Source organism: Amborella trichopoda, chromosome 3 (assembly GCF_054954075.1).
Source record: "Amborella trichopoda isolate Santa Cruz 75 chromosome 3, AtrichopodaSantaCruz75HAP2 v2.0, whole genome shotgun sequence".
Lineage (NCBI taxonomy): Eukaryota > Viridiplantae > Streptophyta > Magnoliopsida > Amborellales > Amborellaceae > Amborella > Amborella trichopoda.
Window position 1 is genome coordinate 4395107 of NC_142338.1, and position 144179 is coordinate 4539285.

General features: G+C 35.1%; 6 protein-coding genes, 1 long non-coding RNA gene and 5 other non-coding genes across 32 annotated transcripts in view; 9 read left to right on the forward strand and 3 right to left on the reverse strand.

Annotated features, from left to right (window-relative positions):
- The first annotated feature begins 7230 nt into the window (after positions 1-7230).
- LOC18439860 (uncharacterized) lies at positions 7231-21663 on the forward strand. Its single transcript, XM_020670592.2, has 8 exons — positions 7231-7300; positions 8751-8983; positions 9299-9501; positions 12920-13379; positions 14113-14472; positions 14795-14973; positions 15134-18085; positions 18888-21663. The coding sequence occupies exons 2-8, from the start codon at positions 8782-8784 to the stop codon at positions 21492-21494; spliced, it is 6963 nt and encodes a 2320-aa protein (XP_020526251.2). The 5' UTR covers positions 7231-7300; positions 8751-8781; the 3' UTR covers positions 21495-21663.
- A 5802-nt stretch (positions 21664-27465) lies between these two features.
- LOC18439861 (ETHYLENE INSENSITIVE 3-like 3 protein) lies at positions 27466-51830 on the forward strand. 10 transcript variants are annotated; one of them, XR_002281887.2, is made up of 10 exons: positions 27596-30663; positions 30994-31272; positions 34912-35062; positions 47642-48892; positions 48982-49034; positions 49264-49395; positions 50216-50706; positions 50802-50924; positions 51013-51138; positions 51416-51830. XR_002281887.2 is itself a non-coding variant. In XM_088862932.1 (3 exons), the coding sequence occupies exon 2, from the start codon at positions 28797-28799 to the stop codon at positions 30660-30662; it is 1866 nt and encodes a 621-aa protein (XP_088719058.1). In that variant the 5' UTR covers positions 27644-28010; positions 28535-28796; the 3' UTR covers position 30663; positions 30994-31463. The 10 variants fall into 10 exon arrangements, 2 of the variants coding, with proteins under 2 accessions (XP_006850080.1, XP_088719058.1); XR_016052776.1 differs by lacking the exons at positions 47642-48892; positions 48982-49034; positions 49264-49395; ... (2 more) ...; positions 51013-51138; positions 51416-51830 and adding exons at positions 33746-33784; positions 38007-38940; XR_016052774.1 differs by lacking the exons at positions 47642-48892; positions 48982-49034; positions 49264-49395; ... (2 more) ...; positions 51013-51138; positions 51416-51830 and adding exons at positions 33746-33784; positions 35458-35819.
- Positions 51831-67084: 15254 nt separating this feature from the next.
- LOC18439862 (bZIP transcription factor TGA10) lies at positions 67085-75298 on the forward strand. 12 transcript variants are annotated; one of them, XM_020670597.2, is made up of 11 exons: positions 67085-67491; positions 67691-67803; positions 68394-68467; positions 68904-69140; positions 69307-69375; positions 69975-70034; positions 70282-70359; positions 70509-70581; positions 71294-71565; positions 72789-73028; positions 74806-75298. In XM_020670597.2, the coding sequence occupies exons 1-11, from the start codon at positions 67400-67402 to the stop codon at positions 74953-74955; spliced, it is 1458 nt and encodes a 485-aa protein (XP_020526256.1). In that variant the 5' UTR covers positions 67085-67399; the 3' UTR covers positions 74956-75298. The 12 variants fall into 12 exon arrangements, with proteins under 12 accessions (XP_020526256.1, XP_088719059.1, XP_088719060.1 ...); XM_088862933.1 differs by having other exon boundaries at positions 67096-67491; positions 71291-71565; XM_088862937.1 differs by lacking the exons at positions 67085-67491; positions 67691-67803 and adding an exon at positions 68069-68146 and having other exon boundaries at positions 71291-71565.
- An 11300-nt stretch (positions 75299-86598) lies between these two features.
- TRNAG-CCC (transfer RNA glycine (anticodon CCC)) lies at positions 86599-86669 on the forward strand. The gene has a single exon. It is a non-coding gene; the product is annotated as a tRNA-Gly (tRNA).
- Positions 86670-86898: 229 nt separating this feature from the next.
- LOC148782691 (uncharacterized) lies at positions 86899-88250 on the reverse strand. Its single transcript, XR_016052212.1, has 3 exons — positions 87888-88250; positions 87601-87641; positions 86899-87421 (listed from the first exon to the last, which is right to left on the reverse strand). It is a non-coding gene; the product is annotated as an uncharacterized LOC148782691 (long non-coding RNA).
- A 13417-nt stretch (positions 88251-101667) lies between these two features.
- LOC18439865 (large ribosomal subunit protein eL6) lies at positions 101668-109390 on the forward strand. Its single transcript, XM_006850020.4, has 4 exons — positions 101668-101983; positions 103033-103139; positions 108223-108401; positions 109055-109390. The coding sequence occupies exons 1-4, from the start codon at positions 101724-101726 to the stop codon at positions 109208-109210; spliced, it is 702 nt and encodes a 233-aa protein (XP_006850083.1). The 5' UTR covers positions 101668-101723; the 3' UTR covers positions 109211-109390.
- Positions 104238-104327, forward strand: LOC148782692 (small nucleolar RNA Z101). The gene has a single exon (XR_016053133.1). It is a non-coding gene; the product is annotated as a small nucleolar RNA Z101 (small nucleolar RNA).
- LOC148782693 (small nucleolar RNA Z101) lies at positions 105031-105118 on the forward strand. The gene has a single exon (XR_016053132.1). It is a non-coding gene; the product is annotated as a small nucleolar RNA Z101 (small nucleolar RNA).
- Positions 105552-105637, forward strand: LOC148782694 (small nucleolar RNA Z102/R77). The gene has a single exon (XR_016053134.1). It is a non-coding gene; the product is annotated as a small nucleolar RNA Z102/R77 (small nucleolar RNA).
- Positions 106080-106165, forward strand: LOC148782695 (small nucleolar RNA Z102/R77). Its single transcript, XR_016053135.1, has one exon. It is a non-coding gene; the product is annotated as a small nucleolar RNA Z102/R77 (small nucleolar RNA).
- Positions 109391-110289: 899 nt separating the features above from the next.
- On the reverse strand, positions 110290-116148 carry LOC18439867 (FT-interacting protein 1). Its single transcript, XM_006850022.4, has one exon. It carries the CDS (start codon positions 113567-113569, stop codon positions 110459-110461), a length of 3111 nt encoding a protein of 1036 aa, XP_006850085.1. The 5' UTR covers positions 113570-116148; the 3' UTR covers positions 110290-110458.
- Positions 116149-140006: 23858 nt separating this feature from the next.
- LOC18439871 (uncharacterized) overlaps positions 140007-144179 on the reverse strand; it is an 18146-nt gene continuing 13973 nt past the window's right edge. Inside the window, exon 2 of the mRNA XM_006850026.4 lies at positions 140007-141253. Coding sequence (XP_006850089.2) covers positions 140221-141253 — 1033 coding nt within the window. The 3' untranslated portion in view covers positions 140007-140220. The remainder of the gene's footprint in view (positions 141254-144179) is intronic.

The window sequence follows — 144179 nt, forward strand, 5'->3', positions numbered from 1 at the left end:
ATGTCAAAAATCTTACGATTGCTGGAAAATATATTTTCATATCTAGTTATGAAATTTACATTTAAAAAATGGTAAGATCCAACATATCTATAAACATTTGAAAATATTGAAAATAGATGGTCCAGATAACTTGTTACACTATTTTTAGAACTTGAACTTTCATGATAGCCAAATCAATACACTCATATTTTTCTCCTAAAGATTGAGGGTATTATGATAGTAAGAGAAGGGGCTTTCTTGGGGAGCAAGACAGAAGCCTAGTGATCTCTATAAAAGAGAATTAAAGAATACATAATACTCATATTTTTTAGGGTCACTATTGGAGGTCATGGGAAGAGATCTCCATGAAGGAGATGGGTCTCATAGTGTTTTACGCCCTGATCTCTTGGATGATATCAACTCAAATCGTTGCAAAAGTGAGTTATTTTGTGAAAGAGCAGATAAAGTGCGGTCGCTTGAATTACGGGCTTAAGATTGACACAAATCTAGTCAAATCTGATTCTTTATTGAGTTCACTAGCAACACCAGCTTCTAGATATGTGTAAATTGCTTTAAGAATACTTCTAAATTTTACCAACTAATGAATAACAAATAATTACATGAAAATAAACTAAACTAATAAAGAAGATAAATACTATTATGCAGAAAAAGAAATACTTACCTTCAGGGAACTGAAACCCGGAGTCTTGGACTTGAATTAGGCCACTCTTTCTAATTTGTCCCACCATCTCATTTTTGGAAGTCTTTGCTTGCTAAAATTGGTAGATCTAAGGTTCTTTCACTTAGATCTAGGGTTCTTAAAGCAGGGGAAAAGCTCAAGATTTTTATGTATGGTCTACCTAGGCTTTTCTTAGGTTTTGAGGAGGTTTTCTTGAGTTTTTTTAAGGATTTTGGGATCTTCTAGAGTAAAATCAGAATTTTGGGATTTTTGGTGATTTTGAAGGATTTTTTTGGGATTTTCTTAATTTTCAAGAAATTTCCTCAGGTTTTTTCTTATTTTTTGGGTATTTTTACTCATTTTCAGGATTTTCTCTTATTTTTTTAATTATTTTCATTCTATTTTTGCTTGGTTTTTAGAGTTTTAAGAGGGGGGTATTTATAGATTTGAACTAGGGTTAGGCTTGAAATTGTTCAACCTAATCTCCTAGCTCAATTAGGATGAATCCAGGATTTTTTCTTAATTTTTTTGGATTTTTATGGATTTATCCTCAATAGAAAAACACAGAATTTTATACCTCGAACCGTGCTATGCAAGCCTCAACACCATGCATGACTCTCAAAGCCTCCTATGGCCTGGTGACACGCTAAGCCGTGTGTGGATTTTTCAAGCTTGCTTTTAAGGGTATTTTGATAATTTTTATCTCTGAAACACTCGAAAATTGTATCTTTTGATCCGTAGGTCCAGTTCAAACGATTCTTAGACAGTTGAAAAGCTCTCAGGGTCTACTACGATTTGGGACATGTTTTGGTAGGTTTGGGATAATTCTACTAGGTCAATGTTGTCTATGGTCTACTAAAGTTTTTATGGTCCTTTAGACTCAGAATCAATGTTTTAGTAACTCCCTTAGCCAGAATTTGGAGGGGGATGTCTATGCCAAAAGGGATAGCCATGACCTACTAAAGAGAGGAAGTATTCCTATGGGATTTTTTTTTAGTTTCTATTTTTAAAGAGAGAAAGCTTCTCTGTTGCTCTCAAGGTACTCTTTTAGGTAGCGATGTAGCAGTGAGAAAAATGAGGTTGATCGATGGTGTTGAACGGTTAGGAGAGCGGATTTAGAAGGAAAGATCAGTGAGGGTTGTACTATATCTAGAGAGAGGTGTATCTCATGTAATCTAAAATTATAATCTTCATTGATATAGTGGATTTCTAATTGTTGATGTTGTAGATGCAACCCTACAGGATGAACCATGTAAATCGTGTATCATTGTAATACATTTTTTGTTTGTGCTTTATTTCTTGTACTTTATATTTCACGTCTACTTAACTATGTAAATGATCTTCGGTGGGTTCTTGATATTTGTTGTTTCTAGTTTCGCAGGCGAGGGGATCTCAAGGACCCTATAAGATGATAAATCAGAGGGTTTTCCAACATCAAAATACTCACTTCTAGAGGATTTTTGAAGTGCACCTTACTTCAATAGTATAAGGTTGACACCCCATACAAACCTTGTTTTATATAAAATAATAATAATAATAATAATTAACATTATTGATCCGGTGTACTATATGAAAGCAAAATCTATATCTACTCTATCATGTAGATGGTCTACGTGTGAGGATTTTCTTGATTTGAATTTGTCGGATCAACTAAAGAATCACCGTATGAATTTTTTTCTTTAAAAAAAATGGATTACCTAGACCCCTAGATCGGATCATCGAAAACTTGTCTAATCTATGTTGTATCTTAGGGTGTGATTTGTTTCATGCACTTCTATGGTGTGTATTCATGGTTTTTTTTTTTTAATGTTTAGGAAAAACCATTTGAAACATGTTTCATATTTTTAAACTATTCTTTGTAACTTTTCTTTTCTTTTTTCTTAAAAATCTAGTCCAATCGATTTAACTGTCATTCTTACCATTTTTTATTGTACCAAACTTCCAACCTGTTTAGTGATCACTATGGTTCTAATATCACAAGTTTAGATAGCTTATCTCAAACTTTAGAGTCCGCAAAACTTGCTACAGTTTTGAGTGCATTTTACACTTACAAAAGCATAGGACCTTTTCATATTTATTTATCTCTTGGTGGTTTAGCTCTCTCTGTCTATCATTTACTTGGTATATTTGAGTTGCCTAATCTAATGGCATATTATTTTATAAGATGACATTATGCATGAAATCATTGGGAGCATGAACCTGTTCCAATCAGAAGAGGGGGGGCAATCAGGCTCTCTATCATCAAAATCAGCCACAACATGTTTCTACGCACTTCTTTATGCTGAGGAAGTTGTTAGATGATAATAGATTATAGAATCTGAATAGATGTGTACTGTTTTGCACATAACTATAGATCATAATTAATCTTCTCCACTAGAGATTATAAATAATCGTTAGAATGATTCAGATCCCCATGGTCAACTCTCTTTAATAGTCATTTCTCCAAATTTTATGCTCACCCAACAAGGATGTTTCATGGTTCCAGTTAGCAATTGGCATGCAAAAGAATTGTTCAAAATTTGTTGATGACTATTGATTTTTCTGACTGATAAATTAATTCTTGATTACTTACACACGTCTTCTAGCCAATTGTTTGCACTTGAAATCTTCTCCACCCTCTAATGTTCATTAAATTGGATCTAGATATATATTTTTATTGAAAACTCTCTCTCTCACACACAAACACAAGAAAAAAAAAACAGAAAATTTTATCTAGAACCCTAATTTATTTTATTATTTCGTGGTAGACATTTTTTTGGTTTTTCTTTCAAACGACAAAAAGAAAACCCCTAAAGATTTCACCATACCCTTTCATATCTTATCTCCTTTTTTTATTGACTTTTGATCATAAAAATTAGCCCAAACAATATTTTTATACCATGTCAACTCAAAAACTTTTTTTAATGGGTGAAAAGGGAAAAAAGATGATTAAAAAAGTTTTTGAGATGAAATAGTATAAAAAGATTTGTTGGGCCTAATTTTTATGGTAAAAAAATCAATAAAAAGAGAGATAAGATGAAGGGGTACGGTAAAATCATTAGAGATTTCTTTATGCTGCTTGAAAAAAAACGAACAAAGGTCAATTAGAGTTCTATAAGAAATTTTCCCAAAAAAAAAAAAAGCCACCGTCACTCTTTCTCTCTTAAACGAACACAGAAAAACAACCTTCACTCTCTCCTTACACAAACACAAGAAAGAAAAACCACCTTCTCTCTCTCTTACACAAATACAAAAAATAAAAACCACCTTCACTTTCTCCCTCACTCTCACTCTCACTCTCACTCTCATTCTCACTCTCACGTAGACACACACATAAATGAATGCGTAGTTGGCCCCAAGCTCATATACTAATAAACGATTTTTTTATTTTAAAGAACTAGAATAACTGTTAATCTCATAGAAATAATTAGAACCATAGTAGCCTCATATTTATATTAATGATTTTCTTATTCGACTGGACTTAACCATACCTTTTATTTTCTTTTTTGAGATTTTAATGGCGAAATGGAGGGTGGGACATTATGTTGATGCATCAGGCCCCCAACCACCGATGCCCCAGCCCCATTCCGTATTAACTATAATTATTAATAGTGTGTGGTTTGTATAAGGTCTCAACTTTAAACAATCCAATTAAGGCACACCACCAAAAGTTCATTCAAAGATGTAATTATAGTGTTGAAAATTTCAGTAATGACCTGAAAAACTAGTTCACATCTAATAATGAAATCTAAAACTAAAAAAATGGTACATATTGAGCAGATCTACAAACGCATAGAAATCTTGATAATAGACTGTCTAGATAATATATTACAAGATGCACGTCTTTTGTATTTAAATCTCTTTTTTTCCTCAAATCCATATTTATTGAGGTCGAGATTATTAATTAAAAGGTTTTTCACCATCAAAACAAAATTTTTAAATGGATTTTTTTAGGTGTGCATTTTTTCTACATTTTAAGGTTGAAACCTTATATAAACTTTTTGGGCTTGGTGATGGCCAAATCACCATACCCATAATTTTTATCAAGATTAAGTTTATTATAGTAAAATGAAAATGGACTTTCTTGAGAAGCAAAAAAGTGATATCTATATAAGAGACTCAATGAAGACATACTATCCTATCTTTTTTGGGGTTACTCCTTTTGGGAAATAGGATTGGATCTCCAAAGATAGAGATTGGTCTCTAAGAGAGAGAGAGACATGGGCTCTGTGAGAGAAGCGGTATTCTCATGAGTTTTGGGTTGATTAATTATCTCGGTTGCTCTCAAAGTTATTGCGGTGGAAAAGAAGATATTGATCGACGGTATTGCTCGGTCAGGAGAGCGGGTTTAGAAGGGAAGATCGGTGATGGTTTCTTACCAATGTTTAACGATAGATATTATCTCTTGTAACCCAAAATTGTAATCTTCATTGTGATAGTGGATTTCTACTTGCCGAAGTTGTGAATATAGCCCTAGGAGATGAACCACATAAATCGTGTGTTGTGGTGATATGTCTTTTTGTGTTTGCTATATTTCTTGCACTCGATTTATAGTTGTATTCATCTACTTCGTATTTAGCCAATCATGTACACGATCTTGGGTGGGATCTCGAGATTCCGCAAACAAGAGGTTCTCGAGAACCCTATAGTTTGGCCGATTTGGATTGATACGGTGGCTCGGCAATCCGGCACAGCGATTTGAGGTGTCAAAACGCTGACAATGATCATTCCATGAATCCCCAAGTTTACAGTGAGAGCCACGCCATCAAGAGGTTAAAACCAAAGCTTACCAGATATTCTTAATAAGATACTCCCTCTCGTTGTAAAAATCGACCATCTTCTCTAACAAACCACCCACCTCCACCATTGTCCTCTTAACCATAAACAGCTCACAAACATATAAAAAAGAAATGGATATCTTTGTATTTAGAGAATATCTCCTAAAAGAACAGAACTTAGGGTCCCTCCTCTTTCTCTGTCGATGTGGGAAAAAAAAAGATTTTAAAATACCAAAAATGATACATCTTGTAATTCATTATGTGTGTCTATTAATATATAATTTGTATTAACTAACAAAATTAATAATTTAATAGATAATTGTGTTCTAAGTAAATACAAAATTGTCTGCGAATATTTTATAAAAATTTAGAACCACGTTTTATAGCATTATTTTATAATTACGAGGTGGGTTTTAGAGTCCCCATGGCTTCGCCATCTGCCTGTGAATTTTCTCTTTATAAACAACTGAAAGAGACTGCAAACCTTTGTGCATTTCCTTTATATCACCGAAAGACTTCACAAATTGCTAGGGATGTCTTTGATTTCATCAAATGGGCAAAACCCTCCTCAGATTAGCTTAAGAGCAATATTTGAAATAAAAGAATGGAAATTCATTAAAATAAACGTAAACAATTTAATAAATTGCAATAACCAATTTGATGTGCACCTAAAGGGCTATGAGAAATTTGACCAAAAGAATTTGGAGCTATATAAAATTTAGGGGTGGCAATGGAACCAACCAGATCCGGGACCTAATGGGTAGACCCGACCTTGAGTCCAGGTATGGGTCCAATTTTTGAACTTGATGGGTCAGGTCCAGGTCCAAAATCTAGACCCGAACACTATTCGGGTCCGGCCGAACCTGACCCGTACCCATAAACTATTGGAGATAAAATACTTTACTCTAAGCCCTATTTGTTTGGGTGTATTAAAGATCTTATACAATAAGAACTTGTAGTCATGTTTAGCTATTAAACGATAAATCAGACGGCTTGAAATATATTGACGGGTGATTGTGACCTTATTGCTGATAATATATGTATATGATGGTAAAAAAAATAGTAAAAAGAAAGAAAAAAGAAAAGAAAAGAAGAACATAAGCTAATAGTTACAGGGTGACAATAGACTCGACTAGACTAGGGACTCGACATGTATGAGTATGGATCTAATTTTTGGATCCAACGAGTCGAGTCTGGGTCCAGTTAGACCCAACCCTTACCTGACCCACTGCCACACCAGATAAAATTTGATTAAAAATTGTAGGGAACATATAAACATTTTAAAATGTTAAATAGAATTTGATAAATTACCCCAAAACTAAAAAATAATATCACATGCTCAAAGTGCTTGTTTCGAACCTTTGTTTCTTATCCCACTCTCAATTACAATACATTATTTCTCACCATTAAAAAGATAAAACACAAGTACGTTATTTCTCAAGCTAACCCATTATAAAAAAACCCTACACTTTGGGTCCCCCCTTGGTCTCTCTCAACTAAGCATATGCTAATCTTTCATAAAAAAAAATAAACTTAGAATATGCTAATTAAAAAGCACAAATGAATAAGGATACAAATGCAAGAACAAGATTTGCAAGGGTCATTTTGGGCATTGGGGACCAAAGCATAGGAAGTAGTGGGAATTTGTCTTTTAACTCTTGTACTCAAGAGAGTATCTGCGTGTTTCAAATTCGCATTGTCGCAATTTATGCAGCAACGGTGGAGAAACGGCCATAACTCCTGCCGCCTGGCAACCTTGACGGTTGGGAATTGGTCACTTTTTCTCTTCTTATATAAAGGGCAGGCTCATTGGTGTTCCTTAGGCCTCAAAGGACAGGGATTTTGAGCTCAATCCAAGGGGCCAGTAGCCCTTTCAAGAGAAAAGGTAAAAGTTTTTGTGGCATGGCTGTCATTTTTGTTCTTAGCTGTTTTGAATTTGAGCTGATTTTAATGACTAATTTTGCCTTTTTTAAGAAAATTTAATTTAATTTATTTATTTATTATTATTTTTTATAGCTTGGCCTTGATTTTGGTTTGTTAGTTGTTTTTATTTGCATTAAGTTTGGTACTAAAGAGTAATGTTTTGTTTTGATGCCATGCAAACACATAAATGTCCATCATTTGATAGGTTAGCAGGGTGATATAAGGTTAGCAGGGTGATATAAACAGTCCTATGGTATATATATATATATACATTAATTGATTTGTAGAAAAAAATTATAGCTGACTCTAAATAGTTGAGATAAGGCTCGGATGATGATGATGATGATGATTTACGGATACCTCAGTTGAGATCAACTTACCCAGTGATCAACAGTGAGAAAGATACACATGCACCATCTTATGGTGGAGTGGCCCATCACCTAGAGACTGAATAGGCTTCAAGGTTGATGCCAATTTGAAAGCTGGGCACTGTAAAAATGGGTTGAGCCGATGAGTGGAATCAGAATTCAGCCATAGTATCGGCGAAAGTTCATTTTCTTTCTTTCATATTAGCCGAAAAAATGGGGATATTTTTAGGTGGCCACCCCGAAAAGAGGCTTGAGTGAATGACACAAGTCGAATCAGACCCAATACATAGTTTCAAATAATAAAAATCTATAATTGAAGTTTTCTTGTTTAAATTTTCTTTACAATAAAAACTTAGCCCTTTTTTTTATGAGAATTGAATGTTTTTAAGTTTACATAATGGCCAATTATAAATTTTATTTTACTGTATTTTTTTAGTTGTTTTGATTTGGAAAGTTTGTAGGTTTTTGCTCTGTAATTTGTATGCAGGGCCGTTTTGGCAGTCATTTCTCTTGAAGGTAGTGGAACTGGGGTCATCTGTAATTTTGCCACGTGTCACGTATTTGCTGAATCTTGTAATGTAGAAGAGGAATCTTGGTCTCGCCTACTTTACTCGGATCCGTTCAATGCATTTGTCGTATAATTTCTCAAAACACATTTAGTACTGTAAAAAACAAATTAACATATTTTGGATTAGCGTTCTGAAAACTCTGGGAGTCGGACTCAAATTTCCTGAACACCAGCAGCTGCCAAATCCGAAATTGAAACTATGGTAACTGGTCGAGTTTCTCCGGTTCTCAGAGTTTCATTGTAGCTCTTTTGGGAGTCCTCCGGACTCGGCCATGTCAAGTTTTCTGATTTGCATTTAGGACCGCAGTGAGTCCCGACCTGAATCCGAAACATTGCTTCAAGTTTCCAAAAAAAAAAAAAAATCTGGGATGAAATTATAATATGGGTTTCGATGAATTGCAGGAAATTGCATGTAGATATATGTCTGATTTTGGATAATTTATTAATAATGAGCAATGCTATGCTTGATTTTTCAGGATTTGGAAGGGGGGTAGGCTAAATTTGAAAATGGAGGTAAGAAGTCCAGTAGAAGATGAATTCTCAAAGCTGCATCCATGCTTACCTCTAAGCACAAGGATTTGCATAGTAGGGGCTGGACCCAGTGGCCTATCTGCTGCCTATGCCTTGGCCAATATCGGCTACGAGGATATAACTGTGTACGAGAAGTACCACACAGTCGGAGGCATGTGTGAATCAGTGGACATCGAAGGTAAGAGAGAGAGAGAAATAGATAGAGAGATCTTCCCTGTATTGTTCCAATTTTATCAAATGTTTCCGAGAGAGGGCTCTTAGACGCCTGTGAGAAGGAGAGAGAAATCCTTTAGATGTGTGCGAGAGAGAGGGAGACATACAGAGATCCCTTATTGAGTGAGAGAGAGGGAGAGAGAGATTCATTAATGGAGGATTGGCAACTTTGCTTAGAGATTAGGGTAAAAGGCAACTTAGCCAACTATAATGGTAGTTAACTAAGCAGAGTTATGTTGATTTTGTGTTATGGGATCAATAATTCCTGTATCTATTACAGGAAGGATATACGATTTAGGAGGCCAAGTGTTAGCCATGAACAGTGCACCGGTTCTCTCTAATTTAGCAAAGGAGTTCGGCTGTGAATTCGAAGAAATGGATTCCCATAAATTGGCACTAATCGATGACACTACGGGACACTACGAGGACCTAAAAGTTGCTGAGGATTATGTGTCCATCATCTCTCTAACCTTGAAACTTCAGGTATTCTTCATTTCTCTATTTTTATCCAAGGCTCTTTATCTGCCCCCACCCAACAAAAAACAAACAAACAAAAAAAATCTCTCTCTCTCTCTTTGAAAGGATCAAATGTTTCTTTTCACTTACCGTTGAAGTATTCAATCTACAGTATTAGTAGAAGTCTCTCTCTCACTCCAAGAAAAATCATTCTACAGTATTAGTAGAAGTCTGTCTCTATACACGAAAATGACTTCATTAGCCCTGAGCAATAGGTGTACTGCAAATCTGGTCTCTTATTAGATGTACTGCAAATCCGGTCTCTGATTACCTCATTCCGTCCTTAACTTAAACACAAGAGTAAGGATTTTTAGTCCTCATTAATCTCCTCCACCATATCGTGTTTGTTCTGCATTTTCGAGTGTTATACAAAACCCGAAAGTTCAAGCCCGATTAATACTGTACCTTAAACTCTCATTAATAATTATGGTAGGCGCATCCTTCCTCTCGTTATCCAAAAAGCGTTATTTACTGTGTATAAAAAAGAAGAAAAAGAATAATATTAAAAAGACTAGCCCTCCATTATTAAGTAGTACTCCAGAAAAGGCTATCTTTGCATGCTCCAGAAAAAACTTGGGCCTTGAGAGTTGTGATCTAAGGAGTCAGAAACACATCTCTCATTGCCGTCAGGACGGACATTGAGAATTTCACAACATTCAACATTAAATTCAATCGGACACATACAAGACCACACTCTCTTACCTTAAGGAACTGCCTTACAGTCCTATCTTATCTTCATAAAACCCTAACCATCCTAATCTACGTAGTACATAAAACAATGGATGATTGGTAGAGATACACCTGCGGAAGCATAGTATAAACATACTCTCCCGCAAAATACTTTTGAAAATATGGAATCCATTTTTGAATAGGAACGAGTATTTTCCAAAAAGAAAATAAAATTTTTGGGTTAAGGGACTCGATCAATCCTGGCAAGCACAAAATATAGAGAGCCTTTTTTTTTTTTTAAAAAAAAAAAAAACATCTACGAGTACTTTGGCAATGGGAGATTTGAAAAAGGGTGCGGTTTACATAGAGCCTAGGCTCTAAACAATCAAATTAGAGCCTACCTTCAAATAGTGTTGAGAACTACGGTTTCAATACTGAAAATCTTTGTGATAGCATTAAAATATATTTTTATATTTATTTATGAAGTTTAAAGCTTCAAAAATAGTGTAGATCGACAGATCTATGAAAACTTGAAAATTTACGGTTAAAAAATATGCTACAAAATACACTATTTTCAAATTTTGAAATCTATTTTTTTTCTCATGTCCATGTATATTGATGTCGAGATAATCAATTTGAAGATATTTACGCATCAAAACAACCTCTTCTAGTGAAATTTTTGAGGTAGACTCAAATTTGATTATTTAGAGCCTTGGCTCTATATAAACTTTTCCCTTTGAAAAAACAGTACTTGAATTTTGGGAATTTAAGAAGGAAAAGTTTTATATGCATCGGGATGCATTTCTATATTTGCTTACCCAGAGGCGTAAGTAATCCATCCCGAAGATAGACGTAAATGGGGTTCCTTAAAAAATTATCATTTTAGTTGTTTAAAATTTACTTTGTTTTTTATATATTTATGAGATTACATGTTCCTCAGTAATTAGGGCCAAAATTAATTTTAAAAATGGATTTTTAAGAGGGGGTGCATTTCTAAATATGAGTCTAGGGACTCATAGAAACAATGTCCATCTAAAAATAATCGGTATTTTGAGAGCACATATTTAAATTTTAAACTCAGATTTGGAGTGTGCTTACTTCTCATAATCAACTGTGTAAAATAAAGAATATTTACCTTTAAAAAATAAAATTACTAACAACACTTGAATCTTGTATTACCCTTTAAAAAAATAAAATTACTAACAACACTTGAATCTTGTAGGGATTTATTTTTGGGTGCGGTTTGTATAGAGCCTAGGCTCTAAACAATCAAATTAGAGCTTACCTTTAAATAGTATCGAGACATGTGGTTTAACACTGAAAATCTATGTGATAGCCTTAAAATATATTTTGATCTTTATTTATAAAATTTAAAAACTTCAAAAATAGTGTAGATCAACAGATCTATGAAAACTTAAAAATTTTGAAAATTGACGGTAAAAAATACATTACAAAATATATTATTTCCAAAACTTGAAATCAATTTTTTTCTCTTGTCCATGCATCTTGATGCCGAGATGATCAATTTGAGTATTTTTTAACATCAAAACAATCTCGTCTAGTGAAATTTTTGAGGTATGCTCTAATGTGATTGTTTAGAGCCTCGGCTCTATATAAACTTTTCTCTTTTAGATTCGGAAAATAAAGTGGAGTCTTTGTAAATTTCCTTATCATTTCAAATTCATCGTGCTCTCAAAGTGCAGTAGTCAATGGTCCCAAGCCTAACTCCACAACCATGCCAGCCCAAAAATGTCTTGAGCCTAGTCAGACTTAGGCCTCAATGATATTTTCCGACCACCCCAAAAATCAGGTTGGGCTCGGATGTGGTCTCTTTGTTAAAACAAAACTTCAACTCCAATGTGGTCTATTTTGACCCCTAGCCCACGCCTAGCGTTTTGTGTAGTATTATCAAGATTTGATTGGACCTTGAGCTAATTTAATCAAATATGATTAAATTCGTTGGATCAAATTTTTTAAAAATAAAAAAATAAAAAAAATATTTTAAAAGATAAATATAATAAAAAATTACTTACCTTTATTTAACCAATTGAATAGGTAATGAACCTTTCAAAACTAGTCAAACATTAATTATGTTTTCTACCAAATCCAATTTTTGCTGGGATATAAGAAATGTACCAGTAGGGTTGAGCATCCGACCATCAGGTCGAGTCTCTATAACCATATTTTTAAATTGTTTTGCTTTGGTTTTTCTTGGATCATTTCTCTAAGACTATTTATTTTTTAGAATTGTATACTAGAAAACTATTCAAGTTTAGTTTAAGGAGATCATAATATTTGATAGAACTCAATAGTTTAAAATATTATTACAAAGTTCGAAAAAATTTATTTCAGATTTTTATAAATTCAACGGGAGAACCCCCACCACTCAACTTCACATCTAATGGGGAAGTAGCCTCTTAGTGCGAAAATAGATAGTCTTATCATGTACTCAAATTTTATCTTGGATCTTACGACTCACTCTTTAACTAAGGGTGGCAATAGATCCGGACCTGAGCCAAGTCAAGGCATAGGTCCAAAAATTGAACCCGATAGGTCGGTTTGGGTCCAACCTTGGATCGCAACATTACTCCGGTCCGTCCTGACCCGTTGCCAACCCGTCTTTAGCTGTATGCTCCCTCTCTGGTTGATTTGCGCGTGCTCTCTCTCTCTCTCTCTCTATTCTTTGTTCTCTCTCTTTAACTGCTTCCACGTCCAGGACGAAGCCAAGGCCTCTGTCAAACTCGGCGTCCACGCAGTGAGCAACCTCGCACCAGACCCAATCCTCGACTTTCTCTCTCTACATGGCCTCCACTCCGTCCCTAAATCCGTCGCCTATGGCTACACAGCCTCTGGCTATGGCTTCACTCAAGACATGCCCTACGCTTACCTCCACGAATTCACCCGAACTTCCATGGCTGGAAAGATCAGGCGCTTTAATGGAGGTTACATGAGCCTCTGGCAAAAGCTCTCTACTTCGCTCCCTTACCGAGTTCTCTGCAACTCTGAGGTCGTGGGGATCGAGAGGCTGGACGACAAAGTCAGGGTCAGGGTTTTGTTCAGGGGAGATGAAGAGGAGTTGGAGAAGATGATGGAGTTTGATAAGATTATAGTGTCTGGTGCTTTCCCCTTCAGATATGGGAGGACTTACAGAGCTCCTGTTCCTGCAACTTCTACAGGTGAATTGAGTTGAATTCGTATTTCATAGAGCATGCAATTGTAGGGTTATGGTTCTTCCTGTTCTTCAACTTTCCATGTGAATGGAATTTATAGAACTTGAAGTTCCAACTTTCCATGAGAATGGAGTTTATAGAATTTGAAAATTCTAGGGTTTTGCTTCTATTGGCTGATTGTCTCTGCAAACTTCCTATGCTAATGGAATTTAAAGAATCTGAAATTCTAGATTTTTGTCTCTATTCTCTGCAAGTTACCCATTTGAATGGAGTTGGCACAGCTTGAAGTTCTGGAGTTTTGAACTTTTGATTATGGTTTGCCTTCTCTTTTTTTACTTTGCACTCAAAACTGCTTCCTTTTCTATTATTAGCGGTAGCAAGTTGCTTCTGACTTTCTCTTTTGTGAACCTGGTTGAGTGTTTCGGTATTGAAACCTTATTGCTCTTCATCTGTTTTACCCCAAAGTTATAGATTAAGTACAGCATTTTAGTTCTGAAAATATGGGGTTCTGACAGGCAATCAATGAATAGAAAGCAATAAACCCTAAATTGATTTTTCTTTTAATCCATTTGATTCGGGTTCTTGAGTAGAGGTGTCAAGGCTCTGCTTCTTAGTTCACTGCAAATCTTCATTAAAGCTAGGTTTTTCTTTCATCTTGTTGTTCTTGCTGATCATCTTCTGCTTTTCTCTGCAAAATTCTTTATCAGGCTTATGATTTAATTGCTTTTGCACTCAACAGTGATGGAACCAGAGGTAATGGATCTGAACGATCTTGAGAGGGAGCTCTTCTGCAAAGTGCACACCATAGATTACTACACGACTGTTCTCAAGATAAAAGGGTTTGAACACATACCGGCTGGTTTCTACTATTTTGGGAAATTCATGGAACACCCTGCAACTATTGGTAACCCAGTGGCTATGCAGAAGTTTTATGGGGACACTGATATCTTTCTTTTCTGGTCTTATGGGAATTCAACAAATGTGAAAGGGGAATCGGTTTTGAAGCTATCAATTGATGTGGTGAAATCTATGGGAGGAGAAGTTCAGAGGGTGGTTTTGCAGAGAAGATTCAAGTATTTTCCTCATGTTACCAGTGAAGGTTAGCACACAAAACAATGTGAAATGCCTGTGTGTGTATGTAGAGAGAGAGAGAGAGAGAGAGAGAGAGAGAGAGAGAGAAACAATGTGAAATGCCTCTGTGTGTGTGGAGAGAGAGAGAGAGAGAGAGAGAGAGAGAGAGAGTCTTTCCAGCAATCAAGTTCGTCAATTTTTTTGACTCTCAGTATTTGGGTATCATTCTTTTGAAGCCAGTGGCACAACAGCATTCTTTCCTTGTAAATGATGAATTCCACATTTTCTTGTGTATCCTCTTCTTTGGAGCTCTCTGGCTCTAAACTCTGGTTTTTATTGGATTCATTCAGAGATGAAGGATGGTTTCTATGATAAATGGGAGTCTGAGCTTCAAGGCTCCAGGAACACATACTATGTTTGCGGGCTCGGTGCCTTTGAGCTCACTGAGCGCAATGCTAGCTATGCAATGGCTCTGGTTCGTAGGCATTTTGCATCAGATGGCCCTTTTCCTCCTTTTCCATATGTTAAGGTAATTAGCCTCTTTTTTGCTCTTGTAACTATGGAGTTTTCAATGGAATTTAAACAGTACTTTTTAACGAGATTTCAGTTTAATTTTCTAAAAGTTTATGTATGTTAGTGAAATCTTTTCAGTCTCTTATTAACTAATGCTTGTGAATATGATTCTGCAGAGAATGCTCCCCGTGCATTCTGGTCATAGGTCCCAAAAGGTCAAAGAACTACCTGAATCTCCTGGTGTGGAATTCCCTGAGCTTCAATCCCTAGATGAGTACTTGGAGTTTTGGGGAACTCACATAATCTCAGAGACCAAAACCCTGTATACTTGGATTAACGAAGAAGGAGAGGTTACTAGCGAAAGAACATATGGGGATCTCCATAAGAATGCATCTATCATTGCCCATAAGCTTACGAGCACCAAACCAGTCATCAAACCAGGTGACCGAGTACTGCTCATACATGTCCCTGGCCTCGACTTTGTGGATGCTTTCTTTGGCTGCTTAAGAGCCAAAGTTTTACCGGTCCCTCTATTACCACCTGACCCACTACAAAGGGGTGGCCAAGCCCTTCCCAAGATTGAAAATGTTGCCAAATCTTGCGAAGCAGTTGCTATTTTATCAACAGCTTCTTATCATGCAGCAGTGAGGGCTGGGTCAGTGAGGAACCTACTTGTTTCTGGGAAGAATAAGTCTTCTGCTCGTTGGCCCCAACTTCCATGGCTTCACACTGACTCATGGCTCAAAAACTCGAGAAACAGTGGCTTGGAGGAGATTGAATGTTCATATTGTACCCCTAAACCTGATGACCTATGCTTTCTTCAGTTCACTTCGGGATCAACTGGAGATTCAAAGGGTGTTATGATCACCCATGGAGGCCTCATCCATAATGTGAAGCTTATGCGGAAGCGATATAAGAGTACCTCTAAAACTGTACTGGTTAGCTGGCTCCCTCAATACCATGATATGGGCTTGATCGGCGGCCTATTCACTGCTCTGGTTAGTGGTGGGTCTTCTATTCTCTTCTCCCCTTTGACATTTATAAGAAACCCACTTCTGTGGATTCATTGCATGAGCAAATATAGGGCAACACATAGTGCAGGGCCCAACTTTGCATTTGAGCTGGTGGTGAGGAGATTGGAAGCTGAGAAGGTTAGAGACAGAAGAAGTTTGGATCTTTCATCTTTGATCTTTTTAATGGTGGCTGCTGAACCAGTAAGGCAAAAGACTATCAAAAGGTTTATTGAATTAACAAGCCCATTGGGACTCTCAGAAGAGGTCATGGCTCCTGGTTATGGCCTAGCTGAGAACTGTGTGTTTGTGAGCTGTGCTTGGGGAGAAAAAGTACCTATCTATATTGACTGGCAAGGGAGAGTATGTTGTGGAAACATAAAACCAGAAGACCCAGATGTGGATATAAGGATTGTGGACCAAGAAACAGGTGGAGAGCTTCATGGAGATGGGAAAGAAGGTGAGATATGGGTCAGTAGCCCTAGTGCCGGAATTGGGTATTGGGGGAAACACGAATTGAGCCTGAAAACTTTTGGAAATGAGCTTGATGGTCACCCAGGAAAGAGTTTCACTAGAACTGGTGATCTTGGTAGGATTATTAGTGGAAAATTGTTTATCACTGGTAGGATAAAGGATTTGATTATAGTTTCAGGACGAAATGTATATTCTGCTGATGTGGAGAAAACTGTTGAGGCCTCATCGGAGCTCATACGCCCTGGTTGTTGTGCTGTGATTGGTGTACCAGAGGAGGTTTTATCAACCAAAGGAATTAAGGTTCCTGATGGGGCTGATCAAGTGGGTTTGGTGGTTATTGCAGAGGTGAGAGAAGGAAAACCAGTAAGCAAGGAACTTGTGAAACAAATTCAAACCAGAGTTGCAGAGGAGCATGGGGTTACTGTAGCTTCTGTAAAGTTGATCAAGCCTAGAACAATCTCTAAGACCACTTCTGGTAAAATCAAGAGATTTGAGTGCCTTAAGCAATTCACTGATGAGAGCCTGAGCTTAGTTGCTGACTCCAAGCCGCCTAAGAAGTTTCTGCTTCAATCTTTCACAACTGGTGCCAACTTCAATCTTCCACCTATGAGACAAGAACAAAGCTTTCTAGAACCTTTGAAACCTAGAAAGGAATCACAAAAGAGTAGGAGAGAAATCACGGAGTTCTTGATTGGACTTGTGGCTGAGCAGGCGAGTATCCCATTAGAGAAGATTTCAGAAACAGATAGCTTGGTTTCTTATGGAATCGATTCAATTGGTGTGGTGAGAGCTGCTCAAAAGCTTTCTGATTTTCTTGGAGTTCCAGTTGGGGCAATTGATATTTTCACTGCAAAATGCATTTCAGACCTTGCGAGCTTCTCTGAAAGCCTTATTTCTGAGGCAAACACAGCTAGTTGTCTAGTGAATTTGCCTGAATATGATGACAAACCAGTCTTTTTGGCAGTTGAGGTATCAAATGTCCACAGATTGGGTATTGGGTTTTTGCAATTTCTGGTCCTCATATATGTTGCTGCCATTTTAGTTCTACCTGCCTATCTCTCTTGCTCTATTTCCATGGAGATTTTGAACCGGTGGGTGTCAAGTTCTTCATGGGTTTATTATCCAGTTTCTGCCATGGCTTCACCTTTGATCTGGTTGCTATACATGTTCTTGACTTGCATATGCATATCGCTATTTGGTAATTCTTTTTTGAGGCCAAACGTTGCTTTGAACCAGGAGATCTCTATTTGGTCCAAGGAGTTTGTGGGGTGGTGGGCTATGTATAAGTTGCAAGAAATGGCAGGGAAAATAATGGCGACGCATTTGAGGGGGACTATATTTTTGAATTACTGGTTCAAGGTGTTGGGAGCAATTGTTGGCTCTGAAGTGGTGCTTGATAGTGTGGACATAACCGACCCTTTCATGGTTAGTATTGGAGATGGAGCAGTGGTGGCAGAGGGAGCCATGATTCAAGGACATGAGGTGAAGGGTGGTATGGTGAGATTTGGAGCGGTGAGGATTGGCCAAGGGGCAACTATCGGGCCTTATGCAATGATTAGGATGGGGTGCAATGTGAATTCTGGGTTTGATGTGCCAGCTTTGCAGAGGGCAGAGGGTGGAGCAATGGTGGTTCCTGGCAAGAAGGTATGCGCTTGTTCATATTGTGTGTGCCAATTTACTCTATGCTCTCTCTTTCTCTCATGCAATGGCCAGGATTCTCTCTTCCATTGGATTTGGTCTTCTCTCTCTCTCTCTCTCTCTCTCTCTCTCTCTCTCTCTCTCTCTCTCTCTCTCTCTCGTTTGTGCTGGGAATCTCGCCTTTTTTTTTAAATTGTTGACTGTTATATTGAAGTAGTCGATAAACTACAAAAGTATAGGCTGCCTAGAGCTTGGGTGCTTTGTAAAAAAACCCTCGAAGGGGCTCAAAAAATGCTCTACATCGAGAAGATGAAGAAGAAAAATTTGGGGACTAAGAAGCCTGTGCTGGGAATCTCTCTTCTTCCATAATCCATTTGAATGTGTCACATGCCATACCCGTGCGCTGTGTGTGTGTCTGTGTGTTCTTGTGTGTTCACCTGTGTTAAATATGAAAGATCCAATTATCCTGTTCTTTAAATTGGTCTCTTGCAAAAACACTCTTTCCCTCTGGGGAAGAATCTTGGGCTCCGCAGCACAGACTGGATGGAGAGAGAGAGAGAGAGAGAGAGAGAGATCTTGGTCGTTCCTTCTGGGTGTGTTTTATTATCACACTTTTCTATCCATGATTCGCAAAAATGTCATTCCAATACAACAAAAACACATCAACATATCTCCCATGGATGACATTAATGCCCAATTCACACTTTCTCACAAAATGACAAAAGCGCTCAACATTTCCTGAAATGACTATTAGTCTATTATTACCTAATGTACACTCTGACGTACTTCTGGACATATGCATTTGCAGGACCAGGATCTCACCGAAGGATTTATAGGCACCCCACCTACCAAGGTCTCAACCTTGTTCCACTTCATGGGCATCTACACAGTGGGCTTCTTGGGTGCTCTCTCTGCAGCAACTGCATACACTCTCCTTACTCTCTTCAATCCCAATCACATTGATATCTCCCCTCAAATCTTCCTCTTCGTCTGCATAGCTGGAGCTTTTCACTGGCCGCCGGCCATAATTGCTGCATTTTTCGCCTTCATCCCATCCCAAGCCCTACCTGCATTAAGCTCGACCTCCTTTGCCCTTTTACTCTCCTCTGCCTACATAGCTTATGCTCTCATCCTCTCTCTCGTCACTTGCTTAGCCACCCACCTTCTCACCAGAAATCCCGAATACAAGCTATGTTGCTGGAAATCATGGCTTCTTCATCGGATAACCACCTCCACCCATCTCCGATTTGCCAAGCTGCTCTCAGGCACTGAAGCCTTCTGTGTATACCTCCGCTCACTTGGAGCATCCATTGGCCAAGATTGCTCGATCAGGGCCATCAATCCCATTTCAGATCCACGATTGCTGAAGCTCTGTGACTTTGTCCATCTCGGTGATTTTTGCAAAATCCTTACTGGGTTTTACTCGAAGCTTGGCTATTGCTTTGGCAATGTAGAAGTGAACGAAAGATGCGTTATTGGAAGCATGAGCTTGGTCCTTCCTGGTTCGTGCTTACAAGAAGAAGTGGTTCTAGGGGCCCTGTCGACTGCACCTGTGAAGTCAGTATTACAGAGAGGTGGGGTCTACGTGGGTCAGAATCCTGTCATGGTGAAGAATACTCTCCAACAAGTCGATGATCGTATCCAAGAGATGGATCCTAAGTACCGAAAAGTCCTTGGAAACCTTGCTGCCAACCTAGCAACTACTACTTTGAAGGTCAAGTCAAGATATTTCCACCGAATTGGTGTCGCTGCCAAGGGCACTTTGGAAATGTTCAAGGATCTCAAGGGCTTTCCTGAGCATGCCGTTTTCTCTACCGGAAAAAGTTTTCCAGTCCTTATCCGGCATAGCAACAGCTTGAGTGCAGATGATGATGCAAGGATTGATGCTCGTGGGGCTGGAATAAGGATCATGGATAGCGAGGGGAACCCACTATTGGATCTTACTCTAAAAACTGGAAAGGCCTTTTATGCTCGAACCATTGGTGATTTTGCCACTTGGCTAGTGTGCGGGGTCAAGGCAAGAGAGGCCCAAGTAGAGAGAGAGCCTCATGTTCGTGATGCAGTCTGGGGCTCGCTTAGACGGGCCACATCCTATGCTGAGTTGCACTACTATTCAAACTTTTGCAGATCATTTAGAGGGCTAGATGGTGTCGATCGCTTTGTAAAGTTCAAGCTCCGTCCAGAAGATGTCAGAATTGGAGAGGATTCTGGAAAGGTGGACCCAGAGGGTCGGGTCCTTCCTCCTGAGACTGGAGCTATCCCCAGAGATGATGGGGATGACAGGCCCCCACTGTTTCTAGCTGACGATTTTAAGGCACGAGTTGCAGGGGATGGCGGGGTTCGCTACATCCTTCAAGCACAAGTGCAGGTAGTTCCTACCAACAGAATGGAGCGTGAGAGGGTGCTTGACTGCACCAGGCCATGGGACCCAGAGGAGCATCCATATGTGGACCTGGGCATCATTATACTGGATGAGGCACTGGGTGCTCAGGAGGCTGAGCAGATCGAGTTCAACCCATATCTCCGCCGCCCCGACCTAGATGTAGTCCCGGCGCGCTCTTGCACTGAGAGCGCGAGTATAGACCATGGGCGCTCACTCGTGTACGAGATTTGCCAGCGTCTGAGGAATGCTGAGCCATTGCCAGAGTCCTGGAGAGGCTTTTTGGAGCAATCGGGTGCGAAAGTTGATCTCTCTGGGTGCCCGATGGCCGGAACTGCCAGTTATCCGGTGGCTGGTAAACCGGCAGTGGCAAGGACCTGGGTCCAGTCTGTTTGGGCTTTGCTAGGGCAGCCATTGGTCCAAGTTGGTGTACCCTATGCTCTACTTGGGTTGGGAATGTGGACGCCCTTGAGGTTCTTGGGCTATGTTCACCAAGCTAGAGTTGTGCCCTTGCAATTGCTATTGCCTTTGTTTCTAGTGTTTTCAGGGCTTTTGGGTGGGCTGCTGTGTGTTTTGGCCAAATGGGTTCTGGTGGGGAGACAAAGGGAGGAAAAAACCATACATTTGTGGGGTATGGAGGTGTTTCTGGACACAATATGGCAGGCAATTAGGACTGTCATGGGTGAGTATTTCATGGAGATAACTAGTGGGTCTATGGTTTTTGGGGCATGGATGAGGCTACTAGGGGCAAAAGTGGAATGGAGAGATGGGGTTTATGTGGATAGTATGGAGGCATTGTTGAACCCTGACATGGTGGAGATAGAGAGGGGGGGATGCATAGGCAGAGGTGCAATGCTCTTTGGTCATATTTATGAAGGGGAGGAGGGGAGGGTCAAGTTTGGGAAAATCATTGTTGGGGAAGATGGGGTAGTGGGATCTAGGGCTGTGGTTATGCCACGTGTCACTTTGGAGGTTGGGAGCAGCCTCCCACCTCTTGCCCTTGCTATGAAGGATGAAAATATAAGGTCTAAATGAGGATCACTACCCCATTTTTCCCTTTTTATAACTTATTTTCTTATTATATTTATAAATCATTAGAAAGGACCACACTTGAGCTGCTCTCACTAATAGATAATCTGTATCTCCCTTCTTTTTGTTCTTGTATTTCATGATGATATAAAAGAGAGAATGAAATTACAATAAAGCTTGAGATCTAGTGAGAAATAAGTGGAGCTGCTTTTTTAATTTCATTACTTGGAAGTACTAACAGAGTTCCTTTAATGCTGATTTAAGTGGTTGTCATGCCTTGATGAGTGGTTAAGATGAATGTGAGCACAAGTTTGAACCTGGTTCGAGTGTTGTTATGCTCGTATGGATGGCTAAGATGGATGTGCACACAAAGGTTTTGTGTACATAAAATATATGTATATAAATCATGGGCCCTGTATAAATGATGATTTTCATATGGTGATGTATGCATGCCAATTTCTTTTGAATGGTATGTTATGTATGTGTACCATATTTTTCCCTGATGTCATTTAAGTATGGAGCCAATGAGGACCCCATATGTGTCCCATACACATATTCCTTCAGTAACACATCTCTTCCACCCTTTGCTTGCCTTTAGAGGGCGATCCAATCCCTTTTATGTGCTTCCTCTAAACTTCCTAAGATGAAATCACAGCCCTTCATCCCCGTACTATGAGATGAAGTTATCCAAGGTGAGATCACAACCCTTCATCCCTCTACTTTGAGATGAAGTAGCCTAGGAGGATAGCATAAGGACTAGGTTTTAAAATAAAGTTTAGCACAGAGACTAGGCCTTATTGGAGAAAAGGTAAGAAACACTTCAAATCTCACAAAAAAAATGACCATGTAAAGTCTATGGTCCTAAGAGTATCGAAACTTGATGTGTGAGAGAGAGAGAGAGAGAGAGAGAGAGAGAGAGAGACCTAACAGACGTGCTGTTTTAGGATTGTTAGCATTCACAAAATGGACTTGCGGAGTTTTGCAGGTTATACATAGTTATTTTTTCAAAATATACATAGTTACTTTAAATATACACTATTTTTATTCTTATAAACAATCACAAAAAAAAGTTGAAAGCACACATCAAAAAATATATTTTTTAGCTCAATTAATATAGGACGTTCATTTTGGTGAGATACTTAAATTTAAGCATTAAAAGGTTTTTTTTCTTTTCAATTTTTTTATTTTTTATGATTTTTATTATTATGAGATGAGCAATGTTAAAGAAGAAAAAGTTGCAATTGAGTTCATGAAGGCTTATATCTTGAAATTCATTAAATGAATGGTCTAGATTCATTGTTGAGGAGGGGGGAGGGGTAGGATCCATTTTGAACGCATTTAGGATATAAGTTGAATTTTGACTTTTTGAGGATTGATTATGGGGATGAAAAGAAGGTGTGTGCAGTTTTTTTAATCATACAAATTTCACAAACATAAATTTCTAGAAGTATAGTAACATTATATTCTAATGACACAATGACATGAAATCATTCTCATACCATATTATATTTTACATTTGGGAAAGTATATAATATGACTATTTACCTTAGTACAAGATGTTCACAATTAATTTTGACAATTAGTATTGAAATTGGGTAGTTGCAATTATTTCATTGACCAAGCTCAAAGGTTAAAAGAATTTTTTTCGAACTTTATAATACACCTAAGCTATCAGATTTCACATCAAATAGTTATAAGTAATTGTGACTTTTTTGTATCTAAGGTAAATGATCTCATTGTATACAATCTTTTTACATTTATATTTCTTTTTTTCTTTTTTTTTCCCAAAAAAAGCATAGTGGAACTAGCAATTCTAAGACAATGCCTTTAGTGCTTTTTCGGGACAGGTAGTTCCAAGCCAGTCTTTCTGCTGACAAAATACCTAGCTCAAAACTAGTTGTTCCCAACCGGTGGGTTACCTGTTTTCGTATTTGTAACACAAAGGCAATGGTTTGGAACCAGTGATAAGGTCACTGTTTCGGAATTACTAGTTCCGTATAGGTGTTTTGCACATGAATACATCCCCAAGTAGGTCCAGCAGGGTGATAAGTACGTAAAAGCTTTTTATGTACCCCTTATAACATAGAAGTTCTGTGTTCCACTATCATCCAGCCCTACATTTTTTATCAAGAACTACTCATCGTTTAATCTTAGATATGATGTCTCACAGTATTTTTTTTTTAGTTTTTTTAATACAATTTTTTTAAATATGAAATTTTGTACATGCTATTTTCTCATTGGGGTGCACCTATAAAAAAATATTAATAATAATTTTTAGATAAAAAATAATGACCAAAATACCCCTGAAACTTGTTAGGGTATTTTGGTCATTTTATATTATTGAAAATATTTTTTTTATATATTTTTCGTTAGTGCGAGTTTAATATAGGAATGGACGCCCAAAATTTGGTGTCAAAACAGTTTATAGAAAAAAAATTAAAAATAAAATAGTGTAGAGATGTGACATAGTGATTGGAGCAATATTGGCTCTCCATTAAAAAATGGACGGTTGAATAAGGGGAACATAGAACTTCTATGTTGTAGGGGGAACATAGAAAGCTTTTCCGATAAGTACACCAATTCAAAATTGTTAGTTCCAATTTGGGTGCATTTCGAGAGAGAGAAAAAAAAAAAAACATTATGGACATAAAATATAAAATATCAAAATATTTTTTAATTTCACTAATTATCTCCCATTAGATTGCTATTTTGGACCTAATATTCTTTTCAAACTAAGTACATATTTTTATTGTCCTTGAGAGTCACTAAGTTGGCTTGGATGGTTGAAACTAGAGTTTTAAAAATCGTCGAGTTGGCACGAAATCGGCCTATTTGAATCGAGAATTGGTCATCCCGTGTCGGTTCTTTTGTAAAATCGAGAATCGCCCGGTTCTAGAACGAACGGGCGATTTTGCGTAGTAAATCTAGTTCTTCACGTCAGGATCCGCCCACTCTTTTACATTCAAAGGGTATTTTTGTAAAATTTGAGGAATTTTTAAGCAAAAATTGGGTATTTTTGTAAAATTCCTTGACCAGGAGCCCAAGGGTCCGTACCCTTCGCGGGGCATACGTGTGCTCATGAACCACATGCTTCGCATAATCTCATTACTTAACACGCACATGGGACTATTTATTCATATAAATTTGCTTCTCTCTCTTCGACATGGGACAATGTGAAGAGATAATACCTTAAAATGTTCATATATTATATATTTTGTTTAACGGTTTTATAAATGCTAAGTTGTAAGTGTTATACCGGTTATTGTGTGTCCTCATTGTGAGGAGGATGCGGGTTTGATTCCTCCCATTGTGCGGAACCTTTTTTTTTTTTTTTACTCTTTTTGTTTTGTCAAATTATTTTCTTATAAAAAAAATTAAAGGTTTTGTTCGTAAAAAAATAAAAATAATAGGTTTTTATCAATTTGGTTTTTTTTCCAAATTTGTTTCTTATAAATAAAATTTTTCTTCTTTTTTTTTTTGTCAAATTATTTTCTTATCAAAAAAATTAAAAGCTTTTTGTAAAAAATAAAAATAAAAGGTTTTTTTTATCAATTTTTCTTTTTGTCAAAAAAAATTCTTATCAATAAATTTTTTTTCTCCTTTTTTTTTGTCAAATAATTTTCTTATAAAAAAAATTAAAATTTTTTTGTAAAAAATAAAAATAAAAGGTTTTTAATCAATTTCTCTTTTTGTCATATTTTTTTCTTATTATCAATATTTTTTTTTCTCCTTTTTTTTTTTTGTCAAATTATTTTTTTATCAAAAAAATTAAAAGCTTTTGTAAAAAATAAAAATAAAAGGTTTTTATCAATTTAGCTTTTTGTCAAATTTTTTTCTTATCAATAAAATAAAAAGTTTTGTATAAAAAAAATGAAAATTTTTGTCAAATTTTTTTCTTATCAAAAAAATTAAAGGATTTTTCTAAAAAATAAAAATAAAAGGTTTTTATCAATTTCGCTTTTTGTCATTTTTTTTTTCTTATCTATAAAATAAAAAGTTTCTTATAAAAAAAATGAAAGGTTCTTATCAATTCTTTTTGTTATAAAAAAAATAAAAGGTTTTTGTCAAAAAAATAAAAAATAAAAAGTTATTGTCAAAAAAATAAAAAGTTTTTATAAAAAAAAATACAAGTATTTTTGTCAAAAAAAACTCATTTCTTATTTTTGTTAAAATAAGTTCATATTTTTGTCAAAAAAAATTAATTTCTTATTTTTGTAAAAAATACAACAAGTATATTTGTTAAAATAAGTTCATACAGAAAAAAAAAACTCAATATTCACATATTGATGAAAAAAATAAAAATTAATAATGTAGTACTCTGTTTTCTTTTTGGACTTTTGAAAAAAAACATTTATAATGAATTTTAATAATTTTTTTAGATTTTTTTATAGCTTAATCCACCCGATTTCCAATCCGAATCACCGATTTATCGATCCGGATAGGTTTTGGGATTTTCGATCAGGGGCACCGATCCGTTTTTTAAACCACTGGTTGAAACCCATGTTTTTTACTTATAATGAGTTATAATGATTCAAATTTATATAATTAATATGTTTGGAGAATCAAACAATAGTTAGTGACAATAGTATTTGTAATAATAATGAACAACAACAATAATAATATTAATATTAATAAAATCCTCACAAAATAGTAGTACTTGACGTTGTTATTGACTCACATACTATTGCCCATTGGTCGTGGATATTTGCCTTGAATATTAAATCTCTATAGGGATCCTAGAAACGTTTCCTTTTAGATAAGTAATCTATGTTAGAGATGGATTTTGGATCAATGCTTTAGGAGTTGAACATCTATAACATATGGTGAACATCATTATTATAATTAGAATATTTTTTCAATTAATTGGGGTAGGCTATACGAATATTGATTTGTCATATTGTTAGTGAAGTTATAAATCTCTCCGTCTTTTCTCATCTATACCATGATGAATATGAATATAAAAAAATTAAAAATTAAAATAATATTTGTGAATGTACTTGTTTTACACCATTAATTCTAAGATTTGGTGGGATCACCATTTTTTTAAAATCCATATTTAATATTGATATTTGATGTGGGAGGGCATACTCACGTAGAATTGCATCCCCCGGTGCACAAAACACTTTTCCTTTATAAATTCCCTTCCACTATACAAGAACTACAATCACTAAGGGGTGATATCAAAGTAAAAATCACTTCCAAATCCAAATAAAAGATGTAATTTTGGTGTTGAAAATGGTTATGATGGCATGAAAATCTATTTTAACTCCTAATTATGAAATTTAAAGCTCCATATACGAAACAAATTGGGAAAGGGGCTAGGGTTATGGTGGTAGCATCCCCACATCTAGTTGTTTTCATTCTTACCACTACCACCACCTTACTAACACTTTAAAAAATGTAACTCCTAATCTATAAAAAGAACGGGTAGGGGTACGTCTTCCCCACTTAATTACCCAAAAAAAAACAGATAAATATTAAGCATATCCATAAAAAGTTGAAAATTTTAAAAATAGAAAATCTAGATAAACATTTTTATATGAATATGTTTGTATAAGGTGCCCACCTTATATACTATACAAATAAGATGTACCTCTAAATTATTCCAGAAGGTGTATTTTCTAAGTCAGAAACCTTACGATGGCGTGAAAATCCATATTCAACCTAAATTATAAAATTTAAAATTTTGAAAATAGTGCAGATCTATAAATACATGAAGTACCCGATTTCTATGGAGCGAAGCCCGCATGTAGAAATGCGGGTCTCTTAATAAATCTATTTTTGTGATGAATTTTAAGACTTAATTTTAAAAAATATATAATCTCTAACATGGAGATCATGAATATGAATAAATAAATAAATTTAAAAAATAAAAATAATAATTTTTATAAAAAAACATTAGGACATTTAATTTCTATTATTTTTAAATGAAACACCAATCTGCATTTATCTTTGTGATTGATGCTTTACACGTTCTGGACTGTGTATGTAGAAATGCGGTCAAACCCACGTCATGCAATTTTTCATACATATCAACACCTCTAGTCACGAATTTAATCGGAAGAATTTCCAACTTTGTATCACTCTTTTCTACAGAAATTCGTGATTATAGAACCAAAATCATTGATCATTGATCAGTTGAAGATTGTGGCCTACAGGAATCGCTTTCTCTCATGGCGGCTCTTCCGATTTTCATTTTATTAATGAGGGGATTTTATTCACACCCATGCGTATATGACTTGTGCTGCCATATTGCCACACATGTTTTGGGTGTGAAAAAACAAAAAATCATGGTGCAGATAGCAAATATTACTATCTTCCAAAGTTGACCGCGAATTTTTCCTCTCGTCACGTTCCATGAACCCAATTACTCGTTCTTGCCTTTTTAGTCGACTGCGTATCTGGCCCTTGAAAATCCAACCCGTAAACTTCATTTGATTTTATTTCTAGGGTTTATAGGCCTACCTATTACCAGGCCCCTGTGAATTTCATCGGAGAAAGGTTTTTTCATTTCATGAATGGGTAAGCAAATCTTTCGATTCAAGTGATTTTGCTTGCCTCCTCATTTGTGGTTCTCTTTGTTTGTGTTTTTCCTTTTTTTTCTTTTTTTTTGGCAGTTTGGGTTTTACGCAATTGGAATGGTTCAGTTAGGGTTTTGAGAATTGGGTTTTCCTGGCTGTATCAGTTTTTGAATTGGGTTTTCCTGATTAAGGGCTGAGTTTGTGTTTTTTGGGGCCTTTTTTCTTTTGGGTTTTCGTCTTCAAGTGTTTTGTGGGGAATAATAATGGTCCCCCAAATTATCAGAGAAAGAAATTGAATTTTCTTGGCTCTAGAATTGTTTCAAATCTCTGTTCAGAAGGACCGTTGATTGACTAAAAATTCATTAAGGTAGCGTTTAGAGAATCACCAGAAGGAGAAGAAGAACTTGTTAGTCTGACTTTACAGGGAAAAATGAATTTAGGTGTTATTTCAACGTTTGTATTCAATTGGTTGATTTGAATTTGGATGGTAGTTCTTGACATTAACATGACATAGAAAGGTTTCAGCTTTCTATGAAAGGAAGTAATTGGGTTTGAGATTCATGAAATTCACTTCATTCTCGAGAAGAACAGAAACATATATAGCCTACAAGAGAATGGACTGGGGGAAAACTGGTTCTGACGACTCTCTCAAGTCTGAACAGGAAGTTTCAGTCTAAGAAAAGGTACTCTTCGAGAAAAAGCCTCTCCCAAGAACACAGAGAGAGAGAGAGAGAGAGAGAGAGAGAGAGAGAGTTGGATTTGGGGTGTTTTTTAAGTATATCTTGTGATGGATCAACTTGCCATGATTGCCAATGAGTTTGGCGATGGATCCGACATGGAAGTTGATGATATTAGGGTTGATAATTTAGCTGAGAATGAAGTTAGTGATGAAGAGATAGAACCAGATGAATTAGAGAAGCGTATGTGGAAGGATCGAATAAAACTCCAAAGAATTAAGGAGCGCCAAAAGGCTGCAGCTCAACAAGCTGAGAAGCCAAAACAAAAGCAAACCTCTGATCAGGCTCGAAGGAAGAAAATGTCAAGAGCCCAAGATGGTATTCTGAAGTACATGTTAAAGCTCATGGAGGTCTGCAAAGCTCGGGGTTTTGTCTATGGAATCATACCTGAGAAGGGAAAACCAGTAAGTGGGGCCTCTGATAACATAAGGGCATGGTGGAAAGAGAAAGTGAAGTTTGACAAGAATGGTCCTGCTGCTATAGCAAAGTACGAGGCTGAGAACTTTTCGGCGGGGAAAGCTGATAACAAAGGGGGTTTCAATAGCCTTCAAGACCTTCAAGACACTACATTAGGCTCTCTTTTGTCATCGTTAATGCAACACTGTGACCCGCCACAAAGGAAGTTTCCATTAGAGAAGGGAGTTGCCCCACCATGGTGGCCCTTGGGGAATGAGGAGTGGTGGAGTGAATTGGGATTATCAAAACGTTTAGATCCACCTCCTTATAGGAAGCCCCATGACCTGAAAAAGGTCTGGAAAGTTGGGGTTCTCACTGCTGTTATAAAACACATGTCCCCCAATATCGCAAAGATTAAGAAGCATGTCAGGCAATCAAAATGCTTGCAAGATAAGATGACTGCTAAAGAGAGCTCGATTTGGTTGGGAGTTTTGAACAAAGAGGAAGGGACTATCCATCAGCTTAGTAATGAGAATGGCTCATCTGGGGTCTCAGAGACTGGGACTCCTCCTGCTTTTAGTGAGAGAAAAGAGGCTGAAGCTTGTAGCAATAGTGAGTATGATGTTGATGGATATGAAGATGAACCTTGTTCTGTTTCCTCCAAAGATAATGGGAAGGCTTCAAAGGATGATAGAGAAACTTGCTTAGAAAAAGGTGATTCTAGGGAAAATGAGAAGCGCCTGCACCAAGAGTTTCATGCTAAAGAGCCTTCTCCACAAGAGGCAAGGAGGAAGAGGCCTCGGACGAGCTCAACTCCTGTTAATCAACATGAACCTTTGCCTCTTGAGGAATCTCAGGATGGGGTGCCTCGAAATGTTATTCCAGACATGAATCTTATGGAGGCACAGCCAATCTCAGTACAGCCTCCCCCTCAAAATATTCAATTGGGCTCGGCTCCATTGCCTCTTGAAGATCCTACACAACTTCCTCACCAATTGCAAGATTCTCAGTTTCACAATGTTCCCGGCGAATTTTCTGGCATGGCCTCTGCAAATATTGTGGCCCGTAGCATGAGTGTTAAGGGGCAGCCATTATTATTTGCTGGTGCACCCAATACATCTTTGCACACAAAGGCTACTTTTCCAGCTTATGATAGCTCACCTGGAAGATATGGGTTCTCTCATGCTCAATCACAAATGCAAATGGTTAATGGTGGCCATGATCTCAGGCAAGACGGTGGAGAAATTCGTGACGAGAATCAAGTTTTTGGCCATGTTTTGACATTAGAGGGTAGAACCCATGAGATTGTAGGAGATGTAAACCCTCTGGTTAAGGATGCATTCCACAGTGAGCCAGATAAGCTTGTTGAGAGCCGGTTTGGCTCACCAATGCATGACCTCTCGTTAGTATATGGGTTCCATAGCCCATTTGATTTTGGTATTGGAGACACGGGGTCACTAGAGGCAGCTGATCTTGACTTTTCATTGGAGGATGACTTGATTCAATACTTTGGAGCTTAGAGTGAGTATATCTTTGCTATTTTATCAGTCAATATTTTATGGGGTAAGCATACTAAAAGCCAATGGGCCATGGAAAACCATTGTCTGCCGTCTGATAAAATAGACAGTGATGGATATAGAATTGGGGTAACTTGCCCTGTTCTGGTTGGCCCCACTTGCTCTCCAGCTCTATTAATTTCATTGGATGGTGATGACCCTAATGGATGTTATATGACATAATAGTATGATCCCCCTTAAGTGGCATGCCTGCTGAGTATTTGAACTTTACTTAGTTGCCCTTTACATTTCTTTTCGACACAATTTCTTCATATTCTCATTGTTTTGTGTGAAGGTACAATTTTTGTGGAGGTAGACTCGAATTCTTTTGTTGGTGGAGGGTCATAACATATTCTTAAAGACTGCTTGCAACTTTTGGTAATCACTGGTTGAAGTTCTGTAAAACTTTGTAAGGTTGGATATCTTCTAACCTTGAAAGTTGTCAAAGCTTTTTCCGAACTAATTGGGGTTGGCTTGGCGATGATAAGTTTTGGCAAAGTATTACGATGGCTGCCTACCTAACCCAACTCAGCCCTTTTACTTCGGCATGGGACAGGTTAAGGGAAAGTTTAAGGTCCTTACCCTTCTTAGACCAATTGAATCAATTGTATTATTTGTTTGCCATGCTCATTGAAACATGTCAATATTCTGGATTCATGAATTTGTTTGGAACTGCTTTCATATCTTTCAACAATGATAGCCAGCTTGTACACTTCTTGTGCCAACAAAACTAAATAAATGCATAAAGGTGTTTTTAATAACTCATTACTTGCGTTGCAATTTTGTTTGAAAAACTGTTATCGTAGTGGTTGTCTTATAAAGTATTTATATATGCTTTTTGTACATTAAGGTGATCCATTCTCAATCATAGTAGGAACAGAATGTCCATTTATTAAGTATATGCATCAGCTACTATATATAAATGATTTCTGCAATAGGTGAAATCAGTGGTTTAGCTCCTATAGGGCCTTTCATTATCCATATAATTGACTTTAAGTGGAAGGAAAATCGTAACTTCGGTATCAGTTGTATAGTCTAAAGATTGCGAAGAATGATAAATATATATTGACTTCAATGTAAAGAGGGGCCTAGATCTGGTGCAATATTGATAGCACTAATTATGAATATTTTTTGGTGAAGTTCTTAACTGATGTGAATTTCTCCTCCAGAAAAGTACACTGTAATTCAATGGCCGGTAGGAATCCCATAGTGGACGGTATTTTTTTTTCTTGTATGGAGAGAGAGAGAGAGAGAGAGGGACCCACCAGAGCAAGACTTGTCTCCAGTGTAGGGTTCCATGCTCTCAGTTGATGCGCATCTCATTGGAGGGTGATGACCCAATGGGCTATGGTTTCTCCGTAGCCCATTTATTCCAGTGTACTTTTATTTCTCTATTATGCCTCCTATCTTTCCAACATTTTTAAGATGGGCAAAAGACACCTATCAAGATTTGTAAGATGTCCTCAATTTTTGTATGGAATGCTTATTGCCATTAGAGTTTTTTGCCAATACCCATTCCATTCATGTCACTCTTCAAGATATTTCTCTTGGTCATCCTTGAAGTTCGAGCTTATCGAGCTTATCGGGGAGATTTCTTTTGGATTTGGAGTTTTGGGGGAAAGAGGAATGGTTCTTATTAGTAGCAAGATGTCTTGTGGATAAGTTTTGTGGCATAATGTTGCTGTTGGAAGCTGGTAGGGCATTCCAAATAAGGTGTAGTCGAGGGAAGGTGCTGAGGGTGGAGTACTATATTAATGATTTGGATTACCATCATGATGAGGGGAAAATTTCTGGTTCATTTGGCCAAATACGGGGACAAATCTTTTCTCTTTGGTGGCGTAGTAATAAATCTTGCCACTGGGTATTTTTGTGACTGGGTAATTCTTGGTATACAAAATTTTTGTTCTTAGTAAATGGTCTTTAACGTTGGGTAAGATTCCTAGAAACGGAAAAAAAAAAAAGAAATATGGAAATTTGAAAAATTAAAACTTTCCTATTTCTTTTTCATGACCTGTTTTTATATTTTTAATTTATAGTAACACACAGAACATTTATCATCCACTTTGGATGATAGATAGTGGAGATTAGTTTTTGTTTCACAACACAAACATTCACTAGGTTGTGATTAATAACCAACTGCCATCACTGGAAATGGACTGTGCATGTCCCCATCGTGACACTTAAGCATGTCCCCATCGTGACACGTAACACGCACCTCTTTACACTTTATAGTTCTTTTTAAAATTGTATGGCTGTGGTTAGCTTAAGGCCTAGGCTTCATGATAAAAAGTAAAGCCTTACCTCCAAAAATTGGAAAATGCAGCTGCGGTTAATGGCCTGAAGATCTATTTTCTGCCCCTGATTATAACATTTGAGCCTTCAATAATGGTGCGGATCTGGTGGATCTGTGTCCACTTGAAATGACAGTCCAGATGATGTACTGCAAGATACAATATTTTTGGCTTGAAATCCATATTTTTTCTTCCAGATTCATAAATGACGAGGTTGAGATGAGCAGTTTGATGATTTTCAGGCAATGGAACTGCAATATCCTGCGATATTGTGCAGCGGCCCTATGCTAACCTTTTCCAACTTACAGTGAAGAAAAATAAATTAAAGAGGTGCTACACTCCAAAATAATCATGCATTGAAAACAAAATGAAGCGAGCAATTTGAAAGGAAATGGGAGAAAAGTGTCACTATATTATAACATTTGAGAATATTCTTGGCGAGATATCATGATAGTTCTGAGATAGTTTCAAAACATTAATATTATCATCACCAAGTGGTCTATTTGGTCCTACCATTGTTCTCTTGTTGATGTTGGAAATAGTTGATTTTTTTTTAAAATAGTTGTCATTATTGGTTTTGTCCCTCCGTAGTTGCATTTTGGTGCTCACGGACCCATTTTTCTCTGATTTTTACGGCTTTCCTTTCCTTCTGAACATTGTAGTTTGCATATGCTTTTGTTAGAAATATTAAGCATGTGTATTTTGAATTCAAAGAACTGACAATTTTTGCCTTCTTATGTATGTGTACTGGACCAGGGAATGCATCTTCAACTTCCAAAAGATGCTTTCAAATGGGTACATCTAATATATTGAACTCTAACACTCCAATCGTCCTTAATCTGTTTCCTTATGAGTGTGAAGAAACATGTTTTACTTTTCTCTTGAACTGATCAGCTATTTTTATGTATCTTGATAAATGAATGGGTTTAGTAACCTCTCCATGGGCTTAATTCATTAGTTTTGGGTTGTGCGGGCATTGACACCAATTAGTTGGGAAAAAGCTTTGACGATGACGATGATGAGTTCTTCAATTATAGATTTACGTGTCAAAGCATGCAGGTTGACTGCTTAGATTGATCCAGGAGTTATATTAGGTTGAAGAACTCGGTCTTGGTAAACTTTTGAAACAAGGGCAGTGTATGTAATTTAGTTTACCATGGCACATTTTCTCCTTCAAGCATACTATGTTTATGATTTGGAACTCATTTAAGGGGGTTCCCCAGTCTTTGAGGAGACATAATCTAGTGTAAAAATGAAATATTATAGATGCAACCAGTGCAATACGAGTTCTTAATGTAAAGAAGACACGAAGAATGGCTTTTTTCTTGGGGGTCTTATATGGTTCATATAAAGCTCCCAATAATATAAGGGCTTTTTAGACAGTCTTGAATATCAGCCGCGTTTAGAAACTTGGGCTTTCAAATTGAGACTTACTTGAGTTGCTCAGTCCTCTTGAACACTCGAAACATGCAGACTTGGTACGAGTCTAGAGCATGCCACTTTATGTGAAGAAACGAATTATTAGAGGAATATATGATTCCCGAGGAATGTATGTTTAATAAAATAGAGAATGTCACTGAAATAATCTCCAAGTCGCAAACCTTGGTTAGTGAGTGTATATGTTGAATAGTTATTGATTCGATATTATGTGCTATTCAATTATTGTTTAGTTGTGTGTGTGAGAATAAACTACATAATAACATTGAATCATGACGATCAGCTCATGTATCTAGATTTCTGGATATTCCTCCAAAATTGATGATATGAGGCAAATCATGGGTGGCCTAGAAGCTGTTCCTATAACCTCCCTTGAAGTTCCATGAAGATTTGGAACCATCCTGCTCAAACTGAGCTGATTTCTTTGAATTTTTTTTCTATTTTTAGAAAATTTGAAAAATCCGAGTCTCTGATGTGTTTTTCAGACAACAACTGCGGTTTGCAAGCAAAGGGGAATAAGCAACCCCACCAAATGTTTCTCCCCTCGAGAAAGACTGACCTACATGCTCTTTACCGAGCCATTTTCACCCTCGAGTAAGTTGAGCTCTGGGGCAGGAGACTTAGCCAAGGCACAAGGTACGTTCCTGAAGCCTGCTCCTTCAAAATGTTGTGTCAATCACTAAATTTAATAGTTTAGATGACTATAAATAAAATTCGGAAGTTTTCTAATGAGTGCGAGTTTTGTACTCCTATGGTGCACCTATACACATACTCCCATGGGCAAAAAATCTAGTTAATAGATTATTCCATGATGAAATTTTGGGATCCACTTTAGAATCAACATATTGGTATTTTCAAAAAAGAAAATAGATGTCCAGTTTAAAAACACTTAGATCTGACCATCCGAAAATTGGACAGCCTCTGATCAATCTCAAGATGATATTTTCTCTTGACACATTGAATATTTAGGGTTTTATATTTTTTCAGTTTGAGGTTAATATGTTGATTTTATTATTTATTTATTTGTTTAGGTCAAGGTTGGTGCTAGGTTAAGGAAGTTGCGTCGCCAAAATTTAGGTCAACAAAATATCGTTAGATAGGGTTTTACCCGAGGGAATGAATGTGAGAAGTACGATCTGCTACCGGGAGCACATGTAATCATCTGGCTTTTCCGATTAAAAAGTTCACTGGTACTGTCTGCTGTTTATGATTTCTCTGATGGCCCTATGATCTATGCAACCATAGTTGTAACGGCCCGTGCAGGGATATTTTTGTAATTTGACAGTTTTTAGAATGCCGGGGACCTTTATGGAGCAACCACTCCTAGAGACTATTATTTGTTAAAAATTTCATGGGTTCCACAGAAGTAGGAAATTAAAAATGAACGGACAAACCCTAGGTTTTGGAACTTTGGATTGTGTATGCACAACTTTTATAGGTCCAAGATGTTCTAAATCTGAACCTTCTGAACCTCTCCTGAGCCTGAGTTTCTAGTGAGATGTTCTAAATCTGAACCTTCTGAACCTCTCCTGGGCCTTAGTCTGGCACAGTGTTGCTACTATCGAGAGATGAGTAATTAGATAACATTGTTGTGAGGTATTTCATATTGGGGTGCTCTTATGCACCATCAAGAATGCTTGTGCAAAACAGTGCTAGGAGAAGTGAGTTGCCTCATTGTAAAACCCTGTGCAACTATGAGAGAGAGAGAGAGAGAGAGAGAGAGAGAGAGAGAGAGAGATTTATATTGTACCAATGAGATCAAATTTAGTGCACTAATAAGATAAAGCTTTGATGATTAACCAAAAAATATTAAGGCTGGTCTTCATTGCGGAAGTTTTTAACTTTAAAGCAACAAAAAAGATAGGAAAGGAGGTGAAAGCTAAGGGAAAAGTTGAAAGTTAGAGCGATGAGTAAGAGGTGTGTATGAGAGAGAGAGTTTTCAGTCCTCGCCCATGCTCATGTACCATTTAAGGAGTTACTTGTAGGAGAAAGGAGTTTAAGCACCCCATAACCAGGGGTGTGGTAAGTGGTAGCCCGTGTCTCCCATCGGTTCCCAAATGACAAATCATGGAGATTTTTGGTTTGTCAATGAGCCGGCCCAGACCTGGTCCCTATAGCTCCGTTGGGGGAGCTTTGCCTTTGTCTTAGCCTAACCTCGACCCAGCCCAGCCCTCGGGCTACATTTTGTGGCCCACATAGCCTGACCAACTGCATCAGACTGGACCACCTGACCCTTTGAGAACCCTAATGGAGATTAATCGCAGGTTTCTATGATGGACATCACAGAGTGAGATCTCTATATAAGCTGTTGTTTTTGAAGATAGAAGTAGGGATGAGATTACTCTTTAGTGAAGGCTTGGAAGTTATGTTCATTTGTTTATCTGGGTATGGATAATTATTTCAAAATCTATTTTCATATCTAATTATAAAATTTTAAATTTGAAAAATGGTCAAAAACCAAATAGCTATATAAGCATATAAAAATCTTGAAAATAGACGGTCTAGATAATTTATTGCAAGATGCACTATTTTTGGGACTCAAAATCTTATTTTTTTCATTTTCATACATCTCGATGTTGAGATGATCAATTAGAGGTTTTTTCAACACCTTTTTTTGAGGGATTTTTAAGTTGCACCCTTAATTCTACATTTTAAGGTTGCAACGTTATATAAACTTTTTCCTTATAAGGTTGCAACCTTAAAATATAGAATTCCATATACGCCTCAAAAATCCATTTGAAAATGTTGTTTTATGTTTACAAATCCTCTAATTGATCATCTTGATATCGAGATGTATGAAAATAAAAAATAAAAAAAAAAAGATTTTGAGTTTAAAAAATAGTGCATCTTGCAAAACATTTTCTCGACCGTTCATTTTCAAGTTTTTCATATGTTTATAAATCTACTTGATTTTAACCATTTTTGGAGGTTAAAATTTTATAATTAGATATGAAAATAGATTTTAAGATAATCCTAATACTTTTTAACACCAACATTACATATTCTGATAAAATTTGGAGGTGCAGCTTGGATTATTGTTTAAAGTTGCAACCTTGTAGAAACCAGACCCTTTAAATATTACAGCTAAAAATATATATTTAAATATTATGCTGATGGTCTTCCTAGAAATGGTGCAAATCAACGATCCGCCTTTGTAATTTGTTGTTATTGTGTTTTATTTAATGGAAACTAGTAAATGTTTCCACAAAAAAACCATAAACTTTCCAATGTCCATTTTTCATGGACGGATATCGGACGATCCTAAGGTGCTCTACACCATATGCTCTCTCATGGCAAAGAGAGAGAGAACGCCTTGCGCATACTGTGCTCACTAGGGATCATAAATGATGCTGAAACGCTAAAGGTAAAAGCGCGAGATCCTTTGGATGAGGTGTTAAATTTGATCGGCGGAGTTGGGACTTGGGAGCTCATGAAACATATTGTGATCCCGCAATGATTCCTGCAACTTTAAGGGAAACTTTAAAAAACGTTTTTTTTTTTCAATTTAAATATAATTTTCACGTTTTATTCTCTTGTCCTTTTTTACTTTGTCCAAAATGGAGTGCTTACTCGTACGCAGGATTTGCTGAAGGCTCTAGAGTGCGGGTTCGCATATGGAGCTCATGTTCGAGCCTTGATAATTGAGTACACAGCATATCAATTTATTTATTCTTTCTCTCTGTTTAGTCTCACTATTTCACCCATCTGGTGGCAAAACAAAGTGCGGACCAGCACTGCATGTCAGGTCGGCTCGTTAATTGGGGTGCCGACCTTAATGAATTTTGAGAAATGAAAAGAATGGGAGAAAAAGGGATGAGGATCATCCCTTTTTCCCAACTATTTGAGATTTTTAGAAAAAATGGAAAGAATGGGAGAAAATAGGACATGGATATAAAATGTAAAAGTTGCATGACATATTCTAAATGGCATAAAAAATGTTTATAAAAATTTTCCTTTTTTTTTTTTTTAGAACAAATGATTTATTTTAAATATAAAAATACATATTCAACACTCTATATCACATAAAATGTATAATGTAAGATAAAGGTTAGCATGTGTTGAAAAAGTAGACCGGCTCTATATTTACTCTTAACCAATGGTTTAAAAAACGGATCGGTGATCCGGATCAGGCTTCCAAAAAACCGATCCGGATCGGCGATTCGGATCGGGAATCGGGTGAATCGGTCAGAATAAAGCTTAAAAAAAATTCGAAAAAATTATTAAAATTCATTATAAATATTGTTTTTTAGGAATTCAATAAAAAATGAGGGTACTCCATTAAGAATTTTCATGTTTTTGAATGAATATGCTAATATTGATATGTTCTTTCTTTGCATGAACCGCCATTCAGCATTTAATTTACAGTATTTCGTGCTCATCCCTACACTGTTGCTGTTGGGACTCGATATGTGAATAATATGGCTGGGATAGGGTGGCTTCAGAATCATCATCTCTCTCATTTTCTCTTTGAATAATATGGATTAAAAAAAAAAATTAACAAATTTTCAAAAAAATCGATCATGGATTAAAAAAAAAATCACAAATTTTCAAAAAATTCTATCATGGATTACAGAAAAAAATTCGATCATGGATTAAAATAAAAAAATCACAAATTTTCGAAAAATTCAATCATGGATTACATAAAATTCGATCATGGATTACATAAAATTCGATCATGGATTACATAAAATTCGATCATGGATTACAAAAAAAAACAAACAAAAAAAAACAAAAAATTCAATCGTGGATTACAAAAAAAGAAAAAAACAGTTCGATCATGGATTACAAAAAATTCAATCGTGGATTACAAAAAACTCTATCATGGGTTACAAAAAAAGCAAAAAACAAAAAATTCAATCATGGATTACAAAAAAAAAAACAAACATTTCGATCATGGATTACAAAAAAAAGACAAACATTTCGATCATGTATTACAAAACATTCGATCATGGATTACAAAAAATTCTATCATGGGTTACAAAAAAAAAAAAAAAAACAAAAAAAGCGATCATGGATTACAAGAAAAGAAAACAAACATTTCGATCATGGATTACAAAAAATTCTATTATGGGTTACAAAAAACCAAAAAATTCGATCATGGATTACAAAAAAACAAAAACAATTCGATCATGGATTACAAAAAAATCGATCTAAGTATTACAAAAAAATCTATCATGGATTACAAAAAAAAAAAAAAAACCGTACGGACTCGTCGATTCCGTACAGTGAATCGGCGAGTCACTGTACGGAATCGTCCGGTTCTCTCTAGAACTGGACGATTTCCGATTTTTCAACCGATCCGGTCCCTTTTTGCGAATTTCGAAACGCTGCTCCTAACAACTAGATTTCGAATTGAATTGTTTGAGGGTGTATCACAAGTTTTGAGAATTATTTTTTGAGTTTTGAGTCATCACATTTGCAACCACTCAATTCAAAATCTCATGTACATTGATTGTTGTGACTTTTTTGTATTAAAAGTAAATGGTCTCTTTACATATATAATTTAAAAAATAATATATTTCGCAACACGTTGTCATGACTGTCTATTTTCAAGTGTTCACAAATTTATCAAATTTGTATCACTTTTGGAGCTTCAAATTTTTTTCTATTAAAAGAAGTTATTGTAGGGTTTCGATGTCAAAATTGCATTTTTCCATTGGTCGGCTGCACTTTTTCTTACAAGACCTTGGGGCGTTAAACCACATTCAATGTTTATAAAATATGTTATGAAATATATTAGAAATTTTATTTCGATAAGCACTAAACTTCACGAGACATCGTGAATGATTCTTCTTCTTTTTGTTTGCAAATTTATAGAAAAATCCCATAATATTTTACTTACATTTTTTATAATTAGTATATGAAAAGCTTTATATAAAGCATCAACCTTATGGTGTAGAAGTAAGGCGCACCCCCACCCCCTAAAACCCACCACAAAAGAGTAGTTCAAAGCTGAAAAATCATGTAATTAATCGTCTTGACCTTGAAATCTATGCTAAGGGAAAAAAAAAAGATTCAAGTTTTAAAAATCGTACATCTTATAAGATACCATGCATTTTCAAGATTTTCTTTCAAATGTTTGTGGATCTATTTGATCTGCAACATTTTTGAAGCTTTAAATTTCATAATTAAAAGTGAAAATATATTTTTAACTCATCATAGGTGGGTTGTAGCCACCAAAATAGGCTTGGATGTGCGCTTACTTTGGAACGCCTTATGTAAACCAGAACTTGAATAATAAGTTATGTATATCCTTTATTTTTCATTCGAATCGCAGTTTTTTGTAATTTTTTTCTTTTCAAATTTCCCCAATCCTAACCTTGGAGTCCCTTTTCTAGTGAAAGAATGATTAGAATGTTGGATATATAAACCAATTTTTCTATAATTAGACTCGATATTGACATTGGATCGTACTCAAAATAAGATAAGTGGCCGGTTGTAATATTAGGTGTTTGAATCTGCTCACTTGTCAGTGTTGAAAGATTGGTTTGGACATCCAATGTCCGGAATAAAGTAGGTTGGGTCATCCAATGCCCAAACTCGGCTCTCCAGAAGAAGACTGATCGTATTCAGGATATTTGATGGTCGAATTGGGTGAAATTTAGAAACAAAAACACGAGTATGAACTTGAAAATATCAATTTTTTTCCAATATCGAAATTACAGAGGAGGTCTTTCATATTTTTTTTTTTTTTAAAAGTATACAATGAGATCATTTACTTTTGATACAAGGTGGTCACAATTAATCTTGACCATTGAATGTGAAATTGGGTGACTATATTTATTAAAACCTATTGTCCAAGCTAAAGTTCAAAATAAATTTTCTCGAACTATGTAACACACCAAAGCTTTCAGATTTCACATCGGAGGGTTATAAGTAATTGTGACCTCTTTGTACAAAAGGTAAAGAGTATCATTGTATACAATTCCAATTTTTAAGACATGGTTCTTGTGTTTTAGAACTCTCTCTTACTATGAAATTTTAAAACAAGAAATATTAAAACTTACTAAGTGGATTTAAAGAAGGGTGCGGTTTGTATAGAGCCTAGGCTCTAAACACTCAAGCTCGAGAAATGTGGTTTTCCTACTGAAAATCTTTGTGATAGCTTTAAAATATATTTTCATATTTATTTGTAAAGTTTAAAGCTACGTTAATACTGTAGATCGACAGATATATGAAAACTTGAAAATCTTGAAAATCGACGATCCAAAAATACGTTACAAAATACACTGCTTTCAAAACTTAAAATCCAATTTTTTCTCATGTCCATGCATCTTGATGTCAAAATTATCAATTTGAAGATATTTGGGCATCAAAACAACATCTTCTAATAAAATTTTTAACGTAAGCGCAAATTTGATTGTTTAGAGCCTCTATATAACCTTGTCCCTTTAAAGAATGTGTGATTTACATTTGAAAGTGCTAAAAAAAGGGGGAAAATATTATGCAAATGGTCCAACCACCTCAAAAAGTCAGTCAAATCAACTAAGTTTATCAAATTATACCTGAATTATTTAACATCTTGCTTAATTCATTGATCTAGAATAAAATAGCCCATTTTCATTAAGCCCAAATAGCTCAAATGAGACATAAACATGTGTGATTTACATTTGTAACACAGATCTTTCTCTTGGTTCTATCTGGAAGTGGCCTTTCCCCACCAAAATCCAAGCCTTTTATGGATCATCTGTCAAGGAAAGTGTCTTACCATAGATAATATGCAAAAGAGGGGTAAAATTCTCCCCAATATTTCTGTGATGTATTAAAAATGATGAATCGAGTACACATCTTTTTTTCTATTGCCCTTTTGCTTCCATTCTTTGGTTATGGGCCTTCTTGGTTATGGGTATCTTCCTTATGCTGCCCCGGAACGTCCCTGGTTTTATTAACTATCTTCATGTATCTAGTCTTGCAAACAAATGGTGTTTTTCTATGGAAAATCTCCCGAAGTGCTATCCTATGGCACATTTGACTAGAGCGTAACAGAAGAACCTTTGATGGGATTTTTCAGAGTGTTGAGCAGGTCAAGGACTCTATTTTACATACTCTTTATAATTGGTTCTTATCTAAGGCCAGGGAGCCTTTCGGACTGACAATTATATAAATCTAAAACTTCTAGCAAACTCCTTTATTACCTCTAGACGTCCTAATAGGACGTACAATACTCCGCCAGAAACATGCCTCAAACTCAATTTTGATAGCAATTCTCTTAGAAACCCTATCGCGGGACAACTCAGGTGCGCCCCATGAATCAAGAAAATAGAACAAGGATCCTATTGCGAAAATGTCAAATAGAGTAAACTGCAAGCATAAATACAGATTTCCCTCGCACGCCCTCCCTATCCATTTCTCACCACTCCGTTCTTAGAACATTAATGGATCGGGTATGTAGTGAAGCCACCCATCAATAGTAATGAATTATACTGTGGATGGTGAATAAATAGAGATAAAATATGGCCTAAATGTTCTTTAGAGATGTTGAATATTCATATCGAGAACCCCATGATTCTATAAACGAAAAATTGATCAAAACTTCACACTAAAAAAGAGCAGAGCTCAATTAATGGCTCTGTTCCTGCTCATATTAGTTATGAAACAAAGATAACATTAAAATACAGAGGCACACTTGAAATACTTAGCAAAAATCAAGGAATAGCAGAGTTTTCCAATATTATAAATCTAGAATGGATATGGGTAGAACATGGGATACAACTTAATCGATGAAGAAATGACATCAAGTAGTTCAGAATAAAAATAGACGGACATTTATCTTTACAAGCTAAAAGCTCTAGGTTTTGATACATAAAAATACTTGAGGCCAATGGGATTTATCAGTGTGCCAATGAACAACCGTTTAAATGATGGGGGATATAAATAAAAGAAAATTTTTAGAGGGGGAAATCAAGGACTAAAAAAATTAAAATTAAAAACAAGTATGATCATAAAAACATAAACTTAGGAGGGAGTTTTAAGATAACTGAAATTAGAGGGAATATAGAAGTAAATTTCTCAAAATTTTATCACTATCAATATCCCTTGATGAAATTTCCAAACTAAAAAATGTATATACAAAAATATAAAATGAGACCATTTACTTTTGATATAAGATAGTCACAATCATTAGTGACAGTTAGATGTGAAATTAATTAAGTGGTTAGAGATATGTCATTGATTGGGTACAAATTCTAAAATAAAGATTTTCAAATGTTGTAACACACTTCAATATATTAAATATTATGTATAATATCAAAAAATAATTGTAACTTCATTGTACCAAAAGCAAATAGTCTTGTAGGATACAATCCCTATAAAAAATTTGCGAAATTATTACAAATATATCTTAATTTTTGTCTATTTAGGAAAAAAAACCTTCAACTTTCATAAACCTCCCCCACACCATTTTTCATCAATTTTGGATTTTTTTTTTATCAAAATAACCTTCACGGTAATCTTATTACCGTGAAGCACCATTACGGTACTTTAAGTACTGTAAAAACTAATCCATGTCATACAACATTCTATATACCATAAGGAGTTGAAGAGATTTAGAGAGAAAAGATTTATGGACAGAGAAAGATTTGGAGAGAAAAAATTTAAAGAGAAAAAAGAGATAAATATTAAAAAGAATTAGATAAAGAAAAAAGAGATGACTATAAAAAGAATTAGAGAGAGAAAGAAGACATAAATACAAACATAACCCGCAAGGAAGAAAATGGTTTCCGGTGGGGTTCATAGGGTGCGATACTATTACGGCATTTCAAGTGCCGTAATAATACTTCAACTCTTTATGGTATATATGTATTAAATTTATTGAAAAGGACTATTCATTTCTTAAAGGAAATATGTATTAGATCTGTTGAAAGAAACTGAGAAATTGGGAGTCAAACATGTTGACACTCCTGTTGATATTAATTGCAAGCTTAATTCAACAATCGAAAAACCTCTTGAAGATGCAGACTGCTTTCAGAGACTTGTGGGCAGATTGATTTATTTGATTGTGATATAACCACATATAATGTATGGATGTTCCTAGATCATGTCATATGGAGACTGTCGATAGGATTCTCAGATATCTTAAGTCATCACGTGTCATAGGTGTTTGGTTGAAGCTGAATGGCCACACTAATATTATTGCTTATTCTGATGCTGATTGGGCAGGTAGTCCAATTGACAGGATGTCCACTACCATACATTGGTCAGAAGAAACTTTGTTATTTACAAAAGTAAGAAACAAAATGTAATTGCTTGATCTAGTGCAGAGGTTGAATATAGAGCTGTGACTTTAACTACAAGTGAATTGATGTGGCAATAATACCTACTTCGTGATATGAGGTTCTCAATAGTAAATCCAATGAAGATGTTCTATAATATCAAGCAACTATGCATATAGCCTCAAATCCAGTTTTTCATGAAAGAACCAAGCACATAGAGAAAAAGTTCAATAAAAGATTATTAGTAATATTTATGTTTGAAGTGAAGACCAACTTGCATATATGTTTACTAAATCAATTGTAAAGATAAAGTTCCATCAGATACTATTCAAGTTGGGCTCTATTGATATCTACGTACCAATTGAGAGGGAGTGTTGACAGTTATAGAAAGTAGATATTAAGTTTTCTATATTGTATATTAGAAGATATTAACTTTCTTATATTGAGTTTCCTATTTTGTGGGATTACAAATATAATGAGATTTGTTTCTTAAAAGGCAATAGTTGTAACTCTATAAATCTCTAATAAACCATAATAATCTCTATAAATGAGATACTGATTTACTCTCTGTGGACGTGGGCATCATTGCCTAACCACGTATATGTGTTGTTGATCTTTCTCTCTCGCTATTATTTCTTTATTACCAACTTTGCATACTCTCTTCTCTTTTGAACATTTATTAGAGACTCTCTCTCTCAGCTTGAGTTATGAATCATGATGGTTCTAGACTCTCTCTGTCCTTGTGAAACGCAATGTACTTGTATGGATATGGATACTCACAAGATGTTGGACAACATCCGGTTTTTTGTATATTATTATATAAATTGCTTGCTCTAAGAAATATGGTATGGAGCAGAGTGTCCTTTTTTAAGTGCATTAAGGACTTCCCCATTATAATTTATAATTTATGAAGGGTGCGGTTTGTATAGAGCCGAGGTTCTAAACAATCAAAGTAGAGCCCACCATCAAATAGTATCAAGAAATGTGGTTTCAATACCTAAAATCTTTGTGATAGTTTTAAAAGATATTTTTATCTTTAATTATAAAATTTAAAGCTTAAAAAATATTGTATTTTTAATAATATAATTTGAATTATTTATTTAAATCGTCTTTTTTGTTTTAATTGTATCTCAAATGGATATGTGTTAATTAATTTTATATTAAAATAATATTTAATATAAAATTTATAATTAACTTATTAAATACTCAATTATAAAGATAAATTCATTAAATTATTTTATCTAATACCATTTCTATTGAAAATATTTTTTGGCGATGAGTATATTTTTGTGATTAATATAATATGACGTGCAGGTTACTAGTGCCAATAACACGGCATGTAAGATCACTACAATGGTGATGAGGAGAACAATTAAACCCATGAAATTGTAGATCCTTCTATCGGGCAACAAGGGCACCCAAAAGGCCCAATGAATCAAGAAAAGAGAATAAGGATCTCATAGAGAAAAAATCAAATAGAGTAAACTGCAAGTATAAATACAGGTTTCCCTCGCACGCCCTCCTTCTTCATTTCTCACCAATCCATTCTTAGAACATTAATGGGTCGGGTATGTGGTGAAGCCACCCATTGATAGTAATGAATTATACTGTAGACGGTAAATAAATGGATATAAAATATAGCCTTGGTCATTTGGATACCTGAATTATCATCTAGTTATCATCCTTCAATTTGATTTTCACATTTTCTCGGACTTATCCTTTAGTTGATTTTTTTTTTTTTTACAATTTTATGTAACAGAATACAGCATCAGCATACATCAATGCGTTATTTGGTCTTATTTTAATTTTTTTCCTTTATCATTGTGTATTTATTTATTTTAATATGAATCTTTTCCTCTTTGAATTATATAGAATTTCAAGGCCTGTGAAAAAATCATTCAGTTTAGCTAGGACTCGAGCATTTTCTTAGTTTCCCTTAATGAGAATTATCTGTGCATTACATAGAATTTTGAGGACAATGAGAATGTCTTTCAGTTTTGCTGGGACTCGAGCATTTTTCTAGTTTTCCCTTAATTGGGAATCCGCTATGGCATAAATCTCAATCCATTTTGACAGGATACCCTCATGTCCAAATAAATGCAGTAGAGTAATAAGAGGGATCATACACAATGACAGGATTTATGTTTAGATGGAAACAGAACACCCTCCCATAGCCATTATTAAGAAAAGCAATGGCTGGTGTAGCTTCTTGGCTCAAAATAAATCAAATCAGTCCACTCGTTGTGCACATTTCCTTAAAAACATATTCTGTTTTTTAGCTAATCATTAGAATTACGTCAATGGAAAAACTTAACAGTAAAAAATAGATTGTGGTTTCTTAAAAAAAGGAAAAAAGAAAGGCAATAAAATGTAATTTTCTTCTAGATAATTTGGTAGAACCATGGTCCGTGATCAAGTTGGATGGTTAGAAATAGATCGGATTTCCCTAAAAACAAATAAAAAAAAGGGTAAGAAAAGCATTTGTTTTTGTATATCTACAAATAGCAAGCAAATCTCAGAATTAGTGGTCTCTTTTTCCTTGGTTCACTTCACCAACGAGCAAGGGCATGCTAGTAAAGTAGAGATCTAAAAGGAGGGTATTTTTGTCACATATCAAAGTCCGTTTAATGCTGAGGAAATCCGAGCCGGTTGAAATTCACATGTATATTTATTTGTATTTGTTTACATTCTGATGTATAGTGTAGTGTAGAATGAAGCAAGTTGGCAAACTTAGGAGGTACTACTATGAACCCCATGCTGTTTGATCCGACTAATTTCTTAGTTATTGCATTTTCACAAGCTTACAAAACTTTATTTGCTCCATTCAAGGCATCAACCAACCTCCCTGGGCTTATTGAATTTTACCAACATTGACCTTTAAAAGGTTTCTGATATATACTTTTTCATTGCTGTTTTGCATCACGTAGGAAACTAATCATGCACAAGATATCATCTTTATTAACCAAGCCATTATTTGATTTTGCTTTCCATCTTATGTTTTCAGAGATTAGTTCTCAAGAAAGGGACAATTCGATGATGAGGATTTCCTGCTTAGCTCACATTACTTGCTCTAGGCATGAGAGTTCGCAGTTTGCATTAACGAGATCATCATCTAGCAATATGTTGCATAGATGGAACTCATCATCTGTATCTGATCACAGACAAATAGTGCTTTAAACTTCCCTTTCATAGTTCCAATTGCTCTTTCTTTGCAAGATATCTTCATTTTCTCCTTTAGCATGTTTACTTTTTCTGTCTTATTTTTTGATTCACCCATTATCTTCTTGGGAATGACTGATATTCATTTCAAGACAACACTTTTTTCTAATTTAAAAGGAAATAATATTTCTCTTTTCCGATTTCCGAACAGTAACAGTTTTCCATACCACTTAGCCATCCAGTTTATGCTTTCTTCTGATTGTTCTCAGCTCATAATATATTGAGGTGTTTAGTTAGAATATTTCACTTTTCTGATAAAGTACCTGATTTAGCATTACAATGTCTTAGAACTTGCTGATTGTATCTTGTCCACCTAACTTATTGTTGTAGGAACAAAACAGAAAATCGACGTTTATAAAACTTTGGAAACATATTGTTATAGATTGTTTAAACATTTACCAGCAGGCAAGAATGTTTGTTAGTCTGATAAGTACTGATTAAATGTTGACCTTTGAGTTTGTTCACAGATTCTCACACAGCTGTGTAAGGTTGGATAGTTAGACAGGTTTTTGGCATTTCTTAACATTTAGTCTTTAAGAATTACATCAATGAGCAATCATCAGTACAGGACTTGACTGAAAGCTATAACTGGCATCTAGAAACTCTAAAATTTGATGTAAAACGGACTGGAACATATGCTATAGTCCAATAGACTATTTCTTTTGGATGAATAGTCTAATGGACTATGAGAAACCATAAGTCAGAGGCTACATTCCATTCCTACCAATACTGACCCCTTTTGAAAACCAGTAACAGTTTCAAATTGCTAACCCACTAGTAAAGACGACAATGATTTAGCCTTGTACTATGGTTTCCAGAGTCCATTTAGAACCATAGTATACTTTCTCAATATGGATGAGACTTTCTCTGAGAATGTGTAAATTCAATTTGGAATGGGCATTTCTATTCAACGAAAATCTTGACCCGAAGATTGGAGCCATTGATGCTGCATTGAACAAGCTGCAGATGGTTTTAGATTCTCTTCGGAGAGCTGTCATGCAAGTGAACAAAACCGTACATGAAGTTTCAGTTGAAAGTATGCATTCTGAACCCCAGTGATATTTCCTCTAACGAATTCAGATATGTTGTTATGTTCATTATTCTATTCCCTGCTTTCTTATACAGTGGAAGATATTAGAAAGAAGCTTATTGTTGAGGATAACACATTGCATCTTCTGGTGAGAGAGGGAAACCTTCAATATACCATTTATTTTTTAATTCTTGCAGTTACTTCAATTGGTTCTAATGTAAAGCAGTTCAGTTGAATAGTAAGCAGATGTTTTCGATGCAGATATATCCTTTTAAAAATTACCATTATTTTAAACTTGCATACTCCCCGTGAGTTTTGCACACTTTATGACTAATTTGGACTAAAATTGACTTGAGCCAAAATATTTTAATTGAAAGGATCAGCTCAAGGACCTGGAGGGCATCAAATCTAGGCTTCATGAAATTTCACAACAATTCCTGATCAAATTAGAAAGGAATCTGCCCTTCCCAAGTTTGAGGAGATGGAGCATGTGCTAAAATCAATACCTGGTGAGATTGAAATGCATTTGTTAAATATCAGATCTGAGATGTACACCAACTTCACCAAAGAAATGCAGGTATTGAAAGCAAAGGAAAAACTTCCAGTTTTTCATATGATTTGCTTTGAATTTTAAACTACATGAATAAAACAAAAACCTACACTTCTGGTTTCAAAAAGTAATTAGCCTGGAATAATGATTGCCAATTTCTTTAATGGTCATTGTAGGGTGTTAGTGTCCAGATAATTTTGTAAAGAAAAACCTTTTTGGTGTGTACTTAGAGACTGGGTATACTTCCTTTCTGGAGTAAAAGAAAAACTGCTAACTGCTTCTAAATGTCGGCCTTTGCTTTCTTGCAGAGTATATTATGTTCCAATTGATTTTGTGGAACAAGAGTCAATTGACATGTTTTTTTTTTTTTTTAGAACTAAGAGTCAATTGACATGTTCACCGTTCATTGAAACGATTAAGATGGAGAGAGAGTGTTCATCTCCTCTTCTGATGTTTCCTACTCCCTCTCTATCACCGATGACCCCTGTGGACTTTATTTTCGCATAGACCATGGCATCACGATAATAATTTTGATTGCTTTATATGATGGGAAATAACCTTATGTAAAAAGGTTTCACATCATATGGGTAGGGGTATTCTTGTCAAAAATATAGAGCACGCCATTCTAAGTTTTTCATTTTTCTGTAACATTCTACCGTTCCCCATTGCTGATGCAAGTCAAAGATATCCTTATATGATGCAAAATATTCCATTACAAACTACTTAATTTACCTTAATTAAAAAAAAGTGCTACTAACATATTTTGACATTCCATGCAGGCAGGCAATGACTGCAAATACAAAGCCTTCTGAAGATAAGCTCCTTAAAGCTGAGTCCAGAACATCATCTAGTGTACTGCTTTATGCTCCTAGTATGCAGAATGAAGACTTCTAAGTTAATCACATTGAAATTCATTTGTTATTCTTCTTTTTCACTTGTGATGCAACTGTACAGAGAAGAAACCTCATTACTGAAAGATACCAAAGACCACAACAGGCCAAAACAAGCACGTATGGTTTGAGACCCAGCTTTTGGACATTTTTAATGCTTTGTTTCTTTGGCATATCTTTCATAGGTGGCTCAGTTTACAGTCATCCAGCTCTAGCCAAGGTTTTCTCAAGAAGTGAACTGATACCAAAGTCAGAGCCATTCACCTTGAAACCATGCAAAGCAGATACAGCTATATGCCTTGAAATTCCACTGTATTTGAAATATATAGTTCAAAGTTGACCTTTCCGCCAAATGCAAATGTAGATATAAGATCTCAAAGGTCCCTTCTGTGGTTTTGAAATTCCACGCTGTCGTTTAATTTCTAGCTTCTAGTATAGAATTTACCCCAAGGTGACCTAACTTTTCTTTCTTCAGATTTCTATGTTAAACAAACAAAGCTACAGCTAAAGATTCTACCTGTTATTTACAATCATTTGGGGGTATCACTGGAAAGCGAGTTGAGGATGATTATCGATTCTGATGAGGAGGTGGATGGAGGTCTTAACTGTTCTGCACTGTATTTTATCATCTAGTTTCTAGTATAGAATTTACCCCAAGGTGACCGACCTAACTTCTCTTTCTTCAGATTTCAATGTTAAACAAACAAAGCTACAGCTAAAGATACTACCTATGATTTACAATAGCTTGGGGGCATCACGGGAAAGCTAGTTGAAGATGGGTCTTAAATGCCTGTTTGGAAAAGCAGAAACAGGTAAAAAGCTTTTAGTATTGGAAAATGTTTGCTGGCAGTTGTTATCTGGAGTGTCCAACCATATCTTTTGGTATGGAGCTCTTGTTATGTTTTCTCTGGTTGCAGTTTTCAATCTCATGCTTACTGATATAGAAAAGTAGGGAAACATAAATGATGCTTATTATTCATTCATGAGTATATTACTCATAGTTTTATCGAGTCTCATGCTATTCCTTATGTTGCACCTATTTTGGCTAATGAAAATTCTTGATTGTGGCATATCCAACGGGCTACTTAGGGAGACCAACAACAGGCTACTGGAGTTGTTCCTTTGAGGAAGCAAAGGAAGAAACTAAAAGAATGTTGAGGAAAGCAAGGATGAGGAAAAGAAAACATCAAGGATTGCTTTACTATATAGATTGATGTATGGGTACGTGTAAAATCAAGCATAATATTCCAATGCTATCAGCACACTCATTTTTCTTGGCAAAAGTTCTCACAATGTTTAGTGCGGCCTTTTCATTGTCCTAGCAAAATTTCTTCGATGAAAAATGGGGCATATATACATGCTTCACAGAAATGATTGAAAGTGTCTGCGCGAATGCGCCGATGACCAAAGTGTACCAATAGACATGCATGGTTATATGTATGCCCTCAACATATTACAGAACAACAATTATGAAATGCAAGTCATGCACTCCCCTTCAGGTTGATATTGAGAATTTAACTGGTGAATATCTCTACCAAAAATTTGTATCCAACTACAGTCATTCCCTTACTGTGAAGAATTTGTTCCATGCGTATATGAAGAAGAGAAATAACAACTGAAGCGAAATGGTGATAGACAAAAGCCTGTCTGTCTTCTATGTTGTTGCTTCGTTCTATAAAGATGGGTTGTTGCACTTTGAATAGCTCTAACATTGTATCCTTAAAATGCCGTCTCTCTCGATTGTAACTCTCTCTCTCTCCTACTGTCACTCAAGATGGAAATTCTCTCTCCTCTCCTCTCCTGCTGCCTCTCTCTCCATCTCCTGCCTGCCTCTCACTCCACCCCTCTCTCTCTCTCCACCCAAACTCTAATCTCTCGTTGCTGCTGCTGCCCCTCTCCCCCAAACTCCAATATCTTGCGGCTGCCGCCCCCATCTCTTGCCACTGAAACTCCATCTTCCACCTCTCTCTCTCACCCAAACTCTCTCAATCCCTCGCTGCTGCTGCCCCTCTCTCTCAACCTCCCTCTCTGCCCCTTCTCCCTCTCTAAAAATACAACAAAACTTTCTGAAATTTCAGTATTTTTCAGTGCTCCATTGCTTCCCCAAAAGCAATTGGGGTAATCTTTGGTGGATTTGAGGTTCATCCGAGGTTCAGGTATGTTATGTTTGAATCTTTGCACCATTACTGTTTTATTTTGATTTTTAAAGTTGATTTCTATTTTTTTTTTTTTAGGATATCTTTGAATCTTTGATCCATCAGAGCTATATTTTCATTTTTACAGGTAATATCTATTTGGATATTATTTGTTTCATTTTGGGTTTTGGGGGTTTTGGTTTTTCGGTAGCTGAATGGGTTTGTGTTTTGCGACTGTGTGTGTATAAATGAATTCTTCTGCAATTTGAAATCAGTAACTTAATATAGCTAAATGTGTTGTTTGTCTTTGAAAATGTATAACTTATGCTATATTGGATCTGCAATTTGAAATGAGTCGCATCATAAAATTGCTTTCCATTTTTTTAAGGATATCTTTGAATCTTTGATCCATCAGTGCTTTATTTTGATTTTACAGGTGATATTTTTTTTATTTTTTTTTAGTTTTTTGGATATTGTTTGTTTCATTTTGCGTTTTGGGGGGTTTTGGTTTTTCAGTAGTTGAATGAGTTTGTGTTTTGTGACCATGTAAATGAATTCATCTGCAATTTGAAATCAGTAGCTTAATCTAGCAGCATGTGTTATTGAATGTTGCATTTGTCATTGAAAATGTAACCTATGCTGTGTTGGACTTGTAATTTGAAATGAGTAGCTTAATGTAGCATCTTCTGTTGTTGGATGTTACTCTGTGTTGTTGGATGTTGCTGTCTGTATTTTATTGTAATTAACATTTGGATTATACTGCTTGCTAAAAATATTAGTTGTCTTTATTTCTTCCCCTTTGGATCAATATCTTAGTTGTCTGAAATGGTACCTCATTTGCCCATACATCATAGCTGTATGGGCTTATAATGAATGGGGGTTGGGTTTTGTAACTTGAAATTCTTATAGCATGTATTTTGAATCTTGTGAAAGCCAACTTGTTGGGGCAGTGAAGGTTCAACCAGAAAACTTCACACGTCGTTATTCTAGGTGCTTGCCTATATTTTTCTCTTACCTAGTTCGACTTTTAAGAATAGATGAGAGATTGAACTTGTAAAAGCCTTGGAGTTTAGATTTCAAATTGTGCACATAATTCTCCAAATGAATATTGTTGTGGCCTCTGCCTTTGTTGAGGGATCATTGTTCGACTGCTTGATCGTGTCGTCTGTGTCTGCGTCACATCACTTATATGTTGTAGCATTATATGTTTGGATTGCCATATGGTTTGTATCAGTGTTAAAAACTGCAAAAATAATTCAAAATTAAATGTACATGGAAATTAATTATTAAAATTTCCCAAAAATAAACAAAGAGAGGAGGAAGAAATACAATCGACTAAAAGAAAAAAAAGGAATAATAAAGTCATGGTTATTGACAGAAGGCTTGTATGGACTAAAGAATTGGAAATTCTTTTTCTCATCTCTATGCATATGAACTACTGTGTGAATCGCGATTTAAGCTGCGTGCCAACAAGAAGAGCAGAAGAACTGAATCCATTTGTGATTAGGGGGATTCAAGAATTTTGTTAAATTGGAAAGTTTTATTTTCTTCACTATGAGTCTCAGTGTGAGTTGAAGAAATGAATCACAAAAAGAAGAAACATCAGACTGAATTGATGGGTGTTTAAGGGGAACCAATACACTGAAACAATTTGCCATGGATGGAAGATTTTCCTCTTTGTATTCAGTTGCGATGGCCTAGACCTAGAAAGACTGTAAAATTTTACAATAATTGGAAGGTTCTGCACAAAAATAGGGCACAATGTTTTTGATACAGGACTCAGAAAGTTTTTGAAAGAGAAGAACTTGTTTCTATATTGAATGGTTTGTCTCAGTTGATGTAATACAGGGAGATTTTAGATTGACTGAATGTTTTTGTTAAAATTGTAAGGCTTTTTCTCAGAATTCCTGATATTATAAGAAACAAAGACAATGTCAAGAGTTTTCTCATAATGAATGTTTTTTACCAGAATGCTATACCGAGAGAAACCATGAAAACCTCCAATCATTGTTCCATACTGAGACAACTAAAAGACCGACAACAGTTTCTATACATATGGAAGGCTTTTCTTAGAGCGGGTTATTGTTGTTTGACTGGAAGAGCTACAAATACTACAGTACTTCTAGAACAAGTAATGAATGGGTGTGGGTTTTTTAACTTGAAATTTCTTGGAGCATGTATTTTGAATATTGTGAAAGCCATCTTTTTGGAGCAGTGAAGGTTCACCGAAAACAGTTCACATGTAGTTATTCTAGGTGCTTGCCTATATTTTTCTCTTAGCTAGTTGGACTTCTAAGAATAGATGAGATATTGAACTTGTAAAATCCTTGGAGTTTAGATTTGAAATCTTGCACATAAATTGACATTGTACCATCATAATTTTACACTGTAAAGTGCAAAGAGCTTTATGCATGAATTTAACTCCTAGTGTTTCATATGCTTGTGATGAAGTTCTTCATAGTTCTCGTCACCTCTATGCATAATGAATCTCAATGACCAATTCCCTCAACTTTGTAAACGCAGACCAAGATGTAGTCGAATGCTCATCTTTATTGCAAAAACAAGAAATAACTACAACAAGCCTTTCTACAAATGCTCCAATTAGAAAAGAGGTGGCATTCAATCATGAAAATAATATAGAAACACATTATTGTTCAATTTTAAGCACAAACCTAAAATTGTTTATTTATTTGTGTTAACCACTGGAATGAAATGGGATGCGGTCATCTAATATGGTGCGAAGAGATCCTAGACCAAGATAAGAAGCACATAGTAAAAAGGTTTGTCACAAATGCTAGATGGCTAGATGCTTGTCACTGATGGATTACGTCCTACTGTATATGAAAAAGACAAGCTCAAAGTTGTTGTCATGATCCTCGAGAAAGCAATCGTACTAAAATTTGTTTGGAAAAATATTCATGTACATCTAGCAGCATTAACTTTTTTGAAAAACCTATCCTCTAACCGTTAACTTAAAAAGTTTTGCCCATTTTTTTGCCTTAAATAAAAACACGAATGACATCCACATCCAACCACTTTGTGTCACTACTCTCTCTCATGCCCTCTCCCCAAGACATCCATCTCAACCACTCTCTCCCCCCAAACCCTCTTTCCCCAAAGACTTCTCTCCCCCTAAACCCTTTCTCCCCAAAACTCTCTCCCAAACCCTCTCTCTCTCAACTTCACAGCCTCCACCTGCGAAGCTCGCTCAATGATTAACCCCCCTTCTTTAGAGAGAGAGTGAGAAAAAGCAAAAGAAATTTATATACTAGATGGGTCTTAGAGATATGAGAGAGAAACCCCAAACAGAGGTGTGAAGGAGGATAAAACCAGAAGAGCGAGGAGAGACGTATAACTACAAAATTTAGAGAGGAAGTCCAGAGAGATGAGAGTAAAATAGAACTACAGAATTTAGAGAGAAACCCAGAGATACGAGAGCAGAGTAGAACTACAGAATTTAGAGTTTGGAGTGAAAATCCAGAGAGGAGAGTAGAGTAGTAGAGCTTATCCTGAGAGAATGTAGAGTAGTAGAGCTTATCCTGAGAGAATGTAACAGTGAGAGAAAGCAGTAGCATAGAGAGAGAAAATCCCTTGACGAGTGGGATAGAGAGAAAGTGACCACAAAGCTCAAAATAGAGGGGAGTATAGAGGATGGAGAGAGAATAATTGAAAACCAGCGGTCGAGAGAGAATGGACTTCAACAACTGAAACCCCACAAGAGAGAGAGAGTGTGACCCCAACAACTAGACAAAGTAAAACCCCACTTGACCCCATAACTAGAAAAAGTAAAACCCTGCTGAACATAGCAGGATAGACCAGAGAGGACCCCCAAGCTTCATAATGAAGCACCCAACAACAATGAAACCCCACAGCAAAAGAGTGTGAAACCTCATAGCAAAAGAGCGTGAAACCCCACAAGAAACCCACAGCATAAGAGCAAAAGAATGTGAAACCCCACAAGAAAAGAGAGAAAAATAGCGATCGACAGGAGGGAGAAACATACGTTCAAAAACAAGAGTGAGATGAGAGAGAAACCCAATCAACAGCTATGGAGAGAAACTAGAGAGGGAAATTTGAGATGAACTAGAGAGAGAAATTGTAGAGAGAGGGGATGAGAGTGGGGGTTTGGGGGAGAGAGGGCCTGAGAGAGAGATAGAAGAGGGACGCATAGAATGAGAGAGCGATAGAGAAATGGTGAGGAAACGACTGAAAACAGTCAAATGAATTCAGAGAGAGATGCTGGCCGTGGATGCCTTTCATATATTTATTTAGGGTAAAAAAAAGTTAGCAAAAAGCAAATTGTTTGGGCAGTTGTACTTACATTACTGATGTTTGTCCGATCTTTTTCGTTTGAAAGGAATGAGTATTTGTTTCGTGGTATCATTACAATTGTAGTCCAGTTTTCATATATCTTTCTTGTTTGGTGATAGATTGTAATATGGTTAGTAGGTTAAAAAATATTAACCTATGTTAGTCCCTTTGCATATTAATACAATTGGATCACAAATATTAATTTTTTGAGTAATGATCTTATAGGACACTGCCACACCTAGTAGTTAGGGGGTTATAAACTCAACGACCCCATTAATGCGATGTATTTAAAGAAATACTACCTGTGACGGGCTCAAAAAAAAGAAAGTGAAAACTCGAAAAAAGGCATCACGGGTAAAAAAAAATCCAAAAGGGAGCCTTTGATCCAAAACCTCAAGTACAAACAGGTACTTGCAAGTTACAACAATACTGCATAAACAAAGCCTGAGGATGGAGACTCCTCCTAATTTCTACAAGTTCCCAACAGAACCAACCTTGAGAAGATATGAGAAGGTGACATGAATTGGAGACCGAAGAGACTTCAACCAACTCCGAGAAGAACAACAAGACCTCCCAAGAAGGAAGGCCAGCAAGAACCCCAAAGAACTCCTCATAGCTCTGTGAAACAAATCATGAGAGCTCCAAAGGCCAAGGGAAACGTCAAGCCTCTTAAGCCCTCACGATCTCACAAGAAAATCCATTTCATCTTCTTTAAATAAGTGAATAAAAATGAAATAAAGAAAATGACCACCAAAGGGGCCACAGGTGGCAAAAACTGAAAGGCCTACTCCTATTTGAAAAGGCTTTTCAAATTGATTATTAAAATCATCAATTTTCAAAAAATTTCCGTTCTAGAAAGGACACCTCAATTACTACTAGAGGTTAAACTGTTAGTCGATCTGGCTTCGCTCTCGAAGCTAACTTCTTATGTTTGTTATGAATGCTTGAAACTAATTAGGCACTCCATGGTTGTATGAATATAACTGCTAACTACCATATATCAGAGATGGGTGAACCTCACCAATGACGACAGTAGCTAGTTCGGGAGAATTTTCTCTCAACTAGATCCTCTTAGGCAAAAAAGGGTGAATCCATTATCGTATGTGTGTATGACGGCATGTTAACCAGAGTTTTAGGACAAAAGCTCTTTAACTAGGGGGGTGAGTTTGTCAAAATTCAATATGAAAAATGTATGCAAATAAAATGCCCCTCTTTACCTCGATCAATAAGTTGCACACGTAAAGATTAACACATAAAATACCCCATATCTGGCGTAGTGGAGCAAACAAAAAAAAAAAATTTGCGGCACTAAATGTGTCGCTCAGCCCAGTCCCCTTACTAATAATTAAAAAATAAATAAATAAATTGGGCGACACTACTAGTATCACCCAAAACGTTTTGGACAAAAAAGCTCCAATTTTGGAGCCTTCTGAGGACCAAATTTGGTTTTGTTATGCATTTTCCTTTTAGAAAAAAATTGTTTTAATGTATTTAATTTATTTTTAAAAGTTTTCAAATGCTCCTCAGTGGCATAAGCCTAAATTGCCAGCCAATTTCAAATATATATATATATATATATATATATATATTCATTCAAAAATTCAAAAAGAAAATGCTCCTTGGTGGCATGAGCCTGCCAACCAATTTCAAAAACATATTTTCATTAAAAAAAAAAAAAATGCTCATTGGTGGCGCTAGTCTAAATTGCCAACCACATTTCAGTCTAAAATGTCTAGCCCCGTATGATATAAAAGGTCAGGTGTATCCGTCTAACTCTATATGACGTTAAAGGTCGGGTATATCCGTCTAACCCCATATGGCATTAAAGGTCGGATGTATCCGTGTAACCCCGTATGATGTTAAAGGTTAAGTGTATTCAGAAAATGTTTTGCCTCGTATAACATAAAAGGTCGGGTGTATCCATCTAACTCCGTACGACATAAAAGGTCAGATGCATCCGTCTAGTCCCGTATGACGTAAAGGATCGGGTGTATCCGTCTATCGTTGCATTACATTAAACTGCTTAGAGGTCTCTTTGGTTGCAAGAGCTAAACTGCTAACTAAATTTTTTTTTAAGAAAATGTCTTTCTCTCTTCGAAATAATTCATTATATGTCTTGTGTTTTTCAAAACTTGAATTTCTTTGTTAAAATCGTATCATGTCCAAAGCTCTTGGTTCTAATTCAAAACTCTCCCTATTTTTAAAATTTCTAAAACGTCTTTTAAAACAAAGGAGCTTGGACACCGCTGTATGATGATTACTGTGTTGCCGCCTCATCTCTCTCTTAAGAATTGATTAGGTAAACATTTTTCGAAACAAATAAAACCTATAGAAGACATTAGGAAACCCTAATAGAATCAAAGGAAATGTCAGGTTTAAGAATTTGAAATTGTGAAACCTTGTGAAAGTGGCATGGCCAGAAAATTCATCTCGAGTTTCAAGCTTGTATAATTCACCGATATCTCACGCCGAAAAACCATAGGATGAAAATGCTTTAGGTAGATAAGTGGGGAGTACAATGTCTTGGAGGGATAGTTGGTGTGCCCTTTAATCACGAAACATCATGATAAAATTTACAATGTCTGCATTATCTATGCCACTCACCTGTCCCTTGAAGGGCATTGAGCGTCAAAGAGTGTCTACCACTCACCTATCCCTTGAAGGACAGGGAGTGCCAAAGATGGGCAATTGCAGGCACCCCATTTTTAAAATTGACAAATTATGTGATATTCTTGAACCCTTAGGACCACACTATCGCAGTAAACACCCAGACCATAGACTACCATAGTCCATATTGCCTGCCTTATGATCTAGAATCCTACATAATACCTTGTTTTAGTAAAAAAATCATTAAAAATAGTAAAACATCCCATTTTGACCCAAATTTTGGCAAGCCGCATCACAAGTGACGGTATATTTTCCCAAAACTGGAACGTTGCGATTTTGGACAGATTTGGTTTGGGCCACCAGTGTCGCCAACCCAGACTGATCCGAATCAATTGATTTTTTGTTGGCAGCATCCTGACCGCCCCAAAATCAGCTTAGATTGGAATCTACTGATTTCGAGCAATTTTGGTATGGGCAAACCCAGACTGACCCAAATCGGCCGCTTTTTGGTAGGCAGCATCCCGACGTCCCCAAAATCACCCAAAACTGGAGTATGCCAATTTTGAGCAGATTTGATCAGTGTCGCCCAGCTCGAACCAAATTAGTAGTTTCTGCATTCCAACCCCTCCTCGAGTCATTTTTTGCCAAGTTCAATGAACATGGACCATCTTGGTATGGGCGACACTAGAAACTTGGACCACCAAAACGGCAGTCCAGGCTAGGAAATCTTTTGGTTATGGTATGTTACCCACTCCAGATGCTTTTCGACTTATGAAAATGTCATTTCGAGATCATTTTAGGTTATACTTTTTAAACTTGATTTGCTCGTGTGCCTAGAGAAATTTTGAGATTGTGAGACCTGAGAAAAAACCTAAACCTAGGAAAACCTTAACTTTAGGCCACATACAGCTCTTAGATTAATAGATCTATTCAACCAAACCAATGCCTAGTCAAAACGTGAAGAGAAACAAAGATGACGTACGGCATAAACTCAACCGGTATTAATACGGGCATGGCCTCGAAACCTCAGGAGCCCTAGGCCAACTGGCCCGGTCTGGTACATTTTTACTATTTTTTGTGTTTCTTTTCATTTTTGTTTATTTTATTGTAGTTAAATGAGTTTTATTATATTTTATGTTGTATTTCGTATTTCAGATCAATGTTGGCTCTACCACTTATTTGATAGTAGATCTACTCACTTTTGAGGAGATCTAGTCTCATATCATAATTTGATTGCCCCACTCTCTATCACTCTTTAAAAAAATCAGTTTGTGGTTCGGATCTAGTCAAATCTCATCTTGAGATCGTCCCGATTTACATCGTAAACAATATATAATAGCTTAAAAGTGTAAAATGTATTAAAAATTTTGCCCAACTTCATTTAGTTGGCTAAACAACTTAAAGTAAGTATCAGTTTTCACCGGTTTTTGATCAAATTCACTTTTTACCTTGAACCAAACTGTCCTCCGGTAATTCAAGGTTTTGAATTGTGAACACAGTTGTATTATGGTAATTTGATATGTGATACTAATAGAATCAAATGACTAAAATGCCATTGTCTCCTTCAAAATTCATGCCCATGAGAAGAAATGTCGTTGACAAAAACGTATCTCCAGGTTTAGAACTCAAAACATGGTAGTGTGTTTTCTCCATTTAGATTGAACCACTTAAATAAAATGATATAAATACCCACATGTTCTGGGTTTTAAACTAAAAATGAGATAATTTTTTTAAAGAACATTCTTCTAGCATGAACAAGCAAGAATATTTTAATTCTTTCGCTTGGACCGCTCAAATAGCGTAAAATTATAAAAATATCACAAGCTTTGTTCTTGATTTCAAATCCATAACCAACCCATTTCGAGTTTTGCAAACAAAATTATCAGTTAAGTACTTGAGTGAAATAAGATCCTTCACACGACCACTTTGTTAAAAAATTCAAAAAATTGTTTGACTTTACTTATTTTTTAGGTGATTTCATACTTTTTAAACTTTTAATGATAATTTTTAGATGGAGGACTGATTAATCCACCCACTGCCCTTTAAATTCTCCCTAAGCTGTCACTGCAACTTCAAAGAGAGAAGACTCGCACAAGTTAGAAACGCAACATTACTCTCTCTCTCTAAAACTTGGAAAAAACTCTCTCTCCCCCTCTCTCTCTCTCTCTCTAAATTACCGTAAAATCAAACGCAACATTAGTCTCTCTCTAAAATTTGGTAAATCCCTCTCTCGCTCTCTCTCTCTAAAACTCGGTAAAATCTCCCTCTCTCCGTGCGAAATTTGCGTACGCGGCAAGCCGCAGCCACGGCCACGGTTTACGGTTCATGGAACCACCAACCCTGGCAGCCGCCCACCATCTAGAGAGAGAAAAGGTCCACCGCACGTGCGACCGCCATTTAGAGAGAAAAGGTTCCCGTTACACATTTAGAGAGAGAGAGAGAGAGAGGCATCCGCAGTTTGAGGGAGGTCTACAATCTAGAGATAGAAAGGTCGGAGAGGTGTGAAATTAAGAGAGAGAAAGGAAAGGGTTGATTACAAGGCGCAGGGGTTAGGAGAGAGAAAATTAGAAAATGACACGTTAGGGAGAGAGAGAGAGAGAGAGAGAAAGTGAAGAAGAGGCCGAAAGAAACAGAAACCCCTAAAACAGGCTTCAAAGGGAAGCCGTTTTCGGTAGAACCAGACTTTCTATTTTTGGAAAGAAATGGAGCCCCATCTGGACTTTGCACGCACAGAGTTACGAAGGCCCATATCGCTGCCTGCTTCTCCCTTCTTTCTCTCTCTTCCCCAAAACACTTTCTCTCTCTTCCCCAAATAAAGTTATTCTTTCTAATTATGGAAAACCCCAAATCCTGAATCAAATAATTGAATGCTGAAGATTCCCTTCTCTCCTTCTTAGGAAGTCCCCTTTTAGGGTAAAGAGACTGCCGGAATCTTTCTGTGTTCGCCGGATGTTGGACTTTCAGGCAATTTCCGCGACAAAATAGGCCACCGTCAGGTTAATACGAAAATGACGATTTTGCCCCCTAATCGTTCTCCATACTTTCGTAAAATAGCTAAAAAAGATGAGGCACTAAGAAAAGTTAACTAATTAATTAATATTAGGAAATTTTACACAAAGGTGTCAACCTTATATTATTGAAATAACATGTATCTAAATCATCTATAAAAGTGTTCCCATGTTAGAAAACCCTCCAATTTGATCGTTTAGACATCAAGATGTATAAATATAAAGGAAAAAGAATTTTAAGTCCAAATGTAGTGTATCTTGCAGTAAATTATCTGACGGTCTATTTTTAATATTTATAATTTGTGCTATTTTTAAAATTTTAAATTTCATTACTAGAGATCATAATAGATTTTCAAGCCATCATAAGGTTTTCGAAACTACATCGCTAGACAAAATTTAGAGATGCGCTTACTTCTACCGTCTAAGGAATGCGTTTTATAACCCTTAAAATTATATACAAAAGAAATGTAAGAATCATTTAACAACATAGTATTATCTAGTTGATTTTAGATAAGACAGTCTGTTCGAGATAAAATTAAGTTTTATCCAAATATACATGCATATTGAATGATCATAGAGAGGATATAATTATAAATGCTATCACCGTCCAATCCGTTGATACATGATGATGAGAGCATTTGGACCCAAGCAGACAACTATGGTCCCCAAACCACTTTTAGTTAACAAGGTTGTATAGAAGGTAGGGTCCGAACTCAAGTATTATCACCCTCCAATTCATTGGTATACGGTGAGGAGAAAGATTGGAGCCACGAGAACACGACCCCAACTAGTAGGACCACTCCATCACCTTTCATTCATTGATTAAACTATGATGTACACTCATGGCTATAACTTTTGGGATTGTACAATGAGACTATTTTTTTTTTAGTACGAGGAGGTTGCGATCATTTTTAGCAATGAGATTGAAATCCAATATATGAAATTGTTTTGCAATAGCGGAAAAATTTTATTTTGAATTTTGTGTTTAAACAATGATACATCCTGCACTGCATGATTTTAAGTCTAACTGTCAATACCTATATAAAAAATATAAAATATATACCATAAGACGATTTTACTTTTGATACAAAGTAAATCATATTCACTATTGACTACTATATTTGAAATGAAGTGGTTCAAGATATGTCATTGTTTTAATGTAAAGTCCCAAATAAAATTTCAAAAATATCGTGTTACACTTTTATATAATAAATTTTATATCTTATAGCTAAAATAATTATTACTTTTTTGTATAAAAAATAAACAGTCTGGTCCATACGGTAAACTTAATGTAAAAACGAAAAGCGGGATGAAACTACCATTAAGGGAAAGTACAAGGATAAATCGGTCATTTTAAGTGGCTACGTGTCGTCACGGGAAGATCGCAGGAATTGGAAAAGGCATGGGCATGGAAGCCTAAACGGGCGGAGCCAGTTGAAGTTCCAAAGCTCCCATTCTTCCCCCCTCCTTTTCTTTCTCTCTCTAAAATAGTAGTTTAATATCTTGGGGGCGTTGGGATTTACCTAATCTCTACATTTTTTAATTCATTTCATGAAAGTGACTCTCTCTCTAGAAACCATGTATCTCTCTATCTAATGATATCTCTCTCTCTCTCTCCAAATGCTCTTTCTCTCTCATTTCATGAAACTCCCTCTCCCTCCTACCCTTTTAAGAGCACATTGTTATCTACCCGAGTTTAATTAATAATTTGATGAAAGTGACTCTCTCTCTCTCTCCACTCTTTCTCTCTCCTCCACTCCCTCTCTCTATTATCATCATATTGTTATCTAGAGAGGGACAGGATAGTTTGGGACAAAGGGGAAGTTGCAGTTTGCAAAATAAAATTGAATTAAGTACAATTTAAGACGGTGGCTTCTCTACCTCATAAATATTCCACCACGCGTGACACTTCAAATAAAAAACTAAATTAATTTGGAAGAACACCTCCAATAAAAATATACAACAATGACAAAATAGATAATAATAGCTTGCGGTTTATATAGAGCCGAGCTCTAAACAATCAAAGTAAAATACACCTTCAAATAGGATCCAACAATGTGGTTTCAATATTGGAAATCTTTGTGATAGCTTTAAAATAAACTTCTTATTTTAATTATAAAATTTAAAGTTTTTAAAAATAGTGTAGATCGAATAGATTTACAAAATCTTGAAAATTGACGGCCAAAAAATGCGTTACAAGATGCACTATTTTCAAGATTTAAATCCATCTTTTTCTCATGTCCATGCATCTTGATATCGAAATGATCAAATTTGAGGATATTTGAGCTCTGCTATTGAAACTTTTGAGGTGAGCTTTAATTTAATTGTTTAGAGCCTCGGCTCTATGTAAAATTGTCCTTTGCGTATTACTTTGTACCATTGAAAATCCTAGAGATCGTATGTTGAAATAGCATCAGGTACATATATGACCTAAAAATGGTTAAGACCTTAAACTTCTATGTAACTCATCCCATGCACCCATCTTATGTATGGGTAAAGGGGTTGGGTTACATTTGGTTGGTAGACTACTAGATTAAAACTTTGTCAAATCTTATCATGAGTTATGAACTTATATTATTTATTTATGATAAAACTGCTAACCCCTATTAACCATTTTTTTTACTTTTCTTTTCTAGTTCATTTTAAAAAAAAAAAATTATCCTTAAAAGTCTTTTATTTATTTTTATTTTCTTTGAAATTTGTGAATAATATGCTTATTTGAGAAGGAACATGGTTCTTTTCCTTTGAACTAAGTTCAAATTAGTCGTTTTCTTAAAGTTGACTGGCTGGATTATTGGCTGTTTTGCAAGAAAATCCAGAGAGCTGACCACGATATTCTTTTATATTTATCTTTTTTTTTATCTTTTCTCTTTTTTTTGAGAAAGAAAGGAAGCCAACTCAAACGAATGTAAAGAACGACCTTTGACAATGAGGCCATCTCTTTTTCAACGAAATTGATTTTTAATAACAGAATATCACCCTCTTCTCTTTTACAGTTGCTTTTTTTTTTTTTTTTACCCGGTTTCTATTCGGCCAAGCCCGCATATGTAGAAATGCAGGCCTCTCAATAAATCTATTTTTGAGATGGATTTTAAGAATTAATTTTTAAAGACATGTAATATCTAATATGGAGATCATGAATATGCATAAATAAATAAATTTTAAAGACTTGAAATAATAATTCCAGTAAGAAAACATCTGGACCGTTAGTTCCAATTGTTTTTAGATGAAACACCTACTTACATCCATTTTTAAGATGGATACTTTACACTTTCTAGGCCGCCTATGTAGAAATGCGGTCAAGCCCGCATAAAACAATTTTTCCTTTTTTTTTATTTCTTTTTATTTATTTATTTATTTATTTTTTGTGTTGTCTTCTTCTTTTTCTACGCAATGGAGAGTATGCTATTATTCATATGACAATAGAGAAATATTGTGGTCCCCCCAACCGATTGATAGACGGTGATGAAGACGAGCACTTGATGACTGTCCATCAAACAATTGGATGCCCATGACAATACCTACTCCACAGGTGTATACTGCACAAGAACTCCTTCAAATAAAATAGATATTTTCAAGGATTTTATTATTTAAAGTTTTGGATTTTTTTCTATAAAAATTTTTCAACTAACTAAGAATAACTAAAAATTTTCAAAGAAAAATTAAAATTTGAATTCTCGAACAAATCTTGGCCTACAATATTAAGACCTTCCTTGTTGACATTTTTCTTCACGAACATAGAACATGCAATTTTAAAATGTGCATTTTTGAGGTCGATTGCTTTGCTTACTAGGTTGCATCCTTTAAACACTAGGTCTTCAAAGTATTCCTAGCTTGAGAATTGGCTGAGAGAGCAAACTGAGTATGCTCCTGCAGGAGCAGCATATCTTTTGGCTCCTATGATACCATGGATTAACTTCATGTTAAATTAAATCAATCGAAATTCAATGAATTTCACTGGTCATTCACCCTCAAAGAACTATTTACTACAAAAGAAAATAGTTATACGGTAAAAAACAAGGCAATATAATGTGGGTGTGTTTTGTACAAGGCCCAGGCCCTCCACAATCAAAGTAAGATGTGCCTTCAAATGGTGTCGTTGTTTAAATTGATCTGAAAATTTATTCTTATGTCTAATTATAACATTTAAAGTTTCAAAAATAATGTATATCGGGCAATCTACGAACACTTCAAATTATTGAAAATTAAAGGTCTAAAAATATATTACTGTTTTTTTTCACGTTCATATATTATTTGGTAACAAAGAGAATGAAAAAAACGTAGGGGTGCATATGACGTTATTGACTTTACGAAGGACTAATTCCGAGATATATACATTTCAGGAAAAATATAGCAAACAACCAATCGAGGGTCCCACGCCGGACCCTGCCGGGTCCGAGCTGCAACGATTTACAGCCGTCGGATCAATCGATCTTGGCCTACAAGCCCAACCCCCTACCCGTTCCACCGACACGTGTCGTATCTTCCTTGGCTGTTTACTATGTAAGCTGATCGTCACCCTCCTTACCGAAAAGCCACCGACTCATCCCACGTCACCGGTAAACCATACTAAAAAAGAGGTTTCCCGGGACCAAAATACCGGCTTCAAGGTCCGTTCCGTACTTTCAAAACCGCTTGTTGGCGGTCCAAAAACTGCTTATCCAGCGGTTTTAGCTCTCAGAAAGTCGCAATGTAGTGGTTTTCATGCTTTGTCGTTTGTTTTCAAAGCATTGAATTGAAATTTTGGAACGTATAAGAAAGATGGAATAATGTGTTATCCATTTATATTGAGTTGAAAATTTTGGTGCCCTCTCTTTATTTCTTTCAGGGGAAAAACCGACCCTCGAGGGCGAAAACCGCTTCTAGAGAGAGAGAGAGAGAGAGAGAGAGAGGAGGATGAGAGGTGAGGAAGCCGCTTTTGGGGTGATTTGTGATGGGTTGGGGGATGAGCAAGAAAGAGTTGCATTTTGAAGAGAGAGAGAGAGAGAGAGAAAAGAGGTGGTATTGGGGTTATGGCGAGTGATAAGGGGACTGCGAGGTCGATTCAGCGATTGGAAGTACAAGGTGGCGGTTCCTATGCCTCTACGATCCCTGCAGGGTTCTTGTAATCTCTCTCTCTCTACTCTTTCTCTCTCTAACTTGATGCGATTCACTGCTTCTCTTCTCTCTCTTCTGTAACACTCATGGAATAACCATCTCTCACACACGTATCAACCAATGACCCATTTTGAGAGTGAGATAGGATCCGGATTCTCACCTTTTTTTTCTTTTCTTTAATCTTTTTTTGGTTGTGTTTTTATCAGAGCCAAAGAGAGCAACAGCAGCAGTGGAGCTTACGATTTGGGAGAATTGGACCAGGCTCTATTTTTGTATCTCGAGGGCCACAATACACATCCTTCGGTTGCAGACCAAAGACGTATATGCTTTCTCTCTCTCTACCCGAAACCCCATTTTCTTACAAAATCCATGAAAAGCTTTTTCACTAAATGCCTTATTTTGTCTCTCTACCCCCCTACCCTCTCAGCTAAATTTTGAGCCAGGAATTTAACTAGAAAAGGATCCTGGTTGGTTATTTTGTGGGGCGCATGGTGATGATTATGGAGCAGAGTCTCAGGGCATCCATGATAGTACACCTTTGACTGAGTATCCCAAATGTGACATGTAACAGACTACCAATCAATATTTTTCGAGCTTCATGTGCCAAAACGTGCTGTTGCCTTAATAAGAACCCGACCCCTTTGTTTCTCTCTCTAAAATGGGTATTGAGGTGCTATACCCTTGTTTCTCTCTCTACTGCAAGGGGTTAAAAATGCATGAGCGAGAAAGGCATTTCTCTATCTTGGCTGGCGAGGATCATACCTTTCATGCCTTGCCTGCCCAAGTGATTCTCATCATTATTATGTTTCTTATCAGAAGACCGGGTTTTTCCTTGTGATTTCCTGTGGGGTTGCACCCTAAGAGGACTTAGTTCCCTACTTATAAATTCATCCTCATCTTTTGTTGCAGATTGTACAGAAATTCGCCCACCCACTCTCAACATATTCCCCTCACAACCCATGCATGTTGATCCATTGCTAAAGGTACTTTCTTTAGAGAGAGAGAGAGAGAGAGAGTGGGTACTGGGTTTATGAGATGTGCAAGTGAGAGAGAGGGGAAGGTACAGGGTTTATGAGATGTGCTAGAGAGAGTGGGGCAAGGGAATGGGCTTACAAGTGTTGTAAGAGAGAGATATTGGGCTGATGAGATGGTGTGAGAGAGAGAGAGAGAGAGGAGTGTTATGGGCTCATGACATGTGAATAATCAGTTGAAGAGAGAGAGAGGTGCCTATGTTATTAATGACATGTTAGAATCAGTTAAAGAGAGAGAAAGAGGTGCTCTTTGTTATTAATGGCATTTAGAATCAGTTGAAGAGAGAGAAAGAGGTGCCTATGTTATTAATGACATTAATGGAGTGTTGTATTTCTTATTTTGGGTGTTATTTCAAACTTTATGCTGTGATTATTGGATTGATTGCAGGGAGTAGGATTGGGATCTTCATCAGGAGATAGAAATAACAATACCAATAATAGTAATAATAGTAGCAGTAGTAATATACAATTGGGGTTTGATTCTCCAACGAGTAGCAGCGGAGTAAGCAACAAGAGATCATCATCAGAGCAGCAGCATCAGCAGCAATCAACGATGATGATGGAGTTGGCAAATCCGAGGACTGATCTGACATCAAAACCCCCTGAACCAGATAAAGTTTCAAAGGTGCTTTTTCTTTCAAAATCGAATCCCCAAAATTTCTACTTTTTTGTCATTGCAGAGGGGCTAGCGCTTGAGGAGTATGGAGTTTTACGAGATGGGAAGAGAGAGAATGTGCGTTTTTTATAGAGAGATGGTATTCAGAGAGAACATTCATTCATTTGTGTTTCAGAGAGAATCGATTCGAAAGGGAGCAGCATCCAGTTCAGAGCATGAAGGACCAAAAACACCAGACCCTAAGGTTTATACAGCAACTTTTCTCTCTCTAAAAACTGATAAAATCACGAGTTCAATAACTTAAGGATTGGGTTTCTATAAGTTTTCAACCTCAAACAATCCAATTAAAGTTGGTAAAACAATTTTTAGGATTATCTCAAAATCTATTTTCATATCAAATTATAAAATTTTAAATTCTAAAAATGGTTAAAATCAAGTAGATATATAAATATATGAAAATCGGGAGATTTGACGGTGAGATACACCATTTCTGACTCAAAATCTTTTTTTTTTTTTCATTTTCATACATCCAGATGATCAATTGGAGATTTTTTCAACATTAAAAAAACTTTTTTCCGATAGATTTTTTAGGTGGATCAGTAATTCTACATTTTAAGGTTGTGACCTTGTATAAACTAAAACTTTTTCCTTAACGTAATGATTACTCTTTCTAGGCGATCAGATTCCTTATTTTTCCACATTCATTTCACCAGAAGATTCCTTATTTTTCTACATTCATTTTTATTTTCAATATTACAAAGTCTTAATTTTTAGGAGACTGTTTCAACATTCAAGTCTGAGCTATAATTTATCCTCTCTTTCGTGTTTGTGCTTCTTCCGCAGACATTGAGAAGACTCGCACAAAATCGTGAAGCAGCACGAAAAAGTAGACTCAGGAAGAAGGTCAAAACTGATAACCATGACAAGTTTCCCCTTTTTTCAGTCAGTTTTGAAATAGCAAGGAAAAGCAAACTCGGCCTCTCTCTCTCTCTCTCTTGAAATCTCATCAGAAACCATAATGGTTTCCTCCCATTTCAGTCGGTCGTCAAACTTGTCTTCTTTCTCTATCTAAAACTTTTCGGTTTTGAACGACAACTCAAGAAACTCTCCCTCACTCTCTAAAATTAGGAATTTTTTTGGGATGAGACAGGCGTACGTTCAGCAGCTGGAGTCGAGTAGGATGAAGCTAAACCAGCTCGAGCACGAGTTGCAAAGAGCAAGAGCACAGGTTAAAAGCTCATAACATGTGATTCTCATACTGCAGAAATGGAAATCATTTACCATGGATTTAGTGCAACTTAAATATCACACAATTTTGTCTTCAGATCATATTTCTTTAAAAAGTTGTTCAGTTTCATTCATTTGTTGAATTGTCAGGGTATGTTCTTTGGTGGAAGCGGCATGCTAGGTGACCAATCCCTTCCATGCGGTAGTGGCAATTTGAGCACAGGTACTTCCCCATTTTCACATACATAAAAATGTGAGAGAGAGAGAGAGAGAGAGAGAGAGAGAGAGAGAGAGAGAGAGAGAGAGAGAGAGAGAGAGAGAGAGAGAGAGAGAGAGAGAGTAGAATGTGGAAAAAAAGGGTTGAAGGGCATTTTGGTCCCGTTAAGAAGATGGAAGACATTATGGTTAGGTTGGAGTTGTTTTGTATTGTATAATGGAGCAGCTTGGGGAGCAGTTTAGTGCTAGGGTGTCCATGAGAGGGAAGCAACCACCTGTTTCTCTCTCTCTCTCTAGACTTCCACTGCATAATATGGGGTTTCATTTCGCCTTAACTTTACGATTTTTGGTGCAAAAAATGGTGTCTTTCCGTTAGAAATCAAAGCATAAACGCAATTGCCATAGCTGCCTTAAACCCCCCTTCTCTCTCTAAATGTGAGTTAGGTAATCCATATGGATTTTTAAATTCCTAACTTTCTATCATTACACGTGTTTAATGTACTAAAATATTCCTCAGTAAACTCTGAAAACTACCCTCTCTAGACTCGTGTGTGTGTGTAATGCAATAACGCATTCTCTCTTCTCCTACTCGTGTTATATACTTGGGAATTCTCTCTCTCCTCGTGTATAATGTGATTATGTAATCTCTCTCATGCTGCAAAATATTTAATTCTTTTTCTCTCTCTAAATTTGAATATGTTGTTGTAATTTGCAAGTAGAAGCGGCGGTGTTCGACATGGAGTATGGGAGGTGGCTGGAGGAGCACCACCGGCTGATGTGCGAACTGAGGGCAGCGGTTTCCGAGCATTTGCCGGAGAGTGAGCTCCGGCTTTACGTGGATAATTGCTTGGGTCACTATGAGGAGATGATGGGGTTGAAGAGTATGGTGGCTAGGGCCGATGTTTTTCACTTAGTGTCCGGCATTTGGAAGACACCGGCTGAGAGGTGCTTCCTATGGATGGGAGGCTTTCGACCCTCCGATCTACTCAAGGTCCACATCTATCCTCTTTCTATCTCTCTTCTCGAACGCTGCATCATACATGGCGTTTCTCTCTCTCCCCCCTTAAAGACCGCATCATAATGGCCTCTCTAAAGGAAAAAGTTTATATAAGCTTTCAACCTTTAAATGTAGAATTACAAAAGCACCTTAAAAATCCATCGAAAATTTCGTTTTAATGTTGAAAAACTCTCTAATAAATCATCTTGACATCGAGATGTATGAATATGAAAAAAAAGAAAAAAGTTTTCAAATCCCAAAAATTAATGCATCGTGCAACACATTATCTAGACCGTCCATTTTCAAGATTTTCATATGTTTATCGATCTACTCGACTTTAACTATTTTTGGAGTGGAAATTTTTCTAATTAAATGTGAAAATAGATTTTAAGTTAATCCTAAGAATTTTTTACAACAAAATTACATAAATAAAATTTGGAGGTGTCCCTTAAAGTTGCAACCTTATAAAAACTTTTCCCTAACTAAAATGGACACATTCCCGTAGAAATGAAAATGTTCTCATTTTATATATTTTGCCCTTCTCAGTTGAAGCTCTTGCTCTCCACTATTGCATTGAAGACCTGCCAAGTCTCTTTCTTGATGTACTTTTATCTCGTAAAGTGTAAAGGCTCTCTCTCTAAAGTGAAAATGGAACCTAGAGAGAGAGAGAGGAGGCGGGTGCATGTTATTGGTCCGAGAGTGAGAGAGAGAGGAGGTTGGTGCATGTTCTTGGCCAGACAGATGGAGAGAGAGAGAGAAAGCGGCTTGCCATTTCAAACTTTTTACTCAAAAATGGAATTCAAAAAATAGATACTTGCCAAAATAAAAGAAACAAAATTAGATATCGATATAGACCTAATTTTTCGGTTTTTTATTTTTTGGGTGAATCTATGGGGATATCTGGTTTCTACCCATTTATTAAAAAGTAAAAAAATATATGTTACACGAGCAATCATACAATTCTTGGCGAAAAAACACTAACAACATCGGATAAAATGAAAGGTGTTACAAAATCTGTGGGGAATACAAGTTTTTCATTTGATATAAAGATTTATATATGATAACAGGCATCAATGACTATCTCTAGGATGTTAACAATTAAACAATAAAGGACTCCCTCTCTCTCTCAAAAGTTTGTAACACAAAGCAACTTCAATATCCTTTTAAGAATCCAAACCATCGTTGCTTTTAACCTATCCAAACTTGTGTTTATGCAGATGCTCGTGCCACAAATTGAGCCCTTGACTGAGCAACAATTCCTAGCAATGTGCAGCCTACAACAATCATCTCAACAGGCTGAGGACGCTCTCACACAAGGCATCGAAGCCTTGCACAAATCTCTCTCAGAGACAATTGCATCAGGCTCATTGACTACCCCTACCATTATGGCCAACTACATGGGCCAAATGGCCTTAGCCATGAACAAGCTTGCCAACCTCGAGGGCTTTGTAAGACAGGTATGGGTCATCCTAAATGGTGTTATTGTTCATTGATAAGCCCATTTTTACCTCTAAGAATTTACATAAAGGCGTAAATAAATTTCGGAATTAGACAAGGATCCATGTTTTGACATTCTTTGCCTCCAAAATTTTTTAGTTTTTTATTTTTTATTTTAATTTTATTTCCAAAACCAACTTTTGAATAGACCAAAACACAAACATTGTGCTAGACTGTCACCAAAATATCAAACATACCTAAGTGATTGGGGTGCATAATAGCCTTCCAAAACAGGACAGGAAAAAAAAAATAATCATTCCAAGTTCAACTTTCAAAACATTCTAAACAGAGAAAAAAAGAATGCTTTTGGGTGGTTTAATAAAAAAAAAAAAAAAAAAATTATTTCAGGCAGTTTAAAAGTTGGATATTTGAATCAATCAAATTATTTTTTTTGCTTCTTTTATTTTATTTTATTTTATTTTTTGGTATTAGGGGAGTTTGAGTTGGACTTTTTGAATGAGCCAAAACTTTTAAATTATGGTCCATTTTTGTTGTACCAAAACTTCCTAGAAATCCCTAAGTAAACTTCCCTCGATGATGTTTGCAAGTACAATAGTCCAAAACCTTACAGTTCATGAATGGCATTTCAAACACAACCCATGCATCGGAAAAGTAAATATCCCACATATTTTTGCGGGAGGTAAATATTAAGTACTCCTATCGAATTCAATAAGATGTATTGGTTTCTATGGTATATGTAACTATTATTAGTTCTTGAAATATATGAAACTGTCATATCTTGTTGGAGTTTAAACACGTGTGACATCTTACATAGGTCTAAAACCGTTGGTTAAGTTGGGATCGAAACTTGAAAATTGACTTCAGCTATTGTATATAATTCATTTTTGTATTATTCTAAATTTTGGGGGTGAAATAGGAGGGCATTTTTGTCCTTCAAAACGTAGAATGGGTTGGTGTCGATCTTCTGTCTCATGCATGGGTTTAATACAAACGAGCAGTTGGGGTTGTTCTGGCATTTCAAATAAATTAATGTTCATTATGATATAATTTAACTAAGTTTGCATTTTCTAAAATTTAATAGTTTAGTGGCTAGAACCTAGACCAGTAGCACATATATATAAATTTATGTCAACTCTTAAGTTGTAATTTGTACATAAAAATGTAGCTCCTTCCCATTGCTTTTTTCACCCTAAATTGGGGTGACTTTATGGAAAAAATACAATATTGTTTTCGCTGCAACGAGGTCCCAATCATTTTTCATCGTTAAATATCAAAATTGTGCCACTCATATTGTATCATTGATCAAGTTTATGCCCCAAAAAAAAATTTTCAAACTTTGTGAAAGATCTATCGTTGAAATTAGGTCAAACAACCAAAGATGATTATGACCCTTCTGTACCCCCAAAAACTTTGTGAAATATCTATTGTTGAAATTGGGTCAAACAACCGAGATGATTATGACCCACATGTACCTCAGGTCAATAGCTCATAGTATACGATTTACCGCCTTCTAAATATCAAAATGAAAAAAATATATATATTTGTGTGACTGCTTGAATGTGTATATATGAGAGAGAAGAGAGAGAAATAGTGTTTCAATGCCGTGCATATAAGAGAGAGAGCAATAGTATTTGAATGATATGCTCGAGTTAAAAAATTTAAATAGAAGAGAAGATGAATTCTCTAATATGAAAACTCTCTCAAATCACCCAAAAGAAAGAACACACACTCTCTCTCTAATTGAGGAAGCTTAGCTAACGATAATTGAACTTACAGGCAGATAATCTGAGGCATCAGACCCTTCAACAGCTTCACCGGATCCTCACGACTCGGCAAGCTGCTCGTTGCTTTCTGGCCATCGGCGAGTATTTCCACCGCCTTCGAGCCCTCAGCTCTTTGTGGCTCGCTCGCCCCAAACAAGAATAATTCTTTTCTCTCTACATTTAGAAAGAGAGAGAAAGAAATATGCCAAAAACAAAGAAAAAATCAAATGAAGAGAAAACAGTTTTTATCTCGTACACTTATTTTCATCACCTTCATCACCAAGGGCACCCACCGCTCTCTCTCTCTCCTCTCTTTCTCTCTCTCTAAATGCTGTACAAATACGACTTGTAGACAGGTGTCACACATGTAAGGGAAGGGATGGCTCGTGGGAAGGTTGCTGGTCCATTTGGCAATTGGCAACCATGTATGATCCCCCGGGCTACATTTTGCATTGGATATTTTGAGTTCTTTTGTTATTAGAGAAAAGCTCCTATTTATTTTGGCACCTTACGGCTCTATGTGATTTTGTTGAACTTAGCCCTAAGCTAAAACTTTTTTAATTGGGTAGCTAGACCTGTATCGCGTGAATAAATGATTTTTATGGATGTTAAAAGCTTGTGGTTTGTAATAAGTTAAACAATCAAAGTAAGCCGTACCTTTAAATCTTGCTAAAAGATCCCATTTAGATGTCGAAAATACTTATAATTCATTAAAAATATATTTTAAAGTTTAATTGTAAAATTTAAATTTTCAAAAATATGTAGACCAAGCATATCTTGAATACTCAAAAATTTAAAAATTGACAATAGATATAAAATGTTACCAGATGCATTATTTTTAAGTTTTAAAATTATATATTTTTCACATCTATACTTTTGAAATGATTAATTGCAAGTTTTTCAGGGCTATAATAATATTTTATATTAGATTTTTGAGATGCACCTAGTATAAGATTAATCATTTATATAAACGTTTTCCTTGTTAAAATGGACTCGTCCTCTGAGTCAACAAGAATTTGAGTGGCGGGCACTAGGTGGCCCTATTAGCTCTGAGAAACTGCAGCATGGGCCACAAAAATGGCCCTCAGGCCAGGATAGGACTTGGGTTCGCATGGGATTGGACCCATGGTCAACCCAGCCTAGCTCTAACCTTGGGCTCGTTTTTTTTCTCTCTTTTTTTCTCTACTAGGTCGAGACCAGGCCACAGCCCCTTCAGCCATGTTCAGGGCAGCATAGGGCCGTGCTCAAGCAAAGGTTATCCTATATGTGGCCTAACCCAGTGGGTCCAAAAGTTGGACCTATACCCGCATCTATTGGATCCAAGGTCTATCTTGTCGGATCCTGGGTCTGGTCGGATCTATTGCCACATTCACTATGAGCTTTTTTTTTTATTTTTTTTTCCTTTTACTTTACTAACATATACCCAAATTATTGGCAACAAGGTCACAATCACCCTCATTAGATTTCAAGCCGTCTAATTTGTCATTTAATAGTTAAAGAAGACTACGAGTTCTTATTATATACAATCCTTAATACACCTTGAAGTATTTTATCTTCAATGGTTTATGGGTACGAGTCAGATCCAACTGAACCTGATCCCGATCCCAGATCCGAATAGTCTTCAGGTCCAAGTTTTGAACCCGAACCCAACTTACTGGGCCCAAATATTAAACCCATACCCAGTCGGGTCCAGGTCTATTGCCACCCCTTAATCTCCCACATATAAAACATAGGGAAGATTACTAAAACCCCAAAGCTTGTATGTTGTACTTATAATGCAGCCCCCCGCGGGTTGAAAAGATCCTCACACCTATTACCTCGTAATACCTTTTTCCCTCACCGGCCCTCAATGATATTTTTTTAGTTTTATTTGTGATGGAATGCTTTTATTAGTAATTCTTGCAAAGTTTAAAATCAATTATTTATAGTTTGTCACATAGGAACTTCCCCACTTCTAAAAAAGGGGAACTTATAGAAATAAAAGAAAAATATGCATAATAAGAAACTTACCGAAATTCCTCTGTAACTTGCAAGGCTATTTTTGTTATTTTGTTTTCTACAAAATATTTTTATTCAGCGTGTCGTATAAGGATTGGGGGTGAAGTTTGTATAAAGTAGCCTCCTTGTAGAAGTACAGCACACCTATGATGGCTTCAAAATCGATTTTTATCCTCATTTATAAATTTTAAAATTAAAAAAATGATATCGTGCAAATCAAAAAACACTTGAAATTTTAAAAAATAAACGGTTCAGATAACTTGTTACAAGATGGATTGTTTTTTAGACTTGAAAATCTTTTTTTTCTTCTTCATGTCCATTAATCTCAAGGCCGAGATTATCAGTTGGTGGGTTCTCCCATGCCAGAACACTCTCTACCGTAGGTTTTTTTAGGTGCACCTTACTTCAATAGTATCAAATTGCAACCTTATATAAACTTTTTTCAAGGAGCGGATACAACTTAAATTTTATATCAAAATTATTTATAAATAATAAATAAAATAAATAGTATCCAATATTATATTCTAAATGAATTTGGAGATTTATATTTGAGACCATTTATTTTTTATACAAGAAGGTCACAACTTTTCTTAGCCATTGGATGTGAAATCTAACATATTAAAATATATTACTGCTTTCAAGAAAATTTGTTTCAAACTTTGTGCTCAAGTAGTGACACATCACCATCCATCCAATTTCGCATCCAATGATTGATAATGATTGTGACCTTCTTGTATCAAAAGTAAATGATCTCATCATATACATTTCTATAAAGTTATCCCAACTATACTTTTAGATCTGAGCATGAATGTTTTGTACACGGCTTGCCAGGTTAAGGTTTCCTTGAACATTTGAAAAATGGAAAAAAAATGGCGTTTGCCCTTTGCCCCTGTAGGAAGAGCAAGGAGTAGAAAAGCCAAGAGATAGAGAAATAAAAATAGCTTTCAAATTATGGTGGCAAAGACTTAGAAGAGTATGCATGTACAAACTCCTATCACAGCTTTCAAATTCCCATATTAGTTTTGATGGTTCATCAGAGGCATTAGTGTTCTAAAACAAGTTCATCCTTGGGTTGCTAGCAGTGTTTTAGAACCCGGTGATTTCTGATTCGAATCGCCGATTCTGATAAAAAATCAGTTGGGGACTGAGCAGATTCTGGGATCCTGATGAAAAATCAGTTGGGGACTCAACAGATTCTGGGATGTTATGGTTGCTAACGTATTTTCCCCCAAATCTCCTCATCCCCCCTCCTATATATTTTTTTTCTTTTTTTAAAGCTTATATATTATTTTTTTAGGCTCTTTAATCCCAAGCCGTCAAACAATTTTTTAGTTTTTATTTGATTTTACTTATTTATTGATATTTTTCTAGATCACTCATTCAAAACGATGAAACGGTCGATCCAGCGATGTGACCCAGATCTTTGGAGTGAATTATCCACCCCCACCGACCTGGGTTTTGAAACAATGCTTGCCACCTTCATTGGAAGGTCCCAGGCAAGAGCGTCACTTTTGCTGATGTCCCCTCTTTCTATTTCATGCTTTTCCAATTTAGTCAATCCTACTTTAACACATGGTGCACAAAAAGTTATATAAAAGGCCTACTTTGACTAAACCAGATACCTTCGAAATCCACTCCCCTCGTGCACCATCTAAATGTCTTTTTTAGTGGTTGTGATTTATATAAGGTGGCAATCTTATGCGTAGGTTTTACACTATCCATTTTAGTTTAATAGTGTAGAGTTGACTAATGTTTGCAAAGTCGGACGGGACTGGTAGGGTCAATTGGAATCGAGTAATGGCCGAAGCAGTTTCGGTCAGTTTAGGTGGTCCGCCTAGGTATTATATATATATATATATATAGAGGAAAAGTTTATATTCGGATGCAATCTTTGAAAGAAAAACCTATGTGATCTTTCTCAAGGGAATACAAATTTTTTTTTTTTTAATGATAATAATCACCCCTTTTTATTTTGGCAAAAAGATCACTTACAAATGGCTTTTTACAATAAATAAATATTTTAAAATAAAACAAGACAACAATAAAAATAAAAGTCAACCACTTGATGTCATTTTTATAACTTAATACTATGCTTGAGAATATAAAATAAAAGAGCAAAGTAAGTAAAAGAAAAGATGTCGAAGATTACCTCAACTGGGCTTATTACACCCCACACCGAGTCACCACATCCAATGGCGCTGTATCAGTGGTCTAGCTTCAAGCTCGAACCGAAAAAGCTAATTTCAGCTAAACTAAGTAACCACTCTTAAATCTCTACAAAACCCTTACTCCAAAATATTAGGCTCAAACCCTAATTTTCCTAAACCTTATCATTTTTAGGCCAAGAGAAAAAGAGAAGGAGACCTAGGGTTGGGGCGTGCCCCTTATAGGTCTTAGGAGGGAGAGAGAAAGAAAGGGTTAGAGAGAGAAAGCCTTAGAGGAAAGAGAGAGTTTGTGAGAAAGAGAGAGGTGTGTTAAGATGGAAGAGAGCACCCATATATATAGTGAAATTTAGGTCTAAGGTTTCTCATAGTTTGTCACTTTCTTGAGATTGAATATGGACTGTTGATCAAAGTGACTTGTGGGGTGAGAGATCTGAGACATCCATTTCATAGATGGGCCATCAACATTATGAAAGGTACATGAACCATTTTCCCCCTTTTTTTAAACCATTTTCCCATCAATATATTTAAATAAATTAAATCTATTAAACATATCATACATTCTATAAAATTGCATTATCCATCTCATATATTCCATAAGAATATATCAAGAAATATCAAGTCAAGATATTCTATCAATAATCAATATAAGATTTGGTCAATATTTCCCAAACAATATTTGACCATATGCTTATAAGATGGACTCTTCAAAAATTACAAAACTTGATATCAAAGTAATAACAAAGGAAGCAATGGGTGGGGTGTGCCACCCATATGTGGCATATGTGGGCCCCCACTCATTTGCCACATGGTGGGCCCATGTGCACTATGGGCCCCCATGAAAATTTTATAAATATTTTAAATTTTTATTTAAACATTGTTTGAATTTTATATAATTTGTAAAATCAATAACTTCATTTTTATAATTCCAAAAATTATAAATAAAATATTAAAAGATTCATAAAAATTCAAATAATAAATCTAAAATAATTTCTATAATAAAATGAACGCAATTAAATTAATATGATGGGAAGTGGATCTATATGGTTCAGGAATTCTATCAACGATCACGGGGTACTCCACCTTCAACTATGGACTACAGATCACACTTGCTTTATTAAATTGACCCAATGTTTCCCATGACCCACAGTCCAAGCATGGGCTCATTAGCGGGTCACCAAAGTCTAGTCTATGAGCCAAGGGGTCGCAATCCCAGGCTGTGGATTACAGGTCCTCCCCTAAAGATGAGTCAAGTTTACCACGACCTGATGCGACCACAACTCTATGGTATATAGGGGTATCTCTCTCGCACATGCATATGCTTCACCCAAAGGTGGATAACTGGCTTTTCCGAATGATCTATCGATATGCATGTCGTGAAACATGGATGAAGATTTGGCCCCCGTCTTTGTAGGCCTACCATCACACACAAGGGTCACACAGTCCATCGGCTTACTCATCTAGGCATAAGCTCCGACCTCATCAAGGGCTAACCTAAAACCCTTCTCGGTTTATTCTTTATGCTCAGGTACCTTAGGTTTTTCAATCGATTGACCTAGATCGTCAAGCACAGTCCGGTATCAATAAACATCATTTACTTAGTATGGTCCACAAGAGACCACATTCCCACTGAATTTATGTTCCACTGTAATAAATATTTTTCATTACACACTCATAAGGCCTTTAAAGCCATATAAACCCAACAACCTTATAATGTAGAACTACGGATGCACCTAAAAAATCTATCGGAAGAGGTAGTTTTAATGTTGACAAACCCTTTGATTGATCATCTCGACATCGAGATGTATGACCATAAAAATAAAAAGATTTTAAGTCTAAGAAATAGTGTATTTTACAACATATTATCTATACTGTCCATTTTCAAGATTTTCATATGTTTATAGATCTACTTGATTTTAACCATTTTTTAAATTTAAAATTTTATAATTAGATATAAAAATAGATTTTGAGATAATCCTAAGAACATTTTACATCAAAATTTTATATCATGGTACACCTTACCTCTACAGCTACGGATGCATTTGTATGCCAATTCCACCCATATAAAAATAGATTTTGAGATAATCTTAACATTTTACATCAAAATTTTATATCATGATAAAATTTGAAGGTGCACCTTACCTCTACAGCTACGGATGCATCTGTATGCCAATTCCACCCACGTGTATATATATATATATATATATTAAAATAAAAAATTTGTTTGTAATATGTTTTTGAATATTTTTGAACATTTTTTCTAAGATCGTGTAAAATTTATACCGTGCAATAGATCACAGCAACCAAGTAAGATCGTAACTTGATGTAAATTATGTCCTTTTTTTAATTCCTCCCTCCCCCCTCGCCTCCCCTTTTCTTGTTTTGTGTGTGTTTTTACCCTCAACTGAAAGATTGCATCAATGTGACGCCCTATAACGAAAAATATTTTAGAACTTTTGTCTTTTGGGAAATGGCATTGATTTTGTGGGCCTCAAAAACCAAGTTAAGAGATTTGTCTTGACTGCCAAATCATCTTATTAGCTGCCGGATTGTTGGTTATGCCTTAACATCAGTACCGAATCTCTTAACTACCTCTAATATGTGCAAAATGCAACAAAAGCACACGGTTCAACCTAATTATAGACCTTGTACAACTCTTTGAAAGCGAATACATGTTTCAAAAAGATACGAGAGTTCGCAAATTAGAAAAATGAAAACAAAGTTCCCAAAAAGCTGAAAATTAGGGAAAGGGGCTAGGTCTATGGTAGCACCCCTACAACCTAGTCACCATATTGTGGTTTTCATTTTCACTGACACCACCCCACCAACACCTTCACAAAACTAATTCCTAAATTATAGTAGGGGTCTGTTGAAAACTTGAACTTTGCCGAGAAAAAAAAAGACGACAACAACAACATAAATAAATGTGTGCTTCGACAACTGACCTAGAGGCATGAGATTCTTTCATTATATTGAAAGTAAATGCCCTAGGAGACAACTAAACCCAATGAAGCACATTGTCGTTTTTTGTAGTTTTGATAAGCATACCTCCATGATATCACTAAGCTGGGTGAAGCATTGTAATTCTTCACTGATTTACGTGCTCAAAGAAACCACATAATTTCATATTTCAAAGAACATAACGCTCCTCTGATTTTTGCACTCAAAGAAGCGCATGGAGATTAATGCGTATACTATGCTCCCTCGAGAGCATAACACACTTCTACTCCCTTGGTCAGATAACTTACTTGGGAGGAATTTTTTGCTAACTGAAATTTTGGGAACCGACCTAGATCTTACCCTCTATAAATTGGACGTTTCCTATTGAGACATTATTTTTTTCAAGTGCTTAGAGGTGCAACTAGGAATTTGTATTTTTATTTTTATTGAAGTTAATCTATGCATTAAAGTGGTTATATCCCCAAAATTTAATGCACCAAAATTAACCCTTAGTGAGAGCCGAGGGAGTAAATGAACAGTATACTCCTAAGGGAGTAGACTATCCCCAAAATTTTGGCAAAAAATATATGCTTTACCCGTATTTTGCCTTGACTTAGCAAAATAAACAAATGGAAATAAATGAAAGTTTTTTTTACACCTCCATCAAAACCAACATAAAGATCTATTACTTCCTTTGTCTAGAGATGCTGTATCCTAAACCCAATTTAGTATATATTCATTTAATTGAATTTCTAAAAGGGGTAGCAATGGGCTGGGTGGCCCGGCCCTTTTGTGCCCCGAGGCCTAGCCATCATGGCCAGAGTGTAGCGCCGAGCTGGGCCTAGGCCTAGGACAAGGCCATGCCCTTTTTTTCCTTTATTTTTTTTTATTCTATTTGGCCTGGTCCTTTTTTATTTTATTTGGCTCAGTTTAGCCTCTCTCTGATAGGGTCAGGGCTGGGCTTGGGCCAGGGCCTCTTTAGCCTGATCATGCAGAGCCAGGCCTGGGCCACCCTATGAGGACTAGAGATAGGGCTGACGGGCTCAGGCCTGGCCCATTTCCAGCCCTAATTTTAGCAAATTTGAGACAATGTGCAATAAGTTTGTGATATCCTTCATGGTCCTTGGGACTCTAGCCAACTAGAACGGTTCTTAAGCATTCCCCTTTTCACGACTTTGGATCTTATTCATCAGGTTTGATCTTAATCCATTACCAATCGAGTTTGTTAATGTATGTATTCACTCAAGGAAATGCATTTGTTCATGATTGCATCATGGGCTTGAAAGTGCTAGGAAGTAGCTAATGAATTCAAAGATACCTAAAGCTACCATTTTCCATGGTCCCTACTCTCTACCCTCTACTGTTCTTTTCCATGCCGTTCTCATATACGTGTCTATATATACATTTAATGGCCCTGCACATCAAGTGAGACACGATTTTATTTATTTATTTATTTATTTATTGGTCACGATCGTGTCGCATTTTGGCTAGCTATCAGGTAGATTATTGAGACCAAAAATACAAATATACAACAAAAGCTTACCCAGAAACACATTCTTATATGTATTCTAGCTTGTGCTATTATATCGTTGATTTGTATCGTAGCTTGTGCTTATTAGATCTTGATAAGGTGTTGAACCGTGTCTTCATTAATCACAGTTTTCATGGAGGGGGATTATCATTGTATTTGTGAACACAAAAAGCTACATCTTACAGGCAGAGTTGGTTAGGCTGGCGAGTGCCACAATGTGATATTTAAGGTTTCACTTTCCCTAGGTCCCATATTCCCATAAAGAAGTCTTGAATATTTGGATATAGATATAGATTTGGAATTCAATAACATAAGACTGTTGTAGGTCATAATTAACCCTAGTTCTGGGGCGTGCTATTGATTGGTCTCAAAGTTCAAAAAAAGTTTCTAAAACTTTGTAACACGTCTTATGTGCATTATTTCACATGTGAGCATGTATACCCTAATCAACGTAACTAACCATATACACACATGAAAGTATATAATTTACGCAAAAATGCCTAACAGACCTTACTCAACGATGGATTGTTGGAAAGATTTAGATGGTGGCGGGCTTGTGTGGGAGTGCATACCCCACTATTTGTTGTCGGGAATTGATGGTTGATATTACTTGTTGCATAAAAATAATGTACTACGCAGGATGCTATATATTTTTTTGGGATTGTATACTTTGAGATTATTTATTTTTGATAGAGGGAGGTCACAATTACTTACAACCATTCAATGTAAAATTTGATAGCTTTGGTGTGTCTTAAAGTTTGAGAAATTTTCTTTTGAACTTAGAATTTGATTTATGAAATAAATGTAACCACCTAATTTCACATCCAATAGTCAAAATTAATTGTGATCATCTTGTAATAAAGGTAACTGTCCCTTAGGCAAAAGAGTAAAAACCTCTCAAATTTTACTAATTAGTTGAATGGGATGGTAAGTTGACATTATTGAATACCCCGGTTTTCTCTCTTTGCTATTTTCTAATACAAACACAATTCGATTAGGTGTAAAGACAAAGTCCAAGGTTTGAATGCTGGATAAACCTACCCCCCCTAGTAAATTCCTTTCTCCATGATCAAATTTAGCACAATTATTAGCTTTCTACTTTCATACAGGAGTAAATGGTCTTTGAAATGATGATTACGTATTAGAAGAAAGAAAATCCAATGTGTTCTTTACCTTTTTTGATGTTATCTTAATGTTCTTTTTGATGTTTCAACAATCACCTTTTTCATGTTAAAACTTCTTTTCTTACCTCGAAGATGACTTAACCTATAATTGGATATTCGTCAAACACACGTGATAATTAGGGAGAATTAGGGAAATGATAAAAGTTTGAAATGATAGTTTCTTGCAAAATATATTATTTAAAATAAAAAAATAAAAAAAAAAAAAACTAAGGAGAAACTGGGCCATAAGAAATTTGAAATACCTGGTCATGCACCACCAAAGTATGGTATATGGTACTCCAAAGTAAGGTTTTAAAACACGATTTGGAGACCCATAAAACTAGTCCAGATCAACGATTTGGATCGGTGATCCAACCAAACAGTTCTATCATAGAATTGTTCCATATGTATTTTTTAATATTTTTTTAATTTTTTATTTATTTTCTAATTGTTTATTCGCCCGTTCAGATGTCTGGATTGACAATCCGGACTGTTTTTCTAAAGGAACAATCTGGGTCACTGAACTGTGTTTTAATTTATTTTATTTTTTTCTTTTTTGAGACAACTGTATTTATGAATGGGTATCGTTGGAATTTATGAATGGTTATCATTGGGATTACAGGAAAAGTAGTGCACCTGCTGACTCATAAGTTGTCCTGATTTTCGCTTAATTAAGTACTAGAAACATTTCCAGATCATTGCAATTCGATTTACGTTGGATCGGTGAACTCGGAGCTCCAAAATAATGCAGATTTAATGATATTTGAAGGAAAGTAATGAAATGTCTAAGAAACTAGGTACAAGATAATCCATTTTTAATGCTCAAAGTGTTTTTTTCTTTATTTTTTTTATTTTATTCTCAGAGGTCGTCGAAAAAAAAGTCCTTAAAAATATAAAAATATAGAAATATGAAAAATAAGGTCAACGTAACAAAAATAAAATAAATCTAAACGCAACCTTAAAAAGTCAAAAAATGCTTAAAAAAATGGATCTAAAACAAATTGATTTATATATTAGAATATTTTTAAAAATATATAAAAATATCAATTATAACAAAAAAAACACTCACCAATCATTTCCAAAAACATTCAAATCATATTAAAAAAAAGAAATTTATCAAAATACTCATGAAAGATGAACAACTTAACACTTTGCCCATATCTTTTTTATTTCTTTTCAAAATACCCACATGATCGTATCTTGGAATAGTTGCAAATGGGAAAAATGTTGAATACTTCTCCTCCAATGGGTATTTTGATAAATTACCTAAAAAACTTTATATAACATTCTTATATTTTTCTCTATTTTTTGATTATTTTATTTTATTTATTCCTTATATTATCTATTGATAGAGAAGAAAGGCAAATCAAAATTCGTATAACCGACCTCAAATAATTGAAAAAAAGCCTCTAATGATGATTATTTTTTAAGAAAAAAATTATATAGATCCTCGGCTCTAAACAATCAAATTAGAGCCTACCTCAAAAACTATATTAGAAAAAGTTGTTTTGATGCCCAAATATACTCAAATTGATCATCTCCATGCATGGACATGCGAAAAAAATGGATTTTAAGTTTTGAAAACACATTTTAGGACTCTCAATTTTCAAGCGTTCATAGATATGCTCGATATATAGCATTTTTTAAGCTTTAAATTTTATAATCAAAGATAAAAATATATTTTAAAGCTATCATAAAGATTTCCACTATTAAAACTATATTTATCGATATAAGCTCTAATTTGATTGTTTAGAGCCTCGGCTCTATACAAACCGCACCAGTTTTTTTTATGTTACGTTGTACACACAACTAGGGGAAACTAGGCCTCCCACATCGTGCACGTGCTTTGGAAGCGTACGGAAGCAATGCGTGAATTCATATCCAAATTGAACTTTAGAATGATGGACATTGTTAATCTACCACCGGTGTCATTATCATCCGACGGTGCATGCCTTTAATTGATGCTTTGATTTAAAATTTTATTTAAAAAATTTCTTCCAGGGTCATCAGTGGCGCATCTGGTGTAGTGGTATCATAGTACCCTCCCACGGTACTGACCGGGGTTCGATTCCCCGGATGCGCATCCCTCACCTTCAAAACGGGGGAGGAGTTTGTTCTTATTTGTTGTTCTTTTTTTTCAAATTTTAGGTCTCCAAGATCCCAGAAATTTCATTCATGCCCTTCTCCCTTTATATGCCTTTTTACTGGGAATGAATAAAGTCTACAAAAGATATAATGCTGCATTATTCCTTTTTACTGGGAATGAATAAAGTCTACAAAAGATATAACGTTGCATTCGACAAGAAGGGGGATAAAACAGAGCCAACTTTAATTTACTTCTGCAGATTAATAGAAACAATATACTTTCATGGTTGAAATGTATCAATTTTCCGGTGAAAGTGGCCGAAGAAGAACATAATCCGGTAATCAGAAAACATTCCGAGGAAGATCACTTATACACAAGAAGTTCAACATCTAAATATATAAATACTACGAAGCTAATGGTACCCACAAAAGAAAATGCAATAACTTAACTTAAATCATGGTTTAAAGAGGGCCTCGATTCTGCCGGAAATGCGTATCCGGTCATCCGAAATACACAGCATGATCATCAAAGAACTAAAACAAGCTTTCTAATCATAGGGACTATAAATTACTGTAAAAATACATAATAAATATGGGATATGGTGATCATGGCTCAAAAGGGATGTGGTTGTGGTGGAGAGGGTCAGGACCTGTTGGGACTTGCCTTGCTGAGGTCAATTTGAAAGCCATTTTCTCTCTGTAAAACTTTGATATCTCTCTTACGTAGTCCTCTAATGTCTTTATAAAGACCTGAAATGGAAAGAGGTTGTTTAATGACAGAGAAACAAAGGAATGAGTAAACTGTAAACAACTAAATGCATCGAAATGATCATGAAAATGGGTTTCTGGGTTTTAATGAGTTGGTGGGTGGTGGTAATTTGTGCTGAGAGAAACAGGAAGAACTCAAAATGAATTTTTTTATACTTCACCTGTGGGCTTGTGTTGTGGGGTTCCATTTCTCTACGAAGACCTGCAAGAATAAAGAACAGGGCAGATAATGTGCAAGAGAGAGCGCGTTTTAATCTCTTATTTCCATGGAATGGGTCTGATATGAAGCCTGGGTTAGTAACAAACAAACAAAGGAAACTAAATATGGAGAAAGAGAGAGACTGTGTGTTTATCACTTTTATGAAATACGTTTGATGTGGAAGCTTGGTTACTGAGAAATGGAGAAGAGAAACTAATTACAGAGAGAGAGAGAGGAAGGTTTGCTGACTTTTATGAGATGGGTTCAATCTTGAAGCCTCGGTTGTTGAGAACAAGAGCACCATTGCTGTGATTATAAACCAGAAGGCACTCCTTTCCATCACATCAATAATTCCGCAACTCCTGCAAACAAGGGCCTCTCTCTCTCTACCAGATATATCGCCTCTGTGTGTCTTGCTAGCAAATATAACTCCCTTCTCTCTCTTAGCTAAGAGATATAATAGCCTCTCTCTCTCTCTCTCTCTCTCTCTCTCTCTCTCTACATATAATTTTGGTGTTTTGAATCTAAAGGGTTGAGGAGGAGTATGGCGTGACATGCTATTTTCTCACAGGGGAAGTGGTGTGATATCCATGAGCCCTCTCTCTCTCTCTCTCTCTCTAAAGGTGATGGCTGCTTCTCTCTCAACCATGCTTTGGCACGTACAAGATAATCGGATCCACACGTGTTACAGATATCATGGCATGCATGATGAGCTGGTCGCCTCATGAATTGGAAGTGGGGCTTCTCCAATCATCAGAGACTTGCTTTCTTATTTCCTCATATAAAAAAAAATTCTCTTCTTTTTTTTTTTTTTAATGATAATAACTCTATTTATGTTCTTTTGGAAAAAGTTTGTGATAATAACTTTTTTGATGTTAATAACTCTATTTATGTTCTTTTCGAAAAAGTCTATAAAAAGTTTTTGATAACAACTCTATTTATGCTCTATTTTTTTTTATGATAATAACTCTATTTAGTTCATCATATAAAAAGATTCTCTTCTTTTGGAAAAAGTTTATAAAAGGTTACAATCTTAAAAATGTAAAATTAAGGTGCATCTTAAAAATCCAAAGATTTTTTGGTTTTGGAAAACCCTCTAATTAATCATCTCGACATCGAGATACAAGACTACGAAAAGAAAATTTGATTTTGAGCCCTCAAATAGTGTATCTCGCAACACATTGTCCATTTTCAAGATTTTAAGTGTTTATAGATCTACTTAATTTGAACTATTTTTTAAATTTTTAGATTTTATAATTAGACATGAAAGTAAATTATCGAGCCATACTAATAATTTTTTACACAAAATTCATATTAATGATGAAAATTTGGAGGTGTGTTTTAGTTTGATTGTTTAAGGTTTGCAACCTTATACAAACCACACCAATTCTCATGAGCTCCGATCTATTTTTTTTTTTTCCTTCATTTTATATGTACGAAAAGAATAAGGCTTACGCTTATTGATGGTTTCCTCACAGGGAAAAGCTAATTGTAACATTAATAGGGGAAGAAATCCAACTTTTTCCCCATAATTTCTTTTTCCTCTTTGGGTAAAGGAAAATAAACTTTTATTTACTTCCGACACAAATGCTATTTGTAACATTAATAAGGAAATCTTATCTTTTTTGTTAGTGCCCATCGGTTCCCCATCTCTCTCTCTCTCTCTCTCAATGGTTCAGAAATCATGGGGAGGTGGAGGTGTTGTATACTGTGTGGATGCCCAGTGTAGTGTACTGAACATCTCTACTAACCATCTTAAATGTTTTAGAGAGAGAGAGGGTCGTCGAGCAGTGGGAGGCCGGAGCAGCCCCGCCACCGCCACCCCCGCCCCCACCCCCACCCCCACCCCACCCCACCCCAGATAGAGAGTACAACTGCAGCCACCCCCACCCCCACCCCCACCCCTGATAGAGAGTACAACTGCACAAGTGCCAAAAAGTTGGAGGCCGTATGATACTCCTTCCCCTATTGATACTTGAAAGGGAGAGGGATGAGCATCTATAGCTTAGTCCCGCGCGAGTACGGGTAAAAGAGCTACTTGGTGATTGTTGTCAGTGTAGGGATGGCAATGGACCCAATATGCCCGACCTCATCCGGGTATGAGTCCAAATTTTGGACCCAAATACTTTTATGGTCTGGGTCAGAGTCCCCATACCTGTAGTCATAGGGTGTATGAGAGCGCATTAAATATTCATATGGCCACAATATTGGCAACATCTACAGTACAGTATTATTGGCAAACCAAAAAACAAAAAAAACTCATAATTATAGGGTATATGATAGTAAAAAAAAAAAAAATAATAAATTCATAGGCATAGAGTGGCAATGAATCCGACTAGACCCGACAGGGCCAAGTATGGATCCAAATTTTGGACCCAAATACTATTCAAGACCGGATCCGGGTCCAGCCAAACCCGTACACGACCCATTGTTTTAAGTATTATGCTCCCTTGAAAGTATAGTTTACTTCTTCTCCCGCGGTTAGAAGATTTGCTTGGGAGGATTTTTTCTATTTGAAATTTTGAGAACTACTTAATAATTATTAGATTATTATTATAAAAAAAAATTTAAAATTTGAGTTTTCTAATACTTAGTTCTTACCGTCTAAAAATTGGATAGATCCTATGTAATCTTAAAACATTATTTCTCTTCAAGTGTGTAGAAGGTACAACTATAAAATTTTCTGAGGTCAATTTATGCCCAAAAAAATTTGAAATCCTAGAATAATTTGTAGGTGGGGCTTTACCCAAGGGAATCGATAGACATTCGACTGATGCCTGAGTAGAATATCTTTTTATATTTTATATTTTAATTTCTAAAATAGAATTACCCACTAGTACTTTTCATTGAAACGCATGTACTGAACATACTACGCTCCCGCATAAGCAAATTATGCATTTGCTCCCTCAGGTAGAAGATGTATTTTTTAAAGATTTTCTAGATTTTCTGAATGTGGAAATATTGGATTCATTTAAATACTATCAGGTGATTGGCTTTAGAAAAAAAAAAAGCAAAAAGATTATGATATCTTTAACACTTAGATCTTCCTATCCCAAAATTGGACAACGTATATTTAGCTTTAGGATGTTACCTTTCTAATGCACATAGAGAGTGTGTAATTATTATTATTATTATTGAATTAGTCGTTTACTCCAACAGGAAATAATTTGCTTTTTAAAAAAGATAATTTAGATTCGGAGTGCTTGGAACATACATTGTCTCCAATTACAAGTGGAGCCTAATATTAACTAGTAGGACCCGGTTTGTATGTCGCCAAGCCCGTATATGTAGAAATGCGGGCCTCTTCATGAATTTATTTTTGCAATTGATTTTAAGACCTAATTTTTAAGGACCTGTAATCTCTAACATCATGGAGATCATGAATGTGAATAAATAAATAATTTTAAAAATTAAAAATAATAATTCTAGTAAGAAAACATTTGGATCGTTAGTTTTCATTCTTTTTAGATGAACAACTACTTGCATCCATCTTTACACTTACATTTGGATTGTTAGTTTTCATTCTTTTTAGATGGAACAACTACTTGCATCCATCTTTACACTTTTTGGACCTTATATGTAGAAATGTGGTCCAGCGTGCATGAAACAATTTTCCTAACTAGTATTGATGTGGCCCTCCTGCGGCGCAGCCCAAATTTGTGGGGTTTGGGGAATATGTGGAGGGTCTAGGATGACCCTGGGGACTTATAGGGGTAATTTTAGCATATGGATATTTCTCTGTGGGGTTAAAGTTTTGGTCCGTATATAGGATCGAACTACAAAATTATTGATTGTCTTCACCCGTAAATTTAGTTGTATATATATAAAGAACCATGTGAATTTGGGTGTTCATGTAGGTATATATCTTTTGGGTGCAGTTTCTATAAAGTTACAACCTTAAACAATCCACTTATGGTGCGCCTTAAAAATATATTATAACATGTAATTTTGTTGTAAAAAATACGTAGTATTATGTTAAAATCTATTTTCATACCTAATTAAAAAATTTTAAATTTCAAAAATGGTTAAAATCAAGTAGATCTATAAATATATGAAAATCTTGAAAATGAATGGTCTAGATAATGTGTTGCAAGATGCACTATTTTCTGGAGTCAAAAATATTTTTTTTTCATATTCATGGATCTTGATGTCGAGATAATCGATTAGAAGGTTTTTTCAACAATTAAAACAACATTTCCGATAGATTTTTGGGGTGCCTCTGTGATTCTACATTTTACCATTGCAATCTTACATAAACTTTTCCCATATCTTTTTTATCAGCTTTATTTTGTGTTTGGCCTTAAACATTGTTATTTTCTCTCGTTTTCACATTGTTATCCGCCTTTCTGGTTACGGTTTTCTCACCATAAATTGTCTAAAAATTGATCTAGTCCTAGGACATTTTTTTTTTAAAGAGTGAATGTGAAATTTTATTTCCCTTGAAGGTTGGTCTCTAAGTCAAAGAAATAGCATTAATGAAACTTGAAGTCCTTAAATAGCAGTCCTCGATTAATCCTATGGAGTGAATGGTTGATATGCTCATGAGAGCAAGTAACATTTTGGTTAGGGAAATTATTCTCAATTTACATTATGGAGTGTAATGTAAACGGATTCATTTAGTCATATTAGGAAGGAGCAACTAAAACTAGTAGCAGGTGGTAACAACTTTCATCAAATCCCCGCATGTTGAAATCAAAAATATAGTTTTTCAAGATAAATAATAATGGAGTACTGGGAAAAGGCCATATTGGTATAAAAACAAATTACTTACCTAATCACATTGGGGAGTTTTTTATATGAAAATCTTTTCACGAAAATTAACAAAACGTGGCCTGGCCTGAACAAATGTTCTCAGTTTACCTTGAGAAAAAAGTTTAAGAAATTGAGTAAGAAGAAGCAATGTTGTAGTGGGTTTTCAAATTACAGATCTAGATGACAATTGTATTCTTGAATTGCTATTACATTGATTTAAAAGGGCGATTTCCATTATTATTTATTTTGAATTAAAAATATTTTTATTTTATTTGAAGATAAAATAAATAAACTTATAGGCGAGTTTGGAAGCCTATTTACATTTTAGATCCAAATATACATTTTGCAGATGGGTTACGAATTGGGAAAAGAAGTTCATCGAATTACAAGAGTGGTGTGTGTTTTCACTTTTCACCAATAAGTTTTCCAACGCATTCAAAAAGTGGGATAAATATGGCACTTTTGCATTTTGGTCTAAAAATAGGTGTTTTTGTTTTGGGCACGGTTTTTATAAAGTCCTTCTAAAAATGAGTCACCTCTTAAAAATCTATTTTTAAGATGGATTTTTCAACTTAAAAATTAAGTACATGTAATATCTAACATGGAAATTATGAATATGAATAAATAAATAAAATTAAAAAATTAGAAATAATAATCATATTAAACAAACATTTGGATCGTTAGTCTCAATTGTTTTTAGATGGACCACTTATCTGCATCCATCTTTATGATGGACGCTTTATACTTTGAGGGCCGCAAATGTAGAAATGGGGTCCCCACAGTATGAAACAATTTTCCTTTAACTCACAAATCACACCACACACATGTAAGGAGGTTATAACTGGCATTAAAAAAAGTGACAAAATTCGATGCTCCAACAGAGTATATTGTCTATTTGTTCGCCGAGTAAAACCCAAACAAGGAATATATTTGGCAACCCGAATTTGGGGTTGTAAAATCTTGAAGCCATCAACCAACCTCCAAACAAAAAAAATAAAAAAACAGCACATGCCATGTGTTCTTGAAAAATGTAAAATCCCAAAATTTAAAAGGGAACATTTAGTTTTTGCTAGGGATGATCAAAACGATGAAGAACTCAAAATTCATCTTTTCTTTTAAAAGCAATCATTTAGTTTTATATCAAAAGCGTAGTACTATGTAGCTCTTTTTCTTGAAAGGAGTTAATGTACAATATGCTCTTATGGGAGCATGCTATGCTCCTTCTAGAAAACCACCAAAACACGTTCTAGGTTTCACCTCGGAAGTCGATGCTAAAATGTGTTTTGAAGGGCCATCCAAACACAGGCTTAGAGCGACAAACTGTACACCGTCCTCTTGAAAAAGAAACATCTACTTCCCTTATCTCCAAATGACCCCAACTATCCATAAATTAGCGGGGTTGCCCAAAGCAAACAGGGGTTTAACCAAAGATCGTTGTGATGGTCTAGCCAAAGGTCGCTGATGGTGAGGATTGTTTGCAAAGACTAACACTTTTAGACCTGCAAGCACCACAGATGCATATGCACACATAAAAAACATCTTTTAACCGTTCGACATGGGATACTTTTTTCGAGGAAAATAATTATCACATCACCTAAATATAAATGAAGCTCGTAAAATATGAAGAATTTTATATAAGGTTGCAACTTTATACAATAAAAGTGAGATGCACCTCAAAAATCCAGCAAAAAAGAGTGGTTTGAAGTTGGAAAACTCGTCAATTGATCATCTAGACCTTAAGACGTATGAATATAAAAAAAAAAAGAATTTCAAGTCTTAAAAATATGAATATTATAACAAATTATCTAGATTGTTTATTTTCAAGATTTTCAAGTGTTTTATAAATTTAGTCGATCTACATCATTTTTTGGAATTCTGAATCATAATTAATGGGTGGACATGAAATTTCAAGTCATATTAAGGTTTCTGATATCCGAACTACCTCTTCCACCAAAATTTAACCACGTAACTTTCAAATAATATTCTTTCAACTTAACGTCAGTTGAAAAAAAAATCATGGGAACTAAAAAATAATGTGTCAATTTCCCCTCTAAGATTGACTCCAGAATGTCGTATCACTTGCTCGTAATCTTCTATCTTTCTATATTTCTTCATGAGAGTTGAATAAGTGATGATATGAAAATATTCATACATAAAAAAACAAAAAAAAAATGAAACCCTACTAGGTGTTTAAATAGGTGCTAATTGGGTTAGCCCGGGCCTGGAAATAATAGAGCCCAAGCTAGGATACCTGGCTTCGTAAATCAGGCGTAGTTTCCCTACCTATTGTCGGCATGCACCCAATATTCTCATTCTTTCATGATATTGCACAATTAAAATAAAAAAAAAAAACAATCTTGATATATAGAAAACATGTTTGAAGGCCCAAAATCATAGCTTTTAGCACCGGACTAAAGGCCCAAAATCAAGGTGAAAGAAATAAAAATAAAAATAAAATGTTGAAAGATACCCAAAACCAATTTTTTCCCTTTAGATATAAACTAAAAGTAAATAATAAAATAAAATAAAACCATAAAATAAACACTCTCTTCCCTTCCCACCCTATCTCTTATAGTCTCACATAGTTCTCTTTCTCTCATTCTCACACCAATCTCTCCCTAATAGTTAGGAAGCACCCTCCTAATAGTTAGGAAGCACCCATAAACTAGGAGTTTCTTTATCTCTTAGAATTCTAATATATCCTAACAAGCCCAACCATTTTAATCCCCACCATTAATCTTTAGAAACAAACTTCATGGTCTACCTCTCAAATAACTACAATCGTAAAAAGGAAAAATAACCCTAAATCAAAAAATATAAATAGTAGAATATAAATTTAAAAATAAAAAACCGGCTACATCATATCCTGGGGTTTGGGAAAAAGTTCGACGTCGAGTTTGTTAAACTCAAATTTTTTAGAGGCATTCTCAAAAGTTGACGAGGCTTTACTGACATTCTTCTACATACTTTTTATTCTTCAAATAAACCATGGATCCAACAAATTTTGAAATGGAAATTTGAGATACTGAACTCTTGAATACCATACTGAATATTGATTTCTACTACAGCTCACATAGTAGTATTTCACATGGTATAATACAGTCTTCTTCTCCGTGATTGACTTTCAAAATTTCTAGCACTTTTAAAAAATCAAAGTCTTTTTCATTGAGATTGACCTCTTTTTGTTCTTCTTCTTCTTTGTTGTCATCAAAGGAGTTGATCTTGTAGCATTTGTTGCAATATTTTGCCAAGGCTTTTTATCCGGTCTTGTTTGGTTTTTCAAGCTGTTGATGTAATCACTCGAATATTTTATCTATATTATCCATAAATGGATTATTAGTTGTTTGTGAAAGCATTGTGATGGTTGAAAGTCCAAAGAGAGAAAGCTAGAGAGAGAGGGTATCTATATTATCCATAAATGGATCATTAGTTATTTGTGAAGGCATTGTGGTGGTTGAAAGTCTAGAGAGAGAAAGCTGGAGAGAGAGGGTGTAATCGGTTTGTGTAATATGGTGGGCACAAATTCGAGCCAACGACAGATGCAGAGGGTAATTAGATTTCCCAATAGAGCCCAGATATGAGGTACGACAAAGACAAAGGGTAATGAGATTTCTCGATTGAGCCTAGATCTGAGGTTGAAGCGTAGAGCCCAGATATGAGGTTAAAGAGTCTATAGCTCTCATACCATATTAGAAACTCTGAATACTGTAGATATCTATCTCTTTATTGATTGATAAAGAATATACAAGACCCGTATAAATATATGGCTAGTAACAGTTCTGGATATAATAGACACCCACCGTTATTGATAATTACTAACTAATATTATCATAACCCTAGACACCTAATCTTATCAAGAAATATATACCCATACAATCAAGAGATATATAAACGCTAACATGATTTTTTTTGCTTTGATACCATTGTTACAGGGAAAAAAATAATAAATATAAAATAAAAAATAAAAATAAAAAACTGTGAAAATATATCCTCTCGTCTACAAGGGAGTCCATCCCAAATATATGTCAACAATAATCAAAGCCAATTTATTTGCTCAATTCACCATGTCTAAAAAAAGGGCTTTCTTCTCTTTAAATAAAAACTAAAAAGAATTAATAAAAATAAAAGAAAAAGCCCATAAAATAAACACTCACTCCCCCACACATTTCTCTGCCTCTCTCTCTCTCTTAGTCTCACGTAGTTCTCTCCCTCTCTCTCTCACACACTCACACCGATCTATCCTTAATCGTTAGGAAGCTCCCATAAACTTAGAGTTCCTTATCTCTTAAAATTTTAAGATATCCTAAACATCACAACAATGTTAATCCATATCATTAATCTTTAAAAATAAACTTGTTATTCAACCCCTCAAATCTCTACAGCCATAAATTTATTTTAAAGAAAAAAATTAAACCTAAAAATCTAAAATAGTAAACCAAAAAAATAAAAATTAAAAAACCCACTGTATCAAGATCTCACCTCTCACAGTCATGACCAACTTTCTTTTTCACTTAGCTAAGACCTCTCTGTATATATATTCTCGATCTTCTTTTTTCTATGCTATCTTGATCTCGATCTCTTAAAGGGAACGATCTCTTGCAAAATAAGGTCATTAATCTCTCTATCTTGTACAATTTTCATTCGTATCTAGTAATTGATCTGCATATGACTCTAACCAGAGGTCGCACAGAGAGTAGAGAGAAATTATTTAAGAGAATCAAGCTCTATTCATAACATCCCACCCTCTATTCCCACGGTTGATATATCAAAGAAATAAAAAAGAAAAAAAAAGAAAAGTGAATCGAGCTTTATCACTATGTTATGGAAAAAAAAAAAAAAAGGGAACTTTTTTCTTTTTTATTTCTTGTACTCCCTCCTTTCAAGCTTGTCATTGTCTATGGGTTGTGATAACATTTGCAGATTTATGGCATAATTTTTAGATTGATGTGGTCCGAATATGGCAAGAAATTGGCGTTATATTGTTAAAATCATATGAATCTATTTGATGGTTGAACTAGTTGATTTTGTTTTTTTTTCTATTCTATTTTTGTAAATGCATGATCAGTATATCTTTTTGGACTCCTATTTTCTCTTAGCTTTTAGTTTACTTTCATTATTTGGTGTTTTAGGTTGCAGTTTGGTTGGGTGAAATGGGGGCAGAAAATAGTATGATATAGAAAAATTAGATCTTGAACTCTTTTTGTTTTCAGGCACACATGAGCACTATCTCAATACGATAGTTGGCCCCCTTCGATGTAATATTTGACATGCATAAAAAGGCAATTCGTCATCGAAATACAGGCAAGCAGAGAGGTATTTTACAATGTTCCTAAGCTCTATGCACCTGAGCTTGGAACCTATACACCAAAGTCTTGTTGTATTAGGAGCAAGAGATAAAATCGAGTAGAGAGAGTTTAGCTCACTAGTTTTCTAATTGGAATTGCAAATAATGGTCTATTGAAAGAGATGCAAGGGCTGTGAAAAGTCTGTATCTCGTAGGGCAAAATGACCCCTTTATATAGAGAGCCACAAGGTGACTCCTTTATATAGAGAGCCACAAAGCGACCACATATTTATTGTACATGCACCACCAACAACTACAAGTTAAACTCATTTGATGGTTGTTGTTACAACCTCATTTCCACATGCATCAACAACTAGGTGACCGTTAGCTATCCCACATGAGCTGGGCTCACAAAAAGAGCTCAAGCTTGACCCGTACACGTGCTTGACCGAGGGACGCCTTATGCACAAATGCAAGCGTATTTTAAAGCTTGACCCATACATGTGCTTGCCCAAGGGGCGTCTCATGTGCCGATACGAGCGTGCAAAGCATGCCATTAAAGCGCCCTTGCGCCCATGCCCTCGCACGCTTTGTGTGCTCCGCACATGCACCTTCTCTTTTATTTGTACTTAGAGTATATTGCCTAAGAATATGTGCTTTTAAATACAAATTAAGAAACTCTATCCTCTTCAATGTAGGATTCAAACCCACGTCTTTCTCTCTCTACAAAACAATTTAGTAAAGAACAATAAAACATGGGTGCGGTTTGTATAGAGCCTAGGCTCTAAACAATGAAATTCGAGCCTACCTTCAAATAGTGTCGAGAAATATGGTTTCAAGACTGGAAATCTTTTTTATAGCCTTAAAATGTATTTCATCTTTATTTATAAAGTTTAAAGCTTCAAAAATAGTGTAGATCGAGATATCTATGAAAATTTGAAAATCTTGAAATTGACGGTCCAAAAGTGTGTTACAAAATACACTATTTCCAAAACTTGAAATCCATTTTTTTCTCATGTCCATGCATCTTGATGCCGAGATGATGAATTTGAGGATATTTTGACATCAAAAGAATCTCTTCTAGTGAAATTTTTGAGGTAGGCTCGAATTTGATTGTTCAGTGCCTCGGCTCTATATAAACTTTTCCCATAAAACATAGCGTTGTTTTGAAATACACTCCAGAATTTTTCAAAAAACAAAACTACTAACATTTTGTTTAAGCTATAGTTTAGGAAATTACTAGTTCGACTCTAGAATCATCGAGTTGAACTGTAAATGACTGATAATCCGGTCAAGTCTTGTCAGGAATCAAGGTACTCGGCCTGAATAGCCTTTTGTAGGCTTTACCACATGTAAAATAGTATTTGAGTTGTTTTTCTTTTTCTATTTTTTTATCATTTATTAATCGTTGTCTATATGAAGCCTCCCATATCTATCTATAGGTATACAATTATAGAAATGAACAATTTATATTCATAATTTTAAATTTCAAATAAAAAAATGAACAATTTATTATTATATTTAAAAGTAAAAATTATATTGATGTAAAGATAAATTTTTAACATTATTTTGATGTAAGTATGTCTAGCAACTCCTCTTTTTCATTATTACTTTCGATAATTGGATGCAATATAACTTACTACTACTGCAAATACCTAAAGTATTTAGTACATTATTGAAAATGTGAGTTGCCCTATTTACTCATTTAATGGCAGGTAATACCTAGTAAATCTACCATTCGCAACTCAATCTAATATTAATTTTTATAATTTGTAGGGTTGTGAATTGTAGATTATCCTATATATATATATATATATAAAAGATTTTCACGATCTATGTTCAATATTATAACTTTCTTTTATGGATTACATAAAATGTGTATAAACAATTTCATTTTTTGAGGTTGAATTTCACTTGGTTGAGGTTATGAAATTGAGATCCTAAAAGTACTTAGTAAAAGACTTTTACATGAGGGATTATATATCCCATAGCATACAATAGTAAATGTATATTATATATACAATATATTATAGGATGCGGTTTGTAAAGAGCCGAGGCTCTAAACAATCAAAGTAAAGCACACCTTCAAATAGTGTCGAGAAATGAAATTTCAATAGTGAAAATCTTTGTGATAGACTTAAAATATATTTTCATCTTTAAGTATAAAATTTAAAGCTTAAAAAATAGTATAGATTGAGCCGATTTATGAAAACTTGAAAATCTTGAAAATTGACGGTAAAAAAATGCGTTACAAGATGTACTATTTCCAAAACTTCAAAATCCATATTTTTCTCATGTCCATACATCTTGATGTCGAGATGATCAATTTGAGAATATTTGAGCATCAAAACAAACTCTTCTAGTGAAATTTTTTAGGTAGGCTCTAATTTAATTGTTTCAAGCCTCGGCTCCATATAAGTTTTTCCTATATCATATGATAGACCTGTCATTTGATTATTTAATAAAAAAAGGTTAATAATATGAGAATAGCCTGTCCAAACTTAACCTTCCATGAACCTAATCTTCAAGTGTATTTATTGAGTGCCATGCTGTTAATTTGAAATAGTATTAATGACCCTCTTTTAATGAAAAACCTATATAATTTTTTATTATTAAATCTTTTTATAATTTAAATTTAATTTTACTATTGATTAATATATTTTAATTATAGATTTTGATTGATAGTTATCTAACTACGAATTAAATTTACAAATATTTTGAACATTTATATAAACTTCCAAATTTTAAAAAATATTGACAAATAACATGAATGTAGACTAATATAAATGGGAAATTATTTTTTCCACAATTTGAACTTTTTTCAATAAAGTGCTATATTTTAAGAAATTACAATATTTATAAAATATTTTGATAAAGTTTGAAGTAGTATTTAGCATTTGATGTTACACATTGCATGTGTAAAGGAGGCTTGCATCCTCACGAGTGAAACCAAATATAATTTATTGTAATAAGACAAAAGACGTTCCTCATGTATGCTTTTCATATCGTTTCTTCGAGATAAATTATCAAGTTTTCAAATTCTCAAGTTACATACATACCTTAGTGCGAATAAATCATACCTATATGGGCCGATTTCTAATAGAAAATATTGGAGAAGCATATTATATACTTAATCCCAACCAAAAAATTGATATATATATATATATATAATTTAAATATTCTTTTTTGAATGAGTATTTATAAATCTAAAATTCAAATATTATCTTTGGAATAAGATAAAAAAAATAGATTTTAAGCTTTTAAATGATGTGTTATTTACCTTTTCCTAAGTTCCCTAAAAAAATCTGTATATAAAATGTTTATTTTGGAAAGTGCCAAATTACGGATGCCAAATGTGTGAATGTTTGGATAGCGGCCGGGTCGTGATTGTAGCACCTCCACACCTAGTTACCACGTTGTGGTTTCCAATCACATCGACCTACCACCCCCCACACCTAATTACCGTATTGTGTTTCTAATCCTATTGACACCATCCTGGTTCCTAAAAAGAAAGTTAACTCCTTAATTTATATGAAAAACCGGTAGAGGTTGGATTCACCATTAAATTACCAAAAATAAAAAATAAAAAATTCACCGCTTAAACCGTAAATGCACGAGAGTTAGAAGATGCTAGAGTTAATTTTAAGATGGATATAACCTATTCAACCCAAAGATAAACCTCAATAAAACCCTCAATGCATTTTGAAAAAAATAATATATCAAGATTGAATAGAGACATCTAAATTTAAGATGATGAGACCTAAGATTTAGAAAGCTCAAATTTTAAATTTTTTTACTTTTGAACATAATCTTCCATGATTCTTGCGGTGGTTCCTAAAATTTTAAATTAAAGAATCGCGGGAGTATACGTAAACTATGCTCCCGAGGGAGCATAGTGTAGAGTGCTCATAGAAGATTAGGGTTTCGCTCTCTTCAGGTAGTAGAGAGAGAGCGCGTGCTCACTATATAAAGGTAGGAGACTAGGGTTTCGATGTTTATAGGGAGTAGAGAGAGCGAGAGAGAGAGAGAGAGAGCTTGGAGATTCATCAATGGCGCCTCCTCAAGTGAAGAAACCTAGAGGGTCCAGGAACAAGGATCTTATCAGAGGCGTTGGCCGATACTCTAGGTCTGCAATGTATCACAAGCGTGGGCTCTGGGCCATTAAGGCAAAAAATGGTGGGGTTTTTCCTAGCCATGAAAAGAAGCCGGCAGCTCCAAAACCAGAGGAGAAGCCGCCTAAGTACTACCCCGCTGACAATATCCCGAAACCTCTGGTTAATAACAGAAAGCACAAGCCTACCAAGCTTAGGTATAACCTTTGGTTTCACTTGGTTTTGTGTATTTACTTCTAGATCTGTTTTGGTTTTAGGTTTTTGTGTATTTGGATCTTTTGGAAGCTTAAACATTTGAGTCTGTATCTGCTATGACAGTTCTGTTTGTTTATTTTCATGTTTGGTATGGATTTGTGTTGTTCGGAATTTAGTTGCTTGATTGTAGCATTTTGGATTTATCATCTTCTCAGGCTTTGTTTTCCTTTTGTTTTGGTTTGGGTTTTTCTTCAGTTGAGTTTTTTTTTTTTTGGCTTTTCATTTCCACGGTAAACTTTACTTTGCATATTTGGTTAATTAAGCATTTCTCGGTTAGTTGAAAGTTTGATGAAGTTCAGTATGGCTGTCTTTCACATTGCTTAGAATAATTATTTTGTATTAAGGTTACTTTTCTGTATTGGTGATTTCTCAAATTGATATCTTTTTTTGTTGCTCCTGTTCATGTTCAAGTGTTTGGTCTCATTTGTTTAGGTTGTGAAATTTTGTCTCTATCTCAGTGTGAGAACCTGGGCTGTGGGTTTTTTTCGTTTCATCCTTTGAGGCTTGGATGCTGGGCTTTTGCTCTTTCCCCTTTAGTTAATTTCTAGGGTTTCTATTGTTCGTGTAGTTTAATCCATATGAAAACAGATTTGTTTCTTGTGTTATATTTTCTATGTTGGACGTAATAAAATTAAAATGCGGAAGATGATACTCCCTATGTAACTAGTGATCTATCATTTCTTGTCAAATCCTTTGTTGTTGATCTTATGGGGTTCATGAGTCATAGTGCTACCAAATGTCTCCTGATCAATTGTAAATTAGTTTGATACTTCTATTTTCATGTTTATTCAACTTCCAAATGCTCTAATTTTATTTATTTTAAATTCAGTGTTTTCCTGCTTTTGGTACCTTGGTTTTTTTGTATTCCAGGGTAGGAGATTCGATGTCTATTACATCTATGATCGTCTTGTAGTCATTTAGTGTTTGTACTTGCTCTGTTTGCTTGAGGTTATTTTCTTGTCTGACTTTTGTTATACTTTAACGTCAACAGGGCAAGCATTGCTCCAGGTACTGTGCTGATCATTCTAGCTGGGAGATTCATGGGGAAGAGGGTTGTATTCCTGAAACAGCTTCCTTCTGGCCTTCTTCTGATCACCGGTATGCTTGTGAAAGAAGACATTCTATAAATTTTTGTGTGCTTCTCTTTGAATTGTTTTGCTATATTTGCTATAATGGTAAATTGGGGTGTTGTGTTTCTCATTTTGTTAGTTTTGGTTCTGTGTGAAATTCGGGATGGCAAGACTGAACTTCCTGAGCTAATGTATTCCTCCCGAATTTTGAATTACTTTGATCATTGTTTCTCTGTTGGTGATTCTGTGTTTCTCTTTGTTGGAGTCATGGCTGCAAGGGACTCACTTTTTTCTATTGGAAGAGCATGCAAATTTATTGAAGCATGATTCTTTACAAGTGATCTGTTTTTAATGGAATGTATAACTCTTTTCAATTTTGTGTGAGACAGAAATACCCTGTGTTTATGTTGTATTATGTGTCTTTGGTTGGTTCCCAAGTTGGTTTCGATGATGTTTGAGCAGGTAGTGAAGTTATTATCCCTATCATTGTTTCACATGTTTCATGCTTGAGGCCTCCATGTCTTGGTGGTTTGTTGGTGTATATAGAAGTAACACAAGCCAATTGAGCAGATTTCCTCTAGGAATTCCTAGAGCTCAATTTCTCTGTAAGGGTCTCTTCTTGTTCTTATGCAGTCCACATTTGCCCGTCCCACACTACTGTATCATTTGTCAACTCTGTTTGCAGAAAAATTGATGTCCTTATCTAGCAAGATTTCTGGGCTATTGCTTTCGTGGATTTTAAATTGGGGCACTATTTGGGTGAGTCACTATGTTGTTTTTAGTTACTTCTTCAGGGAAAAGGCTATTGAATGATTTTATTTCTTGGCTATGTAAGTATCTGACTGTGGAGCGCATAGTTTCCAGTTTTTCAATCCGTAAGAGGTTATGTTGCAGCCATTCACTCCCTAGATACAGAACATAACAATGTCAACCCATTTCAAAACCCTTGATCTTATTTTGAAAACATTCAAACAATCTAACTTGGGTTGTAAGTTTCTCTCTTGTTAGTTATGTGTCTTTTTCACCTATGAATTTTGAAGTAATAGATGTTGGTCCCGAGTTTCATCATTAATCTTTCATATTATGTGCTGTTCTCTGCGGAATTTTGTTTTTTGATTCTTATTCTATTGGGCAAATGAGGAAATCCAGATAATATTTGGATAATTTGCATCTGAATTCTTTTTGATGCTAACACCTTGGAGATCTGATGCTTATTCTTCTTAGGAAAGGTAATATTTATATGGTTTGTGTAATTATCAAGGTAGGAAAGAGTGGGCTGACATTAATGATAATTTCCCCATTTATTGGTGGTTCGTATGATGACATATGCTGCTGGAAACTGGCTACTCCTTCCTATCCAGTTTTATTAGGTTTTCCTTTTTCTTTTTTTGGAAAAATATTTTATTGTGCAAAGTATATTATTGTATCGAGTATGTTTTTTTAATAATTTGGTTTTTCGTGTTTATGTTTTCAAAGGTTTTCACTGGTGGGCATGTTCTGTGGTAAAAAGGTCTATAAATTTCTTGAGCTTATAACTTGATATTTTTTGTGGTAAAGATGCTCTTAAGTTTCAAGATTTATACGTATCATATTTGTTCATACTGTTCTCCATAAGAATTTGCTGAGTGGTTGATTTTGAAATTGTAAAGTTGTGGCCCTTCTAAACTTCTAAAAAAATATTAGAATTCTTGATGCTCTTGTATATAGAATAGGCAGTGTTTGGCTACGTTTGTTGCTACTTTTTTTGTGAGTTAGGACAAACTTGGCACTTTCCCCTATAATTGTCTTTTATAAGGCCAAACAATGAACTCCTAAAGATCAATCAGTTATTTTATCATTATTGGGCTTGTAAAGGAACTATTGGTGCCTCTGGGATTTCATTAGAGTCTGTTTGCAATTGTTAAAGGATTTTTGTGTCTGGAGGGCAAATGAGGAATCTAATTATCCAATGGGTAATTTGCATCTGAAATTTATTGATGTCAACACCTTGGAGATCTGATGCCTATGTGCCAATTGGTGTGTGTTTCCGTGATAAGTAAGGTGTCATATTCTCACAAATGAATTTCTAAGGTTTATTTAAGAGTGGGGTGATGATTACCATTTTTTCCCCTTTGTTTTGATTGCTGATATGATGGCATGTGTTCTATTTGTCTATATGTATAACTTTTTTCTTTCAATTTAAATGGAGAGACTTCTTCGAGTTGGCCCGACTTCACCTGAGATGGCTTGCCAAGCTTGTGAATCTTATTAGAAGTTTTATGCCACTTTTGACTTCGATTTTCCACTGTCTCTTCAGTTGATTTTGATCTGAAACAAGCTTATCTTATATCTTGAATCTGGGTTTCGAAACTGTCTTTCATGTACGTTTAAGAATTGATGTTCCTTTGCATCTTTTTGTTTTCATTTTCTTCACAATCTAATTTATAGGAAATTATTTGGAGAGTGGAGTGATGATTGTATTTGATTCCCTATTGGTTTGATTGCCAGTGTGATGGCACGCATTATAATAGCTTTATCTGACCACTCTCTAATCCTTATTGCTTTGTAATTTGGTAATAAATGCTCTCATTTAGTGTGAGATCTCCTGAGGTGCTAATTGTTAATGGATTTTTGGCTATCAAATTATTTTCATTCTTTTTTGTTTGCCATTGTTGTAATTTGGTAATACACATGCTCTCATTGTTTTGATTGCTGATGTGATGGCATGCTATTTTCTCTGTCTGAATACTCTTTCTTTCAATTTAAATTTAGAGACTTCTTCGAGTTGGCTCCTGTCTTCACCTGAGATGGCTTGCAAGCTTGTGAATCTAATTAGAAGTTTTATCAGACTTTTAACCTTAGTTTTTTAGTGACTCTTCAGTTGATTCTGGGTTTTGAAATAGTCTTTCATGTATGTTTTAGATTTGATGTTTCTTTGCGTCTTTTAATTTTCATTTCCTTCACAATCTATTTTTTAGGAAATTATATGGAGTGGTGTGATGATTGTAATTGATTCCCTATTGGTTTGATTGCTGGTGTGATGGCATGCATAATATTAGCTCTATCTGACCACTCTCTGATCCTTGTTTTGTAATTTCATTATTGCTTTGTAATTTGGCGATACACATGCTCTCATTTTGTGTGAGATTTCGTGAAGTGGTCATTGTCAATGGCTTTTTGGCTATCAAATTGTTTTCGTTCTCTTTTCTTTGCCACTGTTTTGATTTTTTGCTAGTTTATTGTATTTTACGTTTCTATTGTGATTTGCTGTTAGTTTTATGTTTCAATTTTTGGTAATATCATTGTATTTTGTAATTTTTGGATTCTTATAGATAGATTTCTAATTTGATTGCCAGTTTGATGTAATGAATTGCATTTCCTAAGAAATAATCATTCGACTCCAAAACTATAAGCATCCCAAATATATTGATGACAAGAGGCTTTTTCATTAGTGAAAGGAAGAGTATCATTTGACTCCAAAACTATAAGCATCCCAAATATATTGACGACAAGAGCCTTGTTTCATTCGTGAAAGGAAGAGTACTTTCGAAATATTACGAGATAGTTTCAGATCTACGTAATTCCTTTTTTGATAAACCAAGCTCTAGTTATGGTGAAAATGGAGGATTCCTTATTAGAAGATATGGTTATGTTCCTTTTAATGTTATGTTCGTAAATGAGGTAATATTCTATTTAAGTTTGGATTCTTGCTGAGAAATGTCAATTTTGCCTCTCCTTTCAGCTTCAAGAGAATGATGCTATGCATCTATTTCTTGATGGCCATGTTCTGGAGGCAAATATTTTTCCAGGAATTGGAATAGTCTTGGATGGACTTTTGTTCTTTTCTCCAAATCATTCTATCCTGGTAAATTTGAATTGATTGTGTTCATGATTGTGTCAACTGCCTTTCTTGTGCGTCTGTCTTTACTCCTTACTAAACTCTCCATCCCCTCACCGAGCTTGGTTTAAGTTGAGCTTGCCTTTGCTGTGTCGTCTTGGATCTATGTCTCTGGCATCTTAGGACTTGTTTGGTCTCTCCCATTTGGATGGTTTCTTCCCCAAACCGATAAATATTGGTGAGACGAATGTCGTTTTGTAGATGTGAAATGCAGAGTAGCTTTGAATTATTTCGAGATAGTTTCAGATATATTTCTTTTATTGATAAGCAAATCTATTGTGTGAAAATAGAGGATTCCTTATGAAAAGATTAGTTGCTCCTGCATTATGTTTATAATTTTTCCAAGTTTATGTTCTGAATGAGGTTATATTCTTTTTAAGTTTTGATCTTGCTCTGAGAATTGTAAGGTCCTGCCTCTCCTTTCAGCTTCAAGAGAATTGATGTTATGCATCCATTTCTTGATAGCCATGTTCTGGAGGCAAATATTTTATCCAGGAAATGGAATTTCCTTGGATGGGGATTCTTGCTATTCTCTCCAACTCATTCTGTCCTGGTAAATTTGAATTTATTGCGTTCACTGCAGTGCCAATTGACATTTTTGTGCGTTTGTCTTCAATCCTGACTCAACACTGCCATTTGTCACTGAGCTTGGTATAAGTTAAGCATGACTTTGCTGTTCTGACTTGGGCCTTGTGCCCTTGGCACCTTAGTACTTGTTTGGTCTTTTTCCATTGGATGGTACCCTTACCCCAAGTAATTGGATTGATGTCTTTGTGGGTTTATTTGAGTGTTTTTTATGAACTGATGTTATGCTTGAATATGTATATGATCTGCCTTATGCTAATTGAATTCCAATTTTTTCTCATTTGAAACATTGGGAATGGCACGTTTTCTCAAAAATGCCTTCAGAATAGTATTAAATTGGGAGGAATGTCACTTTGAGTCCTCTACAACTGTCAGATTTTTCATAAATTCTGATTTAGTTTGATGGTTTATCTTCTTTTTTCCTGCTTAGGCTTTGGATATGGCCTTTGTAGATATCTTGCTGCTCCTGCTCCCGAGTTTTGTGATCTGTGTTAAAGTTTTCTACTTTCTGTTTTGAATGGTATTTACTATTTCTATGTGCTTGTAGTTTACATGAAGTGGAAGCTTCAGTCTTTACTAATTTGTGCTGTGTGAATAATATTCTCATGAAGTTCAATACAAAATTTCACTATTGTGATCTTTCCTGTAGGTCCTTTTGTGGTGAATGGTGTCCCTCTGAGACGTGTCAACCAAGCCTATGTTATTGCAACTTCAACCAAGGTTGATATCTCTGGAACGAATGTGGAGAAGTTCACTGATATTTACTTCACAAAAACTGTTGTGAGAAAGAAGAAAGGAGAGACCGAGTTCTTTCAGGCAGAGAAAGAGGTAAGTTCCCCATGTTTGTGATATGTTATCATTGGTCATGTTGTTTGGATGGAGCATGGGATTATTACTAAGAAGCATGTCACTGATAGGAAAATATGCAAGGGGATACATAACTCGTACATTCTAGATTTCAAAATACTCGAAAAATTGTAGGAGTCTCTATTTGAATAAATCACTACATTGTTTGGTGGTAAATAAGTTGAATTCAATGGCATGAATGTGAGTCCTCATCATAAATGAAGCACTTGGAAAACTGTGAGATTGGTGGTAAATAAGTTGGATTGAAACTGTTCTGAATGTGAGGTGCCAAAATGTTATTTCCTTCGCAGTTTCTTTTGCGCTTGATGGGAAACATAATGCTGCATTTGTACTTTATCTCGTTAACTGATTGGGAGAGGCTTCAATCCCCTGTTCCTGCCACTACTCCTGAGATGATGTGAAGGAAGCATTGGGAAGTGCTTGATATATTAATAGTTAAAACTGTCATATTCTATCTGCTTAGCAGCAATGAGTATCACGCTAACATCTTGTAGGATATTAAACGAAGTGAATCAGACTAAAGTATAAATCTAGCTTACTGTGGAAGATTCTGATAATCTCTTCTCTGTCTTCTTATCATGGGTCTGTTTTGATCTTTCCCAAAAAAAATGCAGGAGACCATGTCCCTCCCACAAGAGGTAAAAGATGACCAGAAAGCAGTTGATACTCCTCTGATAAAGGCCATTGAAGCTGTACCTGATTTGAAGCCATATCTTGCTGCTAGATTCTCTCTCCGTTCAGGCATGAAACCTCACGAGCTCTCATTTTAGGAGAGAGAACCTGTAGAATTTTTAGGTGTCCTTTTGGTCAGGTTTTTATACTTAAAGTTTTGACTTTCCTGCCCTATTTTGGACGGAACAACCTCATCTATTTCTTATTTGAGTGAAAAGAGAGAATGAACTTTATCTACTTTCAAGAATCTAAATTTCTGATTGAAATCTTAGCTTTTCTATGTTGACTTCACTGTGGATGTTTGCCACCATTTGCATTTCCCATATGGTCTCATGGGTGGAATGTGTTCCTATCTTCTCTTCCCTTTCGATGTACATTTGATGCCGATACCCTTTGGAACTTGGGATTCATGTGTTTTGTTATGTTCAATTAATAGAGTGCACATATCTTTGAATTGATTCGAGGTTATGAAATCTGTGGCATCGTAACCATGGTTTGTAACTAGTGCTTCATTAAGTCGAACACCTTATTAAGGTTGGGTGTCTGGTGATAGACCAGGCTCGGTCCAGCTTCCTGGCTAGGCCCAAGCTCCTACCAGCTTATGTGGCTTTAGGGGCGGGCATTTCATGGGCACTCCGGATAGCTAAGCCTTGGCTGGACAGTTTGTACCTGGTTGAGCGTAGGTGCACAAGGGCCTGGGCTGGTGCACTCGAGGCTTAGGTCGTGGTCTGGTCTTTGGCTGTATGATGGGCTAGGTGCACGCATGTTCTGGCAGGTTGGCAGGCCTAGGGCAAAAGCCCTAATCTTCTGATTAAGAGCATCTCCAGCTGAGTGACATGATAATTTATTTGTAGGCCCCATTTCCCTAACGTCTCTCTGTTAGTCTCGTGAGAATCGTCGCTGTGAGAGTCCTAGGTACCTGCCCTCCACAGTTCTCCGAAAAGAAAGGGCAACCGGTTGTCAAAAGAAATATCTTTTATTTCACTAATTAATCCGGGAGTCTGCAAAAGAGTACAGAAAAGCGGCCACTCTAAAGCATGTAAACCAGGTTACTGATGAAGTGTTATTAACTTTATGCATATTGATACATTATCACATGCTGGTCCTGCACAACCAATTTTTGAAATTGCAAGCGAACAGAAAAACCCAAGGAACCAAGTACTCATCACGATGAATATACAAAAAAAATAAAATGATAACATTCAAATTTGAACAATTGCCAGACATTGTTCATCATTCTGGATTTCTTGATACAACAGCCAAACACAAGAACAAACAGCAAATACAAAGTCACACATAAAACTATTCGCCTTCCATGCCTTCATTTTACAAGTGACAGCGAACACTCATAGCATACTGTCAACTTTAGCTGGCAGTCTCTTGAAGAAATTACTTGGAACGGAAGGTAGTTTGCTTCGAAACCTCGGGTGTCTAAGCACAAAGAGCCCCAAGAGGAGAGCTACAACCCTAAAGGGAGTTACATAGAGCACAACTGCTGCAATTAAACAGAAGAGAATGTAAAGGCTTGTAGCCCTAGGGTCCCTCCAACTCAGAAGGGCTTGAAACCTCTCTCCTTGTGTAGCCATGTCTCCCACCACAGTTTGAATCCTTCTTGCCACACTCCTCAGCCTATCATACCTCATCCTTACAACATCATGAGGCCTTGAAGTTGGAAAAGAGTCAAATTCTTCATCGAGCTCATCGGGGGGCACTGCCTCAGCCCAGGAGAGCTTGGTGTCCATATGAGGTGGGTTCCTAGGCCTGAACCTGAAGTTCCAAATCCCTATCAAGAACATGTATAGGAACAAGGTGGGTAGTATGAGTTCTGGGTACCAGATCAATATGAGGAATAGGATATGAACCAACACTGTGGTTATGGGGTTCTTCCAATGGCACACGTCATCGAACCACTTTCCCACCGATATCACGCCTGATAGGAGTGACATAATTCTAAAGAAGTTGGCCTTGCTTCTCCTCATGCTCCATGCATGAGCATCAAAGTCTAGCATGTAATCGACAACCTCTTTTCTCAGTGGGGGCTCTGCTCTCCCAAGCCTCATGGCAACTATGTTAATTGCTTGGTACCTTAGGTTATCGACCTGGTTCACACTGAATGGATGTATGTAATGCATCTTGGGAAGTGGGGGATGGCCATAGAGATGGACCATATTCACAAGAGATGTGCATGTGAACCTAACGGCTAGTTGAAGCTCACCCATCTTCTTTAGGCCAGATGGGTGAAGAACCAAGAGTGGGTAGGAGTGGGTGTATATTCGGTCTGTTTCTAAGGTGGAGAGACGAATTCTTACCTTTCCGATTCTTGAATCGCTGGCTGAGCTGGTTGGTGTGCCCAAATGGCAGTTATCAAAGACTCCTAGGGTAATGACAGTGCAAGGGTCATAGACCTCCCATGTGTATTGCTCATTCCATTTGGGGCTGAGGCTGTCTATAATTGTTCTGGTTCGAACCCACTTTGGTCCATACTTGGCCACACAGTAGCTATCGGTTGTTTGTCTCCCATCCTTGGTTTTCATTGGAAGCAACCCTTGAGCACTCAATATACCCACCTCCAAAATCCCAATCGGGGGCTTCCATAGTTGCTTTGCAGTTGGGCGAAGGTCACTTATGTACATCGTTGACTCGTCCAACACATGATAACCTCCTTCTAGGCACACCCTCAAATGGATCCTGCTAGAGAACTTGAGCTCTTTCCTCTTGTCTCCCTCTAAAACTCCAAACCCAAATTTCTCGAGGTTGAACCATCTAGAATGTACTGGCCTATGGTCCAATCTCTTATCGAATATTGTTAAGGGGAGTGCAATCTTCCCCAAAACATCATCCTTTGATGGGCTAACCCTGTCTTCCACCATGAGAACAAGCTGCTCTTCAAAGGGCTCAGCTACCACAAAGATTAGGTCTTCATTCCAGAGTGGGTTCGGGGTTCGAACTGGCGAAGGCTTGGTCTTGAGCACTTGGTGTCCCACCTGAACTTTTACACTAGCTTCAGGAACCCGAGCCCTGTCACTCGGTTGCAGATCTTGAGCCTCGATCACATTAACTCTTAGGTACCAAAGCTTAGGGGACACATAAACCTTCGATCTTATGCTGAAAACCCCTTCTCCTTGAACTGTTGCTGCATCAGCATGCCATGCTTCAGGGAAAGCCTCATCAGCTTGTGTTCCCATCCAAACTGCAAGCATCATCTCTCCCCTAACCTTGGTCTCGCCCTTTCTATCTTCCAACCTGTACCACTGTGGAGCTAAAGGGCTATCAGGTGGAACCCGCTTGGGGACTTCATTTAGGTCAAACACAACCCTTCCTAGGTAATCATCTCTGCCCACCATCTCCTTATCCTTAACAAAGACCTCGAGCATGGAGGACTGAATTCTCTCCTTTGAGAAAGCGAAAACCTGGTTCCACTCAGGGTTAAGCTTCTTCTCAAAATGCTTTGTGGTACCCTTATAGTTACCAAGCTTGACCTCGGCATAAGGGTCACAACTACCTGTCACTGAGCTAGCAGGGAGGTCCTTGGCCTTAACCACGCGCACATAAAGATAGTGCATCTGCTCCACTAAGTCATATGTGCTAGCAAATTCTCGGTTCGACCACCCCGTGCCAAGGTGAGGGCTCGTGTTCTTGAGCCCAAAGTCCCCATGATGGTGAGTCCCTGGTGGAGGGGGAACAATATTTTGGTAATTGTTCATGGTTACAACTGGGATGCCCTGTGGCCTTCTCTGTTCGACCACTCTACTTGGTTGTTGAGTAACTTCTTGTTTGTTTACAATTTGAGTTGTCGAGATTTTCACTTCTATTGGTTCTTTGATCTCCTCAGGCGGTGCAACTTCACCAACAGATTTAGTACTAATAGAATTACTAGTATTGGAATCAGTTGGTGGTGGTGTAGTTGGGGTATTATCAGTAGTTTTAGCAGTACTATCAGTAGTAGATGGTGGTGAAGTTAGAGCCTTGTTATCAGGACTATCAGTGGTGGATGGTGGTGGTGGTTTGGCTAAGGTTGTGGGGCTAGTACTGGTATTATTAATCAAGGGTGGTGGTGTTTCAAGTTTGTTATTGGTGGACAGGTAGATTTTGAGGGTGATATCTCCCTTGACAAATGAGAAGAGTGTTCTTCTTTCCAAGGGGAAGGTTTGGAGAGCCTTTTCGGACTCTCTGACTACACTAGAGCCTGAGACTCTTACCTTTCCGAGGAAGTTGCGCCTGTGCAGGGACCTCTTCTCGTTGTAGACGTAAACCTCGATGCCTCTGTTATGGAGGTTTTTGGGGTCGGTAACGTTGAAAATGAGCTGCTCGTTCCAGTGGGGGTTTAGTGTTTTTTCGAGGGATTTGGTTCGAATGCGTTGGTTTTCGAAGTCTACTTCAACAAAGGGGGTGGCTGAGCCTTCACCATCTTTGGGCATAAGATCATGGGCTTCTATTACTTCAACCACTAGCTTCATTCTATGGAGAAAGGGGCTGAGGTTGCTTCCTCAGCCCTACAAGGAAGATGTGCTTAGAGAAAGAACCAGTCCTGAAGGCAAGAATTAGGAACCCAAAGGTGGTGGGGAATTTTTGTGTCACTTGGGATTAGAGCAAAGCTAAAGCAAAAGTAATATTGTTCAGAGAGATTCCTTGCCTTGTCCATCCACCTTAATGCTTTTTATCTTTTGGGGTTTGCTTTGCTTCTTCACTACAGCTTGCAGAGAGAGAGAGAGAGAGAGAGAGAGAGAGAGAGAGAGAGAGAGAGAGAGAGATGCTTTTATGCTTTAAGAGATTGAGACGATGCTTTTATTCTATGGAACTTTCACTTGCAGTAAATATATATGCTATTGCTCTTCTTTAGATCTTCTCGTGCATGGGATTGACGCCTGGTTTTGAAATGTAGAAAAAAGAAGCCTTGTACATGACTAAAATTGCCCTTTCCTGGATCTTCTCTATCCTCCCTCGGGAGTATAATTTGTATTTACTCCTTCGCTTAGAATATCTACTTGGGAGTTTTTCAATTTGAAATGTCGGGAACCATCTGTAAGAATCACTAAATGATTACCCTCAAAAGAAAATTAGAATTTAAGTTTTCTAACACTTAAATCTTACCCTCTAAAAATTGGACGATCTTTTATTCAAGTACATGACATCATTTATTCCAAGTGCATAGAAGTTACCATTATGAAAATTTTCTTATTGAGGTTAGTCCATAGGTTTAAAAGGTTATATCCGCAAAATTTAGGATCCTAAAATTAATCCGAGGTGGGGCTTCACCCAAAGGAGTAATGGGTAGTCTGGTCATTTAGGTTGGGATGCTTTTGAAAATTCTCTTGACACTATGGGCTCATTCGGGGGAGGGAAAGCAATGAGTTAGGCCATCCCTTTTATTATTATTTATGTTTGGTTTAAGTCTCCTTTCCTTTTTCCTTTTTCTCTTTATCTTTCCTTGGAGCGAGAATAATGACATTCTTTTCCTTGCTTTATTTGCATTCCAGGCTTTATGCTTTCTAGGTATGGTATAAAGTGGATTTAAGTCATTAATGGACGGTGAGGACTCATGTATGCAAAACCATTTTCCTCTTTTGATCTCAACCGTTCACCTGAAGTGTTGAAATCCTTGCCGTCCATTTAGAGATATCCATCGATGGGAGCCGTCCATTTGATGAACCCACTTAGACCCTGATTAAAGTGATGAAAAGGGAAAAGAAAGAGCTTTTTAAGAGGGAATTAAAGGAAGTACTTTTGTGTATTCCACCCTGCACCTAAGCTTGGAATATTGATTTCTTAATTTTGGGGTCCAAAGCTGGGATTCGAATTCATGACCAGTTGTTGGGCCCTTTATGCTAGGATTCAAGCATAAGACTCTCTCTCTCTCTATCTCTCTCAAGCATACTCATCGTGCATGCATGCGTGCGCACGCGCACACACGAGCATACTCATGAGGGCTTGTTCGCCTGTGTATATGCCGAAACTACGAGCCACGAGTTCGAAAAGAATTGCATTTAAAATTCTTGCGGTTTCTTTTTAATTGTCGAAAACACCACCAAACATGGAAAAGTATCTGGTGAATCGGTCGATTCGTGCATCTAGTTTTCGGAACATATCCTGAATTACTATGAATCCCATTTCTGCATCAAATCCATGAATTTAAAGCGTCTAAAATAGTGCAAATTTGATGATTTTTGAAGAATTGAAATGAGCAGTTGAAGAAAGATAAATGTACAAAGTCGACCGTTTTTAAAATTCGAAATTTTACTTTCCCCTGCATAATCTGATGGACGTGTTTGAGATGATATTCCTGTCAAATTTTGGGTTCAAATCAATGGTTTAAAAATCGGATCGATGACCCGGATCGGGCTTTCCAAAAACCTATCCTGATCGGCGAATCGGCGATCCGGATCGGAATCGGGTGAATCGGTCAGAATAAAGCTTCAAAAAAATCCGAAAAAATTATTAAAATTCATTATAAATATTGTTTTTTAGGAATTCAATAAAAAATGAGGGTACTCCATTAAGAATTTTCATGTTTTTGAATGAATATGCGAATATTGATATGTTCTTCCCCTGCATGAACCGCCATTCAACATTTAATTTACATCACACAAAAGGATAAACATAGAATTATCATGGAATAAGTATATCAACATACATGGACTACAATAAAGCATAAAATTAGTAACATACGATCTAAAAATAAAATGATAGACGACGTTGTTGTTTTTCTTGGTCACGCTGGTGCCATTGATTGAATTCGTTTGACAATTCATTGATTCGATCTAAAAACGAATCATCGATATTAGCGGGCGTCTGACTATTTTAAATTAACCTGACAGTTCAAAAAGAAAAATAATCATCATATGTAGTGATAATATGTTGCGGTAGTTCATGTAGTCATATTCGTTGTTATTTGTTATTGCAAAATACCTTTTTTGACAATAATATTTTCGTACATATCAATTACAAACATTTAGAATAATACAAAATGCAAGCTCCAAACATGGCTACAACTCAATTATCAAGAACATACATTTTTTGCATTAAAAAATTAATAATAAAAACAGTTATTCAAAGAGCCGGCTAACATCAGTCATTCCAACTAAAAAATCCATGAACAACAGATTAAAAAAATACAGTTTTATATTGAAAATATAATAACATGCATTTTTTTGCATAAATAATCCATCAACATACAATTTTTTCAACAAAAACTTTAACAATAAAAATTTAAAATATGGTTTAATACCTCATGATAATTAAAACCTTGTCACGATTTTCACATCTTAATCATCAATTTTCAAAAAATTCGATCTTGAAAAAAAAAAAAAAAAAATTACAGCAAACTCAAACAATAAAAATTAAAAATTGAGTTTAAATGTTTAATACATCATGATAATCAAAACTTTATCACGATTTTCACATCTTTTCGAAAAATCATCATTTTTCAAAAAATTCGATCATGGATAAAAAGAAATAAAAAAAAAAAGTACAGCAAATTTTCAAAAAATTCGATCATGGATTAAAAAAAAAAATTAACAAATTTTCAAAAAGTTCGATCATGGATTAAAAAAAAAAAATCATAAATTTTCTAAAAATTCGATCATGGATTACAAAAAATTCGATCATGGATTACATAAAATTCGATCATGGATTACATAAAATTCGATCATGGATTACAAAAAAAAAAAAAAACATTAAAAAACAAAAAATTCGATCGTGGATTACAAGAACAGAAAAAAACAATTCGATCATGGATTACAAAAAATTCAATCATGGGTTACAAAAAAAAAAAAACACAAAAAATTCGATCATGGATTACAAGTAAAAAAAACAAACATTTCGATCATGGATTACAAAAAATTCGATCATGGATTACAGAAAATTCTATCATGGATTACAAAAAATTCGATCATGGATTACATAAAATTCGATCATGGATTACAAAAAAGTCGATCATGGATTACAGAAAATTCTATCATGGATTACAAAAAATTCGTTCATGGATTACATAAAATTCGATCATGCATTACAAAAAAAAAAAACAAAAAAAAACAAAAAATTCGATCGTGGATTACAAAAAAAGAAAAAAACAATTACATCATGGATAACAAAAAATTCAATCATAGATTACAAAAAACTCTATCATGGGTTACATAAAAAACAAAAAATAAAAAATTCGATCATGGATTACAAAAAAAAACAAACATTTCGATCATGGATTACAAAACATTCGATCATGGATTACAAAAAATTCTATCATGGGTTACAAAAATAAAAAATAAAAAATAAAATTCGATCATGGATTACAAGAAAAAAAAACAAATATTTTGATCATGGATTACAAAAAATTCGATCATAGATTACAAAAAATTCTATCATGGGCTACACAAAAAAAAAAAAAAAAAAAAAAAAAAATTTGTTCTTCACAGAGTCGTTTTACATAAGCGATTTTAACTCAAAAATTCACCTCCAAGTGAATAAATTACATCCAATTGACTATATTTTCTGATAAACAACAATATAAGGAATCAAAAACCTAAATTTTTAACACATTATTTCTGATATATCATGAAAACAAAATCAAAAGGCGGAAAAAAAAAAAAAAAACAGCTGAATTTGGTTCCGCAGATATCTCACTATTCATATCAAATTTCTTGCTGTAATTGACCAGATTACGTAAAATTGAAAATTTTAAATCATACTAGACACAATAAAGATTAAAAACCCTAATTATTGAACTCATTTTGTTCAAAATATGCCGTGAAATAAATCAAATGGCGGAAAAAAAAAAAAACCCAAAGTTCTTACCTGTTTTTGTGAACCGAAGCCTTCAATCTCCAAAAAACTCTGTTTTTCTCAACGATTATCACAAATTAGTAACAAAAGCTTTTGATTCATAGCTTTAAGATCAATATGCCCACAAATTTTGAAGGATTCATGCCCTATTTGGCATGAAATTTCAGAAATGCCGGAAACCCTAAACCCCGAATTTTTCTTGATCCAAAAACAACTAATTTTTCCACCATTTAATCATTGAAAAAGCTGAATAAAGCTGTTTACAGCCTGCAAAACAGATCACATGCCGAAAAAAACAAAAAAAATGATCAAAAAATGATAAATTTGAAAAAATCCGTGAAGAATATTGTGCAACTCGTGTTCTTCACGGACTCGCCGATTCCGCACAGTTAATCGGCGAGTCACTGTGCGGAATTGTCCGGTTCTCTCTAAAACCGGACGATTCCCGGTTTTTGAACCGATCCGGTACCTTTTTCGTGAATTCCGAGTCGAACCGGGCGAGTCCGGTTCGACTCGGCGATTTTTTAAACGCTCGTTCAAATATATTTCAGGATACACTCAAAACCCAAGTTTACACCATACTTCCCTGACTATGTATTCCAATTTGAATCCAGAATTATGACTATTACATATTCCCATGAAGCATATGCTCCTGCAGGAGCATATTCTACTCACATAAATCCTTAATTTGTATGCTTTTTAGGACCATTTTGGGGATGCAACCTTAAAAAGAAAAAAAAAAAAAAAAAAAAAACGAAACCAAAAAGGAAAATCACTATGCACTCTGTCTGGAAATGACAACTTGAACTTCATTAGATTGAATATGAGACTGTCCAAGTTTCATGTTGAATTTAAGTTTATAAGAAATAAAATCCTGTTTGGAGAAAAAAATAAAATAAAAATACGCCGATTCAAAAGTGCATACCAAATTTTAAGATGAAAAAACTATAAATTCCACTTGGAGGTGTTTGCCCTGAGGAAGTAGTGAGCAGCGTGCTCCCATCCCATGCATAGTTCCTAGCTTTAAAATAGGAGCCAAAAGATTCATGCTCCCGAGGGAGCAAATTGTCTATTTACTCTCTTACGCAAAGCTCAATTTAGGAGTATCTTGAGATCTTCACATATTGGGGATGTAACCGATTCAACCCATATGTTATACTCAATAAAAAATTTCCAAATTGCATTAGCTGTGGGCATTAAAAAAAATAATGCCTTAAGATTGGATAGAATTTGGAAAGTGAAATTAAAGTGTTAGAAAATTCAAAGTTCAATTTTTGTCTTTTGAATATAATCATCTAATGATTTTTAAGTAGTTCCTAAAAAATCTTCCCAAATTAGTCTTCCGCTAGAAGGAGTAACCACACAATTTTCTTCTATGGGAGCATAGTATATGCATCAAAAATGAAAAATATCCCTTGGTCCATGAAACCTACCTATCCACAGGACATCCAACAGTTCTTCTCCATTCTTGAATATTATAGTTCATCTCCATTCTTTATTAGGAACAAAGGTGTTAGAATTCGTGGTACATGCACAGACATTGAATGGAAAGAGAAAAAAAGAGAACATAACATTTATGTGGTTCAGGCCGAAGGCTCACGTCCACGGATCTAAAGCCCAACTGGCTACATCTTCACTATTTTGGATAAATGTTTACATCAATAAGTACCTCTATATATAAAGGACATTCATACAATTAGATGAGATAATTATGGTATGATAACTTAATGACTACGTTACTTTGACTGGGTCTCTTCTTATCTTCTAGATACCTAATCTTATAAAGAGATATATACACATACATCCATAATGATGTATATCAATATGAACTCGAGATATCCATATCCTGATAAAAAGAAAGTTATCTCTGACATAGTGTACCAAATGCTGTAACCGGCCTATGATGTTCCTATAAGACTTGGTCTTCTTTAAGTAACTATGGTAAGACTCCAAAGGATTGCGTGTTTATGTGTGTGCATAAGAGTGTATGTGGGTGTGTGTGTTCATGTGTGCGAATGGATGAACGGAAATGGATGTACAACCTATAGAAGAGATCTTATTCAAATAAAGTGGTGTAATAGGATTGATGCATAAGAGATAACATGATTTACACTTAGGAAAGGATTGTATACTGTAAGATTATTCACTTTTGGTACTAGACGATTGCAATCACTTTTAGTTATAAGATGTTAAATCTGATCGTTTAGATGTGTCACATAGTTCGAGAAAATTTATTTTAAGTTTTGTGCCCAATCAATTACAAACCTCAAACATTCCAATCTCACATCTAATAATCAATGGTGATTGCGATCTCCTTGCTTAAAACTGAATAGTATTATTGTATATCTTTCCTTTATACTGCAAAAAATAATTTGTCTAATGTAGTGTATTGCATTTCATGGTAGAAATTCTGGCAATATAGTTGAGTTCTGACAGAGGTGTCTATTTGTTGGAAAATACATTAGTATTGATCTATGGTTAACCACAATTTGTGGAACTTGAATAACGACAACTACAAAATTATAATTCAAAAAATCAAAATTTTTGCAAGTGTCTTTTGTAGTTAGTGGTATTTAGCAAGGGAAAGATTTCTACGTTTCTTTTGTAGTTAGTGGTATTTAGCAAGGGAAAGATTTCTACGTTTCCCCTACAGCATAAAAGATATATACTTTCCCTTCATCCAGCTGTTTAATTTTAGATCAAGTGAGCTATTAACCATTTAATCTAGATCCGATGTCTTAAAGTATTTTATTTTTAATTTTTTTTACTTATGAAATTTGGTACGTACCATCACTCTCAATGGGGCAAACCTAAATAAACTACTAAAAAATATTTTGGATAAAATACAATAACCAAAATACCCTTGAAACTTTCAAGGGCATTTTAATCATTTTATTTTATTGATAATAATGTTGTTATATTTTTTTATAGGTGCAAGTTCAAGAGAGGATTGGATGTCCAAATTTTGGTGTCAAACTGTTCTGTATAAAAAATATTTAAAATAAAATAGTATAGAGGGTAACATTGTGATTGAGGCCATCTAAGCCGTCCATTTAAAATGGACGGTTGGATAGGGGAAAGTGTAGCTGTAGGGGAAGCATATAAAATCTTCCCATTTAACAAATGTCATATATATTTTATATTTTATTATCGAGTCTAGTGGTTTAAAAATCACCGAGTCGGCATGGAATCGGCTGATTTGACTCGGGATGAGTCGATTCTCGCTTATAACAAAAAATCAAGCGTGTCTTATAGCAGGAAATAGAGCATGTCTAAAGAGGAACCAACGATTTGTAGCAATAACTCGGTGAGGGAGTCCAGTAGTTTAAAAATGATTTGACACGGGAAGAGTCGATTCTCGCTTATAACCACAAATCGGGCGTGTCTTATAACTAGAAATCGAGCGTGTCTAGAGGAGAACCAATGATTTGTGTCTAGAGGGGAACTAGCGATTTGTAGTGATAACTTAGCGAGGGAGTCCAGTGGTTTAAAAATCACCGAGTCGGCATGGAATTCGACACACGATGAGTTGATACTCGACTATAACCAGAAATCGAGACTGATTTGACACGGGATGAGTCAATTCTCGACTATAACCAGAAATCGAGAGGGGAACCAGCGACGATTAGTAGCGATAACTCAGCGAGGGAGTCAAGTGGTTTAAAAATCACTGAGTCGGCATTGAATCAGCTGATTTGACATGGGATGAGTCGATTCTCGACTATAACCAGAAGTCGAGATGGGAACCAGTGACGATTAGTAGCAATAACTCGGCGACAAGGGATGAGTCGATTCTTGACTATAACCATAAATTAAGGCGAGGGCGGTTAGTAGCGGTAACTTGGCGAGTCGCTACAGTGACACAGATATGGTAAAGGTAAGATCTGGAATTTTTGAAAAAATTAGGACAACCGGTAAAGACGATAATTCGGCGAGGGAGTCCAATGGTTTAAAAATCACCGAGTCGGCATGGAATCGATTAATTTGATACGGGATGAGTCGATTCTCGACTATAACCAGCGGGATGGGTCGATTCTCGACTATAACCAGCGGGATGAGTCGATTCTCGACTATAACCAGAAATCGATTGGGGAACCAGCAAGGATTAGTAGCGATAACTCGGTGATAGAAATCGAGAGGGGAACCAGCGACGATTAGTAGCGATAACTCGACTAGACGGGATGAGTCAATTCTCAACTATAACTAGAAATCGAGGTGAGGGCGATTAGTAGAGGGCGATTAGTAGTGATAACCAGAAATCGTGGCGAGGGGATCGCTACAGTGACACAGATATGGCAAGGGTAAGATCTGAAATTTTTCCAACGAATATGGTAAGGGTAAGATCTGAAATTTTTGAAAAAATTGGGACAACCGGTAAGGGTAAGATGTGGAATTTTTGAAAAAATCTGTGACACGGATATGGTAAGGGTAAGAACTGGAATTTTTTCAATAGATATGGTAAGGGTAAGATCTGGAATTTTTTCAACGGATATGGTAAGGGTAAGATCTGGAATTTTTGAAAAAATTGGGACAACCGGTAAAGGAAAGATGTGCAATTTTTGAAAAAATTGGTGACACGGATATGGTAAGAGTAAGATATGGAATTTTTGAAAAGATTGAGACAACGGGGAAGGATAAGATGTAAAATTTTTGAAAAAATGGGGGCATATTTGTTGCCTCCACGTGAGGGATGTCAACGGTATTTCACATGACGGGAACATATAATATGTTCCGTCAATCCATCCATTCGTAACATAACCTAAACACGCATCACTAACCTGCTTACGGACTCAGCTTGAGATGCAGCTGCAAGAAACAATTTATAGCATGCAACTCTTCTTTAAAGCTTCGGTGTGGGATAATTTCTATCAAAACATTATGCATGTGTACATTATCAGTAAATTAAATAAGTAATAAGTAGTTCTCTCTCATTTGTATTATCAGTAAATTAAATAAGTAATAAATATCTCTCTTTCATTTGTAAAATAGTGTATAAATTGAATATTTTATAAATATATATCTCTCTTTTACAATGACATCGATTAAATGAAATGATCTATAATTCTTTTTAAGACTAATTATATTTACATAAATCTTTTTTAAGATTAATTATATATTTATTTCTTTTTTATGATATACAAACATAAAGTACATATAATTAATCTTTGATTACATATAATTACAAAAATAGAATTTTATATATTAATTTTAAAAAATTAACATAATTATATGAAATTGTCGTTTGTCTATGTTAATAGCTTAAACATAATTATATTAAATTTATGTCAATATAATTATTTTTATATATAATGAAATTATTTTTAAATTATATGGAAGTTTTTTTTTAAATATTTTTTAATTATTTTGATGTAATATTATAATACTATATTATAATTAGTAGTTATAATCAAGGATTTAAAAAATAATGAGTTGACACGGTGGTGGTAATTAATTTATACGATAAAAAAAGGAAAAATTATTTAAAATAATAATTGGGTGATCACCACCCCTATTTTTCACCCAAAAAATTCAAATTAATCTACTTAAATAAAACATAAAAACTCTATTGGGCTATTATCTCATGATATTATTTTATTATATGATTAATAATTAATTAAGTTGTTAATTGAAATTAAAAATTAGTACCAGGTCATAGGATATTAAGAAAAAAAAAATACTAATTCTACTTTATTGAATATTAAAAATATTAGTTTAGAGGATATTTCAAGAGAGAAAAATAACATTAACTCATACCACTTTAGAATTTATTTCTACATTAATAACAAAATCTTTTATTTTATTTATTATAATTTATTTGCATTATAAATTATATAATATACTATTTTTTCTTACCGTTGTCATTAGTACATTTTAAATTAGATGATATTATAAAATATTTTTGATTTGTTATCATTTGTATAACAAAATAACTATAAAATGTAAACCAATAATTTCAATTTCAGTATATAATATTATAGTTAGTTAGGTTGTATATGATGGTTAACATCTTAATATTCGCAGATTGATGAAAAAATGAAATTTAATAATGCAGTATCCCTATTTCTTATTGGAATCCTAAAAAGTAACATTTATAATGAATTTTTAATTTTTTTGAATTTTTTAAAGGCTTAATCCAATCGATTTAGCCGATTCTAAATCCGAATTTCTGATTCACCGATCCGGGCACCGATCCATCCTTTAAATCACTAATCGAGTTTTTTTTCTGCTTTTTATTTTGTAAAAAATACCCTTGGTTCAAAACCCCAAGCTCTAATTTTTTTGTTAAAATAAACTGGTTGGGAACTTCCTTCATTCCCAAAAGAGAGTCATTGTTGGTTTTTTTCCGAGTGAAGAAACAGTCCAGAACCACTCATTCACAAGGAACCAAAAGAAAGAGAAAAAAAAAGGAAAAAAAAAAAAGACAAGTGACCAGCGCACTTGTTTGTTTTTCGAGTAAAGACTGGTTTAGATCTTGACGTTTCGAACCATTTGGTTTACGAAAAAAGTTAATTTGGAACTTGAAATTCTGAACAACTCTCTTTTAGAAACGTAAAAAAAAATACTATAAAAGTAAAAAAAGAGAGTTGTGATCAATGGTATTTCTATAAAAGTAAAAAAAATACTAAAAAGAAAACATGAGTATAAAATATAAAATATGAGACATCGTTTAAATACCACTAATTATATCGGATACTAGCAAGTAGTTCCTTGTAAAAAACAATCGGATATTTGAACTTTTCGCTTTCTCTTTACAATCGGATATTTGAACTTTTTGCTTTCTCTTTCATTTTTGTTGATTGACATCTTATATGTTTTGACGATGCCATTTGAGATAAAAGAATTAGGACATAGTTGGTGAGAAAAGACATAGGGATTTATGGTCTCATCAAAGGTATAACCCTTAGGGTAATGGCAGAATTCATAAAAGTGATCCCAAATAATTGAGAAAAAACTCTTATGATAATGATGATAATAATAATAATATGCCCCAAATAATTGAAAAAAAACTCTTATGATAATGATAATGATGATATGAGATAATATACTATGCTAGAAAGGAAAGGCTGACATTTAGCAGCAGTTAGTAGTTTTTCTTTTTCTTTTAATCCAGAAAGAAAGTATCCCGAGTCTCTAAGTAACACCAAAAAGCTTTTTCTTTACAAAATTATCTGGACACTAGCACCCTACAATGACAAAAGAAATTCTGAATAGTTATTTCAGGCAAAATACTTTTGAAACAGGAAAGTGTAGGTTTTTTGTTTTATTCATGTAATTTAAAATTCAAAGATATTCATATAGAATATTGAAAGGTTTTCCTTTGCTTCCATATCCTGAATTTCTTTGGTGAAGTTGGCGCATCTCAGATCTTGACAAATGCATTTCAATCTCATCAGGTGTTGATTTTAGCACACGCCCCATCTCCTCTAATTTGGGGAGGGCAGATTCCTTTCTAACTAAATATAATCCAAAAATTCAGTACAACTGCGTGCGCAGACTTGAAGAACAGTAATTATTAGAGTAACAAGCATTCTTGCCTGCTGGTATATATTTAAACAATCAAAAACAATGAAACAGTCGATTTTTCTGTTTTGTTTCTACAGCTATAATTTAGGAGGACAAGATACAATCAGCAAGTCCTAAGAGATTGTAATGCTAAATCAGGTAATCTATCAGAAAAGTAATACATTCGAATTAAACATCTCAATGTATTATACGCTGAGTACAATGAGAAGAAAGCGTAAACTGCATGGCTAAGTGGTAAGCATAAGCGGCTAAGTGGTAAGGAAAACTGTTAACGTTTGATTGGTAAAATTGAAAATCCTCTTCTAATTCTGATTCGGATTTTCAGAATACTGTTTCGGATTTTCAGGACCAGAAGAGGGTAGGCTTGTAAGTTATGAATTCACCTCCTGCCTTTCCCTTCAACTCTTCTAACCTTCCACTCCTCATATCAAACCTCACTAAAGAGGTGTTGCTATTATTCACAAAAGAGTGTCTCCCCAACCAATAGGACCGGTGTCACATCCAATCTAGGATAAGTAACTTTCATTCCCAATTCGGGAAAATTGATGGTTATAATTTTCACCCACTCTTTCTCTTGGCCCATAGCCCACAAATTCATTTCGTAAACTCTGGTCACGTCTGCTACACAAACTCGGCCATCCCAATCTAAGATACATGGATAAGGATTCATTGGCGGGATCGGAATAATCTCCCACTGCTCACTCTCCATGTTCAAAGCCAGCAATTCAGACTTACCTACACAATAGAAAGTTCGTTTGATGGCAACGATACATGCAACAAAAATACGACCAGAACCAGCCGGGGCCGCGGTTCTCCATCCTCCAGTACATGAATCAAATATCATGTTCTGCTCGACATTAGCCAGCATTGCCAAGATTTTGAACGTGTGATCTTCAGGGTCGAAATAAAACCCAAACGCCATCCCCAAAGGCTCTAGCTTTATATACAGGATGGCTGGGGAGACGGTTGAATTGGCCGGCGGCCGTATTAGAGATAAAGAAAAATTCCTTTTTTTCGCCGCTGGTGAAGCGTATGTATTCGGCACCCAGGAAACACAGGATGCCATGGCTACTAACCATCTCCCTGCATCTCATGTCATAGGGGCCAAACATTGTGCTTGATATTCCAAATTCTCATACCATGGTGCCATTGAGATTCTCAAGACACATCACAGAGTTGGGGAAGAATTGAGACATCAAAGGGTTGAGGCCGAAATTGCGGTTGGGTCGGAGGAAACAAAGAATCTGAAGATCAGATGAGAGGTAGATTTGAGCAAAGGATGGAGAGAGAGAAGCCATCGTTCCAAGATGGAGAGACAGTTTTGAACTTAACTAGGCTCTTTACAGGTAAAAGCAAGAGGATCTTCTCCACTATGTGGTCTGGGAGAAAGGCAGAGAGAGAATCCATGGCACCAACTAAAGAAGAACTTGAAGTTAGTTTCTCTTCTCTCTCCAACAAAGGAAGAATTCGACTCATAAAAGTCTCTTTCTCTCTCGATCACGTAGGCAAATAGGTGGAGAATAAGAGAGCCCTGAAAATCAAAAGTGAATCCAAAATTTGAAGGAAACCATACCGATCAAAATTGCTAAAATCCCAACACTTTTTTCTAAGTTGGGTCTAAAAATCTCCCGCTCGCTTGTGAAGAAAAACCCAAATCAAAACCAAACGAACACCAATCTTAAGAAGACAAATCCAAAATGATAAAATCAAGCAACTAAATTCCCATCAACAAAAATCCCTAACCAATGATAATAATAAAACAGAACGATCATAACAATCATAACTAAAAAAACAGAACGATCATAACAGATACACACAAATGTTTAAGCTTCTACAAGATACATATATACACAAAACCCCAAAACCAGAACTTATCTAAAAGTAAATATACAAAATTTATCAGAAGATAATGTTTTGATGTCCAAATATCTGCAAATTTGAGCATCTGAACATCAAGATGCATGGACATAAGAAAAAAATGACTTGCAAGTTTTGGAAATAATGTATTTCGTAAAGCATTTATGGACCCATCAATTTTCAAGATTTTTAATTTTTCATAGATATGTTGATCTACACTATTTTTTAAGCTTTACACTTTATAAATAAATATAAAAATATATTTTAAGGCTATCACAAAGATTTCCAATATTGAAACCATATTTCTCAATACTATTTGAAGGTGGGCTCTAATTTGATTGTGGAGAGCCTAGGCTCTATACAAACTATACCCAAAAAAGAAAAGAATCAGTGAATTAAATTAATGTGATATTAGAAAATATTATATATATTTGATTATAATAATTATAAATAATTATTATGATATTAATGAATAAATATTAATGGTGAGTACTATGTATTTATCATGGTTTTATAATAACAATGGAAGAGATAGAGAAGAGAGCGCGTCTCCCAAACATCGGGAGAGAGAAGGTTACGTGGAATCTCCAAAAATCTTGAGAGAGAATATTAAAGCGATATCAACACTCAAAAAAATTTAAAAAGATGTCAATTGAAGAGAAAGAAAGAAAAATGTTATGTAAGAAAGATGTTATATGGTTAGAGAGAGAGAGTATCACGAATTCTAAAATATTGAGAGAGAGAGAGAGAACTCCTAACGTGTGAGAGGGAGAGAGTTACATGGATAGAACGATAAGAAAGATAAATATGAAATATGTAGCTTTAAAGAAGAGATAGGGAGAAAACATTCACATTTCATCTCCAAAAAAAATTAAAACGATGCAATAAAAAAGCGATCCAGAAAAATGTTATGTAAGAGAGATCTTATATGGTTAGAGAGAGAGAGAGTATCACGAATTCTAAAATATTGAGAGAGAACTTCTAACCTATGAGAGGGAGAGAGTTACCTGGATAGAACAATAAAATATATAGCCTTAAGGAAGAGATAGGGAGAAAGCATTCACATTATTCGAAGGATCGAGCCCAAGAGCAGTAATAAATTCTGAAAGAAAAACTCCCTCCCTCTCTCTCTATCGCCTTTGTGCATGCTTCTCCCTAACTCTTCCTTAAAAGTATATATTTTATATTTACCTTTTTTATTGTTCTATCTACGTAACTCTCTCCCTCTCATTGCTTAGGAGTTCTCTCTCAATATTTTAGAATTCGTGATATTCTCTCTCTAACCATATAAGATCTCTCTTACGTAACATTTTTCTGGATTTCTCTTGCATCTTTTTAAATTTTCTTGAGATGAAATTTTTCAAGGGTATTTTTGGATTGAAGCTAGACTGTTGATCCTTGTAATAAGCCCTTAAAGTTTTTCCTTCAGAATTTATTACCGCTCTTGGGCTCCATCCTTCAAATATCTTTCCTTCACCACAAAACTGAAGCCCTAACCCCAAATCAGTATCAGTTTCTCTCTAGGTTATGCGCCTTCTTCTTCCCTCTCTCACTCTCGGTTTTGCCTCTTCTGTGCCATCTTCTCTTTGCCTCTCTAGAAATGGCGGTTTTTCAGCGCTCGAACCAGGTGAATGTCGGGAAGGAACCCATGGGAGCTAAACATCTGAAGAAGGGGGTTCTATTGAGGTCTCTTAATGTATTCCATGGATTCCTCCAAAAGAATCACGTAAAATCTCTCTCTCTCTTTTCATTTGTTTTTTTTTTATTTTCGTGTCCTTTCCCTGTCTTCTCTCTAATCCCTCTCCATTTCTTTGATTCCATGTTTCTTTCTCTTTATTCTCTCCCTTTGCATTTTTTTTTTTCTGTTAATGTGTTGTTATTGGAATTTTTTTTCTTTTCCTTTCTCTCTCCAGAAAGGTTGTTCTAATTGGGTTTCTTGTTGCAGGAGGTTGCAGATCTCATGCTTATCAGCATAAACGTTCACGAAAGCACAGGCCACCTGCTCTCGTGCAAGCTGCGTTTTCTTGTGAGGGTCGATGACACAGTTCGCACTATTATTCAGACTGCGCTTCGAACTCACGCTCGTCACGGTAGACTCCCGGTCCTCAGCAAGACTTCTTCCTCTACCGCGCCAATTCTGACTTCATAGGTTTGATGCCTCTCTCTTCATGAATTCCCTTATCAGTTAATTCCAGTTGCATGTTTGTTATTTTATTTTCTCTCTCTCTATTTGGTGAGAGCTTCTCTACTTCTTCCCCTATATTTTTTTCATAGTTTCTCTCTCTGCAAATTGTAGATAACCCCTAAGCATTAAGTAATGTAGGTTGAGACTCCACAACTATTTTATTACATTTTTTTTCTCTAAATCGGGATCGGTTTTACTCACTCTCCGCATCTAATTATTTGTCAACTTCTTATTATTGATATTTCTCTACCCCATTTTAATTTCTCTCTCTCTATCAGATTCTTATGCCTCCTTATCATTCCCCATCAAATGACTTACTGGTTTCTTAATGCTATTTCCCTTTCACTTTCATTGCTTTTGTTCCATATATACTGATTAAACCCACACACACTCTACATGCAAAGGTTTTAATGGGTGAATTGAAATGCAGCTCTGAGTCCAGTGGTGCCCATCGGTAAGGATTGGAGGGAGGAACTTTCTGCTCTACAAAAAGAAGCAGGAGGAATACTACTTTGGTGAACAATATAAACAACAAGGAAGAAGAGGAGGAATGGTCGAAGGGCACGCCACTAACTGGAAGCAATGGATCAATAAATCTCTCTCCTTCAACCTCCTTTCTCACTTAGCACTGTAATTTTTCGTTGTTTCACTAGAAATACACTAATATTGAGAACTTATCTCATGTTGGAGTGCTTTTTATCTATTTATTTATTTTATAGATAGATTGATGTTTTAAGTGCAAGTTGTTACAATAAAATAGATGTAACTTAACATTTTTATAGTGAAAAAAAGGAAGTGTACAATAATCTTGGACCTTATGATTTAATAGAAGAAAAAAAGAAGAAGAAGCGAATCCTCATAACGTATTGTATTTAATCAAAATAACAATTGAGAAACAAGTAACGATCCAATCAAAATAGCAACTGAGGAACAAGTTACCACCCTCCATTTCTGCTTTCTCATTGCGCATGCTTTTCCTATTCCAAAGTTGTTTTTTGACAAGTTTTTTTCTAAAGTACACAGCCTCACATTTCATATTGATTAATTTATTTACATGCTTTCTCTATTCCAAAGTCTTTTTTGACAAGTTTTATTTTTTAAGTAAACAATCTCAATTTTCAAATTAATTAAAATTATTTCGAAAGCCTAATGAAGCTAAATTATTTCAAAAGCCTAGTCGCATGGTTATAATTACAAAAGGAATTCGCTCCACAATAGCAACAAAACCTAAGAATTCCCTTCTCAATAGCAACGCTACCATCTTCTTTCTTCTTTTTTCTTTTTCTTTTTCAAAATATGTTGCCAAATAAATATATGTAAGCTGTAATAATTAGTACCCCTTGAAATGATAGTTGATTAATAAATAGCTATTTCAAAATATTTATTTTTAACTTGTTCTACCCCAATATTTCTCATTACAAGTATACATTTATTTGTCTATTTCCATTTGTATATAATGATGCCATTTACCTTTGAAGCAAAGAGGTCACAAGTGCTTACAACCGCCGATGTGAAATTTGATAGCTTAGGTGTGTTACAAAGATCAATAAAATTTCTTTTGAAGTTTGACCTTGGTCAATGGAATAAATTAAGTCATTCAATGGTTAAAATTAGTTGTGACTACCTTGTATTAAAAGTAAATGATTTCATTGTATACCATTCTTATTCCAACTCCAAAGTTTATAGGAAAAGAGCTCGGGCTTAATTGGTTTGCACACCAGGGGTTAGGGCTGACGATTTGCAATACAATACCCTAGGCTTAATTTTTACCAAAAGTAGGGGGCCCTTTCCCCACTAACTCATAAAAATAAAATAATAATAAATAAATAAATAAAAAAACCATTATATCGATAATCTCGACTTGAATATTATAGTTGTGAAAACAAATTAGGATTTTAAACTCTAAGATACTGTATATTTTAATCAATTATCTTGATTGTCCATTTTCTCTTAAAAATAAGTATTCAAATATCCACCAATTTTATAGGATTTTTTGATATTCAAATTTTATTGTCGGTGTTGGAAATTAATTTTTAGAGCCATCATGAAGATTTTCAGGTTCCAAAGTGATTTTTTGATGAGGATGGGAGGTGAGACCTTATTTGGTTTTCACGTAGCCTAGGCCTCATAGAAACTTCATCCCTTCTATTAACACTCATATATCATTAAAGCAAGGTTGACTCACTCACGAGTAGGTTAAGCTATTTACATGTGGGTTGCCGGCTAAGTTTTGGAAAAACAGGACGATCTAACCAGTTATCGCTCGGTTAGTTTGGAACCAGTCGGTTTTGGACAGTTTTGGTTATCGACCGGTATTTAAAAATAAAAAATTTTTAAAAAAAGTATATTCTTTACATTATGGTAAAGATTAAAATTTGTTTTAAATAAAAAAGATAATCCCTAAAAAAAAAGATAATCTTGAAACACAGTCATGTATCTGCAAACATTGTTTGTTTTGTATGTATGATCCACGAGAGACCACACTCGTACTGAGTTCATGTTCCACTATATTATTTTATTTTACAAACACTCAATAAACCCCACAGCCTCGAGGGTTTCTCCATCTTCCAATCCTCATAATCAAATAACTGGTATCTCAAGCATGTCATTCTCATGTTGTAACTCCTGCGAAACCCAACATAAATCTTGAAGTGTTGATGATGGGGTCGAAATAGAATCCAAAGTTACGAACATGAGCTTTACCCAGACGGAAAAGGGGTGTGCATCGGCCGGTCGCTGGATTGAATACAAAAAAAAACATCCCTTTCGATGCTGCCATCTTGCTCGGTGCCGAGGCAACACATAATGCCATGACTCTGGGCCATCCCCTTGAAGGCTAGGCTATGCGATAGGGGCCGAACATCTCACTCGAAGCTTCAAAGTTAGAGGGAAGGACTGCTATGCCATGGTTTAGATCGTGGAGAGAAAAAACACACTGGAGCTCATCGTTTGATGACTCATGGAGGAAGATGACGAAGGGTTGGGATGATAAGGGAGGAGAGCGAATAGATTTGTTCAAAAGTGGGAGAAGAGAGACATTGGTTCCAAGAACGGGAAACTGTTCCGAAATTCATTATACTCTTTACTGGTGATAGGAAGAGGATCTTCTCTACAAGCTCGTATGGGAGAATGCTCGAAAGTGATTCCATGGTTACATCTATTGAGGAAGAAGAGTGAGCAAAAGAAAAATAAATTGTAGAGAGAGATGAGAAACTTTTTTAAGTTCCTCGTACAGTCCTTGTGGAAACAGGATAGCTTTCCAAAATATGATGGTACTGCGTGATGTGCATATTTCAATGGTGAGTTAAGGTTTATTAGCGGATTGGATTGAATCGGGGTCTATCCTAAGACACAATTTGATTTTTTTTGTTTTTTTGTTTTTTGCTTTAATAAATTTTGTTTACACGATATTAGGGAGTCCATGCATCTAAAACGCGCGCCCTCAATAAAAAGCAAAAATTCATTCGAAGTAAAAATAACCCTTAAATTTGAAGTGTCTCCTATAAAGACACTCCCCCGTTTCATGCGAATAAAATTTCTAAAAAAATAAAATAAACATGAAAATTCATTCATGGCCTTTTCTCAATTAAATCATGTTTATTTTATTATATCATGTCATCATCATCATCATAATTTTTTCTCAATTAATTGGGGTTAGCTCTTTTTAGGATTAATGATAAGTTTTGGCAAAATTTTTTTGTTGGGCCCAAAAAAATAATTTAAGCACATTAAGTATATACCCACTTGTATGAGTAGCCTACCAAAACCCAGATGAAAAATAATTTTATGTCACATAAATCAGCAGTAGGTAGTTTATTTAAGGAAAAATTATATATAGACATGGTTTCAATGTGTTTATTATGATGATATGGGGTCACATTTTTACAAAAATTATGCAGAGACAAATCCCGCTCTGCTGCTTTTTATTTCTAGAATTGCCCACCTATTTGGCATTTCCAATACCAGACTCATGAGAAATCCTAGAAGCTTATGACCGCATGTATTTGTAAGGTACCAAAACTGAACAAATACACTATTCGGTATTTCTCATACCGGATACCTCAACTTCTTGAGCTATCCAATATTAGAAAAAGCAGACCTATTATAAGTGATTATTATTATTTAAATTATTATTATTTAATTATTATATCAGATTTATGTAATGTAATTAATTTTATTTGTCAGCAGGTCAGGTTAGTCTTCAATTAATTTTTGTAAAAATGTGACCCGCTGCGTAGAAACCAGGATTTTTTCCTTTTATTCAACCCTAGTCCCATTAGTTTTTAAACGGGAAATTAGCACAAATATACTTTCCTTTTCGTCTATTTAGAAAAAAAAAAACCCCAATTTTTATAAACATCGCTCACACCCTCTTTGTTGAATTTTGGACGGTTTTTTTTTTACCAAAATAAGCTTCCCGGAAATTATGGTACTTTAATTACCGTAAAAATCCACCCATGTTATATGACATTTTAAGTAAAGTAAAAACCCACCCAGTATACAGCATTTTAAGTATGGTAAAAACTATCTATGTTATATTGCCCTCAAAATGCCGTAAACCTTTTTCTCTGTTTCTATTTCTTTCTTTCTATCTCTAATTCTTTGGATGTTTATCTCTTCTTTCTCTTTTTTTAATTCTTTTTAATATTTATCTCTTTCATCTCTCTAATTCTTTTTATATTTATCTCTTCTTTCTCTCTAATTCCTTTTAATATTTATTTTTTCTTTATCTCTCTTTTCTCTCTATACTTACTTCATTAACCCAACAAACATGATTTTAACTCTTTTTATAGGGAAGGGTAAGGTACTCACAGGTTATACAAATCTCCTTGGAGAGAGAAAAGATTTAGAGAGAGAAAGAAGATATAAAAAAAAATTAGAGAGAGAAAGAAGAGATAAATATTAAAAAGAATTAAAGAGAGAAAGAAGAGATAAACATAAAAAGAATTAGAAAGATGAAAGAGATAAATATAAACACGAGGAGAAAAGAGTTTATGACATTTCGAATGCCATAAAACATGGATATGGGTGGGTTTATGCTACTTAAAAGGCTTTATAATATGGCTTTGGGTTTACATACCTAAAATGTCGTATAACATGGGTTAGTTTTTACGGTAATTTAAGTACATGAAATTTATTTTAGTAAAAAATTAAAGTACCGTAATTGCTGTGAAGGTTATTTGAGTAAAAAAAGTGCTGTAACAAAAGCGGTATGGGTGATGTTTATGAAAATTGAGGGTTTTTTTTTTCTAAATAGACTAAAATTAAGATATATTTGTGATAATTTCCCAGATGCGATCAAAATTAATGATGGGCCCATGATTCCATCAATCCAAATTGACTATTATAATAGTTTGACCTAATTATTGATCTGAGGACGAGTACCCAAGTTATCTTATATAGGGGTGCGGTTTGTATAGCACTAAACAATCAAATTAAAGCTCACTTTCAAATAGTGTCGAGAAACTCCGGGATGACCTTAAAATCTGGTTTACCCTTAAAAAGCGGTGGTGCAAATTGAGCATAGTTAACAACAATTAATTTTTTTGAAAATGAATAGTCCATACAATGCCTATGCATGTATCACGAGATTGGGATGATAAATCGGATGGTCTTGAAATGTGGAAACAATTTTCCACTGATTTTTCCAGGAGCACCTCATTGTAAACTTTTCCCACTGTCCATAAAACCAATTTAGTTTACTGACATTGTGGAGAATATTACTACTATTTATGACAATTGTTATTTGAAAATTGAACACGTACTGTGCTCGTTCAGGAGTATAGTTTCCTCTCGTTGTACGAAGATTTACTTGGTAGGAATCTTTCAATCTAAAATTTTGAGAACCATCTAATAATTATTTGATGATTATTTTCAAAAGAAAATTTTAAATTTGAGTTTTATAACACTTAGATCTCACCATCTAAAAACTGGAAAGTCTTTAGTCAATCTTGAGATATTATTATTTTTTCTAATGTATAGAGGGTACAATTAGGAATTTCTTTTTTTATTGAAGTTAATACATAGATTGAAGAGGTAACATCCCAAAATTTGAGGTCCTAAAATTAGTTTTAGGTAGGTTTTACCCATAGTTACCAAGTCGGGGAGGATCAATATATCGACTCACCATAAAATAAAAAATAAATTGGTTTTATTCTAAAAAATCGGATGAAAAAATCAGGTAAAAAATACGGATCAGCAAAAATACTCTCAGTAAAAATAATCGAATTAGGCTCAAAAAATCATAGTGAAAAAAACAGATAAGTTTAAAATTTTAAAATTATAAAAATAAAAATATGCCAAATCCATCAATAACTAATTCATCCATAAAATTTTCACTAAACTAATATAATTAAATCAATCAATTTAAATGCCTCAAGAGTAATAACTCTCCTCCCATCATCCAAAATTAAATATAAAATTCACGTCTCAAGAGTGATGACTCTCCTCCCATCATTCAAAATTAAATATAAAATTCACTAGAAACAGGATCGAGACCCCAAATACCCTCATGACCGCACTGTCATTTTTCTATAAAAAGATAATCTTCTTACATTGCGGTCATCAACATGCACTTGCCCTGCACAATCACATGAATGGACAGTCTTAAATGTCAACAATTTGTTTTAAAGGCCATGTAATTTCCATATCTCTTCAATGTGGGACAACCACCGAATCCATCTACTACTCCATTTTCTATTAGTGTTTACTAAATGTTTGATTAGACTATAGAGATACTGCAGATTAAAAAAATGTTTGATGAGAATCTTTTAATAAAAAGCCTGTATGTGCAAGACTATAGATACTTTAGACAGGTGGGAAGAAAATGGGCCGTAAATATTGGTGTTTACAACTTGTAATACAATGCAACTTGCATTGACTAATATTACTAGGATCTTAGGCATTATTTCATTATATAATTAATATTAAGATATTAGTTAATAGGGATTAAAAAAAAATATTAGGTCATAGGATATTAAAAAAGCAAAAAATATTACTAATACTAGTTTATTGAACAGTAAAAAAAAAAATATTAGTTACCCACATTTTTTTTCAAAATACGGGCTACATGAGCCCTCAATTTTGAAAAGAATTCCAGAGCTACCAATTTGCTACAGTAAAATAGTTTGATTTGCTACAGTGAACAATACATTATAAATTAAATGCTTTATAAATAGATCTTTATCTCTTATACAAGGACATCTATAAGATGAGATGGTCTATAATTCTTTTTAATATTATTTATATTGATTTATTTTTATTATTTAATCATTTTTTGATTAATTATATTTATTTATTTTTTATAATATACAAACATAAAATATATATAATTAATCATTAATTACTTCTAATTACACAAATAAAATTCCATGTAATAGTTTACAAAAAATGACATAATTATATGAAATTGTTGTACCAGTTTATAGGATATTAAAAAAAGCAAAAAATAACACTAATATTGGTTTATTGAACATTAAAAAAAAATACTAGTTTATGGGATATTTTAAGAGAGAAAAATAGCACTAGCTCATATCACTTTAGAATTTATTTCAAGTTACTTTATCAATTATCTCACATTGCAAATATGCATTTCTTTAGTTGTTTTTCTAATTTTATTAAAATATGATTACAAATTTATGTTACTAAATTCTATATTTCTATCAACACTAATTATTATACATTAGATTTATTTATATACCTTTGTTTTTTGAATCACGTTTATTATAATATTGCAATTAATAATTATACTAATTACAATAATAATCAAATCTTATATTTTATTTATTAATTTATTTATATTATAAATTATGCAAATGTATTATTTTTTGTTATAGTTGTAAATTCGATTATCAAATTAGATGATATTATAAGATAAATTTCAAATTTATTCTTATTTGTATAGTAAATGGTGATAAAATGATAAAATACAAACTAATAATTTCAATGCATAATTTTGTATTTAGTTAGGTTTTAATAAATGTTCGATGAGAATCTTCATACAGAGAAAGATCATCTCAATATTCACATATTGATGCAAAAAAAATAAAAGTTATTAATGTAGTACCCTTATTTCTTATTGCATTCATAAAAAACAACATTTATAATGATTTTTAATAATTTTTTTGGATTTTTTTAAGGCTTAATCCGACCGATTCCTGATCAGAATCATCGATTCACCGATCCGGATGGATTTTTGTGATACCCGATACGGGGCACCGATCAGTTTTTTAAACCACTGAAAAAAAAGATATGAAAATAAAGGTTACATGAAATAGATAAAGGAAAAAGTTTATATAAGGCTGCAACCTTATAATGTAGAGCTACGGATGCCCCTCAAAAATCCATCAGAAAAGGTAGTTTTGATATTGAAAAACCCTTTGATTGATCATCTCGACATCGAGATGTATGACCATGAAAAATAAAAAGATTTTAAGTCTAAGAAATAGTACATTTTATGACATATTATCTACACCGTCCATTTTCAAGATTTTCATATGTTTATAGATCTACTTGATTTTAACCATTTTTGAAATTTAAAATTTTATAATTAGATATAAAAATAGATGTTGAGGTAATCTTAAGAACATTTTACATTAAAATTATATACCATGATAAAATTTGAAGGCGCATCTTACCTCTGCAGCTACAGATGCATCCGTATGCGAACTGCACCCATAGATAAAAGGTATGAAAACTCAAGTTACATAAAATAGAAAAAAGGTATGAAAATAAAAGGTATGAAAACTCAAGTTACATAAAATAGAAAAAAGGTATGAAAATAAAAGTTACATAAACTAGGAAAAAGGTATTCATCTTTCACAGAAGAAAAAGATACGAAAATAGAATTTACATAAAATAAGTAAAATGTATGAAAATAGAAGTAACATAAAATAGAAAAAATGTATTCATCTTTCAAAAAAGAAAAAGTATACAGGTAAAAAAAGAAAAGTTTTTTTGAACCGATATTTTATGAAAAAGTTTCAAAAAAGATAATGGTATGAAAAGGATTTAAAAAATGTGTTTTAAACTTTTTTCATGAACGAAACACGTTTTTTTGACGATCTATTGAAAAATGTGCAGTTTAAAATGTTTTTCTAAAAACTCCGATTTTTTTAAAAGATCGTGTTTAAAACGGTGATAGCTAACTATGATTTTACCCGAGAGAGTAAATGGGCATTATGCTCAAGCGCGAGTATAATATCTTTTGGCTTGAAAATTGTTGGACATAACGGACTTTTCACATAAATAATTATACAATTTTTATTTAGAGATACATTAAAAATTTCCCAATTTTTCTTTAGAATGAATAAAACAAATTTTATATCATCATGTTAAAAAAAAAACAAAATTTATATCATCCACCTTATTAAATATTCAATCGAATGACATGTCAATGTGACCGCAATATGCAAAGACGAATATAGAAATTGGAATTTACCGATATTTCGAGTTTTCAACCTTATAAATTGTCCTTCATCGTGTATATACTGCAGCAGGCAAGGTTGGCCAGTATTTCCAATACTTTTCAGTTTTCACCATGTTTTATTTTAATAATTTTTTAATATTGGTGAAATTAATGTTACTAAACAAGTTAATGAAAAGGCTACTTATAAGTGAGAGATGCACGGGTCTTCATCATTGTTTTGATGGATCAGTGGGCTGAAGCTGTCACTCACTAGATCAAAGCTAGATCAGCCTACTTTTTGAACTAGCTCGGCCGACTCATTTGACCTGCCCCATCTACTTGCCTGTTTTTGTCTACATTATAAAATTCTAAACATGATTTGTAATAATTTACTCATGAAAATATGATTTTTATGGTGATTTTGGTTTTTTGGGTAATTTAATGAGAAAAACGTGGTTTACTTTTTTTTCAAATAGTTTAAGAGTTAGTTTTATCGAAGATGTTCATAGTGTAAGTCGTAGACTTGTGATTTGGGGACCACCATATCCCATATCCTACCGCACTTATTTATTGGTGGAAAACGGCAAAAACATATTCCATTGAACCAACATGTTTTTATATAAATATAGTAAAGGGCGAGCTTTCTATATTCCCTTAGGATAAAAAAAAACTTATATGTTTCCCCTTATTCAACCCCGTTCATTATAAATGGAGGGCTAAGATTGTCCCAATCACAATGTCACATTTATGCATTATTTTATTTTAAATTTTTTTATATAAATATTTTGACACCAAATTTTTGATGTCTAATTACCTATTAAACTTGCATAAGTTAAAAACATATAAAAATATTCTTAATAAAATAAAATGATCAAAATATCGTTAAAAGTTTCAAAAGGTATTTTGGTCTTTATATTTTATCAAAAAAATATTTTTACTATTTTTTAAGTTGTGCACCAATGAGAATATACCACATACAAATTTTCATATTCATACAATTTATATTAAAAATTTAAAAATAAAATACTTTAAGCCGTTGGATGTAGGATCAAACGGTGAGTTACTCACTTGATCAAAATTGGATAGCTGGATGGTAGAGAAAGCATAGATCTTCTATGATATCGGAGAAGTATAGAAACATTTTCCCTTTAATAAAACATAAATATATTATATCATCATCTAAGTTTTTTTTTTTTTTTTCAAACAATTGAACCCAGCTACACAAATCGTGCTCGGCTCCATCAAGAGAGGTAAAACACTTTAAATAAAACCTGGGTAACTCTATATGAACACGCATCAAGTCTCACTATCATAACATCTTTCCCCGAAAAGAAAAGAAAAAAAAAAAAAAAGAACTTCCCTCAAGCACAGGCAGGAAGAGGAGAGCCACAAAGACACTTGTTATGAATATAAGAGGAAGCACCGAACCCCTTCATTTCCCCACCTTGTGGAATAGCACCACATAGCCTGTTATAACTCGCATTGAACAACTGAATATTGTCCAACCCCACTATGGAATTTGGTATTTTCCCATAAATCGCATTATGGTTAATGTCCAAAGCCGTTAGCCCCTTGGGCAGCCCCACTTTCCCGAAATCGAAAACAAATTTATTTCGCGAAATATCGATCGAAAACGTGCTTTTCGTCGCCCCGAAAAGGTGAGAGACGTCTCCCTCCAATAAATTTCGCGAAATATCGATCCTTTCGAAATCGATCGAACCAAGAGATTTCGGCACCGGACCCGAAAGCCCGTTATGCGAGAGAAAGAGGTAAGGGGTATTTCCGCGGAACAGACCGAAGCTCGCCGGAATCTCGCCGGAGAGTTGATTCCGGTCGAGGTGAAGGGTCACAAGGTTAGGAAGTTGGGATAAAGTGGCAGGAATTTTGCCCGTAAATTGGTTAAAAGAGAGATCCAGAAATGTCAAGCCGTTTAGCTCCCTCAGCCATTCCGGTATTTGGCCTGAAAAGCGGTTCCAGTCAAGGCTGAGAAATGTCAGCTTTCTGAGGAGCCGAATATTTGGCGAAATCTCGCCGTAAAGGTCAAGTTTTCTCAGGGTGAGCTGAGTTAAAGCGGTGAGTTTTCCGATGGAATCGGGGATTTTTCCGGTCAAATTCCCGGCAAAGATAGCGAGCTCGGAAACGCGGCCCGTGTTGGTGTCGCATGTGACACCATACCAGTCACAACAGTCCGTGTTCGGAGTCCACGAGGGGAGGTGGTAGGGGTTGTTTAGGGATTTCTTCAACTCGAGTAAGGCAGTTTTGTCTTTTCCGTAGCAGGCAACGGCGTCGGTGACGGAGAGGACGGAGGAGAGGAGGGCGAGCAACGGAAGCGTAACGGATGTCAATGAGAGAGAAGCCATTTTGAGAAGAGAGAGAGAAAGGGATCGAGTGTGACTGAGTGAGAGAGAGAGTGGATGGGGTATTTATAGGGGTGGGAGAGATGAGGAACAAACCGTTAAAGACGAAATTTGACATAAAGAAATATGGTAATGACCGTTGGGTATCTGGTCACATGTGGAGCTGCATTTTGTCGAGTGCTCAGTGTTTCTTTTGAGCTTTGACGGACTCCGAAAACGCCGTCAAAGTGCGCTAACGGTACGTATAGCTCCCGCGCAAAAATGTCTTGTCAACAAATATTTACATTAATAAATTGAGTTTTATCTAGTGTTAAAAAATCGCCGATCAGATATCGGTGATAACATATCTAAATAGAGTATCGGTAAAATCGGCGGTTCTTTACTTTTACATTTTTCAATTCGGTTTCTTTTTATGCACCTACAATGGTTTGGTTTTTTTGAAATGTGATACATTTTTATTCCAACCGGCACTTTTTACTTTTTCATTTTTCAATTCAGTTTTCTTTTTATACACCCACCTTGATTTGGTTTTTTTGAAATGTGACACATTTTTATGCCAACTGGCATTCCACATTTCTCCCCCATATGAATTGTTCGCACTCCACCTTAAATGACCTTACTCCTCAACGTGAATGCCAAGTGAAGGTGGCCTCACTCCCCCACGTGTATGCCAAGTGTTGGTGACCTTACTCCCCCCACATGAATGCCAAATATCCTTATTCCCCCACCCACATGAATGCCAAAAGTCCTTACTCCAACGTCGGCAAATATTATTAGCTTGAAATAAATTGCAGTGAGATGGTGTACGAGCGATGGTGTACGTACGACAGTGTACGTCCGTCATAAATAAAGAAGTTGTATGTCCGATTGTGGCAATGAAATTTGATGATAAAAAAAAAAAAAATATTAAAAAATAATAATTAGGTTCCGATCACCCATATCTTTCACCAAAAAAATTTAAATTTACTTACCAAAAAAACATAAAATCTCTATTAAGCTTTTATATCTTGGTATTATTTCATTATATGAGTAATAATTAATTAATTAGTTAATTACGATTAAAAAAATAGTACTAGCTCATAAGATAAAAAAATAAAAAGTAATACAACAAGCAAAAAAAAATGTAGTACAACATCTTCTTCTTTTGTCAAAAAAAAAAAAGAAGATAATCAACAAGTATCATATTTTTCTTGTTAAAAAAAATAAAAGATAATACAATGAGTATTTATTGTCAAAAAAATAAAAGGTATTTCTTAATACAACCTATGAATAAATGGCCTAATTATATTTTTATTTTTATAACATGATGGTCTTTAACATAAATTTAGTAATATTAATTTAAAGATAGGATTCATACAATGAGGCCATTTGAAATCTCTCTCTTTCTACTAACAATCTCTTCCATTAATTTATTTTAGAAACCTAAAAAATTAATGAAAATTGGTACGCATTCTAATAATTTCTACATTGATAACCAAATCTTTTATTTTATTTTTAAATTTTTGTATTATAAATCATGTAGTGTAATATTTTTCTTACAGTTGTCAATAATACATTTTAAATTAGATGATATTATAAAATATTTTGGATTTTTTGTTATTTCTATAATAAAATAATTATAAAATATTGTTGGTATATAATATTATAATTAGTTAGGTTGTAATAATTTGGGTTTTTTTAGCAGATTAGGGTTTTCCGTCAATTCGAGATTTTAGTAGCCAATTTTTCATCGATTTAGTCAACTCTTTATTGTAGTCCATATATGATTATATACTTAATCCATGATAATTCTATGATTTATTTTGTGTGATGTAAATTTAATGGTGAACATAAGTTCATACATGGAAAGGACATCTCAATATTCATAAATTGATGAAAACAATGAACGTTAATAATGTAGTATCCTCATTTCTTATTGCATTCCTAAAAAACAATATTTATAATGAATTTTAATAATTTTTTCAGATTTTTTTGAAGCTCTAATTAGATCGATTCAGCCGATTCTCGATCCGGAACGTCGATTCGCCGATCTAGATCGGTTTTTGAGGTGCCCGATCGGGGTCACCGATCCGTTTTTTAAACCATTGGTTTCATCCATTTGGTTTGTATAATTGCAAATGTATAATGGAAAAAGTTTATATAAGGATGCAACCTTATAATGTAGAACTACGGGGAATAAGTAGTTTTAATGTTAAAAAAATCGTTTGATTGATCATCAAGATGTATGACCATGAAAAATAAAAAAATTTAAGTCTCAATAATAGTACATTTTACAACATATTATCTACACCGTCTATTTTCAAGATTTTCATGTGTTTATAGATCTACTTGCTTTTAATCATTTTTTAAATTTAAATTTTTATAATTACATATAAAAATAGATTTTGAGATAATCCTAAGAGTATTTTACATCAAAATTATATACTACGATAAAATTTGAATGTGCGCCTTACCTCTACAGCTAAGAATACATCTATATGCCAACCCATGTATAATAAAAGGGAAAGTATATAATGGGGCTAATCCCAGGGTTCAGATGGGATTAGCCCACTAGCTCATATAAACATATGAGCCCATCGTTCCAAATTAAATATGGGCCGATTTGACGATCAAGAATGTCCGTTAGTGTTTGAATTTTAGTTTTTTTTCTATAACTCCAAATTACTTGAAATTTTAGACGCGTGTTTATAAAAAATAAATGAACCTTGGAAAAATATCAAAAAAATATTTTACATGAAATAAATTAACCAAAGTACCCTCGAAACGTTTCAAATGTATTTTGGTTATTTTTTTCAGGAATAATTTTTTTTTATATTTTTATTAGGTGCGCCTTGATGAGAAGAACACATACCTAAAATTTCAAGTGATTTGGATTTGTAGACAAAAAAATAAAATTTAAACACTACCAGACATCTGTGATCGTCAGATCGATCCAGATTCAATCTGGACCGTTGGACTCATAT

Bases quoted from the DNA above. Each gene is read 5' to 3' on its own strand.
- LOC18439860 (XM_020670592.2), top strand. From the start codon at position 8,782: ATGGAGGTAAGAAGTCCAGTAGAAGATGAATTCTCAAAGCTGCATCCA. The intron at 8,984-9,298 runs GTAAGAGAGAGA...TATCTATTACAG, and splicing joins TGAATCAGTGGACATCGAAG to GAAGGATATACGATTTAGGA. The intron at 13,380-14,112 runs GTGAATTGAGTT...TGCACTCAACAG, and splicing joins TGTTCCTGCAACTTCTACAG to TGATGGAACCAGAGGTAATG.
- LOC18439861 (XM_006850017.4), top strand. From the start codon at position 28,797: ATGGATCAACTTGCCATGATTGCCAATGAGTTTGGCGATGGATCCGAC.
- LOC18439862 (XM_088862933.1), top strand. From the start codon at position 67,400: ATGGCGAGTGATAAGGGGACTGCGAGGTCGATTCAGCGATTGGAAGTA. The intron at 70,582-71,290 runs GTACTTCCCCAT...GTAATTTGCAAG, and splicing joins TAGTGGCAATTTGAGCACAG to TAGAAGCGGCGGTGTTCGAC. The intron at 73,029-74,805 runs GTATGGGTCATC...TTGAACTTACAG, and splicing joins TCGAGGGCTTTGTAAGACAG to GCAGATAATCTGAGGCATCA.
- LOC18439865 (XM_006850020.4), top strand. From the start codon at position 101,724: ATGGCGCCTCCTCAAGTGAAGAAACCTAGAGGGTCCAGGAACAAGGAT. The intron at 101,984-103,032 runs GTATAACCTTTG...TAACGTCAACAG, and splicing joins CACAAGCCTACCAAGCTTAG to GGCAAGCATTGCTCCAGGTA. The intron at 108,402-109,054 runs GTAAGTTCCCCA...AAAAAAATGCAG, and splicing joins TCTTTCAGGCAGAGAAAGAG to GAGACCATGTCCCTCCCACA.
- LOC18439867 (XM_006850022.4), bottom strand. From the start codon at position 113,569: ATGAAGCTAGTGGTTGAAGTAATAGAAGCCCATGATCTTATGCCCAAA.